The sequence below is a fragment of the Biomphalaria glabrata genome, chromosome 15, assembly GCF_947242115.1.
Source record: "Biomphalaria glabrata chromosome 15, xgBioGlab47.1, whole genome shotgun sequence".
Taxonomy (NCBI): domain Eukaryota; kingdom Metazoa; phylum Mollusca; class Gastropoda; family Planorbidae; genus Biomphalaria; species Biomphalaria glabrata.
In genome coordinates, this window is record NC_074725.1 from 20,755,262 (window position 1) to 20,886,239 (window position 130,978).

At 37.0% G+C, this 130,978-nt stretch overlaps 5 protein-coding genes across 5 annotated transcripts; 2 read left to right on the forward strand and 3 right to left on the reverse strand.

Moving 5' to 3' along the window:
* Window positions 1–1,799: 1,799 nt before the first annotated feature.
* LOC106071679 (uncharacterized) lies at window positions 1,800–2,987 on the reverse strand. The gene has a single exon (XM_013231837.2). It carries the CDS (start codon window positions 2,985–2,987, stop codon window positions 1,800–1,802), a length of 1,188 nt encoding a protein of 395 aa, XP_013087291.2.
* Window positions 2,988–8,563: 5,576 nt separating this feature from the next.
* On the reverse strand, window positions 8,564–9,265 carry LOC106071678 (uncharacterized). Its single transcript, XM_013231836.2, has one exon. The coding sequence runs from the start codon at window positions 9,263–9,265 to the stop codon at window positions 8,564–8,566; it is 702 nt and encodes a 233-aa protein (XP_013087290.2).
* Window positions 9,266–13,247: 3,982 nt separating this feature from the next.
* On the forward strand, window positions 13,248–98,140 carry LOC106071677 (uncharacterized). The gene is made up of 4 exons (XM_013231834.2): window positions 13,248–13,595; window positions 14,900–15,144; window positions 81,228–81,377; window positions 97,535–98,140. Exons 1-4 carry the CDS (start codon window positions 13,248–13,250, stop codon window positions 98,046–98,048), a joined length of 1,257 nt encoding a protein of 418 aa, XP_013087288.2. The 3' UTR covers window positions 98,049–98,140.
* Window positions 22,330–41,878, reverse strand: LOC106071698 (uncharacterized). The gene is made up of 7 exons (XM_013231854.2): window positions 41,140–41,878; window positions 30,678–30,880; window positions 30,122–30,300; window positions 28,937–29,049; window positions 27,684–28,016; window positions 27,033–27,136; window positions 22,330–25,674 (listed from the first exon to the last, which is right to left on the reverse strand). The coding sequence occupies exons 2-7, from the start codon at window positions 30,844–30,846 to the stop codon at window positions 24,317–24,319; spliced, it is 2,256 nt and encodes a 751-aa protein (XP_013087308.2). The 5' UTR covers window positions 30,847–30,880; window positions 41,140–41,878; the 3' UTR covers window positions 22,330–24,316.
* Window positions 98,141–110,654: 12,514 nt separating the features above from the next.
* Window positions 110,655–114,547, forward strand: LOC106071697 (nematocyst expressed protein 4-like). Its single transcript, XM_013231853.2, has 3 exons — window positions 110,655–111,082; window positions 111,850–112,022; window positions 113,019–114,547. The coding sequence occupies exons 1-3, from the start codon at window positions 111,067–111,069 to the stop codon at window positions 113,157–113,159; spliced, it is 330 nt and encodes a 109-aa protein (XP_013087307.2). The 5' UTR covers window positions 110,655–111,066; the 3' UTR covers window positions 113,160–114,547.
* The last annotated feature ends 16,431 nt before the right edge of the window (window positions 114,548–130,978 follow it).

A 130,978-nucleotide genomic window follows, 5' to 3' on the forward strand; every position in this document is an offset into this window, starting at 1 on the left:
ATGTGACGTCAGAATAGCCCCAAATGTTTAGCCTACATATATGTGACCAGGTTGTTACTATAAGTCGGACTCCCAGCCTATTTAGGCTTACTTTTTCTGCAGGGAGGAGTGTGGATGAAAATACTTTTTTTCCACAAGAGTTAGTTATTATAAAGCTTTGAGATCTAAATGCTTATAGCTGTAGACCTTAGATCGTAGCAGCTCCGACTGGTATGATTATATCTATTATACGTTTTGACACCACATACCTATGCACAATCAAAAAGAATGTATATATCTACGTTTATTCTTCCTCTTTGATCAAAATCTTCGAAAAAATTTTCTACCTTCATTTTTTAAAAGACGTTTACTGACTTACTGTATAACGGAAAAGTACAGTAAAGTTTACATTCTTGTAAAAGAAATAGATCTTAGTCTATGCAGTTAGATCTAGATCTTGTAAGCAAAGAAAAAAAATACGTGTTAAAAATAGATCTATATGCTTGACTAACAATGTCAGTATGTATTTTCTCGCCTGACCACTCAACATTCAACAACACTTCTCGTCATGTCGTGGCCATTTACACGTAGCCTACTCAGGTTCTAGGCTAGCCTTGAACTGACCAGTTGGTTAGAATAAGTTCGCTACGATCTATTTACTTTTTGGGAACAGAGAGGGGTGTGGGTGAAAAATGCAACTTTTTTTTCTCGCATTGGTCAACCTAATGCTTTTTGATCTATACATTAGTGTATCAGTGACTAACATAGCTCTGGAGTAGGCCATCAATAAGCCTAACAGCCACTCTAAGAATGAAAAGATTCGATTGGTTAGATCTAGATTCACTTTCAGTATTGTTAGGGAAAGTGACTTAAGCCGAACCTAAAAACACAAATCTCAAAGAACCCCGTTTTTTTTTTTGGGGGGGGGGGCGGGGGATGTCAAGAATTCACTGTCTAATTTATCAAATATAAATGTTTCTAAGCATTTCTATAAACAATGGTAACATATTTATTTAGTCAAGTTTGAAAAAAACATCGGAGTTTCTCTTTAAGCCTCATTTTTAGGGTGGAATATTCTCGGTGGGGAAAGGATGGGTGCACGACATTCTCGAAAACTTTTTCTAACTATTTTCCTAGAAATTAGAAAATTAATGTATATCGTCGGGAAAAGAATTATTAGCTCGTTGGCCACACCGGCAAAACTCTAGCTTTTTAAAATTTGGCTAGAGAATTAGAAAATCTTTGTTCTTATACCATGCTTAAACAAACTAATCATCTTCGGGTATTTCTGCATGTAGGCGTTATACATTCAATAAATTAAGGAGTTATTGTCTTTTTATGTTGTATAAAGGAGTTATTGTCTTTTTATGATGTATTAAGGAGTTATTGTCGTTTTTCTAAAAAGTAAATTTGATGTTTTCTTGTTATATCAAAAATGTGTCGCACTGATTTGTACCCTAAAGACGTGTCGTTGTGCCTCAGTGGTAAAGTGCTTGTCTTCCTAACCAATGGGACCCGGGTTAGAATCTAGGTGAAGATTGATATTTTTAATTTTGGTATTTTTAGGACGCCCCTGAGTCCATGCAACTTGAATGCAGTACCTGACGTTAGTTGGGGAAAGCAAAGGCGGTTTATAGTTGAGCTGGCCACATGGCACCCTCGTTAACCGTCGGCAATAGAATGCTTTTCATCATCTGCAATATATATAGCAAGATGTTAAAGTGATACTTTATTTTACCTTAAAAACTGTTCCACGTTACAACCTGCTAATCATAAGAAACAGTTCTGTGGACTCGGAAAAACTTTCACTTTCCAGTATTCTAAGATTTGAACAAAGACAAAAACACTAGTCTGTAGCTCTGGTTGCAGGTCAGATACACCAGAATGTTGACTGAACAGTTCACTATCTGCACCAGGTAAACAAAGTTGCCAAGAATGTTGCCCGTTGACGCTCTGGCTCCCCCTGGACGCAGTTCACGATCACTGTAGAAGGTAGTCATAGCCAGGAAGCGGAAAGCATCAGACAGAAAACATATAACGGCCAGGGTGTAGACCATCTTCACAAGGCGCAGATGTCGCGCGTTGAGTCCATTCTCTTCTAGTTTGCGTTTGTATCTCCCTGGTGGGTAAATATCATTGTCTAGTATCACTGTAACATTTTTATCCTTGACAATATTATTGCATGAAACATTTGCTGAAAGCACGGAGATTTCCGGATGAATTACTTGAAGATTTCGCGTTAATGTTTTCGTAACAGTTTTAAGCCCATTCTGTCTTCTAAACTTATTAGCTCTCTGAAGTCTATGGATCATCAACCCACTAGTTACCAATATCGTCAGCATGGCTACACAAGACAGGCATAGGTGGTTAAAGACCTGTAGATACTTCTCCAGCAAGAGTCTCGTGGGTCCAAAGTAGATAATGGACTGGGATATGTTAAATTTCGGATTGTAAATTATTCGGAACTCGGTAAATGCGAAGAAGAACATGTGCAATAGAAATGTACCGGTATATAGACACAGAAGGACCAATAGCGATGTTCTGAGATTGAAGATTGACTTGAAGTTGAAAGGAAGAACCACGCAGAGACATCTCTCGATGGCGATGAAGGCGGTCGTGTAGGTGGACAAGTCGTAGAAGCAGAACTGGCCCTGCACGAAAAGCCTCCACACGGACATGGGATCAATAAAATATTTCAATCCAGACATATCTGTCAGGGCATAGAAGAAAAAACAGGCAGCGGCCATCAAACCAAATAACAGAGAACCATTGTCTGAAAATGACAAAGACAGAAGGCAGACGGACACACAATCTTTGACGCCCTGCTTGAGGAACACTTTGGTGTTGATGAAGTTGAACACAAGTCCCAGGGATCCAAGAATTATAGAAAGGGCGGGAGATAAGTACTCTAGGACCAGTAGTACGTTGTTATTCATGACTGCTTGATGAGCAGCAGACGTCGTTGGTGACGTCGAGTTAGACCATGTTGCACTAGTACTTATAAACATATTTAATTCTTATCATTCCTACCAAGTATTTATTTTTTTTTTTAAATATTTGTTCTGTATCCTGTATTGCTATCAAAGTTCTAATAAGAAGTAGCTGCCCAATATAGGAGGCGCGGTGGCTGAGCGGTAAAGCGCTTGGCTTCCGAACCTGGGACCGGGGTTCGAATCCTGATGAAGACTGGGGATTTCTTAATTAGGGGATCTTCGGGCGCCTCTGAGTCCACCAGCTCTAATGGGTACCTGACATTAGTTAAGGATGAATAAAGGCAGTTGGTCGTTGTTCTGGCCACATGACACTGTGGGCCACAGAAACATATGACCTTTACATCATCTGCACTATGGACCACAAGATCTGAAAGGGGAACTTTACTTTACTTACTGTCCAATATACAAGAAGATTTCACATACACTGATAGGTCCAAACTTTAAACAATTAACAAATACAACTAATGAAGACAGTTACATTAGGACGTAAAGATTCTATTCTTAACCTAAAATTTAAAACAATCTATTTTGTACATCTACTGCCAACGGGGGCCTGTGTGGTATGCGCACTGAATCGTCGTTCGGATGGTCTCGATAGTCCCGGGTTCATATCCTGCCTACTGCCATCCACAAGTCACAAGTCACAATGAGGGAGATTTGGACTAAGAAATAAATTATCTTCCAACACCTGTAAAAATTTTACAGCTAATGTTATTATTTGTTCTGTCGCCTTTTTTTTTCAGAGTTAAAACTGCCAGGCTACGTGAATCAAAACGCGAAAATCTGAAAAGATAAAATCTGCATTAAATAATCTCTACTGTGAAGTCTATATAGAAGTGTTCTTTACGCACAGTATAATTACAGCTTGATATACGAACATAAACAATAAGATTTCGCCTTTCTTTTGTGTCACATTGTGAAACGAAAACATTATTTTAAAAAAAACATTACATTTGGTCGATTTTTCAGAATTAATGAAAGTTTTAATTACAGATGTATAATACTGCAAAACTTTTCTAAATAAAAATTAAATACATTTTTTATTTGAAGTAGAAACTATTATTTCTTCTATAAGAAAAAATAAATAGTTTAGGAGATAAAAAACTAAAAAAAAAATTTGGCTACAAATTTAGTTATACAAAAAATTTATTAACTCTTACAACAAAGGCTTATCTGATATCAGTGATATAATTATGGAAACTGTCGTCAGATTTTCTTTTCAAACTATTGTTCATTAGCAACCCTAGACGTGAGAGAGACAAAGAGATCAATAAGCCTGTTAAAACAAAACATTACATTGACTTGAGGAATTTCTTTTGTGTCGGAAGGAAAGCAAACAAAACTGTAATTATATTGCTAATTAATGCACATAGAAATATATTGCCTCTCCAACGTGGCTATTTTTATTCGCTTATTATTTATTTATCTATTCCGATAGTGAAAACAAAATTATCACTAGTCATTAGAGACTCGCTATTAAACAAAATATTTGAATGTTTTCAAACATAGAAACCCTGCTGTCTTGCGTAGTGCATATATGTCACCACCATACAGGTCGAGAATTTTTGGTTTCCCAGACCTATCGAGACGGAGATTAGAAAGTCTGGGGCAGTCAAACAGAATATGAGGAGCGGTTTCCTCTTCTTCCCCGCAGCGAGGGGGGGGGGCACCGTGAGTCAAGGTTTGGCCATAGACGTGACAAATATGAGCCAACAGGACAATGGCCCGTCCTGTACTGTGCTATAGCTCTCTCAGGCCTGGACAGCCCCCTCCACGGGGAAGTGCTGTCAGGGCGCCTCAGGTGCTTCCAGACTCGCGGACGTTTTTTGGACTTCAATACTGTGAACATATCTCTTCTGCTTATTTCATCTAGATTTTTGTCAAAGTTTATAGAATAATTCACTGTAGCGTGCCGACAAAATGATAGATCATCAAAAACTTTTTGTTTATTTTTTTTTTTTCATCTTTTATTAATAATAGTTTAAATACTAAATTTAGATTTAAACATTTTATTATTAAACATTTTATCAAGTAGAAACTGTGTTTCGTTATCTAAGCGTATACATTTTTCTGAGGTCAAATCTAATGCTATTTACATTTTTTGTGTGCGCAATCTAAGACTACTATAAACACTCTATTTAGGCACCAAAAAAAAAAGCATTACTTCGTATGTATTGTTTTAGTCTCATTTCAAATGTCAAGATGCATAAAATAGATCCACGAAGAACATAAGGAGTCATTGTCTCACGGGGATTGTATAGAAGCTGCGGTGGATAGTTAATGCCAGGTAAAATGGCTGCTCGGTCGTACGGTATGCGCGCTTGACTGTTGTTTGGTCGTCTTGATGGTCCCGGGTTCATACCAGCCCTCTGCCATCCCCCGTCATCCGGCGGGAGGTTAGGACTAGGAAGTACACTATCTTCAACTCTGAAGGGACATCCGAGGCATGTCAAACATTTTACATGACTTAAAACTTAATTATGAACAAATGGGAAACTAACTAAAGGTGATATAGGAGATTTAATACCAAGATCAACTGTCACATATTGAGAAAGGGTTATAGGTTAAAGGTCAATTCTTTTTATTTAGTTGGCAACATGGAAGTTTAATTTAGCATCCTTGGCATTATCTAGTTTATCGTTAAAATCTCCAATAATATTCAAATATATCATACAGCATTTAGCACTTGTTGGTGGTTGACGCGAAGCACCTAACTCTGGTAGACAACTAAACCGCTTTAGGCGTATTAAATCTTAACTAATAAACTTGAAATAACTAAAGTAACTTCCTTGCGAACAATACTAAATACACATTTTATTATAATAATAATATATAATATCAGGTGACAGAGCCTCGCTCGGATGAATAATTTGTCAAGGAAGGATATATACCCGAAGTCATGTTGGGAATATGGTTGTAATTACGAAAATGAACGATCGGGTAAAGACTATCAATCCGAAGAGTTGCTTTTTCGTTCTGTCAGTTCTCAATGTAATTGTACATGGCGATTAGAATAGAAAGTCCCCCCAACAGTAGGCCTATAGAAAACCACAGCTCACGTCTTAACGTTTTACATTGCTTCTTTCGTGTAAAACTTTTGGGCTATTATAGGCTTGGAAGAAAGTCTTTGCAGTATAACTTATAAAATGGTTACTTTCTGACATTTAATACTGCAATTAATATATTCATTTTGGCTCTGAGACATGGACACTTTACAGAAAACAACTAAGACTTCTTGAGTGCTTTCACCAAAAATGCTTGCGCTCCATCATGGACATACGGTGGCAGGACCGCACTACAAACAGCGATGTCCTAGCCAACGCCGGTATGGACAGTATAGAGGGACTTCTTATGGTCCGACAGTTGCATTGAGTAGGGCACGTATCCCGTATGGTAGACGAACGTATGCCAAAGGCAGTCTTTTTTTTTGGTGAGCTAAAAGGTAATCGAGGTCACTCACGAAGGCCGCGGGATACACATTTGAAACCAAAAGATAATCTGCTGCCGAGGACAAACGCAGACGGAGAACAAAAAATCTAAATCGACCACTTGCGGACAATGGATATGCTTGCCCTGAATATGGCAAAATATGTCGGTCACAGCTGGGGCTGCGCAACCACGGGAAATATTGAATTTCCTTATTAATTTTTCAGACTCGAAGACAAGCCTTATTATTATGGCTTTAGTAAGAATCAATAAGTGATGCAAAATCTCTACGTTATAGTGTAAAACGTGTACCTAGTAACAAAGTAAAATCGCGCATTTTTTCCTAAGAGACTTAAAAACATCGCGTTAGTATTATTAAAGAAGCGTTATTGTGAGGCATCTCTGTTACTCCGACAACCTTTCATCTTACTAAAATAAAAAAGATTGCCAAAAATATGTTCGTCCCCCAAACTTATCAACCTCTCTTTAAAGCAATGCGTCATTTGATACTATGCTTCCCAGATAATGTGAAGTTATCTACCGCTTTAAGGGATGTCTATGCGCGGTGATCTTTGGGCTGAGTAGGTTTTATTGGGTGACTTCTGAAACATGACTTCTGTTTTACCGAGGTTTATAGGTTAACCAAAAAAAAGCAGCAGCGTGATGAAAATTCGTTGACCGCGAGCTGGATATCATCAGGGCCAGCCTTAGGCCTATGCTGCCACAGTAGACACCGAAGGTTCAAAAGCCCCGCGCTAATTCTAGGTGTAAATTATTAAATTAAACTATTATAATTTATAATAGGGTTCCCGTGGCCTCCTTGTTTTCAAGGAGCTCCTAGAAATCTCCTGAAATTTATAAAAATGTCCTTAAAAAGACAAAATTGTCTTTTTGGGGTGTCAATCAATATGGTAAACTCCAGTCCTACGCGTAATATAAAAAAACGGCATCGTCAGCTTTCATTTAATAAAAATGTAATGCAAATACGAATTTATTTTCTAATACAAAATTTTATTTTCACTTATTATCCTTATCCCTACCCTTACTGGTCCGCGCGCAATCCATTTCAAATAGGGCCCCGCAAATATTAGGGACGGCCCTGGTTGTGCAAGTAAGGCAAAGATAAGCTGTGTTATGACCATTCCTATGTTTTGGTATTGGACAGCAGACTTCGAAGCTTAAACACATTTCAATAATTCACCAGCAAAATAACAAAGTAAAAGCTACCTACTGGTGTACGCAGTTAAAGTGTAAACAATTTATAAAGCCTTTAAAACACAATAACTAATTATACATTAAGATATTTAATTTCATTATTTTTCTTCCATAGTTTCATAATGGCTCAATGTACAATAAGATGGTGCGCAAATGTTTAATTAAGCCAATAGAATCATTCAAACTTGTTCTTGTTTGCGAAGAAATGTCTTAGTGTACTGCTGTGAGCCGAGTGACCTAAGCGGTGTCAAGCTTTTTTCCCATTGACGTCATATAGAAAATTTCATTCATAAAACATTCTAGCCAAAATTAATTTTTCGATAATGAGCCATTTTCAAACCGATATAACCGTCGACCTCGAGTTTTCCCGATGTGACCAATGAGCTGAGATTTTTTTTCTCACTATTATGCACATACCGGGAAATTTTAAAGAAAATCGTTAGAGCCGTTTTCGAAATAAAATTTATATATATATATAAATATATATATACATTATACATACATACATACATACATACATACACGAGTTGCTCGCATAAGAGTATAGGATAGACAAAATCAAGTTGATATGAAATAAAAATAAATGTACTAGAATTTAGTCACAATATTTTATTTTACTAAAATGTAACTCACTACTACAACACAGCTTTCCAATTTCACGTTCTGGAGTTGTCTACCCTAACTAAGAGCTAATGACGACAATGCCACCGATGTTGCATCATTCACAACCAATCGCTAACCTCTTCCCACCATCACCATAGAAACACACACACACACACATTCCATAACAAATAGGAAACACTCTACTGAAGATAAGGCATGTCAATCAAAGGAATAACATATAATGGTTTTTTAATATATTTCTTGGTTGTTGGAATAATTGTGCACTGCATCATTTGTATTGTGAGTTCTTGCATTAAATGAATGTAATTCCTAATTCTACATTTGAGCTACGATCGATTGCAGTTTCTTTTGGCTTGCCGTGTCACGAGACTGTGAGAGCGACAAGATCCAAGTTGATACGATGTTTTGGGCTTTTTGGATTGCAATACAAACAGGGAGAAGAAGATCTGCCTGTAGCTCTGGTTGCACGTCAGGTAGACGATTACGTTCACAGAACAGTTCACGATCTGCACCAAAAAGACCAGGGCGCACAAGACGTTGAACGCCAAGACTTTGGACCCGCCCTGACGCATTTCCGCATCAGCGTAGAACGAGGTCATGATCGTAAAACGCAGAGCGTCGCAAAGAAAACAAATAATGGCCAGGATGTAAACCATTTTCGCTACGCGCATAGTTCTTGCGCTAACTCCCTTGTAGTCTTCTTTAGATTTAATACGAATCGATGTATGCCCATTTTTGGGATGCTTGTCTCTGATGTGTTTGTGATTGACAGTATCAGTTGTGGGATTTTCCGAAGAGATGGCACCTTCTTGTTCAGCTACTTCCTGTAAATCTGCTGCTTTTGGCGATGTCTGTGCTACACACTTCTTCATAAAATTATTAGACTTTATAAGTCCTTTGATCATTACGACGGTCGTGATTAGTATCACAAGCAAGGCAAAACATGGTAGGCAAAGGTGGTTGATGATCTGCAGGTATTTCTCCAGGAGAAGCCGCAGCGGGCTGTAATAGATGAAGGACTGGGACATGTTGAACTTAGGGTTGTACAATGTTCGAAACTCGGTGTACGCAAAGAGAAAGACGTGGAGAAAGAAGGTTCCAGCGTACAAAGAGAGAAGGATGAATAGAGAATTTCTTAAAGTGAAGATTGACTTGAATTTAAAAGGCATCATTACACAGAGACATCTCTCTATGGCTATAAATGCAGTCGTGTAGGTGGACAAGTCATAGAAGCAGAACTGACCCTGCACCAAGAGCAACCACACCGACATGGGGTCCACGAAAAATGTCGTTTCCCCCCCTGACACCGTCATCGCTTTAAAAATTCGGCACCCTGCTGCCATCAACCCGCAGCAGAGAGAGCCGTTGTCCGTGAGTGACAAGGACAGGAGACAGATGGTGACACAATCCTTGACCCCTTGCTTGGTGAAGACTTGAGTGTTGATGACGTTAAAAATAAGACCGGCCGTCCCCAAGACGATAGAAACACCGGGCGATACATATTCTAATACCAGCAACAATTCCTCGCTATTATCTATCTGATAATGTGCGGACGTGGTCGAGGCTGTACTGTTCAAGTCCCACATGATTGTATCGCTCATATTGGCGGTACCGTTTAGCATAGTTGATAAATCAGGTCTAAATTGAAAATTGTAAAACTAAATATTTAAATAAGTGAAACCAAGATTTTGACTTATAATAAAAGACTACTCAAAATGACTTTTAAAACCATTCACCACCTACAAGGGCCGAATTACCTGGCTAGTATTAAGCTTCAAATCTTTCTGTTACCGGGCTAAAGATATTCAGAGGGTATAAAAAACTACTAAATTTAAGTAAACAGTTAGTTTTATTGCTTGAGGATAACAGTAAAAGTTGTAATGGAAGAAGAAAAAAACAAATTTGTTTTCCATTCCTAGAAAGTATCAGATTATTGAGCCAACATTTCAAACGCATATATTTAAACTTGTTCGTATTTCACAAGGTTTGTGTTTCTTCTTTTTCAAACGACAATCAATTAGACAAAATGTTGATTTTCAATACTATAACCATAATCAAGCTAATATTATAAACGTATCTAGACAAACAAAACAAACAAAATAAAACAAACATTGTTTTAAAGATAATAATCCTTGTTACAGGTTTTGCACTAATTAAAGTAATAGCTATCAATTTTTTCCCAGTGTCTAGATCTCAACAACAAAAAAGAAATCGAACTTCAGATCAATTATTGTTAACGTTTTCCAAAATGTATTTGTAACAAACAAAAAATTGTAATTAGTTGCAAAATGCAAGTACATATATTGTAGTATGTAATCATTGAGAAAGGGAGATCGTAGATGTTATAGATCATGATAGCCAATTATAAATTTTTACAGTTACTGTGATTGTCTTTTGTAAATACAAATAATTCATGCTTAAATTTGCGCAAATAGAACTAAATGAATGAGATAGTTAATGGATCAGGTCATGACACGAACGCTTCACAATTTATTGGGAAGCAATTATTTAGACCTAAATAAACAGATTAAGCGAGACGCTCAATTTAAGGAGGCAAAGATGGATTTGGTGATTTAAATTTTAAAGGTGAGTGAATTTGTGTTTATCTTGTTGTTGTCACGCAAGGGTTCTCATAAAGTTTGAATGAGAGAAAGCGTCACAATAACATGCATCTTGACTAATTGACGATTTCTTCCTATGGCGAATAGCTAGCCATTTTGTGTATCCAAAGTTCAGAATGTAGGAATTTTTTTTATCGTCTATGTACTTTAAACATTTTCTTATCAGCTTTCATATTTTTCAAGTGAAAAAATGAGTGGACACAAATGTCGAAAACGGCTCTAACAATTTTCCTAGAGATTACAAGCAGATTGACCACATGGAAAAACTTTGGTTTGACCGTTATAATTATTCAAAGAGTAATAAAAATTAAAATAAAAAAAGTGTTCTGTTTTTATTTCTCTGTATCCCTTTCTCTTTATTGCTGCCTAATTTTATGACATAAAGAATTTAAATTGTATCTAAAAATAAAAATGGAGAGTAATGTTTTAAAATCTATCGTAAAAATCTATAGATATGTTGATAGAGTGAATAATGACTCTAGGTCCTAACACAGATAATAAGTCTACAGTCTTTTTGTATAAAAGCTTAAAACTTTCAAGTAACCTAATTTCGCTGTTTAGATTTTACTAGGGTTAGGAAAGGAAAGAATGGGTCCTTTTGTGTCATCTTATCTTCCTGGTAGGCCCTAAACTCTTGTGCATGATGAGATATTTGTAAGCGCTTCTGCTAAAATTAACGTTATTCGATACTTTGCTTAACCTTAACGATGTTCGATACTTTGTTTCACTTCAGTGCTACTCGATACTTTATGTAAACTTAACGTTATTCCATACTTTTTTAAAAGTTAACGCTATTCAATATTTTGTCTAAGCTGACATTTATTCGATACTTTATTTCAACTTAACGTTATTCAATCCTTTGTTTAAACTTAGCGTTTTTCGATACTTTATTTAAATTTAACGCTATTCGATACTTTACTTAAACTTAACTTAATAGTATACTTTGAGTAGAGTTACACTGCTCTATTGATTTGTTTGACAGTCTTCAGACGTTTCTTTAGATTTGAATATTATAACACCCGGCATCTGGCAGTGTTCGAACCCGAGTTCACCGATACGAAAGTCAAGAGCGAATACGACACAACCAGGCATCTATAACGTTTTCGGCATGCGGGTCATAAAGCTTTCCCACATGGTGTCATGGACCATGATGGACCACGTTGCCTTCAAAATAAAATTTAAAAAAGCCAGTCAAACAGAACCGAGCCTGGGGGCTACTTTATTGCACTGTGGGAAGACGTTTTGAAAGACGGAATAGGATGCACGGGCCTCATCTCATCTCTGCCTGTGGTCCCTTCTGGGGCATAGGCCACCAGCTAGCTTCATCCAGGCATCTTGGTTCTGGGCGAGTTTCTCCAACTGTCACACGAGCTGGACATTACTGGTCTACATGACATGATCAACAAATGGAAGTCTACAGGACGTGATACTCTCTAGTTTCAATAGATATAACTGTGTATTTCAGGAAACATTGATGGTCTACATGACATGATCAACAAATGGGGGTCTATAAGACGTGATACTCTCTAGTTTCAAGATATATAACTGTGTATTTGGGGAAACATTTTGATGAATTGTTTTCGTTTTGACCATTCAAGTCGCACATTCCAAAGGCAAAACCGTTTGGGCGAACACGGTTTTCGAAAACGGCTCTAACGATTTTCCTAGAAATTCAACAGTGGGTGTATATCGTTTGTAAGAAATTTCTAGCTCGTTGGCAACCCTGGGAAAAACTCTAGTTTTACCGTTATCATTTGTTAAAGTATAAAAAATTTACTTTAAACATGGTTAGTGAACTAAAAAATAGCCTACTTATCTTAAAAAGACTCTATATCTTCGGGTACTTTAAACATTTCGCGCAACGTTTTCTAAGTCTAGATCTAAAGGCCAGACATTGGAATAGTATAAAGTCTAGTAAATTTCAACATTCTCTTAACCAGGATGCTTTCTCGGGGGGAGGGGGGGGGAGAAAGGGGCGGATTAAAAAATTGTTCTTTTTTTGTTAAAACTCTATTGGTCATTACGAAAAAAACATCGTTCTATAAGTTATATAAAGGCGGTATTGTCTTTAGAGAAAATAATTTCATATGTTTATCTTGTTTCAAACAAAAAAAAAGTTAATCTTCTAGAAGTTTTCAAGTGAAGACAGAAAATGTTAGTCTAGCAAAAATAAACCTACGAATAAGCCAGTTGCGTGTTTTTCTTATATTAAGATTGCTTTCATTATTTTCAATTTTTATCTCATTCACCGGGAAAATGAATCGTATTTTTATTTCTCAAAACGAAAATTGGTTCAAATAAATTTGAATAAAGGTCGCATATACGTGACGAAACCTGTAAAATACATGATACATACTTAGCGCATTAGTAGCGCACATCTGAAATAAACATGATACAAAGAAAACACATAGCTGGCAAATACCTTGCACATACTAGCTACTTACCTGGCAAATACCTGGCGCATACTAGCTACTTACCTGGCAAATACCTGGCGCATACTAGTTACATACCAGGCCAATACCTGGCACATACTAGATACTTACCTGGCAAATACCTGGCACATACTAGTTACATACCTGGCCAATACCTGGCACATACTAGATACTTACCTGGTAAATACCTGGCACATACTAGTTATATACCTGGTAAATACCTGGCACATACTAGCTATATACCTGGTAAATACCTGGCACATACAAGTTGCATATCTGGCAAATACCTGGCACATTGCTACCTGGCAAATAGCTGACACATATAGTCACAGATCTGTCACATATCTTCCACATACTCTGTCTGTATAGCAATAGATGGCATTGGGCGAGTAGGTCATTAATGTGTCCAACGCCATTTTTCTTAGTAAGTCCAGAGTGTGTCGTTTTGTGGCCCCCTCCAACCCGTGTATCTACCATACACAAACTGTATACAAAGTGCAATGGAGCTGTCGTGTCATGACCTACAGATATGAAAAGCTGCACTCTTTATTTTAAGTCTATCCTACTTCTAAAGCCTTTAAGTTTATGAAAACTTGGATTGTAATGGACCTCATTCACCAATCGAAAACAAACAACATTTAGCCACATGATAATATTGATAAAACAATGAAAAAAGCGTATCACGTGACAGCCTTTATGGATTGCGTAATTTGTATAGAAGAGATAGAGTATCACTTGGCTAAATGTTGTTTGTTTACGATTGGTGAATGAGGTCCATTAGAGACCGAAATGTCGTAATAGGTATTTCGATGTATCACGTGATACAAGAAAGTTTATTGTCAAGGTCGAGGAAAGTTCAAAAACGCAAAGCTCAAGCCAGAACCAAAAAAAAAAACCCCAAGCAAAGACGAATGCTAGAAACTTGATCGAAATTCTTTACCAGGGAAGCTCAAATTGCTTTTTTTTTTTGTTCAATTACTCGCAATGTTTTGTTTGTTAATGCATTTTTTTGTGTGTGATATATATCAATGTATACATTCTGGTTGTTCGTGTCTCAAACCTTGAATAATCTCCTAAATCACAAGTCACTGCTGTAACGATAGACCGGACAGGACAGACAGTCAGACGATCTAACAATTTACTCTTACAGACAAGATACAAGACATGGATCACATCCAGAAAGAGGCACAAGAACTCCTTTGATCCTTTGGACATCAAATCCTTACATACAAACCAACTTTCTGATGCCAACTTCACATGTAAGGTTTGAGTGTCCTCCGCATCGGGAAAAGTAAATTAAAATTCTACTTTCCCCTTGCGACCTATGTAAAGGTCATCTGTTTCTGTGGCCAGCACAACGACCAACGGACTTTACTTTTCCCTAACTAATGCCAGGTACCCATTAGAGCTGAGTGGACCATCTAAAGATACAGAAAAAAAAAAAATCTTCTACAGGATTCGAACCCGGGACACCCGGTTCGGAAGCCAAGCGCTTTATTGCTCAGCCACCGCGCCGCCTACGTAGCTCTACAATTATTACCACAAAAAGTCGTCTAGCACGAAAACGAAACTATTTCTGTCATGTCTTTGTTGTTTTCTGTCCCTGCAGATCACAGTATTCTTAACCTACGCCTGCAGCTTCACTTCTGTATGGTTCATCGTCCTTGTGTCTCATGAGAACTATGTTCGCATCGCCCAGCCACAGCTGGTCCCAACAGTCTGCACGCCAAGGCGTGCGGCGACCAACATCTCTATCGTCCTGCTCAGCGCAGCTGTCATCTACAATGTATATCTGTGGACCACGGAGGTTACCCCAAGCGAGGACGGCTCTAAGCTTTGTATGGCCCTGGCCAGGTTAGTGTTTGGCTAATATTATCAATTTATATCTATCCTTATGTTTTCAAATTTGAAGAGGGCGATTATATTTTTGTATCTTAATTAAAATAGTAAAAATGAATTTCTCCCTTTCAGACCCTTCGGTCTAAGAGACAGTTGAAGTAAAGATCATCTGTTTATGTGGCCCACGGTTAAAAAGGGTGTCATGTCGCCAGCACAACGACCAACCGCCTTTACATTTCCCCAACTAATGTCAGGTACCCATTAGAGCTATGTATCCCAGTCTTCAAAAGGATACGAACCCTACAGTATATAAGTAAAATAAAATTTAAAAAATCATTAAGACTTTTAAAATAAATAATACCGTTGTTTTATTGCATAAAATTTAAAAATCTCAATAATATCGCCACACGTCGTGCTTTCTGTGCAACAAGGGTATCAATAACATCATCTTATCTTATGTAATACAGACGTTACTTCCAAAAGAAGATGATTGATTGGTGTTGATTTAGAGCCATTTATTATTACAGTTTGTTCTCTCCCAATCAGATAATCATTAATCCACTGATAATAATAATAATTATAGCTTTTATATAGCACTAATTTCGTGCTTATAGCATGCTCAGAGCGCTATGTTACAATCTCATTTGTGGACCAGTGGGGGGGGGGGGGTATCTGGGGGTAGGTTTTCCGTGCTGCATTTGGGCGTACAGTAAACACAACTCTGAACGAGTCGGGTGTCGAACTTCGAGCCCCCTTCATAGGTAGCCAAGACAAGTCGAGTTAAAGCGTACTTAGCCTCTAGACCACGCTTCCCGCATGATACAAGCATGATACAAGCATGATACAAGCATGATACAATGAACCATCAATGCCAAAATATTTTAATTTTTAAGCAAGCTGTGGTGGTGAAGGGCCTTGGAAAAGTCTAATAGGATGAGATAATGTATCTATCAATGCCGTCTAGTATAGCAAGATTGCGTGGCAGTGGCGTAGTATTTAAGATTTGATATAAAAAAAGAATTAGGACATTTATTTCGGGGAGCCTTAAGTGGAGGCCAGGAGGTGGGGGGCTTTCGACTTTGGACCCCCCTTCCCCCACCCTAGCTACGCCACTACATGATGCTGTAAAAATTTACCTATGGAATTCCGTACCCTACGGCTCGAAATAATAATTCAGCTTATTTATACTTGTGGTGTTCAGTCTTTAACTGGTGGTTTTAGGACGAAAAGCTGATAGTGGAAATAGAGCAATGGCATGGTGGATGTCATTTATCATTTCGGGTCTAGGATTAAGCGGAAAAAAAACAGCGAAATAAAAAAAAAAACTTTAAAAAAGCTTATGTAAGGGGAAAAACTCCACAAGTACAACTATGAATCTCAATAATGTAAACGTTATTTCCCTTATTCGATTTAAAAAAAAAAATAATTTCCATTAACTAATTGACAAATGGATTAATTTTTTTATTGATTCATATTCTGTTATCGTACAATGAATAATTGTTTAAATTTTCAGCTTGATCCATAATGGATGTGGGAGAAAAAAATGTGTACAATCTTCTAACCCTAAATATTTAGCCAAATATGTAAATACTGAAGGATTAATTTCCCTTCTTGGTATCAAACAAAATAATTAATCATTTCTAGTAATTAATTGACTAATTTGTTAATTTTTTTCAAATTGATTCAAGTCTTGTCTATGCCAACGAATAATGGGTGTGGGAGAAAAAAACGAGTGCAAACTTTTTACCAGACAGAAAGAGTTAATTGAAGCTTTGTGAATAACCGTAAATGGCCCCCTAAATTGACGCTACGACACTAATACAAGGGGAAGAAAAACTCAAAAGATTATATATATATATAGACTAGATGAAAACCAAGTTTCTTGTTTCGCCCGACCAATGTTTCTCTGGGTCAACGTGGCGCTCGAGTGGAAACGGTCGTTACAGGAGACAGGCCAATAGGGAAGAAATAAAAGATGGGGGTGCCTAAGGGCCGAGTCCATTGCTCTGGTGAGAAAGGAAGAAGGCCCAAACAAACAAGTCACTATCCACACAGCGTTCCTAGAAGGGCCGTTTTTATGGCGCACACCGGCACGGCTGATATGGTACAGAGAAGAAATGTGGGGGGGGGGGGGAAATTTCGCCGGTGTGCTTGGACACTGGCCTCTCTTCTAATCTAATATCAGCCACCGGCGATGGGGATGTAACAATTTGCATCTGCTTTGATCTTTCCAAGACAGAAGTTTGTTCAGACGGGCAAACGGAGACAAGCTTCCATAGGCCTGGAGTGCCAAGAGTCATAGACTCAACTCTTAGGACAAGCTTCCATAGGCCTAGAGTGCCAAGAGTAATAGTCTCAACTCTTATGACAAGCTTCCATAGGCCTAGAGTTCCAAGAGTCCTAGACTCAACTCTTGGGACAAGCTTCCATAGGCCTCGAGTTCCAAGAGTCTTAGACTCAACTCTTAGGACAAGCTTCCATAGGCCTAGAGTTCCAAGAGTCATAGACTCAATTCTTAGGACAATGACTAAGTTTTATGGTTCGCACATCATACTTTGTCTTCTTTTATTTCTTACATCAGCTCATTATTTTCATGTACTGGATGACATTCTTCAACAAAGTCAAAAAATGGAGATCTAGGTTTTAAAAAGTTAAATTCATCACCACATATTAGATCTAGTCTGTTGACTTTCTATTTTGTGTACGGCTTCTGGTGCTTTTTTTGTTTTTTTTTGTTTTCGGGGGGGGGGGGGGGGGGGGCAGAGGGTGGTTACGTTTTCCACCATTCACATTTCCTGATGTATTGAATTGACGCCGAAGTAGTTCCATTGAATAGCTACTTCCGGCTGAGTGGGAGTGTGAATCATAAGCAGGAAATGGTTACGGAGGAAGTCGGGAGTCGGGAATGGGGAGGAGACGACAATGTGATGACACACGTCTGTAGAAAACACATGATACTCAAGACATCTACACATCTGAACATTTCTATCAATAGATTTAACAATGAGATATATCGAGCCAATTTGATACGTCCCTAGTTCAAAGGCTATGTCAGAAAGATCATAAGCTTTTCATTAATCTCGTCCTACTTAGTTTCTTTAACTCTTTCTCTCCTAACTGACGATACCAACGTTGATTCCACCAGAATGTGATAAATAATTACGGAGAGAAAGAGTTAATATTGCAAAATGGATAAGTTGAGAACCATTATAGTTTCTAACAATAGTCCATTTCTGTAAGCAGAGGCAAAATATTCAGTTTTAGCAGCCCCTGAAAAGGGAATTAGTTTCATGTGGTCTGTCTGTCATTCAATCTGTACGTCCCGTTTAGATCTCAGAAACTAGAAAAGATTTTGAAAATCCGATATCATGATATTTTAGATATTTCAAAGTTCTGATGCAGCGGTTACATTTTTATTTTCTGAAAGCGAAAAGTTAAATTTTTAAAATCAACAATGCAAGCAGTTTATTTTCATAAAAACACACCATTTTTAAAACTATCACTTTTAATAGTAAAAAAACACGTGATGATATTTAATAACGTACCACAACCTCGGATATACATTTCTTTACACATTTATGAAAAAGTTTTAGATTGTTTTGTCCGAATGATGTGTTTACTTGTGTGTTAAAATTTCTTCTTTGACGAGTTTAAAGTAGAATGGCGTAAAGATCAACTCAGGCGCCATTTCGCATAGAGGAAAGTAAATGGCAGCAGATGACCTCTGAAAGAGACAGCAGAAGAGCTCTCACATCATGGGCGTAGCCAGGATTTTTTTTTCGGGAGGGGCTTTGGGGGGGGATACCCCCCCCCCACGCGGAAAAAAATTATATATGTGTGTGTGTACATAATTAATCTTTATGACATTCTGACCCTTTCGGAAGACGTTTATTGTTTATTTTAGACTCCCCGCCCTTACTAGCAAGGGGGTCTGGGGGAGCTCGCAACGCTCCCCCAGCGCGGGGCGAAGCCCCGCCGCCGAGCACTATTTCTGGTATTGAAAGCCAACAAAATGCATATTCTGAGCTATCTACAGTGCATTGTCTTGCTATTAAAAAGTTTTATTTCAAAAAGCTAATATGCTATTCTTACTGACTTAGACCCTCTCGCGCCGTTCGGCGCATTTTCCGGAAAGCTGTTTCCGCAACTCTTATTTTGCGTAATTCATTTTGTCGGAGAACATGTCCCGCAAAACCTCGTGCGACGCTCTGTCACAACCTTACTAAGGGTTCGACTCCCAGTTCGGCATATGATTTCTTTGATTTAGACCCGATCTCTATGACTGACTCCTAAAATCTGTCTTAGCCATCTTTGTTGAGCCACATTTAATGTTTTTCAATTTCGGCAGAAGACTATTCACACTTTATTAATGGAGCCCAAGCCACTGGTAGAAATGTGTAACCTTTCTTGACTACGCTTTTGGAATTACATGCCTGTATTTCGCTTTAGATTTTATATCGAAAAGGAAAGTTTTTTCGTCAAATCATCTGTTGAGGGGTTAAACCAAAAAATCTCTGGAGTTTTTTTGTTTTTTTTTTAAATTCAAAACCCCATTTAGCTACCATCATAGAATTTGGTGACTGTAGTTTGCTTTAAAATAACATTGAAGAGAGAGGTTTTCAACTCTAAATGCTCTGTAGGGGAATTTTAAACTCAAAACCATCTGGAGGGGTTTTTAACTTTAAAGAAAAAGCCATCTGGAGGAGGGGATTTAAACTCAAAACCCCTTTGACTACGCTCATAGATTTTATAGTGTGTAATTTGCTTTTTTTTTTTTTTTTATATTGAAGAGGTACTTTTTAGCTTCAAACCCCAACTGGAGGGGGGAAGGGTTAAACTCAAAACCCTTTTGGCTACGCTCATAAAATTTTGAATGAGTAATTTGCTTTTTTATATTGAAGAGGGGTTTATCGTAAATTTTGGAGGGGGTTTTAAAATCAAAATCTTCCTTAATTGTGATGTTGGAATTTGGGGATTGCTGTTTGCATTTTTTTTGTTTTGTTTTATAGAAGAGGGGATTTAACTGCAAAAACCTCTGGTAGGGGTTTAAAACTCAAAAACCCCTGTAGGGGGTTTTAAACTCAAAGCCCCTGGTAGGGGGTTTTAAACTCAAAACCCCCCTGGTAGAGGGATTTGTATCTCAAAACCCCCTGATAGGGTTTTTTAATATCTCAAAACCCCCTGGTAGGGGGGTTTAAACTCAAAACCCCCTGGTACAGGGTTTTTAACTCAAAACCCCCTCGGTTGTGCTGTGGTAAGTGATGATTTAGTATTACAATCTCACCTAAAATAAACAAAATGAAAGCAAAAATCAGGCACTTAATTCCGTTCCCCCCCCAGGGGGGGGGGAATTTCATTTGGGGGGGGGGTTTGAACCCCAAGAACCACCCCTGGCTACGCCCATGTCTCACATAGGCTGCAAGACAAACATTTAAGACCCAAAGGAAAGCCATTATTGAAGACTAGCGCAGAAGATGGAAAGAAAACTTAAACTAGACCACATGTGCAGATTTGATTGTTGAAAGAATTGAAACTAGAACACGCAAACAAAGAACTGTGATTAACTGAAGTACGAAAATCTCATTCACCAACAACAAGTTACAAATTCGCAGACATATTACCAACATAACTTAATCATTAAAGAGGGTATACTCACTATCACAACATTATAATATACAAATACTGCTTTATTGATCCATATGGAAATTTGTTGTGGTTACAAGGACTCTTTTCTAAAAGAAAACACAACAGAAACTTAAAACATAAATAGAACAGACGAAACATAAAGAGTTCATTCAGCGATAACACACAAGCATATTGGTCTAAATTCATAGATAAATAAATACATCAAGTGATTTTTAAATGATATTAATTTTTGTTTATTATACCTGGTTTGTAAATGAAATGTACAAATAAAACACAACGCTATAAATTTTAATTTAAAATATGAATTTATTGTATACATTTGAAAGTAACATTACTGCATACGAAATCCAAAGTATTTCTTGCATCAACAACGAAAACATTATGTTTGTAATGAAAAGAAAATAATGGTACAAGTCTTACAAACATTTTCCATCAGAGACCAGTTTGTAGTGGCATAGAAAGATAAAGATTATCAATTTCTGTGGCCAAAGGCTAGCGAAGGTTTCGTGTGGCCAGCACAACGACCAACTCCCCTTAATTATGGCAATTATCAACAATAGTCGTGCCCTAAAATCCTAAAAAAAAATTAATAATTATTCCAGCCTTGATCAGAAATATCATCTCGAAAACGCAATTCGAGAGTGTCATCAATGGCGTTAAATAGCCAGGCTTTTGGCGCATCTGGTGTACAGAAGTAAGGAAGTGCTGATACTTTTCTTATTTAGTTGGAAACATTGAAATTCAATCTAGCGTCCTTGACCTTGTTTAGTTTCTCTTGAAAATCTCCACTATATGGATGTAAAAATAAAACTTTTTAAAACTAATTCGTCTATATGACAGATGTAAAGATCACCTGTTTCTGTTACTCGGCTGTCTACACTATTACCATGTGGCCAGCACATTAAACTATTTGCATGTATACGTATTTAATGCATGGTTAAGACAATGAAAGAAGGAAGGATTGAGTATTACTGGTGTCGAGAGTTGGCAGGAATATGAGCATAGATATGTACAAGATTAGCCAAGAGTCTTAACATCAAGAAAGACAAATTAGAACTCAAACAAAACTTGTTCGGGTTGTCGTTGCTGCTTTTCATTTCATCACATTTAAACAAGGGAAGACGAAAATTGTATAGGAACAGGTAGTAGGATATTTGCATATTATTTTAAAACAAAAAACAAGTTACGTATATCATTGTCGCACTGTAGCTCAACAATGGACGGCTATAAGATTCAGGTATCATTTCATATTTTAAAATATGTACATTACATACACCATGATAAATGAAAATAATATAAAGCAATTGATACACATACTTTTAAATCTGTACAAATGTATCTGCGTAAAGAAAACACATAGAGTCAGTTCTATTAAAATGAGCTTACTATGGAATTATTGATCAAATTAATTTAGAAAAGGGATTCTAATGCTATTCTTGTAGGCGCTTACGAAATGATATATATGCCAGGGGGTAGATGAAACAAAAAAGGGTCCTGGGTGTTAGTGATAATCATCTAATGCTTACTTATATGTCGGGAAACGTTTTTGTTGTATGTAGCCCATGAGAGTTCCCGCCAAACTAAGCCGAAATACGAGCTCTTTACTGTAGTTCTATTAGCAATAGGGATTGTTAGCCTTGCTGGCTATCCACCTTCGAGAAGGAAAACTCTGAATGCAAACCTCTGCGGCTATAAACACACATGTGAAAAACTTCGAAAGTCAACCCTGAGACAAAAACAAGCCCGCAGCACACACTGCTACACCCTGGAGGAGTTTGCAACACACACTGCTACACCCTGGAGGAGCTTGCAGTACACACTGCTACACCCTGGCAGAGCCTGCAGCACACACTGCTACACCCTTTGAGAGCATGCAGCACACACTGATACACCCTGACAGATCATGCAGCACACACTGCTACACTGGCAGAGCATGCAGCACACACTGCTACACCGTCGAAAAACATGCAGTACGCACTGCTACACCCTCGAAGAGCATGCAGTACGCACTGCTACACCCTGGAAAAGCATGCAGCACACAGTGCTACACCCTGGCAGAGCCTGCAGCACACACTGCTACACCCTGGAAAAGCCTACTAAACACACTGCTACACCCTGGCAGAGCCTGCAACACACACTGGCAGAGCCTGCAGCACACACTGCTACACCCTGGCAGAGCCTGCAGCACACACTGCTACACCCTGGCAGAGCCTGCAGCACACACTGCTACACCCTGGCAGAGCCTGCAGCACACACTGCTACACCCTGGCAAAGCCTGAGACTCTGCTGATCCAAACCTTCAAGGGACAGCTGCGTGGAGAGAGCAGAGAACTGCTGTGTTGCAGAAAACGTTCTGACCATTGCTTATGCCCTGGCTTTGATGTCATTTCTGAGATGATCCATAGTCGCTTCGGGAGGCCACAGAAACACTATAACACAGATATCATGAGACTCTGCGTGTGTCACAGATTGACAGTATCTAAGCAAATGTACAACGGTTAATACTAAAGAAAAAGTTTGACAAATAGTATTACTGCTATGGACTGTAAACTTGTTACAAATACAATTCATATGTCCTAAAAAAAATATTATAATATTTACCCATAGTAGGTAACATATTTTAAAAATGGTAAAAAATTCATCTACTTTTACAAAAAATTAAAAGTCCAATTTCTGTACATCACAACCGTAATCAACCTTTCAAGCCTTAACCTCAACTATACAATCAGAATTGAGTTCTACCAATAGTAAAGCAGACTGCTACGTTCTATCATGTGTTTTTAGAAAATCTCCTAACGACTGATCTTCATAGATCTACATTATAGACTGAACTAGTTCAATATAAGTGTAGAGGACCAGCATCGGCTTAAATAGCATTCAGTAACGTTGTATATCGTTTTCACGAGAATAACCGCACAGTAATAATGAAGATTTATAAATGATACAAACAAAAATAAAGCATGTAAAAAGGAGGGTTGAAAAGTGTATGGATAGGCCAAAAAAAAAAAGAGTTTGTCATAATAAAAACATTCTTTCATTGGAAGAAAGTTTATGAACAATAATGTACACTGTGCCCTCCTATGCAATAGCTGTCAAGTTAGCTTTCTGAAGAATATTGCCATTATTGTGCCTAATTAGTCCCCATAATGTCACGCGAGAGGAAGTTGAACACAGATTGCAAGAGTCAAGTTAGTTGTTTTTTTAGGAATGAATACATGACCAAATCAACTGCCGCTCTCCATTATTAAGTATGACTTCAAAGGAGTCCAGATGTGGTGAATGGTTAGAGAAACCAAGTCCGATTCTCTGATATTTGTGTGTGTGGAAAATAAAGGTGTTCTCTTTAGTCTTATGCAGAATGATACGAAATGGAAGCTCAATGGCTGTCTCTCTGTGCAGCTACAGTCTTCAAATCGATCTCACAAATCAGCAGTTCCCACACCATGGAAAAAGTACTAATACTTATGATAACCTAAGACTCTTTCCAGTCATGAAAGGTTGATAAATGCTTCAGGACAAAATAGAATCGACTGGATCCTGTTCATTTTTCTTTCGAGTTGTGACGTTTGATTGAAGACGTATTCAGGTTCCTCTTGAACGTGGGAGATCTTTCGAATGCGAGGTTGGATGGTATGGTCAGAACTGGCCCCTGCTCAATGGTGGCTATGTCCCCGTCTATCCTGGTGGGGGACGGACACTGGGAGTAGTTGATGACCGAGCTTTCCACGATGTTCCTGTCATGGAGGGTACTGTTTCGCAGCGTCACGCCCTCATCCTCCCTATTCAGCTCGTTTTCAAAGAAGACAAAACATGCGCCCTCTTCACTTTCGGACTCCGTAGTGCTTGGGGTGGGGTAAGGATTGGCATCATCCCCGTGAATCGACTTGTAAAAAGGCTGGAAATCACCATGCGTCTCTGAGTCCGCCCAAGAGGCTAGGTTGTTTATCTTGGCAACCGTCTTCACGTCTGTCTCATCAGTCGACATCTCTGAGAAATTGCTTTCTGAGTCCATGGAATCACTGAGGTTCTTATCCATGTTTTCATCTTCACCACAACTCATTTTTTTGGCCGAACCGCAGGGCGGTGGGTTCACTAGAAGGTCACAGTCAGTCATGTCTTGGAAAAACCCTTCACTGTCTATAGAAGACATGGACGTAGGGCTATCTGGAAGGTTGCATGTGTTGCTAAGAGTGCCGTTGCTCAGTCGGGGGTCAATGATGGGAATATGTTGGGCTTGGGTGTCTGTGATGTTCAGCTCATGCCTGTAGTGTTCCTCGTTGTCACCACAGCTGTAACTGATCATGAAGCTACTATCAGTGCTTACGGAAGAAGCCAAATTGCCAGTGTAGGCGGAAGCATTCTCATTCGCATCTGACATATCTAGGCTTTGGACCCATTCTTGGCAGCGTTCATTCTTTTCAACCTCTAGCCTTTTCGGTGAAGGCAGTGGCGGTAATGGTTTATTGGCATAAGCACATTTTGGTGGAAGCCTTGGCGGTACTGGTGGTTTGACTTCATCGACAGGTTTGCCTTTTGAAGAAAACGAATGCGGTTTTGGCGGTAAAGGTGGCGTTCGTCTTGGTACAGCCGAAAATCCGGGAATTCCCGGTCTATACGTTTCCCCAGAGTCGAACTGGCTGCTTTCAAAATCAAGATGATCCATATCTGAATTTTCTTGAACACTCTCAGCAGAAATGTAGGCGCTCAACCCGTTGTCCATCTGTATAGATATGTACCGGTGGCTACCAGAATCCGAGGAACAGAACGAGGACTGTAATTCTGAAAAGCCCGTTGTTGCCGAGCTTAAGGATGGCTGTCTTCTAGGGATTCGGCGAGGTGGCGGTGGTGCTGGGTAGTTAGGTGGACAATCTTCTCGTTTCTTCTCTCCAAAAGGCACAACTGAATGAAGAAAGGAAACAAATTGTTATATTAGTTAAAAACACATTTTTTCCATTCCTATAGAAAGCAATATAACAGCAATCAACTTGAAGGGGGGGGGGGGGAGTCAGATAACGATTTAACATTGTATAAAGATTGTACCATTGGTAGTTGCTTTTTTTTTTTGTACAAAGCTCACTCTGTCTGTCAGTGTGGTAAAAAGTGTACACATTATTTCTCCACACCATTCTCGGATCAAGTTGAAACTTTACATAAATATTCATTGGCGTAGAACAGTCAGGAATCAATTTTAAAAAAAATCAATTAACCAATAAATTGCTGGTAATTAATTATTTTGTTTGATACCAAAAAGGAAAATTAATCCTTCTGTATTCACAGATATGCTAAATTTGTAGGGTTTAGTCCCCTAAAATGACTGTTGCCGCTATTTCTCCAGCATTCTCCGATTAGCGTGAAATTTTTAAAAATAATTTATTGTACCTAACAAAACTTGAATCAATTTTTTTTTAATACCCAATTAGTCAATTAATTATTGACAATTGCAATGATTTCGTTTGATATCGAATAACGGAAATGACTTCCACATTATTGATAGATAAAGTTGTAAGGGTGTAGTTCTTCCGCTTAGACATCGGTAGCAAAGACAAACAGACACAAAAAATATTAAATATAATCTATCTGATATAAACTTTTCACATGTTAATTATGAGTGAGTCTGGTGTGAATGTACATTTTGGTTTTCTATAATTATGTTTTGTTTGGTGTAATGCACACATTTTAAGACATTTTTTTTCTCATGGATAATAAAGGATATTATAATAATAAATATTATTATTATTATAACCTACATTCTTTTTTTTTTTAAAAAAGGATTTTTTAAATATTTTGCTTGTTTTAATAATTACATGATGTTAACGCGGTTGTTAAGTAAATGAATGCATACCATAAAATTACATTTCAATTTTGTTTTATCTAATTATAACTAAAACTATATACGTTTACATCTCTAATTGAAAATACATTATGTAATGTAATAATGTAATGTAATTCAATTAGAGCGAGATCCCAGTTTTAAAACATTATTAAAAGTACAAATACTTAGAATTATGGACTGTTGGGGTCGCCGCATAGCAAAAAAGGGAGTCGCTAAAATATAAAAATTAAGTTTGAGCATTGCTGCAACAGAGTCTCTAGGATTGGTTTAAAATGTATGTAAGTTATAATTCGACTAGTAAATTTTTGTGCACATTTTGTATCAGATAGAACTTAAGAATCGGATAATATATACCGAACTTTTAGCAAACATGTAAAGATGTATATGTTTTTGTGTGTACAAGAGTTGCTCCTCTTGAAATTACCTCTTAAACGCCAAAGTCGTATCTCTACTCTATGCATTTCAAAGTAAAGGGCAAGGTCACATGTGCTGACTGGAGCCTCCAGCCTGTCATATTCTCTGCCGCTTCTGGAATAAATAAAAAAGGAACATAAATCTATCAATCAGAGATAGTCAAATTATTACCGAATCATTAAGATAAAACCTCTAAAACATTTCAACCTTATTTTGTTCTTTAAATTAATAGTAGTTAAATAAAACATTATAGATAGCTACATTGGGGTGTTTTTAGTGTAATAATGTTGAATGTCATAATACCTAGATTACATAAAGAATTAAACTCCAGCCTACTCAGTTAGCTTGGAAAGGTTTATTTTATTAAGCCCCCCCCCACCCACACACATGAAAAGGCGAGGTGGCTGAGTGGTAAAGCTTTTGGTTTTTGAACCGGGGGACCTGGGTTTGAAGACAGGGATTTTGAATTTCGGAATCTTTATGGCTCCTATGAGTCCACCCAGCTCTCGTGGGTACCTGACATTAGTTGGGGAAAAGCAAAGGAGGTTGGTCATTGGGCTAGCCACATGACACCCTCGTTAACCGTGGGCCACAAAAAAACAACAACAGATGACCTATACATCATCTGACCAAATAAATGCCAAGGTCTGGTTCAGTTTACCTGTTAACGAACACCCAGTTGTCTACGACGTTGAGAATGAACGTCTCCTTGGCCTTGGGTTTGATCATCAACCTTTTCCCTTTGTACTCCGGCAGGTTCGGTGTCCCTTCACACCGCAGCAAGGGGTCATTGCCGTACTCGCCGTGCCTTCTGGAGGCGCAGATGCGCAGGTAGCTTCCGGTCTGGTTGGAGCCTTCCGGTCCGTTCACTTCCAGCTTGAATTGCTCCCCGGGTCTCAGGCACCCGCTATCTGGCGTGCAGAGCGAGCTGGGATTGTAGTGCTTCAAGTAAGCATGCGACAATTTGGGCGCACAATTGATTTCAATGTGACGGCTACAGAAAAATAAAGACATACATTATTTGCAAGTTACGAAAGTCAAAACCTATAAATATATCCTGAATTGTAGCTGTAAATATTGCAAATATTTAATATTAGTTTGTGGCCATGATATGCTTAATAATGAAGAAAAAAATTAACAAAAGAGGCCTAAGGCTCAAGGATTCCTATGATGATAAAGCTAAAATTGAATTGCACAAATTCTGAGGTTTCCTTTAAAAAAAAAAAAGAAAAGAGAAAAAAAATCATTTTTAAGGGGTTATTAATTCTTAGCTACAGTTTATGGGAAAAGAATGAAATGCAAAATGAAATTATTTAATACATAAGCTCAAATCTCAATCTCTTTATAACGTAGGATACCTGAAGGTTTACTTAACTTCAACTATTTTAATTCTTTCAACTCAAATTTCAAGTAATTTAACCTATATTAAGTATTCCGAACCAGACTGATATTAATTAAGTCTAATGTTCAAATATTCTGACCAGAACATCAAGTATTCCAACCTACATTTTTTTTCTGACCTAAGCATAGCAGGGAATTTCTTTTTACAAAACAATTTTTATGTCAGGTCTGATCTAGATAAACTGACGACATATCAAAACGCATTACGAATTGAAACAACTTTGTTCAGATGCTAGAATGCCTGGCTGCCAATGGAACGGTCTTGGCTTGAACCGCGATACCGAGGGGGGGGGGGGGGCATTTTGTTACCTCCGATCTCCAAACGCTCCTTGGCCCGTCCCACAGAACGTTTTTGTTTTCCCCCCAACTTTGTGTCCGAAGCATTTAAACATTTCAAACATTAAACCCCAACTCATTGTTAGCGTCAACCATTAACTTGTTCAAAGTCTTAAAGAAACAGTTTTTCTTGAGTTTCTAGAAAAGAAAAAAAAAGGATAAAAACAATGTCTGTACCTTTTGCAATTATCATCCAAGCCAACATAATTGTTGTTCTGTTCATTCAGCACCATGACCATCAGATCCCCGTACTCAATATCAAAAGCCAAGATTTTACCATCCAGCCGGTCCTGGCAATGAAAGACAATGAAGATTTACAAATCAGGAACAGCGTCAACAAGATTTTCTACGAAATGTCAACCCATATAGAAGCACACCTTTAACTATTTACTCTGAAATGATCTTTAACATATTTGTAAAGCTGATAAAAAGCCGGCTCCTATAGTGTCACTATATTTCTCAACTCTCATTTCATTCGTCACCTGAGACAGTTCGCCTAACAAAACCCCTTCATTCTTTTCGGTCAGAGGCAAAAACTCAAGAGAGACCTGTCCATTATTTAATGTTATCCAGTCAGATTTTCTCTGGACGACCCTTTCTACGTGCTGCCACCACTATACCATGAAGGATGTCTTTTTAAAGTGAGTCATGTCTTAAAATATTACTAAAGATCCTTGAGACTTTTTACGGCGCGACTATACAAAATCTGCTAACATACGGAATAACTTGTTGGCAAGGCAACGCCTCATCTAAACTGTTGCGACGTCTAGAAAACATCATTAAAAAAGCATCAAAAATTACACTCACAACATTACTACATTTAAAGGAACTTTTTGAACTAAAGTGCCTAAAAAAATCGAAAAAATCTTGGAAGACAACGGCCACCCGCTCCATCAGAACTACGTCTGGTCGTCGCGAAGTGGGCGACTGCTGTCAATCAAAACAAGAACGGAGCGGTACAAAAACTCGTTTGTACCTCACTCGGTCAGACTCTATTACCGCCACTCATTGATCAGGGAACATGAAATGCATCAAGATACCTGTGTGTAGTCGCTGAAGGAACTCTTTATGTTGTGTCTTTTGTATTTATGTGTATTTTTCTGTTGTGTTGTCTTTATATGAGAAAAGAGTCCTTGTAATCACAACAAATTTCCGTAAGGATTAATAAAGCAGTCTTAGTCTTAATCTTAAACAGGCTCAACTTTAATCTCTTCACAGAATTGGAGTGTTCCTCCTCCTCGTCTGCCAGAGTGTTGACTTGCAAAAAGCGCATTTATTTGCACACAACTCTCTGTCTATACTTCCATTTTGGTGTTGGACGTCTAAGACAATCACTTTAACTTGAAGGCTAACACTTCTTACCTGTCTTTGTCCCTTCCTGGTTGACAAGATAATCTCCTTTCCTTGGAGCGGCACAGAAATCTTGTAGTAAAATAGGTCTGTGGTTCGAATTCGGATACTTCCGTGACTTAAGGGGACCTGATCATTGACCCACATCATGGCTTCCCTCTTGGAATCAAATGCTTGTATTTTTAAAATTCCTAAATAGATGAAAAAGAAAAATTATGAAGAGCAAAAGTTTAGTTACAGATATTTGTACGCAACAAATGTTCAGCCTTCTACCATATTGTATTGTTAGTCCGACTGACGACATAATACCATAGGGTACAAAGATATAGTAATGTTATTATTATTAAATTTTTAATTTTCATATAGGCTATATATATTGTGTATTGTGAACCTGACCTTATATGATATTATAAAATGGTTATCTAATTTTTAATTAATTGTTTTGTAAAGGGCCAACAGCTTATTGAAGGCAAGAGCGAGTAGAGAAAAACATTTTTTTCAAAAGCAATAAATTAGCTTGAATAGAGCGTGTTTAATTTAATAGAAAAACAAAAAAACAAGCACTGACCTTTCCCACGTATTTCTAGGTCGAAGGTTTGACCAGCGATAAGCTCATTCTGCAACAGAAACTGACCATGGGCTGTTTCATAGTTTGCTTTAGCGATGTAGTCGTTTAGTAAAATGATATTGCTTCCTCGATATAGAGAAAACTTGATTGGACACTTTTGGAACTGCATTTTTTTGTTTTTTGGTGATTTCAACAAATTATACCTATAATTAAACAAATAAATTTATTATAACAAAGGAATATTCACATGTGATAAAAGTTATAGTAAATAGTAAACTGCTTTCAAGATAGAAGACTAATAGTGGGAGTATAAAAAAAAAAATGAAAATACATCAAACAGAAAGCCTAATAAGATACTTAGAAAGATAAAGGCTCATGCCTTGTTCTGTATAACGGGTCATACATAATGATTTTTCTGGGTTCAGACCCTTTATATTAGTTCTAACGCTATTTCTCCTTCACCCATTCTAAGATCAAGTTAATACTTTAAACAATTATTTATTGCACCTAACAAAACATGAATCAATAAACAAAAATACTCAATTAGTCAATTAAGTATCGGTAATTAATTATTTTGTTTAATATCAAATAAGGGATAGTTTTAAATAAGGGCGGAGCTCTTCCCCTTTAGATAAGCTTTTTTAAAAAAGAAAGTCGCGTCAGTGTCGCCGAGTCAAAAAACTTTTCCCATTTGATGAAACAAATAACTTTTTGCGCCTAATTTCTAATCGTGCCCTAACAGAGTACAAGAAACTTCTTTGAATTCAAAGTCAATAATGTGTTATTTGACTGGCGTGTGGGCTGAGTGGATAAGCTCTTGGCTTCCGAACCAAGGCATCTCCAGTTCGAAAACTTGATATTTCAACTTCTGGAATTTTTTTTTAGGGCACCTGACATAGTTTGGGGAAGTAAAGTCGGCTGGTCAATGAGCTAGCTAGATAACACCCTCGTTAACCGTTAGCCATAGAAGCTGATGAACTCTACACAATCTGCCCTCATTGCTCGCAAGGTTGGAAAACCTTTTCTTTTTACAACGCTGTCTGGCTGGTAAAAAGTTATTTCTCCCACACCAAATCTCTGATCAAGTGGAAATTGTGCACAATTGTCTATAGTACATGGCAGAACAAGCCTCAAGAACCAATAAATGTAACCAATTAGTTTATTAATTATTGGTAAATAATTATTTTTTATTGGTATCGAAAAGGGAAAAAAATGTACTTGGTTGATGTGGTGATATAAGACACCTTTATACTTTGAGTGCTTCAAGCTTGATAAGCTCTTTGCTGGCACAGTGGTTAGTGTATTGGATGGAGGAGGCTTGATCCCTCGAGTTTAAACTCAAGTCGCACTACTTTTTTTTTAATAAAATGCATTTGAAAAGCGATCACGATCACGGTAACTTTCACCCAGATACTCCTATAAAATTAAAAATTAAAAATTTGGTAAAACAGATTAAGATTTTGTAAAATGCAACTAAAAGTCTTTGGGAACCTTTGCACTCAATAGCACGTGATAAACCAAGTTCCACTTATGCCGTCTTGACAATCTCAAGAAGAAACAATTGATTTCGATGATTTTTAATAATTCACACTCAACGAATACCTTATACACATGTTTTATACTATGCAACTCTATGACACGAAAATTGAAAAACAACTTCAAACTAGTGTGACTAATATTTCCTATCAATATTCGGGTTTTACCGCACGGTTACAGTTCAACTAAAAGTGTATTCTTGTTAATTTGAAAAGAAAATCACAATTCTGAAGTAATTAAATTCATTGCCCCCCCCCCCATTTTTTTTTAAAACTGAGAGAGTAGTGTCACTTCCACAGCACATCTAAGATTAGATCACCCAGTCTGGTCCACATTTTTTTGAGCCGCCATTTTGAACGGGAAATTTTTAAAACGAATAAATATTATTCAGAAAACGACTTTTCCTTTTACAAGAAAAGTTTAGCATTGATCCGATTATCTAAAAGTATCGTAAAGTGGAGTTAGAGAAGTATTTTTCAAGAGACTAAATCATCTTGCCGACTGGTTGGAAATGTGAGACCTAATTCAAATAGTTGATAATTGTTAAAATATAAATGAACCAGATAAAGATAAATAAATGTTCGCAATTTTATCTTAAAAAATGATATCGATTCATTTCAATAAAAAAAATATACCATCAAAACGTCAATGAGAAATAATAATAATATTGTCTATAAATTATATCTATGTGGCTCCTGTCTCGGAAGACAAGGATGCGCCCAGGTGAGTCACTGGCTTTAATTTCGTCTTGAGATGGGGCATAATCTGGAGTGACTGATCAAGCCAATTCTGGAGTGACAGAGTTTGCCACAGTTCGTGCATGTATATTCATCTGTCCTGGGGCTAGTTGACAGGGCAGCTTTCTTTTTCTTTCTCTTGGCTAATGCAGCTTCGTTTCTTTTGCACTCGTCGAAGTTCGTACCAGCATGCACAGCCTGTCTTCATGTCTTGCGCTATCTATAATTAATTCTTTCTTATTTACTGTTAATCCTAATGTTTTTAAACAGACAAATCCTGTCACCAGATAACTCCAGGGCTTAGACTCTACACTAAGATCAATTCATTTCAATACAAAGTTTACTCCACACTACATCGACTGTATATTCTGATTTCATAAACCTTGAGTGTGATGCTGCAAAGCTTATTGCTTGGTTGAATTGCTATTAACCGGTGTCGCCATTTAGCAGAGTGTGTCTAAGCGGGCCTGGTGGGTCATGTTAACTGTAGTCACGCTAAGTGGCCACCCTTAGCTTCCTCCCCCCCCCCCACCTCACCTCTCCTCCCAGTTTGTGTATCCACCAAGGTCACAAGATAGTACGCTTTTTCAGTTGCTTGATAAGTAGCACTTGGATTTGAATGTGTCAACAACCAGTATGTCCCCACACTACAACAAGTTTGTTTTGGTATTAACTAACGTTTTTAAATAGATGCTTTGGGGGGGGGGGGGGTAAAATAAAATAAATGTTTAATCTTTCAATGTGTAGGGGTGGAGCTGAGCGCATACAGATCAAATCTATATAAGCTAATTTGTATATGGTAAAGCGCTTGGTTTCTAAACCGGGGGTCCCGGGAAAAGGAAAAGCGGTAGGTCGTTGTGCTGGCCACTTGGCAATCTCGTTAACCGTAGGCCATTATAGACCAATATATATATATATATATATATATATATATATATATATATATATATATATATATATATATATATATATATATATATATATATATATTGTTACGAATCTCCCTATCCAGGCTCGCTGCAAATGGTACCAAACGACACCACCAAATTAAAGAACTTGACAACTCTGGGCTTCAAAGTAACGTAATAGTTTAATGTCAATAAATAACAGCCAACACTGTACAATTGCCAGCACGTAACACAAGACTGTACAAATATCTCTCCGCCGTATCAGCTCTTGCACTGGTCTCTCTCTGTCTCGTCTCGGACTTGTTGTAACGAACTGTAGATCGGGAAGTTGTGACTCACTGGTCTATGATACCTTCGCTCTTTATATAGGGTCACTACCGGCCTTCTCGAATCGGACAGAACGTCGCTCGACCATTCTGGGTGGTCAGATGACTACAATTCTCGTGACGCTCCTGAGCTGTGTTCACGACGCCGATCCTTCCCGAACCGTCATGTTGAAACTCGTCTCGGCTGACCGTCGTAACTCGTCACGCTCGCCCGCTCATCTGGCGCTGGCCTGGGGCGATTGGCGTTGGCTGACTACACACACAAACACCACCCCCATCTGTGCCACCACCAGGTTTATAACAATATATATATATATATGCATGCCAACTAGATGTCTTTTGTTGGCAGATCGCCCATTACGAGTTCTAATCTTGTTTCACTAACCTATGTTATCGTGTTAGTGTGTTTAGGTTTAGTGTGTGTTGACTTATTACATATAAGGGCCATAAATGAAACTGAAACTTGCCACACACCTGCCTTGAGTTGAAAGACTAAAGCTTATAAATCATGTGTCATCAACTTCTGTTATAACGAAAGAAACATACCAGTTGTAAGACAAGGTTGCCCTCTTATATATTCAAGTCAATCGTATTCTGTAAACGCAGTTATAAATTATAATGTACCGAGAATTTTACCTTCTTTTAATTCTAGTATTAACTCACTCTGTCTCTCTTTCGTACACAATATCTCCAGCTCTTAATTATCGGATCAAGTTGAAATTTTGCCACAACTATTTATAGTCGATGACAATACATTAATAAAAAAAATTAAAAGTTTATCCAGTCGTTCACCCTTGCAGGAGTACATCTTTGTTTTTGAGTTGGAAGCGATAACTGGACTTGAATGTCCTGTCACGCATTGTGACATTGTGATAGTGACATTGTGATAGTGACATTGTGATAGTGACATTGTGATAGTGACATTGTGATAGTGACATTGTGATAGTGACATTGGGATAGTGACATTGGGATAGTGACATTGTGATAGTGACATTGGGATAGTGACATTGGGATAGTGACATTGTGATAGTGACATTGGGATAGTGACATTGGGATAGTGACATTGGGATAAAAAGCAAGCAGTTAACGTCAACACAAAAACAAAAAGACTATTTTAAATTTAGAAATGAGGGGGTGGTGGGTTGGCCTCCTAACCAAGGGTTCTCGAGTTCAAATCCTGGTGCTGTATTTTCGACTTCAGGATTTTTAAGACGCCCATGAGTTGGGGGGGGGAAGCAAACGCGGTGGATGAGTGGTTAAGCGCTTGGCTTCCGAACCTAAAAACACATCATTATTATAAAATCATTACAAATTAGGCAATTAAGAAACACAGAAATCATCCCACTTATAAATTAGTTTTTCGGAAGTACCTTCAGCCAAGAATAATTTGAATTTTGGGATCTATAAGGCGCCCCTGAGTCCACCCAACTCTAAGGGCATCTGACTTAGGTTGGGGAAAGTAAAAGCGGTTGGTCGTCACAAGCAGCTTATACTTCTATGTGATGTTCATGGAAAATGGGGTGGGGGCGCCAATAAAGTACCCTGCCCCTGGCGCACGCCTTGCACACTACGCCTCTGCAGGGGAGTCTTAAAAATCAAAAGTAAAAAGAAAAATAAAAAAAATTGGTCGTTGTGCTGGTCACATGACACCCTTATTAACAGTCTGAGGTAGAAACACAAGTTTTACTTCCTATGTCTCCCACATATTGCAAGATCTTGAAATAGCACATGTACTCTACTTTGACTTTACTAAGTATATAGCCACACTTAATGCCTTAACATACTTAAAGGGGAAAGAAAGGTTGCGGTTCAGTGTCTCATCTTTCACGTGGTATTCTGCTCTAAGAGCAACTGGAGAATAAACTGACATTGAAGAGTTCTACGAATAGCCTTGACATGTTCATTTCGTAGTTACTCCACCACCAACAAAAGGAAAGAAGATATAATTTGTCACGGGCGACACACTTCGAGTGTCATGTTCCGGGTCACAGGTTTTCTTCGTGTGACTCACTAGATTCAAAGAACTTCGCGGACGCTTCAAAATTTAAAATAAATTAATAAAAATTTTTTTTTGAAAATGAAAGTAATCAAATCAGTGTCAGCCGTCAAACAGAGTGACTGGGAGGGCGGGCTAGTATTAAACAATATATTACATTAAAAAAAACGTGTGTTTGTGTTTACGTTCTTATGTATATAGGAGTGTGTAAGTTTGTGTGTGTGTGTGTGTGTATAGTAGCGTAACAACCTTGGCGCTAATGGGCTCATTGTGCCACAGGGGTCATTGAAAGATAGTCTCTTATCACTAGAGTCTCTTATCACTAGTAAGAAGACTTTACTGGATAGAATGGCATGACACCATAACGTCCTAACTGTTGTTAAAGATGGTACATAAATGTGTCTTATACAGGTGATTTATCTTCTTATCTTATATAATATAGACGTTACTTCAAAAAAGATGATTACGTCCTACGCATCATGCATTCAGCCATGCATATTAACCAATGACCTAAATTCCGCCAAGTCACTGGTTTTTCTGGCTAGCTCAGGCAAACCATTCCATGCTCTATTAGCACCAGGGAAGGAGGGGCATTTGTAAAAATTTGTCCTAGCATATGGGATGAGGAATATACCTTTATCTTTGTGTCTTTCTGAGTATTTTATTACATTTTGTTTTTGTATTTGAAATTTATGGTTCAGGGTTTTATGTATAATTGCTACTTTACGTTTTAATTGAAGCCGGGTCCTTTGCTACGCTACTGGGTGTGTTCTGTGTGTTTACGATGAACTTTTTTTTTTATCAAACTTTTTGGTAACTTCTGATTTACACATTAAGTCATTTATTGAATTGGAAGGCGTTTGTAGTCTATATACTAAATCAAAAGCAAGTCTTTCATCCCATTATCAGCAGCAGTGGGGCGGGGGATTGGGAGGCTTATATTATCTCTTACAAAAGCCCTGGACAGAAACACTTCTGTAGAACGCAATGCACGCACGTCATCAGGTCAAGAGCGTGTAACTTTCTTTACCAGTCGAATAGGAAGTCTGGGACAGTTTAAAAAAAAAAAAATGATACTCTGCTTCCTCTTCCTCTCCGCAAGGGCGGAGGAGGGGGGGCACTGTCAGGGAACATTTGGCTTTAACTGTGTAAAGTAAAAAAAAACAACAACAGAACACTAGTGCTGTAATAGCTTGTCCAGGCATGTGCTCCCACATTCCGCAGGCTTTACGGGAATCGTCTTAGAATTTAAACCATTTGGCAACAAGAAGGGTTCCCTTTATTATTTTTTTTCTTAAAGCTAGGCCCGAAGTAACTCTAGATATAATATTTTCTTAGCCATCCTACTCTGTTTTAAACTTTTCAAATGTTAGGTCGTTTCGACCGTTTGTCTTGACCTCACAAGTAAATAATGAAATAATAACAACGAATACAAGTACATTTTTTAAAACGTGAGAATTGTTGATCACTATACCATTTACTTTTGTAATGATGAAATTAAGATACTAGTCACATATTACATTTCCAGTTAGTTCGATAATTATCTTTTTAAAAATCTATAAAGTCTGTGGCGCATTGGTGGAATGAGGGGATTGTTGGCTGAGTGTTAACGCGCTTCCAACCTGTGGAGGTCTCCAGTTCGAAGCCCGTTGAAGACTAGGCTTTTGATATTTGAGATTTTTCAGGATCTATCCCCGTGACCACCCAACTCTAATGGGTACCTGACATAGGTTAGGGAAGTAAAGGCGGATGGTAGTTGTACTGGTCACATGACACTCTCAATAACAGTTAGCAATTAAGACAACAACAGATGAACGTTACGTTACTTGCCATGTGGATCACACGTTCTGAAAGGGTTACCTCCACCTTGCTATGAACTAATGAGAACTGGCTAGACTAGACTTTAATCACCTCCCTCCCTTCAATAAAATAACTCGTCATGATTTGGCTGAAAGCATAACCGTTCGTTTTCTAGAGATCATCACCAAATAGCATTTAGTCATCAGATATTTGTATCAAGATCTAAAGAAAAAATATCATCACTATGCTGGGTTCCAACGGGAAGTGATAGCACACATTCATGTCCTAATTATTGCTCTCCATTGCCTATAATTGGAAATGGACAGGATATGTCAGATTTTGTCCAGAGTTGGATTGTTCCAAGTTTTTTAATTTTTTTATTTCCCTAGTTACTGTTTCCGAAAGAAAAAAAAGCCTCTTAAACTGACACATGTCTCTGGTGGTATGGATCTGTAATCATCGCTAGATCTTAAGTGTTTTGAGTTGAACTCACGCGATCTCTACGATTTAAACCATAGACACTGAAGCTATGTGGCCTAGATACAAGTGAAAGTGACATCAACAGAACACTCCAGGTCGATGAATAGTCTCTCCAACAGATTGAGTTGTAAAGGGGAACTAGTTTATTTTACACACAGAGACATTTTGAATACTGTCTTGAGAACAATAGTACTACATTGTTTGCGACGATATATTCATTCATACATTGAGAATCTAATATCAAATCTATTAAAAGTATATCAAGTTTAATTTTATTTAATATTTTATATTTCTACATTGGTTGTGTTGGGTTGAATATTGTTCGTCTTTAAAACAAAACATTATTTGGAAAAACAAAGGATAAAAAACATAGTATATATAAAGTATATATAAATTATTTAATTTTATTTATTTGCATTCATTTCTAATGTTTACCAATGTTGTAATGTAGCTCTGGAATTTCAAAAGCATGAGACCTATGAGCTCGATTAAGTGTTTCTAAGCCAAATGAAAACTAGGGGAGGCAACTAATATTTCCCTCGTCCCCCACACCATCAACACACACTCGATTCAGGCCATGCGCTGACTCTAAATGTACTGTACTCTAAATGTACTGTACTCTAAATGTACTGTACTCTAATTCTACTGTACTCTAATTCTACTGTACTCTAACGACAACATTGGGCACAGGTCTCGATATTTCTTCTCTGAAATAATTGCTATTGTCTTGCAACAGGCCCGCGTCAATCGGAGGCTCTAAGCAGCTGCCTATTTTGCCCATGCTTAAGGCCGGACATATAACTGACATATAACTGACTGTCAATTGTATGGATAGGATCTCAAACAAGGAAACCCTATGCCGAACTGGGAGTCGAACACTTATCGAGGTTGTGACAGAGCGTCGCATGAGGTTTGCGGGACATGTTCTCCGACAAAATGAACTACGCACACCAAGAGTTACGATGACATGGAGGACAATACGAGGAAAGCGCAAACAGGGACGTCCTAGCATCAATTGACCCCACACTTTCATTGAAGACCTCAAAACAGTGGACACCAGGTGGGAGGAGGCTTCAGACATTGCTAGAGTCAGATCTTTGTGGAGACAGCTTGCCGCCCAATGCGCCCGGCCCTGGAGGACCTAAGTCTAAGTAAGGGCCGGCCTGCTAAAAGAAGCTTATCATTGGTAGTCTTTGTTCAAGTTTTAAAATTTTTACCAGGTCTTTGCACACACCCCATGGGAGGACCAAACTTTCATCTGCTCCCATGGAGCTCTGAGTACTGAATGTGAACATTGTTTTTCACAATGTTCTTATCAACTCACTCCGTCTGTCTTGTCTGTCTGGTACACATTTAGCACACTCCATTTCCACACACTTGCCATTTTTGGATCAAGTTAAAACTTTGCACAAGTATCCATTGATCTTAGCAAAACTTGAATCAATCCAAAAAAATATATTAAATTAAGCAATTAATTAATTAGGGGGTAAATAAATAATTTTGTTTGATATCCAAAAGGGGACATAAATCTTACAATATTGAGATATGTGGCTGTAAATGCACAGTACTTTCACTTTTTTAAGCTTCGGTGTTTTTTTAAAAATATTTTTATTGTATTTATTTGTTTACTCTTGATTACTCTGCAACTATCGGATGAAGACAGATTTAAAATTGTGTACAAGCCACAGTGGGTTACAATTAAAGTACATAATATAGACAATGTGGTATGGAACTTGTCGACATAGAAATAAAATATACAGACAAATGTATGAACATTTTTCTTCAAAATATATTTCTTGAAATGTGAGAGTGATTCCACTTGAATAAATCACGTGACTCACAAACTCACAACCACTTCAACCACCTCTTTTTTCCCCGTTCCAACCCCCCCCCTTCTTTACTTTTTTGTTTATCTTTTAAGAAAGAATCTGCAACCATAGAAGGAAAAATATGTTTTCCTAGAATGCTGCCGAGTTGTAAGCTGTGCGCTCTGGACTATGATAACATGTTCGAGTCCTGCCATCGACATTGCCATCAATCCAGCAAGAGTGATGCCATGGGAAGCACTAATCTTTATTTCAGAAGAAACGACTAAAATCTAACATGAAGTTCCCCTCCCCTCCTTTCAGACCTTACGATCTATAGGAAAGATGATATAAAGGTCATCTGTTTCTTCGTCCAATGGTTAACTAGGGTGTCATATGGCCAGCACAACGACCAATACCCTTTATTTTTCCCCAACTATTGTCAGGTACCCATTAGAGCTGGAGGGATTCAGAAGCGCCTTAAAAAGACCGAAACATAAAAATATCTGTCTTCACATGGATTCGAACCCGGGATCCCTCAGAACGGAAGTAAAGCGCTTTACCACTCAGCTACCTCACCTCCAGATAGAGGTAGATCTAAATATCAAGCAGGAAAAACAAACAACACTTGATATGGACATTGGCTGCGATGTCCCTTTCTATCATGTAGCCTATATTTTTGTTATATTATCTATGAACTAGATCTAGTTCTAGATTCTAAATTTATGACAGATCCTAGTAATTATTGATGAGTGTTTTACAGCCTTACGGATGCTGTATGCTAAAGGAGCTATGTTGTTTACAAGTTATCGTCAGATATAAAACACATTCTAAGCTTTGATTACGTAAATAAAACTGTTATAAAAATACTTACCTATTAAGTTTGTTGACAGATCACTACGATTATCTCACCCGTTGCTCTGCCTCTCTTAAGTGTGTCCAAGATCTATTTCTGTCACTGGGCAGCATTTCTTCACCTCAAAATTCCAAAAACATACAGATCTACACAGAACAGAAAAGGAGCAGTTCTCTCCCCTTTGTAATTTTGAATGTTCTTAATTTAGCCCAGAGCGGCTAACTCTGGCAAAGGCAATCGGGTGATTCCCCTTTACTTCTGAAGACAGGTAGACTTCCCTTAAAAGACTGAATTTCCGGGAAAACTAAAAATAGATTTTCCCGCCCGTGAATGTAGTCGACAGCATAGTCCGTAACTGAGTTCATCTATATATGTTAAAACTGAACAAATTTAATGTTTTATTTGCCTCTTCTAGATCTATAGTCCTATTATTGCGAAAAAGTGAAAATTGCAATTTTTTTCAAAACGAATCATAGATAACGTACATAAATCCGACCTCGGTTTCGCTTTGCTGGGTTAGAATCACAGTCCCAGTCGTAACAAAATAAATGTTAATAAAGAAAACACTTCAATATAGAATAGAATCACACAAACAGAAAGGATGGCCAACTACGAGGCAGTTACCACAACGAATTTAGCTTGTTGCTCAGCTAGACAGCAATGTGGTAAATGAACTTCTGATGTACGTAACACACACACACACACCCTGTTGTCTAGCACACTGCCAGGTCTCGACTGAGGGATTTTTGTGTCAGTTTATGAGATAGGCCTGGGGCGACACCAATGGTTTTAAAAAGTGGTCATACGCATGCGCATGTCTGAAGATTTTTTTAAAAAGTTAAAACTGGGTTAAAGTATTTCAAACGCTTGGCTGGTGGGATTTTTTAAGCTAACCAAAAATAACCCAGACTTAGATTAATTAAAAGAAATAACATATATTTAATAACAAACTTATCGAGTCAGAAAATATTAAATTAACGTGGGAACGTGGGGGGTGAGCGGTGAAGCACAAAACCTAAATGTTTCGGGATCGAATCTCAATGAAGATTGAGATTTTGAACTTCGGGAAAATAAATGCCGATGATCGTTGTGCTGGCCACATGACAACCTTGTTAATCGTCAGCCAATGCAACAGATTAACTTTTGCATCTATATACTCTATAGTTCGTAAGGTCTGAAAGAGGCACTTTATACCTTTTTTTTTTTTTAAATGTACACTATAGAAGTATCAAGTGGGTAGGTACTACAATAAAATCATTCCTTTTTCAACATACGTCTTAAATTTTATTTCATTAAAAATTATTCTGATAGCTCTAGATCTAAATTCAATCGATCAATGATTTTGATATGTCTAGATCTCTATTCAATCGTATAAAGGCCACGGCCGATATCGTAGAACGATATCTCTTTGGACTGTAGAAACCTAATTTTGGAGGAAGATTGTTACCCCAATTCAAACCCAAGTAAATGTGGCTCCAGGGAGGTACTAGAGGAGCCAGTCCTTTGATCTGTTTTGCTCGTTTCTTTTGGTCAATAAAGATCATTGCTACCTCACAATCTTGGTCATTGCTAGCTCACAATTTTGGCTATTGCAACATCACAATCTTGGTCATTGCTACCTCAAATCTTGGTCATTGCTACCTCACAATCTTGGCCATTGCTACCACACAATCTTGGACATTGATACCTCACAATCTTGGTCATTGCTACCTCACAATCTTGGTCATTGCTACCTCACAATCTTGGTCATAGCTACCTCACAATCTTGGTCATAGCTACCTCACAATCTTGGTCATTGCTACCTGACAATCTTGGCCATTGCCACCTCACAATCTTGGTCATTGCTACCTCACAATCTTGGCAATTGCTACATCACAATCTTGGCCATTGCAACCTCAAATTATTGGCCATTGCCACCTCACAATCATGGTCATTGCTACCTCAAATTATTGGCCATTGCCACCTCACAATCTTGGTCATTGCTACCTCAAATTATTGACCATTGCCACCTCACAATCTTGGCCATCACCACCTCACACTCTTGGTCACTACTTCGGCACCAGAAAGGTAAACGAAATCTATGAGTAAACTCTAAAAAATTAACTCTTTACTAAGTAGTGTACAAGCTAGAAGCACACTTTGTCTCTGCGTGAGCTCTGCATGACGCATTAGCTCAGAACGTCAGGGAGAAGACTCTCTTAAGAAATGAAAATGAAATGTTTAGAGACTCAAGAATTAATAAACAAGTCAGAAAAGTCAGAAATCAGAAGATACAGTTCAGAATCATGTTCGAATATATGTCTCACGCTGCAGTTCGCATCCCCTCACCCCCTTAACGACGCCTACGAATTAAATAGATTAATAGATAAATACATACATACATAGATACATAGATAGGTAGACAGAGTTAGACAAACAAATAGACACACAGAAAGACAGACAGACAGAGATAGATAGATAGATAGATAGATAGATAGATAGATAGATAGATAGATAGATAGATAGATAGATAGATAGATAGATAGATAAATGACACAATTCTCAAATCCCATAGATCCTAGTTATTTCAAATCCCAAACAAATCAATTTGTTTTAGCTCTGAACAATAATAAGCTTTATTATGACTGCTAGAATCTGGTATCAGCAGCCACTGGCCTATCAGTGAAAGGAGAAAAATAAAGTGCGAGAAGTAGAAAATAGTTCATCTAGTTTGTCTCCCTTTTCTGGGTCATAGCTGCTATTTGTTTGTAATACTGTCAGTGGAGGTAAGGACAAAGTCATGTCAAATCACATGCAGGGGCGGAGCTAAGGTATTGAAATTCCACCCTTGCACACAAGTACACACACACACATACAAAGACAAATACATGTTGCTTTCAGTTTTTACAACTCAATCTGTCTGTCTGTCTGTCTAGTAAAAAGTTTGTACTCGTTATTTCTGCGACCCTGAAAATTTGCACAATTATTTCTTTTACCTGACAGAACAAGGATCATTTTTTTAAATAAATTAGACCAATTAGTTAATTAACTATTGGTAATTAATTATTTTGTTTGATATCTCGAACAAGGAAAAGAAATTGTATTTGACTGAATGGGTGGTATAAGCTGAATTAGTCCCCTTTATAGGTTAACGCTTTAAAGTAAGTTTGAAACAAACAATAGATAACTAATCAGTCATCTATTTTCATATGCACCTCACTAGCAGAGTGGTTATTAGGTAGGCTTGAGTCATGAGTTCGAATTCAGGTCGTTCCTCTCTTTATATATATATATATATATATTATAAAGTAGAATGTGAGGGGTATGTATGTATGTATGTTACTTATAGACATCAAAACCGCTTGACCAATCTTGATAAAACTAGGCAGGAATGTTCCTTGGGTACCAACTTAGACCTTAGTGAATGTATTGTAGCCCTAAAACAAATGTAAGACCCTCAAAAAAAATAAAGTTGTCCGACTCTATTACAGCTATAGTATTTTATGGATCTAGGCCATGTCTACAATGTTGACATGAGAAAAGATAGAAAGGATTTAGACCTAGATCTAATTTTAAGAAATACACTTTGCGCAGATAGTTTTTTACTTTGACACATGAAAAGACAAAAGAAGATCCATTGATTTCATTATATACTAAAATTAACCTTCAATTTTGTGTTTCAAAAGCATTTTTTACATTAATTAGTTCCTTATATCTGTGACTACAGATTTCCTGACGAACATTCTTTCATTAGACAATACCGTAATGAATCGCGTACTAAAAATTAATTCGTTTAATTGTTTACTTTATAATCCCATCCCTAGATCTAAAACTCTAATTCAACTCTAAGATGATAAAACTTCTCTTCGCACAGATAGTTTTATACTTAAACACATAAATATATTAATTAAAGTCCATTCATTTCATATTTTGATCAAATAAACATTCAAATTTGGTTTTCTAAAGCTAGGCCTACATTCGTTTACGAAAGCTGCGAAGCCGAGTTGAGATAGTCCTAGATCTATATTCATTCATGAATCGCGTACTAAAAATTATTTCGTTTAATTGTTCACTTTATAATCCCATCCCTAGATCTAAAACTCTAATCCAACTCTCAGATGATAAAACTTCTCTTCGCACAGATAGTTTTATACTTTAACACATAAATATATTAATTAAAGTCCATTCATTTCATATTTTGATCAAATAAACATTCAAAATTGGTTTTCTAAAGTTACATTCGTTTACGAAAGCTGCGAAGCCGAGTTGAGATAGGCCTAGATCTATATTCATTCATGAATCGCGTACTAAAAATTATTTCGTTTAATTGTTCACTTTATAATCCCATTCATTTAACAAAGCTATCGCTCTTTTGGTTTTTAATAGATAAGAATGTATCGACTTTGGGTAAACCATTTTCGCAAAACTAATTTTATTTTCGTAGCGAAACTGAAATAACGTGAAAGGATCATTAGCTACGTTTAACATACATCTAAATCCAATCCACTAGATTATTCAAAAGCAAATGTTTTAATTTTAAAAAAAATGGATTTAAGCCTATTAGCTATTTTGATTTGATAGCATTATTCACACTATTTTTACATTGACACATTCGCTTTACTTATTACATTATTATTTCGTTTAATTGCTTACAAAACACTCTCAGTGACTATATCGAAAGTAATGCGCAAATAAAGACCCGCGGGTCGCGGGTAACATATATATATATAAAGAGAGAGAGAGAGAGAGAGAGAGAGAGAAATGATTTTAAAAATCGATTTCAGTAAAAATCCCCCAGATCTCCTTTCTTTCTTCCCCCACCCCGCCCCAACTAGTCCAAATCAATGATAGAATCATAGAGCGTTGAGAAAGCTAAAAGCATGAAATAGCACTAATCAAAAACTATTTCAAATCGCACAGATTTATTATTGATGGTGTAGATGTATTGCAAATGTAATTGCATGATAGATAGAAAGATAGACAGATAGATAGATACATAGATACATATATACATAGATAGATATAATATAATATAATATAATTAAATATAATAAATATAATATAAGATATATAAGATTTTTTTTTTATTATTTTATATACTTTCTTGTTAATTTTATAATGATCTCAATGAGTCAAATGTAGTTAGCTTTGGATCTTGTGTGTTCAATAAGTGACTTTTCCGAGTTTTTATATTCAATTTGATCTGAATAGATTTAGCAATGACAATTTAGCAAACTATTTTCTATGCTGCCTGGTCGTGTGGTTTGCGCGCTGGACTGTCGTTCAGATTTATCGTTGGTCCAAAGTTCAAACCCTGGCCGCTCCCATCCCCCGTCGTCCTGCGGGAGGTTTGGACTAGGAAGTAATTATCTTCAACTCTGAAGGAACATCCGAAACATGTAAAACATTTTACAAACATTTTAAAACATTTTACAAACACAAATAAATATCCACAAAACAGAACCAAACTTGCTTTATTGATTGACCAAGCCCTTTAGAGGCTGAAGTCTTTGATCTTTGCACTATTCTTTTATTCTAAAACCAAGAATTTCATCCCTTATGGCCTATGTTCTGAGAAGTTAACTTCTGAACTGGAAACAGGGCTGGTCATAGGCCACTGCAACCTATGCGGCCGCAGTGGGCCCCGTACTTTCATAGGCCCCGCGCGATGCGAATTCTAGGTGTAAATTATTAAATTAAACCATTTTAACTTATTATTAAAGGGTTCCTGGAATTCTCCTAAAATTAAAAAATATAAGAAAAGTCATGAAAATCTCCTGAAATTATTAAAATCTTCTGAAAACGGATGCAAATCTCCTTAAAACAGACAAAATTGTCATTTCGGGGTGTCATTCAATATGGAAAATGCCAATCCTACTCGCTAGTCGATTTTAAATCTAAAATGCAAATGCAAAATAAGGCCCCGCACAATCCGTTTCGCATAGGGTCCCGCAACCTGTCGGACCGGCCCTGACTGGAAACTCCTTTCAGTTTGTGTTTACACTACGTATATCTTGTTTTCTCGGTAATACAAAAATGAAGTTATCTCTATCCCAGACACAACACTGCGAGATAAACAGTGGCGTAGCTAGTTTGAGGGGGGTCCGAATTTGAAAATTTCCCCAGCCCCCCACTTGAGGGGTTCCCCCAAATGAGTATCTAAATTTTTTGTACATTAAATATTAATATTACGCCTTTATTTCATGCCGTTGATGTCGAATATCAAAATACAGGGGCCTCTAAAGAGGTCAGCCCCCCCCCCCCCGAGCTCCCAAATCTCTAGGTGCGCCACTGGAGGCACAACAACAATCAATGGTTACTCTATAACATTTGTTATTGTTTTTAAAATTGGCAGTGTTTCTAGTATGTGCATTTGATGAGTTGAAGTGTGTGTGTCTCAGCATGTGTGTGTGTGTGTGCTTGTATCTCTGCAGACTATGCCAAATCAGATAACTGTACTTTGATAAAAATACACACACACAAATATCCCAAACCACAAAGTTCATTTTGATAACACTATTTATATAACCTCGAGTACAGTCTCCCTGAGAAATCTCAAAAGACCAAAATCATATAAACAATATAAGCGATTACAAACTGAACACTATTCAAGCTTTATTTTATTTTTCGAGGAAGTTGTATGCACTAATCAGTGCTGTGGAATGAGTCATTTCTATTTCCTGCAACTTTATACTCTGAAACCAAAAGAACTTTTTTATAAGAAGCCGTTCCCTTGACTACCAGATATAACCCTTGCACAAGCTTTTAAAAATTGTTTACAAAGGATTTGATTTAAAAAATGTAAAGTGTCCATACACTTTTCCTAGAATACTTCCAATGTGGATCCTGTTTTGTGTATCTTTGTGTTCGTTTGTCTGCGAACGTTCGTTCTATTTTCTGTTCAACAACTCTCTACATCATACTATAGATCATGTGTATGTATTTTATTAAGTCAGATTTTAAAATGTAGATATTCTGAAGCGTGGTCGAGAGGCCAAGTGCACTTGAACTTGGCTTGGCTTGGCCCCCTCGAGGTTCGACACCCGACTCGGGCAGAGTTGTGTTTACTGAGCGACTAAAGGCAGCACGGAAAACCAACTCCTAGATACCCCTTTCCCCTACTACTGGTCCACAAATGAGATTGGACCAAAAGCGCTCTGAGCATGCTATAAGCATGAAAGTAGCGCTATATAAAAGCTATAATAATAATAAAAAAATAGGGGATTTTCCTAAATGGAGGCCTAGCTACAAATACCTACATACAGACGTGTAGTTATGCTATGTATTTTACAAAATATATTATATTTGTTGCACGCTTTCTACAAGTTTGCTCTGCAAAATAAAATTGTCTAGATCTCTCAAATAAAATTCAATGTAATTTTAAAATATTTTATTGACAACAGTGATGTTTCAAAATAGCGTCCTTGACCTTGCCTATTTATTTCTAAATTTCTCCCAATCTTCCCCTTGTTGTTTTCCTACGTTTTTCTTTCTATCCACATTTCTCCATATTTCTTCATCTTCTTTTTTTTTCCCTAGGTTCTATAAGTTGGATTTTAAAAATAAAAATGTAGACCAAAAAAAAAAAAAAAAAAAAGAGTAGATTATTACAATATACATTACTGGTCAATTGGTATGCACTCCGGACCGTCGTCACGACAGTCCCGCTTTTGAACCCTTCTAGTGAACATTTGTCTTCCTGCAGGAGGTTTGGGCCAGGACGTATTAACCCTTACTTCTGACAAAACGTTCGAAACTATTAGTAAAGTCACAAGTAAGGTCTTATGACTCATTCAAGTGCAGCCTTTTTTTTTTCTTCCAAGAAGTACTTCAGACAAAAACGACAATTCTGTGTTGATTTAGTCTCAATAAATAGAAACTGTTTTTTTTTTTTTTTTTTTTCAAAATTTCGAGAATTTATCGGAAAAGAAAAAAAAATCTTCTTAAAATAATGTTCTAGAGTAGGGCAACATGCTAAGTTTTTGAAACTTAGTACAGAAAAATATTCCTCAAAACCAAATGTTTATTTCGCAGAATTTCTAAATACACAAAACGGTGTCATAACAAAGAAATGGGTAATTTACATTTAGTGGAGACTCGCGGTAAGGACTCTTTGTCTCCACGACAAAGAGAATATTATCTTTTCATGATTTCTTTTGCATAACCATTTCCAAAATAAAAGATTTTTTTTCTCTGCAAAGATAAAGGATTCGTATTACTCACACATTGAAATAAAAACTTTGACCGTGTTAATTGATTGCTAGTAACAGAACCCATTCTAGTTAGTGTGACAGGTGGGGAAATGTGACGTGTGTATGGCGCGTTTAATGTCTAGGGGATGATTATTTTTAAAGCTATCACACACCAACCTATCAGCATATGAATCGGGAGCAGACACGCAACGAGACAAGCAATGAAAGATAGATACAAAAGTTAAAAATGAAGAATATTTATTTACATAAATATACATATAAGAATAAAAAGGGGGAGGGTTTGCATCTATCTCTAGTGAATACTATGTTTAATCATCACTCTTGCACTTAATAAGAGAGTATGTCACTTTGTCCTCTGACTTAGCTGGTTGTCCTGTTGATGTCGCAGCTGGCTGTGTCCTGGCTTGAGGTTCTGCAGCTGGAGGTGGCGCTCTAGCGGATAGAGGGACGCCGGTGATATAGTTCTTGTGGAGTCTCAATCCCAAGTTCTAATATCTGTAGTGGGCACAGTAGGGCGGGTGGCCGGCTACCGTGGGCACAAGGTTACTGCGGGCAGAGCTGATCTGCCGTGGGCAGCGTAGTTGACAGGATGTGTCCAGTGAGTTGCAGAGGGTTGGCGTAGCTATGACGTCTCACACAGACCTGAGTCTATAGGGACGTCGCACCTAACAAGTTGACAGGTGGGCTGTCGAATAGGCGGGCAATGCCGATAGCGCCAAGTAATAGAGTTGAGTAGTGTCGTGTAGACACTGAACAGCAAATGGCAGTAGGTGATTCTCGATTGCAAATAAATAGGCAGGTAAATAGGCAGACACCTGAGGGAGGCTGCGGATAAATAAAGACAAGTTAGGACATGTCTCTCATACATCTTATCGATGCCCTCGACTGAGGCGCATTCGTCAGATTGGTGAAATTGCTTTAGAGCACAATAGGGAGATGATGACAAATGAGATTGGGAAAATAGATGGCTGATAGTAGCAATATCGAAATGTACATAAAGGGGGATGTAATAATACAAACATGTACATAGAAGGGGAAATAATAATCTCAAATAAACAACACAGGTGGATAGAGAAAGAGAGGGGGGGGTGAATTGCGCGGTGGTCAGCGACCAAGACGGTTTGTTTACATATGACCGTGGGTCGAGAACAATGGAGCGCGCTTGAATGGAGAGGGTGTCCGTTCAAGCGGCGCAACTCTCATTAGAGTAAAATAAGTAAAGGGGAGATAATTCATAACTTATTCCTAGACGCAGTATTAGTGCGCTAGTAAAATTATCACGGTTGTCAGCCGAGATAAAGAAAATAAAATAAGATGTACGAATATATACATAGTTGCATCAACTATCAATTGAGCAACGTAGCATTAATAGGGTAATGCAGTACACAAATAAATACATAGAACACGTTTATGTTTTCTACTTACGCCAGTGAGATATACACAATGCACTAATTAAATATAAATGAAATAACAAACTACACATGATAATATCCAGAGGAAATAGCACAAAAGTAATTAAGATGGAACTTGTGATTAAGTTCGGCTTACCACCAGGTATTCCTCTAGGAGGGAGAATAAATGATAGTAAAGACTCGATTGACAGCGATAGAGGAGTGAAAGGGTCTGGCTTGATTTGGATCTACTTTATATAGGCCTGGAGAATATGGGCGGAAACAGGAAATGTCCTAGGCTTAGAATTATCTTACACGTGGGTGAATTAGACTTGAGATGGGAGTCGCACATTTGAAAGGTCAATGGGCCTGCTGGTCCGCGTGATCTCCTAGATCAAAGAGAGACGTGGGATAAAAGGGGGTGGGGGGGAGAGTGACTTGCATTCCACACAAGGTGGTGTCAACTGCGGATGTCAGACATCCGGCGGGTAAGACAAAAGAGACTGTGTGTTTACCTTTCCCCGATCAAGGACAGATAAATGAAAGGACGCGCCTTAACTATCTCCAAGGTGGTCAACTAAGTCTAGCCTGGAGGGGAAAAGGTGGCGTGGGTGAAGAATTTAGGGGTAGGATGGGGAGATAATTAAAATAAAATAAATAAATAATGAAAAATAATAATTAATGCTGTGATAAATTTGAGTGAATCTGACAGCGAGTTTTTGACTTGTCACAGTTAGGACCCCGCGCTTAAATCTTGAGTTTATCCTTATGAGTTTGTCAACATTGTTATTATAACCTTTATCTATCCCAAAGTCTGTTGAACCCTTGGGGCACCACACAAGATATGTCAAACGTCTTTCTCCATTCCTCTCTGTTCATCATAATCATCATCAAACTCGATTAGATTGAGGGCTTGAGAGGTTTAAATCCTCTCTTGCAAAAGCCCTGGACAGAAACCCTGCTGTCTTGCGTAGTGCATAAATGTCACCATACAGGTCGAGAAATTTGGTTTCCCAGATCTGTCGAGACGGAGATCAGCAAGTCTGGGGCAGTCAAACAGAATATGAGGCACGGTTTTCTCTTCTTTCCCGCAGCGGGGCACCGTGAATCGAAATTTGGCCATAGCCGTAAGAAATATGAGCCAACAGGACAGTGGCCTGTCCTGCACTGTGCTTTAATGGCTTGCTCAGGCTGGACAGCCTCCGCCACGGGGAAGTGCGGTCTGGGCGCCTAATGCGCTTTTTGGAACTTGTCCCATCAAACCACTATTCCATTTCTGTTTTTTTTACCTTGGTTAGAATTTCCTTCAATGACACGCCCGTCCAGTCTTTGATGATTTGTTCTTCCCATCGCTTCCTCTGTCCTCCTCTCTTCTTCTTCCTGCTACTGTTCCTTGAAGGAAGGTTTTTGCAAGCCCTAAGGACCTTGTGATGTGGCCATGGAGTTTAAGTCTACGTTTTCTTGTACAGTGCCTAGCAGGTTAGCGATAAATGGGAAAATCTTGAAAGGTTTCTTTAAAGCACTTTTAATATCAAATTACATAGATCCTGTCTTTTGTACTGCGACATCCTTCAAGTACTTTAATATGCACCTCACCGTGCACAGTATAAGTAACCCCAAGCCTTTTATATCTCGAGTAATGAAACTTGTGTAGAGTCTCTGGGGAACACGTGACTCGATGGGCGCATAGCGCTAAGGATTTCATGGAAAAACATAAAGCATGAGGATGACGTCATGTGCAGACGTCTGTCAACAGTCAAGTCATTTATCTCTTTATCAAAAGTCTCGTCTTGACGGTGGGTGGCTAATAAGGGCAGGTATGACACACACACACAGACAGACACTTCTAATTAAGCAAAGTATTATATCGTTTAGTGGTGGTTTACAATCCCATTAACCAAAAAAAAACAAGGTTACAAAGACAGTTTGTGTGGAAACACAACTCAAAATCGGCCCTTGAAGTGGTCCACCCAGGCAGAAAAAAAGGCAGGTTTCAATATTTTCAGAAGAATATCGGTATTTAATTTTATCAGAAGTGGTCCACCCAGGCAGGTAAAAAGGCAGGTTTCAATATTTTCAGAAGAATATCGGTATTTAATTTTATCACAAGTGGTCCACAAAGGCAGGTAATAAGGCAGGTTTCAATATTTTCAGAAGAATATCGGTTTTAAAATCTATCACAAGTGGCCCACCCAGGCAGGTAAAAAGGCAGGTTTCAATATTTTCAGAAAGAATATTAAAATGAAATTCTATCAAAGGCAAATGACATGGAGAAAGAAGGTTGACTGATCCTGTGTGGAGCCCCAAAGGTCCAGCAGGGATAGGTGAAAATGATTGTGAAGTTAGATGTGAACCTGGCCTAACTGATGTCTTATAATGAGTATCTAATTGATCTAATTGTTTTATAAAGGGTCTATCTCTTATTCAAAGCCTCAAGAAAAAAAAACATTTCCGTAAAAAAAAAAAATTCCTTTAGTTTTGTTTACAGTGGGTTGTACATACTCCTGCAGTTCAAGCTATAATATGAAAAACTACTTATTAATTGTTGTTTTAAATTATGTACAACTTATTTGCATAGTAAATAAATTTTTTCTCTTTAAAAAAAAGTTAATTTTTTTTTTCTAAATGTTGTATTTATTATGACAGAACTTACATAACTTAGCAATACAATTTTGAAAAAACAAATTTCTTAATAAAAAATCTAAAACCATTTGAATAAATGGGTTTAAAATAATGGTGGGTGTATTTGCACCTTTGTAAAAAAGCCTCAAAGCGTCTGTTACTATTAAAAGTGAATAGTTATAAAAATGGTGTATTTTAATGAAAAAAACTGCTTGCATAATTGATTTAAAAAATTAGATTTTTCGCCTTCATAAAAGAAAAACGTAGCCGTTGCACCAGAAATTTGAATAATCTAAAATATGATGATGTCCGATTTTCATTTTCTCTTCTAGTTTCTGCGATCTAAATGGACGGACGGGTAGATGGACAGACGGACAGACAGGCCATACAAAACTAATAGCGTCTTTTCCCCTTTCGGGGGCCGCTAAAAAAGCAGTTTGATGCTTAAAAGTAAATTTTCATCTTTTAAAAAAAAATATAACAAGTAATTAATTACTTATACTACAATACTTGTAGAAAAATACCTATTATTTAATATATAATACCTGCACCACACTTACCCACACTACAACATATATATAACATTACCTGCTCAACAAAACCTGCAATATAACTACCTAGACTGCGCAACGACTCATGCAGTACAACATATGCAGTACAATACCTGCAGTACAATACCTGCAGTACAACACCTGCAGTACAACACCTGCAGTACAACACCTGCAGTACAACACATGCAGTACAATACCTGCAGTACAACACTGCAGTACAACACCTGCAGTAAAACACCTGCAGTACAATACCAGCAGTACAACACCTGCAGTACAACACCTGCAGTACAATACCTGCAGTACAAGACTGCAGTACAATACCTGCAGTACAACACCTGCAGTACAATACCAGCAGTACAACACCTGCAGTAAAACACCTGCAGTACAATAGCTGCAGTACAACACCTGCAGTACAATACCAGCAGTACAACACCTGCAGTACAATACCTGCAGTACAACACTGCAGTACAATACCTGCAGTACAACACCTGCAGTACAATACCAGCAGTACAACACCTGCTGTAAAACACCTGCAGTACAATAACCTCATACATTAACTGCACCACACTACTTGCGCTACTCCGAGACAAATCCTTATAGAAGGCCTCAACACTGACCTGCGGGCAGTTTAGACCAATAACTCTTTACCACGTCGTAGAAAACTGTGCGAAGGTTCTGATGTGCAGGTCAGTGTTGAGGCCTCCTATAACAAATGGTCTCGGCTACGCCCCTAGATTAGTAATTAAAAAAAAGTTAAGTTTCCCTTTCACTTCCTTGTGGTCTTTAGGGCAGATGATGTAAAGGTCATCTATTTCTGTGGCCTACGGCTAACGACGGAGTCACGTGGCCAGCACAACTACCAACCGCCTTTACTTTTCCCCAGGTACTCATTAGGGCTGGGTGGATTCAGAGGCGCTCAAATATGCCAAAATTAAAATTCCAGTCTTCACAAGGATTCGAACCCGTGACTTCCGGTTCGGAAGCCTAGCGCTTTACCGCTCAGCCATCGCGCCTCAACTCCTCTGTATAATTTGCACATCAATATGTACAGATCATTATTTAGAGCATCCTATCAAAGAAAATGCATTGATTTCTAACTGGTGCAGGTCCGTGGGACTAGCGTATTTCTGACGGTGTCTCTGGTTCCCATTACAGTGTAAGAAAATAAAATGTTATCGACAGACTGAAAGCTAAGACTTTATTCCATAGATATACCGCAACCAATCAATGAGCAGTAGCCTGTAACGAGAACATTTAAAAACGAAACTAGAGTTCTCTTTCCTTGGTAACTTTCAATTTCCTTCACTTCATCTCTTTCAACAGAGCGACCAATGAGAGACGACGTTTCTTCGGTTCAGCTTCCTCTCTACATCTGAGTTGGTGGCCTATATGTTTTAAAGTGTCACTGTGTCGGCCTCTGCACTGATAACTGTGCGACTGGGGTCAAAGCTCAATTTCCTCTGATTTCGACTGTCTTCATCCTTATCATTTCTTTAAATCTCATATGTGTGCCTTCGCAAGCTCCGTCTCCATCATTAGCTTCCGTCAGTTCTTCTCAATGGTGCCTTACAAGATGAAACAGGGTGGAGGACACGCACTAACTAGAGGACAGTTTACTAGTATGAAGATCCACCTCTAGAAACGCAAACTAAAAAAATACAAGACTTCACTAGGCTGGTCACTTTGAAAGAATGTCAGAAAACAGACGGACTGATGGACGAACGGACAGAGAGACCACACAAAACTAAATGCGGCTAAACCCCTTTTGAGGGTTGCTAATAACCAATTAGTTCATTAACTATTGGTAATTAATTATTTTGTTTGTTATCTTGAAAAAGGGAAAGAAATAGTACTTGACAAAAGTAGTGGTATAAACTTAAAACGACCGTAAACTAGAAATGATATTGAAAATCTGACATCATAATATTTTAGACCTTTCAAAGTTGTAATGCAACGGCTACTTTAGTCTTTTCTGAAAGCGAAAATTTTTATTTTTAACTATGCAATTTTTTTTTCATAAAATTACACTATTTTTTATAACTATTCACTATTAATAGTAAAAAAACACGGGAGACTATTTAGGGAAAGAACAAAATAGCATATTTTTAACAAATTTATGCAAACAGTCTTGGATTTTTATACAAAATGTTTTTTTAAAGCTACTTAAATAAGTAATTTCTGTCATAGAAACTAAATATATGTACACAATTTTTTTTTATTTTTTTGTTAAACAGAAAAATATTCTATGTAATATGCATATAAATGGAATATAATTTAAAACAACAATTAGTAAGTAGTGTTTCATATTATATACACTGGAGATGCATTACCATGCCACATATGATTAGGTGCAGTCGTACAAACATAGGAAAACTAAATTATTTGTCATTGAAAAAAAAATGCACACTATCCACAATGGTGGTAGCTTGCACAAGGCTCTGTCAAATGAACTCGCCAGACTTCAAATGTGCTACGTTTTAGCTTGAAATACATTAGTCGTTTTTTTTTAGTTATCTTTTAACGAAGTTCCACCCTCCTTCCACAATCCATCCATGAAGAAAGTATGAGCTGATAGAAGGAATTAAAAGAAAAATGGAAATTCTTCTGTATACTAACTAATTGATTTCTGTTTGTCATGTCTCGTCTGCCCACGTTCAAGGTCGGCGTCTTTTTTTTTCGCGTCATCAGAGTAAATAAGCCTACATTATAAAATGTATTCATCCGCTGTATCTACACTGTAAGAAATAATCTTAACGCTGCTTTGTTTCAATATATGCGTGTGTTCTCTGGCGTTTTTCTTCTGCCGGCGCTGTTCTCTCCCATGTTCGTGGGCCATTTATCGGTCTAAACATGTCCAGCGCCTCGTACGATTCTTCTTAACAAGTCAATGTTTTTCAATCAGATCTACATTTCTATTAACTTCAAGAATCAAATTTACTCTTTAGATTTTTTTAAGGGGAGGGTGAAGTTTATTTTTGGGGGGAGGGGAAGTCAAATATAACAAAATAAACTGGCTTTTTATATATAAAAAAAAATAAAAAAAATAAAAAGAAATATTTGAAAGAAAACTTTTTGTTAGTTCGAAAAAATTGTTTTTTCCTTTTTCCGCTATGTTTTCGTCCATCCATGAATAATGTGCAAGCTGATCTTTGGAGGAACTCAGGACAACAAACAGTATAGAATAAAAGTCAAAGCTTTAAGAAAACAAGCCAATGAAATAAACAAAACAGAAACAAACACAAAGTGAATTCCAAAGGGATCAAATAAAGTATATGGGTTAAAAAAGAGCCAATTTAATATTTCCTGGTTTTTTAGACGACACGATGCCAAAATAAATGAGAGTGTCAAGAAAAGGAGAAATTGAATTGAAATCTTCGGAAAATGCTGGGTATTTTTTTACCTTCTAGGCCTGATATTGCGAAGAAAAGTTTGCGACATCAAATACCGTGCATTGCTCGCCTTATGATTAAGGGAAGCGAGAAAAAAAAAGGTAGAACTAACGAAATGGCTAGATCTAGAATTCAAACTCTGAGTAGTGTGAGGAGAGGATCGATCCATTGGAGCAGTGATGACCAAAATAAGTCCCGCGGGCCAGATTGGGCCCGTAACGTTGTTACAACCATCCGAAACGTCGGCGCAAAGTGTAGAAAATCACCCACACCCTTTTGAAAAAAAAATTGGAAAAATGTATCTCTACCTTTGTTAGGGGCCTCACTTTTTCTCTTATGTAGTATTGCCTTTACCTTTGTACGTTTATGAAAAGGGACAGCCGAAGAAACTACAAGTGGACTCTACCAAAATCTACCAGGAAAAGTGAACGGATCTTTACTTTTTTTTGCGGAACGTGATAATAAGCCGACATATTTGATTTGTAAAGAAACTGGCTGTTTAAAAGAAAAAAAAACGACAACTACATAAGATATTAAAGAAACATAAATAAACAAAACAAAATAAGACATTTAAAATAATAAGTAAATAAACAGATCCATTTTCTGACGCGTGAAAAATAAAATAAAAACTACAAATATCCCATTAGTACGTACTAGAATACCTACATCTACAGGTTTCTAACAAATTAATTAGGCCAATTTCATTTTGGTTTTGCACCTTTTCGTTCATGTGGCCCGCGACACGAATGTCGGATATTCAAATGCCTGCAGGTTGGGCATCACTGGTCTACATAAATGATTGTTGCTGACTTTACTCCCACTGACACACTGTGCCCAGGCTGTACCCGAAGACCTGTATCTGGGGCACACTGGAGTACACGGCTGTATACTTTGTCCTCGTTTCTTGGAACAGGATCTTCCTTGGAAAGTGTACAGCCGTTTGTAAAGATTTACTAATACATAGCTGTGTGGTTAACAACTTTATCAGGGGCGGCACAAGGTGTGTGTGATGTGGTATCTATCTATTCGTTTTCAGCACATGCGTTCCGGAAATCGTAGATATCTATTCCTCGGGAAGAGGTTTTAATCTCCCTTGTTTACATTCCCTTTGGAGAAACAAAATACACAGAACATTTTTTGTAAGCTACTCTATTTTTTTTTGTATTCTTGACTTTTACTATCAATAATCAATAATCAAAAGTACATTTAAGGCCCGCATTACTTATAGACTTGAACGTACCAAAGAAATATACTGGTCATAATGCATTAATCACAATCGTGTTCGTCTTGTCTAGCAACACTACCTGGCAGGGCATTATTTGAACAGACATTTCTCTCTGCCAGTAGGTCGTTTTGTAGCGAGACTATTAGTTATAGAACGCCTAAACACTAACTTATAACATTGTGGTATCTAATACTATCTATACAGTTAAGAGAAGTGCTTATGAAAATAGAAGGTTTTTTTTTAGTTATCTATTGTTAGTTTTAAAGTTTAAAGGGGACTAATTCAACTTAAATATCACACCAGTCAAGTAATATTTCTTTCCCTTGTTCAGTAACAAACAAATTAATTAATTAACAATAGTTAGTTAACTAATTGGTTAAGTGTTGTTTTTTTATTTATTAATTCTTATTTTGTCAGTTGAAATAAATAAGTGTGCGAAATTTCAGCTAGATCCGTGAATGTGGTAGAATTCTCTTTACTAGACAGATAGACAGATTAAGTTGATATAAGATTTGTAATTATATCAGAATAGATGCAAGGTCGGGGTGTTGCAGGAAATTTTATTTTGCACTTTATAAATATAGAATCCACTTTAAAAAAAAATAAATTTAAAAACAAAGTTTATTTTATCTATATTTCTATACTAAGAAATTAACTTCCTTTTAATAAAAAAATAATTAATTACACTAATTAATTAACTAATTGATGAATTTTTGTTTTGGGTTCACGCATTGTCAGCGACTGTGAAAAGTAAAAGTCATGTTTTGGATCAATGCCCAGATGTTGATACTTCCAGATGATCTGGACGGCTTCACAACTGTTATGTTTTAGATCAATGTCCAGATGTTGATATTCCTTCGTAATCGGACGGCTTCACAACTGTCATGTTTTAAATTATGATACATATGTTGATATTTGTGTAGTGTTTGACGGCTTCACAGTTGTCATGTTTTAGATCAATGTCCAGATGTTGATACTTCCCAGTGGTCTGACGACTTCACAACTGTCCTATTTTTAATTGTATACGTCTCTTTTTCTAAAAAAGCTGACTGATCGTGCGGTTTGCGAGCTGGGCTGTCGTTCGGACTTATCGATTGTCCCGGGCTCAAACCCTGCCCGCTTCCATCCCCCATCGAGGTTTGGACTAGGAAGTAAACTATCTTCAACTCTGAAGGAACATCCAAAACATGTAAAACAAGGTTACAAAGACAGTTTGTATGGAAACACAAACTGAGAATCCGCCCCCCGAAGTGGTCCACCCAGGAAGGTAAAAAGGCAGGCTTCATTATTATCAGAATGAAATTCTATCAAAGACAAATGACAGAGAAGAACGGAGAAAAAAGGTTAACAGGTCTTGTGTGGTGCCCCAACGGTCCAGCAGATCAAAGGATAGGTGAAAGTGAATGTAAAGTTAGATGTGAACCTGGCCTGACTGATGACTTATAATGAATATCTCATTGATCTAATTGTTTTGTATAGGGTCAATCTCTTATTCCTCAAGTAAAAAACATTTTGGGAAAAAAAAAACAACAACTTTCCTTTGCTTAAGCGTCACATATTTTCCTGTTACCATTACAGTTCAAGTTATAATATGAAAAACTACTTATTAATTGTTGTTTTAAATTATGTCTAACTTATATGCATACTAAATAGATATTTTCTCTTTAAAAATATTTTTGTGTGTAAATATATTTCTTAGTAGAACACAACTTACATAACTTAACAATACAAATGTAAAAAAATTATTTTTGACAAAAATCTACTTCCGTTTGCATAAATTTGTTAAGAATATGGTTAATTCTAATTCCCCCTAATAAGACCCTCCCGTGTTTGTTTCTATTAATAGTGAATCGCTGTAAAAGTGATGTATTTTTATGAAAAAAATGCTAGCATAAGTGATTTAAAAAATTATATTTTTCGCTTTCAGAAAAGAAAAAAGTAGCCGTTGTATCAGAACTTTGAATGGTCTAAAATATTATGATGTCGGATTTTTCACTTTCTTTTCTAGTTTACGAGATCTAAACGAGACGTACGGACAGACGAACAAACGGACAGACGGACGGACAGACGGACGGACAGACATTCCACACAAAACTAACATGTTGCTAACATTTTAAGTAGACAAATGAATTTGTTTTTCTGACGCGTAAAAAATATCGTCAAATATCACATAAAATGATAAATGTAGCACTACGCTGAGTAGGTTTTGGTAAAATAGTTTCAGAACAATATCATTTAGTTTTTGTAACTTTTCGGTCATGTGGCCCGCGAAACGAGTGTTAGAAATTAAAATGGACCTCAGGTCGAATTAGGTTGGGCATCACTGGCCTAATGGCATGTATTTGTCTGGCATTGTATGGAAAAATATTTTTTTTAAGTCGGATTTTTTAGTGTGTAGCTTCCTTATGGCTTTCAGTTTGGTAACTGTAAGTTTTAAAAAAAATTATATTCTTTGTACATTAATATCCAATTGGTTGTAATGAAAGTATGTTTTTCTTAGAATACTCTTTATTAACGTGTTGATATAGGATGTGTCGTAACATATATTGCATGAAACATCTTATCACTTACGTTCAGATAACAACTACAACAAACAGATCAATTATAGACTGCCAAATACCGACATTACTAGGAATCTTGGATCAAAACGAAGTGATACGTAGCCTGTGTGAACTGACGCAGGACATTTTGGCCGTTCCTTCCTTAATGCCCTCTTTGTCTGGACGTCTGTCGCACCGGTGGACACGAATGACCTTTGTTTATCCTGCTGACCGAAGGAGGGATAAATTCGGATTAGTCCTAAGGCTCCTATCTCCTTGTGGAAGTTGTGGCGATGACACCGGCTGATTAAGACTTACACTCATTGCCCCCCACTTGTTGCCCCAATATTGATCTTACTGTTGGCCTCCGGTGGCAACCTTTCACCTTCCCTCCCAGGCAATTTTTTTTAAACAATCTGTTTCTGATAATATAAATAAATATGTATGTATGTATAAATGTATGTATGTATGTATGTATGTATGTATAAATGTATGTATGTATGTATGTATGTATGTATGTATGTATGTATGTATGTATGTATGTATATTTGTATGTATGTAGGTTTGTGTGTATGTATGTATGTATGTATGTATGTATGTATGTATGTATGTATGTATGTATGTATGTATGTATGTATGTATGTATGCATCTATCTATCTATCTATCTATCTATCTATCTATCTATCTATCTATCTATCTATCTATCTATCTATCTATCTATCTATCTATCTTTCTATCTATCTATCTATTCATCCATTAATTATTCCATCTATCTATCTATCTATCTATCTATCTATCTATCTATCTATCTATTTATCTATCTATCTATTCATCCATCCACACATCCATCCATACATCCATCCATCTATCTTTACAAATTGTGTTCTATTTGTTTTTGATTCTAAGACAAAAGAGCTAACAGGCAGTAAAAGAAGTGGCCACAGTGGCTGGATTCTTCCAATGCTTCATCTTTAGCGCGAAACTCTTATAGTATTAAATAGTAAACAATTTTTGACTGGAGTATTGCTGTCTTAATAACTAGAATCCAAGGCTTTTCAAATGTTTTTAATTCTCTAATTTAGTCTTCCAATTACTTTATAGCTAAAAATATTTCAGGGGAAGTAATGTTTAAACAAACTAAGCAATAATGGTAATCGAACTTGTTCGAGAAGGTAAACTTTTGCTTTCATGCTAAAAATTAGCACAAATTGCAATCACGTCGTTCATAAGTTTTCAGTTTAAATATAGAATTTTTTATTGGGATTTACAAACAGCGCTGTTCTTAGACAGTCTAGAGAGACTTCTTGTGGTCCGACAGTTACAGTGGGCAGGGCACGTATCCCGTATGGGAGACGAACGTATGCAAAAGGCAGTCTTTTTTTGGTGAGCTAAAAGGTGGTCGACGTAACAGAGGTGCCCCACGGAAACGCTTCAAAGACCAGCTTCGGCGCCAAATTGTCTTAACTAAAATATAAGAGAGCACCTGATTGCATGTGGCATTAGAACGAGTGAGTTCACTCACAAAGGCAAAAAGAAAATCCGCTGCCGATGACAGATGCAGTCGGCGAAAAGAAAAACTAAATCGACCACCTGTGGTCAATGGTTTTGCTTGGCTAGGGTGTGCCAAAATATGTAGGTCACAGCTGGGGGCTGCGCAGGCACGGGAAATACTTCATTCCTCACTAATCTTCAGACCCGAAGACAAGCCTTATTATTATTTTGTATAGTATCCATTTACTTTAAATATATTAAAAAAAAAACTTCTATCATGTGAAATGGCACCAATTAGCAGTACCATCTCACTAATAGCCACCCTTTTCGATATGTAACAGGTAACAATAAGATATGTGTAATTGAAAATATATGTAATAATCGCTCTGTCTTGACACAACTTCCATACTGGTAGCATGCTCAGTGCGCTATGGTCCAATCTCTTTGGTGGACTAGTGGGGAAAGGAAGGGGGAGGGGAGGAGTAAAGGTTCCGTGCTGCCTTCTCTACAGCGTTTTTTTTTTTTAAAAGTTGCTCATAAATGAAGGTCTTATAGTTAGATGAGTGGTAAAGCGCTTGACTTCCGAACCGGGGGCCCCGGATTCGAATCCTGGTGAAGACTGGGATTTTTAATTTCGGGATCTTTAAGGCGATTCTGAGTCCACCCAGCTCTACTGGGTGCCTGACATAAGTTGTGGAAAAGTAAAGGCGGTTGGTCATTGTGCTGGTCACATGATACCCTCATTAACCGTGGACCACAGAAACAGATGACCTTTACATCATTAACCCCATTAGATCACAAAGTCTGAAAGGGGAACTTTCTATACTTGTAGTTAGTTATAGAAAGCAAACGACCTGATTTTCTAAACATGGCTTATCTACCATTAACAGTATTTGGTACATTTTTATTGATTCGAGTCTTTTCATCGACAATGTATGATTGTGTACATTGTTTCGATACTGGGAAATGGGAGAAATAGCATGTACAAGATGTGTACAAGACAGACAGTCGGAGTGACTTGAATTAACTTTGTAAAAAAACTAGCTGCTTTCGTATCACTACGCAGCTTGTTAGTATATCTTGACCCAGGAACTAAATCTTTTATTATTGATGTTTACATTGAAAAGTGCTAGAGTAAAAGAAGCGGGTCATTGGCTCGTAAACTCTTTTGAGTGGAGTACAACTACACTTTTATCTGGGACCCAAAATTTTGGTACAGACTCTTAAGAACTCATGGAACATTACCTACTCTTTATTTGAGTGAATTTGGTGTGAATGTATATTTTGTTTTCTATTGTTAAATGTTTGGTTTGGTGTAGTCACTGTGATGCACAAATTGTAAGACAAATGTCTTATGGATAATAACAGTTATTATTATTTTTTGTCTAAGATGAAAGCAAGAAAAAAAATCTTCAAAAATACTTCTAAAAACAAAATGGACAAAACCCTCCTTTGTGAATCTTTTACAGCGATTACTTTGCTCTAAATAACGAATGATTGTTAGATTTTTAAAAAAAAGGAACATTTTTACCCCTTCCTCCCCCCCCCCATTTCATCAGCTAGAAAAAACCTTAGTTAAGCGAATGTATAATCTACTAGACTTTATACTATTATAATGATAGGCTTTTAGATTTGAATGTCAAAGACGCTGTAAAAAATTCCTGAAAGTTAATTTTTTAAACTCTTTAATGAAACGAATCCACTGTTTAGATCTAGAGGGGAGTGACGTAGGCTATGGCTAAAAAAACAACAACTCATATTATTCCGTTTTTTTGTTTGTTTGTTTTTTGTTTTGTTTGAGGTGTAAAGAATTCACTGTTTAATTTATAAAATAAAAACTCTTCTAAGCATATAAATAAAAATAAATGGTATAATTATTACTATTATATTTTTTACGCAGAATTTAAATATGTCAATAGCTCAATTTGGAAAACTAATCGGGAGTTTCCCTTTAAAGTTTCAATATCACTGCCTGGTATGGCAATCTGAGCATTAAAAATAAAAATAAACTTTATATAATCCTAAATTCTGCTGGTAAAGTCAATGGTAAAAAACTAACCCCATTTGGGCAGTTGTTTGAGACAAACATCTATAAAAAAGCTAACAAGATCCTCGAAATAAAGAATCACCCTTTGTGTCAGGATTTTGTGATTTTACCATCACAAAAGAGATACAAGACACCGATAGCAAGGACAAACAGACACAAACACTCTTTTGTTCCCCTGGCAATCAAATCATTAAATAAGAACAATCTGATATAAACTTTGTCACATGTAAATTATGAGTGAGTCTGTTGTGAATGTACACTTTGGTTTCTTATAGAGTAAATGTACAGTATTGTACATGTCTACCGATGGACTTTGTACGAGGATGTTGAATTTCATCTTGTAACACTAAAACATCCAACAAGTTGTTCAGTTGGATAGGCGTATGGTAAAGTGTCGTCTTTACTTCTTGTTTTGGCACTCCAGATAATCAGTTTACTAGAGATATCTAACTTTAAATCATTGACCCTAACTTAGAAACATTTGTAGAATAACTTAGCTGCTTTCATTTTGTTTTATAAATAAAAGTATAGTTTCCCTTTCAGACCTTGCGGTCTGTTGGGCAGGTGATGTCAAGGTCATTTCATATATATGGACACACTCCGTCTGTCTGCGTCTGTACACATTTTTATACACATTTTTATACACATTCTTTTCTCCCACTCCCCATTCTCAGATCAAGTAAAAATTGTGAACTATTATTCTTCGTCGATAACAAGACATGAATTAATTAACAAAAAAAATCCAATTATTTAATCAATTAGTGGTGATTAATTAATTATTAATAATAATAAATTTTATTTAAAAAAAAATGAGTTAACTAAGACTAAGACTAAGACTAAGACTGCTTTATTGATCCTTACGGAAATTTGTTGTGATTACAAGGACTCGTTTCTCATATAAAGACAACACAACAGAAACATACACATAAATACAACAGACAACATGAAGAGTTCATTCAGCGACTACACACAGGTATCTTGGTGCATTTCATGTTCCCTGATCAATGAGTGGCGGTGATAGAGTCTGACCGAGTGAGGTACCCTTGCAATATTGAGAGACATGGCAGTAATTTTGAGGCTCCTCCCTTTAATAAGCTCTTTTTACTTTAAAGTATGTTTATATGAGCTTATTTTTTTTTTAAATTTGTTTATTAGCCAATGTGTAAAAAGATTTATTAAGATCTATAGAGGGCAAGCTACTTTCTCTTGTCGCTTGCACTTGCAGTGACGTCTGTTATAAAGTGTCTTGAAAACAAAAAACATGGACGCTAACTTGACAGTCAAGGACGACTGGTTAATAATCTCAGACGTGCGAAGGGACAAACTCTTTGATTGGTTGGAAATAGTATGAGTCACGTGTCCTTGTGTGTACTGCAGAGAGATGCGCATCAAGAGTTTGAAGAGTATAAGGAGTATGAAGAGTATTGAAGAGTATAAGGAGTATGAAGAGTATGAAGAGTATAAGGAGTATGAAGAGTATGAAGAGTATAAGGAGTATGAAGAGTATTGAAGAGTATAAGGAGTATGAAGAGTATGAAGAGTATAAGGAGTATGAAGAGTATTGAAGAGTATAAGGAGTATGAAGAGTATGAAGAGTATAAGGAGTATGAAGAGTATGAAGAGTATTGAAGAGTATAAGGAGTATGAAGAGTATGAAGAGTATAAGGAGTATAAGGAGTATGAAGAGTATGAAGAGTATTGAAGAGTATTAAGAGATTGAAGAGTATAAGGAGTTTGAAGAGTATGAAGAGAGTATTGAAGAGTTTGAAGAGTATAAGGAGTATGAAGAGTATGAAGAGTATTGAAGAGTATAAGGAGTATGAAGAGTATGAAGAGTATAAGGAGTATGAAGAGTATGAAGAGTATAAGGAGTATGAAGAGTATTGAAGAGTATAAGGAGTATGAAGAGTATGAAGAGTATAAGGAGTATGAAGAGTATTGAAGAGTATAAGGAGTATGAAGAGTATGAAGAGTATAAGGAGTATGAAGAGTATGAAGAGTATTGAAGAGTATAAGAAGTATGAAGAGTATGAAGAGTATAAGGAGTATAAGGAGTATGAAGAGTATGAAGAGTATTGAAGAGTATTAAGAGATTGAAGAGTATAAGGAGTTTGAAGAGTATGAAGAGTATTGAAGAGTATAAGGAGTATGAAGAGAGTATTGAAGAGTATTAAGAGTTTGAAGAGTATAAGGAGTTTGAAGAGTATGAAGAGAGTAATGAAGAGTATTAAGAGTTTGAAGAGTATAAGGAGTATGAAGAGTATTGAAGAGTATTAGGAGTATGAAGAGTATGAAGAGAGTATTGAAGAGTATTAAGAGTTTGAAGAGTATAAGGAGTTTGAAGAGTATAAGGAGTATGAAGAGTATAAGGAGTATGAAGAGTATGAAGAGTATAAGGAGTATGAAGAGTATAAGGAGTATGAAGAGTATGAAGAGTATAAGGAGTATGAAGAGAGTATTGAAGAGTATTAAGAGTTTGAAGAGTATAAGGAGTTTGAAGAGTATGAAGAGAGTATTGAAGAGTATTAAGAGTTTGAAGAGTATAAGGAGTTTGAAGAGTATAAGGAGTATGAAGAGTATTGAAGAGTATAAGGAGTATGAAGAGTATGAAGAGAGTATTGAAGAGTATGAAGAGTTTGAAGAGTATAAGGAGTTTGAAGAGTATAAGGAGTATGAAGAGTATAAGGAGTATGAAGAGTATGAAGAGTATAAGGAGTATGAAGAGTATAACGAGTATGAAGAGTATAAGGAGTATGAAGAGTATGAAGAGTATAAGGAGTATGAAGAGTATAAGGAGTATGAAGAGTATAAGGAGTATGAAGAGTATAAGGAGTATGAAGAGTATAAGGAGTATGAAGAGTATAAGGAGTATGAAGAGTATAAGGAGTATGAAGAGTATGAAGAGTATAAGGAGTATGAAGAGTATAAGGAGTATGAAGAGTATAAGGAGTATGAAGAGTATAAGGAGTATGAAGAGTATGAAGAGTATAAGGAGTATGAAGAGTATAAGGAGTATGAAGAGTATAAGGAGTATGAAGAGTATGAAGAGTATAAGGAGTATGAAGAGTATAAGGAGTATGAAGAGTATAAGGAGTATGAAGAGTATGAAGAGTATAAGGAGTATGAAGAGTATGAAGAGTATAAGGAGTATGTTTTGTTCTGTTTTCTTAGTTTGTTTCGGAAGTTCTTTCATGATGTGCATACCAGTCACAACTCAGAGAGTAGCAGGACAACACAGGAAATATGTGGACAAGTTTATTTGTAGTTATCGATACACTGCAAAGCCGGGGGAGGGGGGGGGTAGGGCCTAACAAACTTGAAGCACCCTGAAAATGGATATCGTCGTCATGCCTCAGGTCACGTGTTAGAGAGGGAAGAACAAGTGAACAGGAAACGAAGCTCCACCCAGTGTTGTTGTTCACCATTTGTCCACAGTGTGATGTTCTGGTCATAGCCACACAGCTAATAAAATGATGAGACATAGGAAACATGATACTTCGGGGAGGAGGAAGGATAGCTCTACTTCTCCCAAAAGTATGTATGTGTGTGTATGAGGTTTGGGATGTGTCTGTATGTGTTGCTGTTTTTTTAATGGGGGGGGGGGGGCATCAATCCACAGAAAATTTTATGATCCAGCTCGCCCCCCCCCTCTTTTCGACCTTCTTTTCCCATTATAGCCATTTTTTTTTCTTTGCATTTAACTAGATAGTAAAAAGAGAATGCGTGCTTGCGATTTAAGTGTAAATACTTTTCTCAGAATGTAAACTTTTCATCCGATATTGTAATGGGGGTAGTTGCACATACTGTCTGGACTTGATGCTCTTTTTGCAGTATTGTATGTTCATCCTGGCAGTGCACGTAGAACATCGCCTCCTTGAAAATCGCTAAATTTATGCAGCTTCCCCTCTACCACTTCTCTTCTCTTTGTATAGTATGTAAACAAACCAGTAAATGGAGGGTAAACGTACTACTCATTGTAGCTGGGACATCATCATTTTGCCGAGGTTTGATGAAAACAAGTCTGATTCATATTGTTGGACGTTTTTCTCTACGGTATAGATCATGGTCTACTAGGCTGAGAGGTTGAGGCAGAAACAACTTGACTGCCTATCAAGGGGGCTCATTATATCAACATTTAGAGGAAGTAACACAAATGCAATAGGCGCCATTGAGTTAATTAAAGTGATACTACATTTGTTAACCCTTTAAGTCCTACATCTTTAAAAGCCTGTGACAAGAGTCATGACTCGTAGTGATATACCAAATGTAAATTGTGGCGTCCCTGCCAGGCGCGGGGCTCAATTCGGAGCTATCCGTCAAATTTTAGCCGGCCCTGATATTCTCTCCGTAATTATTTTCCACGTTTTCACTGGACTCTTGACTGCAGTCACATAAAAGTCACGACCTGCTGAAATGAAATCTATTATCGTAGACCCCCGTGGACATCTCGTAGACCCGCAATTTATGTTTTCCCTTTCGTAGACCCCTTGGAAGTCTTCGTAGACCCCTGGGGGTCTATATAGACCACTTTGGGAATCACTGCTCACTGCATGTTATGACTTACAGATTGAAAATGTTAATTAAATAATGATTAAAACTCAGCTAACATTACCGAATGTCATGGAGTGCAGGGCCGGAATTACGAAATGTGTGAACTAATTTCATGGATGATTTTATTTTCTTTACAATAACATTTATTACTATTAACTCTTTTTCTCCTAAATGACGATACCATCGTTGATTTGAAATCATTAAATTAAATTGTTGTTGTTTTTTTAAATTTTACTTTGATTTATTTACAAAGAGCATGCATTCCCATTTAATTTTATACCAAATAAAACAGTTTCTGATAAGAAACAACAAAAAAATAGAAGCTTAATCATAACAGGGTAGTGAAATACTACTGAGCAAAATAAAGAATCCAGTGATTATCCTACTATTCAAACAAAAAAATGGTATTTAATTTAAATTATTATTTAAATAGCTTATTTTTGTCTAATTTTAACTGATGTTTAACAAAGAAATGTAGATTGTACAGCGTTGATTATTTAAAATGTGAGATTCCTTCCTTCCTTGTCAAACAAACGGTTGCCTAAGTGCCTTTATTTCTTTTGACGATATGTAATCAATTACGCCGGAGGTTCATTTGAGACAATGCCACAATGACAAAATAGATACAGATTTGAAAAACTTTCGAACACCCAAAATAAAGTTCAGAATAGACCCACACAATTTCTCTTCGACATCATATAGAGAAGATGATGGTCCATAAGCGTCTTACAATATCTCTTTACTTATTGTCATATATATGGAATACTACAGATAAAAACACTGATTTTACATAGCGTTGTAGTTTTAAAAGCTGTTTTTAATAAACTTACATCGGATATTATTAAAGAATTTCTGTAAGCAACACTACAGTTCAAGGGCACATCGATGGCATAGCTGTCAAACTAAAAGCTTCTTATGTAATTCTTGCAAACGACATATATAGTAATACATACAGTTTGGGATCGGCGGCGTCAAATGTTCTGACAGGGTGTAGCGTTGTGCTACAAACTGATTAAGGGTCTCCGCCTTTGTATTTTTCCTCAGGATTTACCGACGAAAGTTTTCCCATGTTTGGGTATAGTTGCAAGGCAAAGGAGGTTTGAATTCAGTTTTCCTTCTGCTAGGTGGGCTGCAAGTCAAGGCTATTGAGTCCCTCCTTCCCGAAGTTACTGGTTTAGGCGATAGTTACTCGCCTTCGCCCCCATTCAGTTACTGAAAACAGTTCCGCTGGCACCATATTTGTGCCACACGGGAAAGATCAAGAAATACACGAAAAACATTTCTAGTGTGTTTGGTGATTCCAGCAATAGATATTCAATGTTATTTTAATTGGGTTTTTTAATTTGAATTGTATCAATAAAAAAAAAGCTCTATAACTTTGTCTGTTGCTTTAAATTACTTTTTCCCTCTTTAACTCACTATGATTAGAAATTCTTTTTTTTTTTAATGTTGATGACTTTGTAAAACTTTGCAAGTTAAGCAGGGGGTCTACCGTAAACCAGAAAACATGGCAAGGGGTCTACGAGACAAAAAAGTTTGGGAACCACTCTAGAGCTTATTTCTTGTTATATTTCCTTCCCAAATGATAGTTGCACTAAATTAGATTCACTGTGTTACAGTACGGGAGGCGCAGTGGCTGAGCGGTAAAGCTCTTACCGAACCGAGGTCCAGAGCTCGAATCCTGGTGAAGACACGGATTTTGATTTCGGGATCTTTGGGCGCCTCTGCTCTCATGAGTACCTAACATTAGTTGGGGAAAGTTAAGCCGGTTGGTCGTTGTGCTGGCCACATGACACCCTCGTTAACCGTAGGACACAGAAACAGATGACCGTTACACCATCTGCTCTATAGATCGCAAGATCTGAAAGGGGAACTTTACTCTACACACGCTACAGTACTTACTCAGAATACAAAGCAATAACTTTTCTAGATGGAAATTAACCTCAAGCATCTCCCCCCCCCCTTTTTTTTTTAAAGAATTCCTCTTATCAGCTTGCACAATTTGGATGGGTTCATTACATTGGCTGTAATTTGGATTTCGAAAACGTCTCTATCAATTTTTCAAAAAATGGGACAGTTTATGTATATCTTTGGTTTAAGAAAATTTACTGCATAATTAGCCTTATGGTGAAAACTCTGGTTTGACATTTATAATTTTGTTTTAAAAGTATAATCATCTTAAAAATAAATCTGGTCTATTTTGAACATTCTTCAGTGGTAATTCCCGCACTCAGCCTAAATGTCCCTCTCTATTCAGTAATGAACTTTTGCACACCATCGTACGTGGAAATTCACTCTGACCTGTAATACAAGAATTAGAGTGTTCAAGCTGAATGTTTCCTATGTTTGAAACTTTACAAGAAATGAACAGAAATTATTGATCACCATCAGAATTGATTTTCAACAACAACAAAAATACTACGTGTTTCACTGTCAAAATCCAATCGACTGACTATTAAGCTATAACAGTGATCTACAATTGAAAGTAACCTTTTCTGAGCAGGGGGGTACATATAGCATAGTTAGGAATTTGCCATCATTTGTTGGCCGGTGGCCTTGACTTTTTGGGGGCCCCTGCATTTTGTGTAATATTTAATATTATTAATGTGAAAAAAAACCCACTCATTTGGGGCCCCTCTCAAGTGGGGACCGGGGAGTTTTTTAATTCTCCCCCTCCTCCCCCACCCTAGCTACGCCACTGCACGTTATTAGTGTTGGCTTCCCAGCATACGAAAGTTTCTGCTTTAGTTTGTGCTTGTCCTGTTTCTATTCCCCAATGTCAGATAGCGATCGAAGGTTGGTTGAAGTACCCGATGATGGCAGTTAATGGGTTAAACTATTCAATCACATAGGATGACCTACATGTCAGACAAACTAAGTACTTAGCTGTACTGATCTGTCATCTGAGTTACCGATAAGTCTCTCAAAACTGTGTATTGCTCTCAAAACCTTGGTAAATAAATGGAAACTTTTGCTTACATATAATTTGAACTGTATTTTTTTTTACAAAGCCTATATTAACTCTATCTAGTACAAATTGTCTACAGGTTATTTCTCCCAAACCCATTGTCGGATCAAGTTGAAACTTTGAATAAGTATTCATTGGCATAAACAAAACATGAATCAATGAAAAACAAAGTAACAAATTAGTCAAATATTTTCTGGTAATTATTTATTTTAGTTGATACCAACAAGGGATATTAATCCTTCAGTACTCGCATAAACGGCTAAATATATAGAGTTTCCTCCCTTTAGATAATTGAACACTTAGCTCACTCAAGCCCATTCTCGGATCAAGTTGAAACTTTAAAATAATTATTTATGTACCTTAAAAGACGTGACTCATTTAAATAATTAACCTAAAGGTCAATTAATTATGCATTGCCCAATACTGTATATCGAATAAGGGAAATACGTTCTACATTATTGATATATATATTTGTAAGTGCGGAGTTCTTCCCCTTAGATGTATTGGGGAGCCGGTACACAAGTGATGTTTCTTACATAAGTTCATGTCATCTTATGTCATCTCAACGACTCGGCGATATGAGTAGGCTATCTATCTATCTATCTATCTATCTATCTATCTATCTATCTATCTATCTATCTATCTATCTATCTATCTATCTATCTATCTATCTATCTATCTATCTATCTATCTATTCAGCCTACCAGCTTATCTAGCCAACAATACATTCAACAACGCCTAACCTTCCCTTAACCTATATGACAGCTTTGCCGATTACTTGAGTGATTAATCATTAGAGGTTCAAGACAGTATCGAAGGGGTCGAAATAATCATCCAGATAATAATCAGCTCACTAGCAGCATCGATTAACTCTTCAACATCTTTGTTATTATCATGTCGTTCGCAACGACTAGGAGACTGCCTGGTTCTCAAACTTTGGTCAGCGGACCCCCAGGGTACTCAAGACGACCGTAGGGGATCCGCAGAAAGAAGAAAATTAAATTGTATAAAATAACTACTGTTTAATATGTCTATTACGTACTGTAGCTTCTATATCGTACTTAACCAAAGTTGGAATGACATTCTTTACTTGTTTTTTTTTCCGACAGGGTATTAAGCTCTTTATCTCAAATCCCAAGCATAATTGAGTTTACACGTTAACATGTTATTGAAATATCATTAAGCGAAGAGCTTAAGACAATGTCTACAATAGGATACCGAAAATTCCCGGTTTCAAAAACAGATTCCAATTTTATATCATTTCGGGTACAGAAGTTGTTGGTTGCTTTCGCGTTTTCTTATTCGAACAAACGTGGATTTATTGTCGTAACGAACCTCATCGCAAATAAAAGAAACCGACTACAAATGTGTGCTCGTTGAGATTTGCTGCTGCTAATTTATAATAATAATAAAAATAGTAATCCTTATTGTCCGTAAGGAAATTTGTCTTATAATCTGTGTCGGACATATATACATTCATAATCAACCTCATCCCACTCATTATTTTTTATAAATTTTATTTTTAACAAAAATTATTGTCTTAATAAAAAATTCTCAAATAAAATGTTTTTTTTTTATTTTTTTTTTAAATTGTTTTTTTTTTTTAGCCTTTCTAGTATAAGTAATATATAGGCCTACAATGCGTTTGTGTAGTGTTTTTTTTTCCGTGGTCAAGATTAGAGTATATAAAGGTCTCCACGAGTCGAACAAGTTTGAGAACCTATGTGCTTATGCATACGCATCCCCTGATGTTGGCGCCCTTGTGTTCGGTTGGACGCATGTACTTACAACTGGCTGGGTTGAGAGGCAATCATCATGCCCTGCTATCACCAGCTTGGTTGAGATCTAGATAGTAGGTTGAAACTTTGATAAGACTTAAACTAGATTCTAGATAGTCTAAAACTAGACCACACAGTGACTTATAAAACAACAACACATTCTGTTGTATTTCGAAGACATAAACAATTCGTAAAGTAGTAATTAAAATCTAAAACAGCATTAACATTGTTTTTCCGCATAACGATTATTAGAATAAGAAAATCAAAGTTCCATTAAATTGTTTTATTTATATTTTTTTTGTTAGTAAAGAAAAAAGATTTTAAGAAAAGTAAAATGATATGAAGCATAAAGAAAGTCCTAATATGGGGCACGCTTTTAACACTTTACAATCACATAAAAACTCAAGAACTCTATTGTTACATTATCATTACAAATTATTAAAAAGAAAGACAACTTTCTGAAGTCTCTCCACATGTAGATCTAAATGTTGAGACTTATAGAAAACTCACCATCTCCTGATTTTTCCTCAAGGTTGTCTCCCGAAGCCATTTCCCGTGTTTGGGTACAGCCTAGCAGTTGATCCTAAAAGGTATCGGATATTCCGTTCCTTTTGGTCACATCAGCTGCGTGGAGAGGAGGAAACTGCTGTGTGGGCGACATCGTTCCGACAGTAAACAATGCTCAGCCTTTCAAGGCTATATGGGCATTTGGGCTAATTCTTAGTGTGCCGGCACTAAATGGGGTAGTTAGGAGGCCTGTACTAAATGGGTCGGTATGGAGGCCTGCACTAAATTGAGCAGTCAGGAAGGATGCACTAAATTGAGCAGTCAGGATGGTAGCTCTAAATGGGACTGTAGGAAGGCCTACACTAAATGGGTCGGTATACAGGTTTTAAAAAATGGGTCGGTATGGAGGCCTGCACTAAATTGGGTAATCAGGAGGCCTGCACTACAGTTATGAGGCCTGCACTAAATGGGTCGGTATGGAGGCCTGCACTAAATGGGTCAGTATGGAGGCCTACACTAAATGGGGTCAGGAGGCATGCACTAAATGGGTCGGTATGGAGGCCTGCCACGTCATAGAGGCCTGTGATGTGGTAACGCGCTACTGGTCTAAACTGCCCACAGGTTGCGACGTTGCATGACGATTGGTCTCGCCCTATGCCAGATTTATTCTTAGTTTTTGACGAGGAAACGAACACTAAGTATAAAAAAGAAGGAAACTAAATGGGGCCAATGCATGACAACTTTAGAACCGGTCTAAGTGTGGCTAAGAAGTGAAACCACACCAAAAAAAAAATGAATTAGATGGGGAAGATGAAGCAGGCAGGGGAGACAACTATAACTCATGTATGTAATTGCATGGTGTGCTGAAGACTACTACAATCGTAAGTGGATATTATTGTATTACCCAAATATGGCGGGAGGAACTATCTGGGTCAGGGCCAATCGGATCGTGACAATAACAGAAGACTAGAAGTGGTGGAAGAGAAAGAGTACGCATGTTTACATTGAGTTTTCAGTTCAGTTATTAGAATAAGCAGACTTGAACAAGCTCTGGAGTCTAGATACTGTCACAGTAGATATTAGACTTTCAGCTTGTTTTGGTTAATGAGCTGGTCCTTATGGCGCCTAGGGCTAAGGTTGCAGGCCTCAGGTTAATGATTGTTAATCAGTTAAACCCTGGGTTGATATTTTTTACCTTGATTTAGTCAAATAAAACTTGGGTTAATATTTCAGACATTGAGTTAATACGTTAGACCCTAAGTTAATTAGCTAGACCTTAGGTTAATGTTTCAGACCTTGAGTTAATGTTTCAGGCCTCGATTTAATGTTTCAGATCTTGATTTAATGTTTCAAACCTTGAGTTAATCAGTTAGACTTTCAGTTGATGTTTCAGAAACTGCGTTGATGTCTCAGACCTTGAGTTAATCAGTTACAACTTGGGTTAATGTTTCAGACCATGGGTTAATGTTTCAGACCTTGGGTTAATGTTTCAGACCTTGGGTTAATGTTTCAGACCTTGGGTTCATGTTTCAGACCATGGGTTAATGTTTCAGACCTTGGGTTAATGTTTCAGACTTTGGGTTAATATTTCAGACTTTGGGTTAATGTTTCAGACTTTGGGTTAATGTTTCAGACTTTGGGTTAATGTTTCAGACCTTGGGTTAATGTTTCAGACTTTGGGTTAATGTTTCAGACTTTGGGTTAATGTTTCAGACCTTGGGTTAATGTTTCAGACTTTGGGTTAATGTTTCAGACGTTGGGTTAATGTTTCAGACTTTGGGTTAATGTTTCAGACTTTGGGTTAATGTTTCAGACCTTGGGTTAATGTTTCAGACGTTGTGTTAATGTTTCAGACTTTGGGTTAATGTTTCAGACCTTGGGTTAATGTTTCAGACCTTGCTTTAATCTTTCAGACTTTCGGCTTATGTTTCAGTTAATCAGTTGGACCTTAGATAAATATTTGAGACGACGTCAATGCTAGAATTTTCGCATTAGTGTTTCAAACATTATGCTAATATTTCACAAGTTGCAGACCCGCCGTCAGGGAGAGGCTACCAGAACTCTGGTCCGCTGTATCAACAGAACAGTGTCCGGCTCACGCTTTGTTTTTGGTATGCATCTTGTCCACGTAGTTGAAGTTTTTGGTATGCGCTCCAGACTTTCGGGCCTACGGTCCTAGTTTCGAAATGTGCTGGCCGTCATCTCATGCTGGCTTAGACAAGGTCCTCCCACACACACACATACAGCAATAAAAGAATAGACAACAACAATCCATACTTTCGATGGTCTTAGGCGACCCCCGACAAATTGTCAATCGACCCCCAAGTGGTCGCGACCCACAGGCTGAGAACCCCTGTGCTAAAGTGTCTGGAAACTTGCAATTCACAAGCTCTTTTATTTTGGGGACACTAGTCAAAATAAAAGCACAAGTTCGACATTTTTGCATAGTCACGATGGAACAGACCGCCTCCTCGTTCATCAAATTACATTGCTTTTGTAATTATAAGCTTGGTTCACTTTGTTGTTAAAGTATTGATTTTTAAAGGTTGAATGTAATTATTGGTACTTCTTATAATTTTTAATACAAAGTCAGTCCAAAGTGCCTGGTGTGTTGTTGTTGTTTTTTGTTATTCAGTAGAAGATTACATTGCCAAAAACACACAAGACAAAATTTAAGTTCCATGTTTTCACAACAATGAATGTTAACATCGTCCAGACATTGTTCACACTTGATGATCATTGGGTTGCCCATTGTCTTCTGTTGTAGACACATGTGTTATACATACCAAAGCAACGAAGTCCTTGACATTGGGATTTTTTCGAAAGGAACTCTCTTTAGTTTCTCTGGAAGAACACAAAAAAATTCCGAGAAACATAATACTAAATGTTTGTATTTGTGTCTACCAGCTGAAAAGCATGAATTCAAATTGTAAATGTTTTTATGTGCAACAAATTGTCAACAAAGTGATTTTGTTTTTTTGGTACTGAAGAGATGACATTGCCAACAAAACATACGACACTAACGTAAGTTTACGGTTTACACAACAGTTCACGTTGACATTGTTCATGAACTGTCCAAACTTGACGATCACTGGGTGTCCATTGTCCTGTGTTGTAGACGAACGAAGATAGTGGGGTTCTTTCGGAAGGATCTGTCCTTATTTCCTATGGAAGCCCAAAGGTTCTAAGAAATATAAATGTTTTTGTTGGTGTTTTTGAATTCCTAAAATTGTTTGTAGGTACAACAATGTGTGCATAGACCACCAAACGCCTGCGATGCAACAGAAAATATACTTTTTTTTTCATAGTAATCTAGGTAAAACTGAATGTAAAAAAGGTTTCAGAGTTTGTGCTTATTTTTCATACAAGAAAACATTAAGAAAAAAATTAAAAAAATAAAAACTTAAACTTATTATTCCTCCTATTCAGTGCATGCATCTTTTGAATGATTACTTCCCTCTCAATAACTAATTAACCCTAACCCGATTCACAAGCAATCAAAAATAAATAAATCCTGGCTACGTCCATGTATAGATCTATTAACCAGAATACAGAAAAGTCTAGTCTGGTGATATAGATTAAGATATAGTAATTATATTTTATATTACTGGGTAGTGAAAAGGGCTACCAATCAAACCAATATTGATCATCATCATCATTATTAAATTCCATTTAAGTGAGGGCTTGAGAAGCTTAAATCCTCTCTTACAAAAGCCCTGGACAGACCCTACTGTCTTGCGTAGTGCATACATATCACCATATAGGTCCAGAATTTTTGGTTTCCCAGACCTGTCGAGACGGAGATCAGCAAGTCTGGGACAGCAATACAGAATATGAGGCACAGTTTCCTCTTCTTTCAGTATTGATAGATTATATACATATTTGTATATTGTAAAAATGAATTGTAGAAGATGTTTCTAAATAAAACGGTGCACAAAACATTCATGTAGCTATCAAAGCCAGAGTTTTCATTTTATGGCCTATTAGATACATTTTGTTTTCCACAAATATTCATAAACTGTTCAATTTCTTTAAGAAAATCGTTTGAGTCGAATTCTAATCCCGCGTTTACCCACCCAGTGACCACCGACCCACCCAGTGACCACCGACCCACCCAGTGACCACCCACTCAGTGACCACTCACCCAGTGACAACTCACCCAGTGTCCACCCACCAAGTTACCACCCTACCAGTGTCCACCCTCCCATTGACCACCGACCCAGTGTCCACCCACCCAGTGACCACCCACCCAGTGTCCACCCACCCAGTGACCATCCACCCAGTGTCCACCCAGTGTCCACCCACCCAGTGACCACCCACCCAGTGACCACCCACCCAGTGTCCAGCTACGTTTGAAGAGTTGGTAAGCTAACAGGAATAGTAAAAACAAAGTTTCGTGACGTCTATTCAACAAATGACGTGCTGAACATCACATAAGCTATATGTGTATACACATATATATATATTCTCGCTAATATTTTTAAAGTTATAATTCACTAATTTTAAAATAGTTATTTTCCCCCTTTTTTTTAAAGCCCATGGTTTGTTTGAAGATTGTAGGATATATAATAGACAAACCAATAGACAGGGTTTGCAATGTTTTCCTAACAATGTTTTTGTTCTGACTTAATTGTCTTCAAATGTTACAAAACATGTTCTCCCAATATGCAGGCGAGATTTGGGCAAAAATCTTTTATGTGCCATTTCTCTTATCTATCTCGTTTAGAAGCGTTACGATCTGTTAGCATAATTTTGATAATTAATTTATTAATGTGACACTTTGTGTGTGTGTGAGTGTGTGTAAAGTTTGTTCTAGTCATTAGGCTTGTGTAAAAACCTGTTATTTTGTATATTGTCATTAATATTACACTTATTATAAGCATTTTCGTTCTTAATTAGGAAAAGAAGCTAGATTTAAGAATAAAAAGGTTGCTCAGTAAAAAGTGGAGTATTGAAAGAAAAAGAAATAGATAAGAGACAGAGAAGAGAAAAAGAAGATAGAGAAGAGATAGAAGAGGCAGGGACAGAAGAGACAGAGAAAGAAGTGACAGAGAGAAAAGAGACATAAAGAGACAGAGAGACAGAGAGAAGAGAGAGTAGAGAATTAGTCATGAGAGAGAATGAGAGAAGAGGTAGAGGGAGAAGAAACTGACTTGAGAGAGTGAGAGACAGAGAGAAAGAAAAAGAGAAAGTTATTCCACAACATTTGTCAAGTACAATTTCTTTACCTTGTTCGATACCAAAAAAAAAAGTTTCATTACCGTTAATTGATTTGGATATTTTTGCTATTGATTCTTTTTTTTAAATTTTTGTCAGGTACAAAAGTAATCGTACAAAACGTGATCCGAGATACGATGTGGAAAACAATAACGTGTACAAACTTTTTACCAGACAGACAGACAGACAGAGTTGATATACGCTTTGTGAAAACAAGAGAAAAGATAGAACAAAGATAAAGAGAAATGTGTGAAAGAAGAAATAAATAGTGTGAGAGAGAGAAGAGAAATAGGTGTAACCAAAAAAGAGAAAGGAAAGTAGGCTATACATTATGATATCCACCTGGATTTGAAATAAATGAAACTTCTAATCAGTCAAATGCTTCTGCTCTAGCAGACCTCAAACACGGTCTCAATGTTTTCAATTGGTTTCCTCCGACAAACAAACCCATTAATCACGCCACAATTCACATCCCACTGTATGCAGAACTGTTGCTATAATTTGAGCAGGCTGTTACACGCTATGCACTTTACTGGCAGGTTGATGAGATCAGCCCTGGACTAAATACTCGTTATATCTCTGTCAATGACAAATATAGATGGAGCAATACACAGATAAACGGGATTACGTTTGGGTCTATGATTAGTGGGCTTGTTTAGATTTAGCTATCCTCTTTTGAAAAAATTGACCACACTTCTGGTATTCTAAGACCCCAGGGCAAACCAGTGTCATAGTTAGGTCAGGCACAAATTTTGGGCAGATGCTCATTGCCTAAACCTTAATCCAAAATAATCCTACTTAGAGCCTCCACTTGCATTCTTCGCTGGTTAGGGAGTTAAAAGGAGTGGTATTCTGACATAACTACAATGAACTGAATAACATCTTTAGATAATGATAATAATAATAGTAATAATAATCTTTATTGTTCGTAAGAAATTTGTCTTACAACTTGTGCATTACACCAAAACAAAACATTATAACTATAACAAACCAAAATGTATATTCACACCAGACTTACTCATAATTTACATGTGACAAAGTTTATACCAGATTGTTCTTATTTAATGATTTGATTGCCAGGGGAACAAAAGAGTGTTTGTGTCTGTTTGTCTTTGCTATCGGTGTCTTGTATCTCTTTTGTGATGGTAAAAAGGGAGATTTATTTTTTCACTAGGATCTTTTTAGGTTTTTTATGGATATGTTTGTCTCAAACAGCTGAACAAATGGGTTTTGTTTTTTGCCAATGACTTCACCAGCAGCATTTAGGATTCTATGAAGTTTAATTTTATATTTAATGTTCAGATTGCCTTACCAAGTAGTGATGAATGAATGTTTTACAAAACAACATCAGCCACAATATTAAAGTGCTTGAATACTCAGTCTCACCTATCAACAGATTAAAACACTTTCATTGTGCTAGCAGAACACTATCGCCCCAATCTGCTTGTAGTTTGACTGTAAACACAGACCCATTCCTTCCCCTTGTTATCTATCGGACTAAAGGGAAAACGAAAGTATTATCCTACCACAGTGGTTATCAAGTAGGCTATCAGGAGTTACTGTTTCTATGTTTTTTTTCAGAATTTTTTTTTTTTTTTGTGTCAATGATCTAGAGTACCTTTTTCCAACTGTATAGGTATGAAAAACTGTTGGCATCCATCAACGTCCTTGACCTAGTGCTGACTCTCATCATTCCAGTTCTCCTGGTCAGCGGTCTGATGCTGTTTACCTTGGTGGCGGTGGTCCAGGGTGCTAGAAGACAAAACCGGCTCAACGGGAAGCAAAGGTCAGTGCAAATTGTCCTATCTCTGTACGCCGTTTTGGCGCGGTGGCCGTTTTAGCGACGGGACGTTTGGGCCCCAGGAGTTATGTCCCTTTTCCTCCCTCCAACATTCCCTCTCTCCCTCCTCTGTCCCCCTCTCTCTTTCTCTCTCACTCTCTTTTTCTTACTTCCTCTCCGTCTCTCTTTCCTTACCTCCCTAATTCGCTCTCTCTCCGTCGATCTCTTCTCTCTCTCTCTCTCTCTCTCTCTCTCTCTCTTTCTTCTTCTTCTCTGTAAGACGAAATAGTTAATGTACAATCCGCTTGACATAATAAGACGTTTGGTTGTGCCAAAAGTTGCTAAGTGGGTCAGAAGTAAATCTATAGCTGGAATCAAGTGAAACACATTGGTTTTAAATCTTGCCCTGTCAGCGAAAACTTCAAATGTTGATCCAATCAAAAATTCAGTCTTGGAAAGCTTTTTGTTTTCATGTGTTCTTTTCTCCGTTCACTTCCTTATACAAGTCATCTGCATAACATAAGTCATAATAGTGCAAAGCCTCATTGAGTTAATTCCCGATACATCTGACATGCTTTCAAACGTTCGCGGTCTATAATCGCAGGTAAATCAATAGTACTATGACCTTGCTTGGAGTGCCAAAGACACTGTGGGAAAGTTTTCCTTTTGAACTCAAAAATAAAGATTGTAAAAAGTGATTTAAACTTTGCATAGTCAATTTGGAACTTTACATCTTTCTATCTATCGTATCTATCTATCTATCTATCTATCTATCTATCTATCTATCTATCTATCTATCTATCTATCTATCAATAAGTCAATCGATCTATTTATTTATTTATATATCTATATTTACTTTTACGTAGAAACCTTTCTTTTTCTTTTCTCTCTCTCGCTCTCTCTCTCTCTCACTCTCTCTCTCTCGCTCTCACTCTCTCTTTCTTAAACAAAACATAAATAGCCAAGGTCAACATGAATGTAATTCAAATGATTTTTCTCGACGTCTGAAAGGTCGATCTTTTTTTTTTTTACTTCCTGTATCCCATTATTCCTTGCCCATGAAAGGGTTTCGAGGCGACCATTGTTGAGGTTACAGCTGCACATCATCGTCTTCAATCGCTCTGCTGGTATCAAGGAATCTAAAAAATGTGAAACTGGTCAATCTCATCTTTCTCGCTTTCTTCCAACCTGGTTATGGGCCTTGTAGGGCTGGTTTTGACTTTAAGCTATGTTTCAACTTGTAGTGTGACTGTCAAATGTATGAGACAGTTTGCAACGGTCTAGCATTACATGATTTTAATAAACAAAATTAAAGCGAAAAACCAGTGCTAAAATTCCAGCCCCGCAGAGGGGGGATTTTATTTCGCTCTGGAATTTGTTTGAACCCCAAATCCTACCCCTGGCTACGCCCATGACAATATTTACACATTCACAAAACACACACACACACACAAATAAGTAAATTAGGCACATAGAAACATTTCAATGACGAGGAAGAAACTCATGATCCCAGGCCGGGTCTTAAACTCATTATGCCTATTGGGTGTTTCATACAGATAATGTTCTATTCAGTATTTCACCAATATACACATTTACATTTTAAAACTCTTGAACGTCGAACAGAAAAACTGTTCTATGACTGTCTCGTGTTTGAATCCCGTGTGTAGACTGAGGTCATTAAATTCGGGATTTTAACCCCTTCCCCCCCCCCCTCCTCTGAAATTCATCCAATTCTAATGGGTACCTGACATTATTTGACAAAAAAAGTAAAGGCGGGTTGATCGTTGTACATGTCCAATGAGATCCAGTTAACCAATGGGCCTCAGAAACAACTGACCTCTACATCCACCGCCCAATACATAGTAGTCTTTTTTTTAACTATGAAAATCCATATTTATAGCAGTAGATATCAATTTTGCATTAATCAATGGATATATTTTTTTTAAAAGTAAAATATCGCTTTCTGTTTATTAAGGAACAAATTAGAGAAAAAAAAGGCAACTATTTTGTAAATTTGTGGTCGATTCTAGATCAAGAGAAATTACAGGAAAAATTATACGCTAAAAAAATTGTGTCAAAAGTTTCGACATTGACATTATCTTCCTGGTTGTGTGCTATACGCTATCGGCTATCGTCTCGATGGTCCCGGGTTTGAACCCTTACCCAACCTCCACCACCGCCGTCGTGCGTGAGATTTGGGCCAGGAAGTTATAATCTGAAGGAACATTCGAAACAAAATGGCTAACTGCTTTTTGTTAGATTTGATGGCTTCTGTGGGCTATATTAGTAATGGGCCCTGGCGTCATAAAACCATTTCGTGACACTGTTGCTATGCCAATGAGTCAGATGGAAAAAAAAAGTAATGCGCATTGGGAATTTATCCTAATAAAACTTTTATCAGAGTAATCTGCTCTTTGTTTACTCTCAGATTTGTAAGATCCGGTTGACGCTCTTTAAACACTCAGTAAGAGAGAAGATATGAAGAAATATAGTGGCGATGTAGTGGAACTGAAGAGAAACGTAAGAAAATTGAAAGAGGAATATTGATAATTTTAAAATAAATAGACAAAAATAAAACAATGTCAAGGACACCCTATTGAAAAATCACCGTGGCCAAATAAAAGTAAAAATATTTTAAGCTACACGTGAACAGGTTGAGACATTCTTATCAATACACTTTCTGATTATGAACACCGGATAAAAAAAAAAGAAAAGCTTGCTATTTTTGGATTGGTCGCCACGTATTGAAATCTTCAACTCGATGACGATTTCTGATTTTCCATCTGCAGACATTTTCCAGGAAGTCACTATACTTGTCTAAATCCGTATGTCTCAATTGACTATCAACACAACACGTTTGATATATTGAACTACGTGGCTTTGCGATTTTTTTCCTTCCTATCTTTTTTTTAATCTTTGAAAGATAACTTCGGGTTATGATAACTGGACTCTATTGCTCTGAGTGGCTGCCAGTGAGGTCCAGTGCAAACTAAGAGTCAGTCCAGAGATTGCAGAGCTTGCACCAAGACCACAGAAAGACGTATACCACACACGTTGACTGCGTTGGCAATGAATTACCGTATATATAATATATACCACAACAACTCAAACAGACACAAAGATAAAGGCACATTCCTCTTTCCATATGGTAGGACAAATTTGTACAAATGCTCCTTCGTCGCTAGTTCTATTAGAGCATGGAATGGGTTGTTTGAGTCAGCCAGGAAAACCAGTGACTTGTGTCACTTGAGAGAATTTCAATCATTGATTAACATACATGTCTAAATTGACCTAAGTACTCGCGTATGGCGTAATCATCTTTATTTTATAAGATAATATAAGATTACGAAATACTATTTATACCAAGCAGATGTTATGTAACTACGTAAAGAAACTGTGGCAAAGAACAAAGCAGCAGTGTAATGAAGTAGATATCCTTCAATGACGATGGATAGGCCACACCCTTCCCCAGTGCATCCAACATTACCTGAAGTCCTCACGTGGGGACCCCAAAGAAAGAGGAAGAGTTGACATGGGGCCAAGATTTGGGAGCAGATTCCAAACAGATGGGCAATACTTGGGGACATTTGGTGAGACTCGCTAAGAACCGAGACGCCTGGAGAAAGCTGGTGCGTGGATTGTGCACCAGGAGGGACCAAAAGCAGATATAAAATTTAGTATGACTAGATATATTTTCCTAAGTACAAGAGCAGAAGTCAATTTGAAAATAAAAGCAGGTTTAGGCTCTGTGAATATTGAAATATTTGTTTATATTTAGTTTTATTACCTTCAAATGTTCCATCAAAACTGAAGATTATTTACACCCTAACCCAGACTTCCTACAGCGGAGCGTGTTCAAAGTTCGAGATTTTCCGTAAATACAGACAGCACATAAAACGCAAACATCCGGGGTCATCGTAGGTACATCGTAAATTTATTGGTAAAGGAAATTATGCTAAATATAGATTGTAATAAATTTTGTTGTAATATTTCGCCCATCTGTTTCAAGTCTCAAATTTTGTCTGCGCCCATGTGTTATACTTTTTAAAGAAAAATCAAAGCCATTCAGCATTCATTCAACATTGTGGAAAGGTTATTTTATGTGTTCAATCAGAGGAGAAGGTCATCTGGTTCGCATTGATTTCAAACGAGGGGAAATTCTTAGAACGTGTTTGAATTCGATCTTCGGGTTGAATTATGTTTGGAAATGTCGTGCCCACCAGGCTAGAAGGGACTTTTTTTTTATATTTTGGTTTGTGTTTATGTGGTGTAGATCTTCACACGATGTGAAAATATCAATAATGGAAGTAGGCCAACTAAAGCGTAATGAGTGGGCATTGTAGAGAGAGAGAGAGAGAGAAAGAGAGGGAGAGAGAGAGAATTAAAAGTAGTGAAAGAGAATGAAAGAAAGAATGAAATAATGGCAAAGAGAAAATAGAAAAAGTGAAATAAAAGGAAATAGAGATTGAATGAGAAATTAAGAGAGAAAGAGAGAGAGAGAGAAAGTAAGATTGAGAAAGAGAGTAGTATAGAGAGCACAAGAGAGAAAGCAAACGATTGTAAAAGAAAGAGAGAGAGAATAGGAGATAGAGAGAAATAAAGAATAGACGAATAAGATCCGATATATATATATATATATATATATATATATATATATATATATATACAGAAAGAGAGAGAAAGAATCAGAACTTAAGAAGAGAGTGATAAAATGACGTTATTGAAAGAAAGTTACAAAAAAAAAAATAATATGAAAGAAAAAATTAAGAATGAAAAAAAGAAAAAAGAAAAGCATATTGTAAGAGAGAGATAGACAGAATGAATTAGACATACAAGAATGAGACAGACTGAAAAAAAAAAAGAAAACAGAGAAAGAGAGAGAGAGAGAGAGAGTTATCGTGATAGAAATTAGGTCTAAATAGTCCATGGTGTGATATCTTTCAACTAGATCAGAGTTCTTGAAGCAAACTGGACTGTTGTCAAAACATGAAGGGGCGTCCCGGGGGATTTCCGACTTTTATCTCCTTCTAGGACGTTACATTGTTCAATTGTCCAGACCTACGTCACTATCTACAAACTGGTTTATCTACATCTCTCTCTCTCTCCCCCCTCTCTCTCTCTCTCTCTCTCTCTCTGTTGTCACTGTTTAATCAAGCTTATCTCTAATAGTTGTCCTATTTTAACTGTTTCTATCTAAGCAAGGAAAACCAGAAAGTATGTTTGTTTGTAAATATAATACCTATTTCCTTGCGAACATCAGTATGGACAGTACAGAGGGACTTCTTATGGTCCGACAGTTTCGCTGGGCAGGGCACGCGTCCCGAATGGGGGACGAACGCATGCCAAAAGCAGTCTTTTTTGGTGAGCTAAAAGGTTGTCGACGTAACAGAGGTGCTTCACGGAAATGCTTTAAAGACCAGCTGAGGCGGCAACTTGCCGTAGCTGACATAGAAGAGAGCATCTGGTTGCATGCGGCTTCAGAACGAGACAGCTGGAGGTCATTCACAAAGGCTGCGGGATACACATTTGCGACCAGAAGAAAATCTCTGACGCAGCCGGCGAAAAGAAAATCTTAATCGACCACCGGCGGACAAAGTTTATGCTTGCCCTGGATGTGGCAAGATATGTAGGTCACAGAGGGAGGCTGCGTAAGATACTGCACTCCTCATAAATCTTCGGACTCGAAGACAAGCCTTATTATTATTGTAACAGCTATATATTCATGGATATGTGTGTGTGTTTGATTGCAAGTGTGTACAAAAGAAAGCTTACAACTTAGAAATAAATACAAATTTCCAGGTGGGAAAATGTGAGACTTAAAAAAAAAAAATTAGAACACATTCGTGACCTGTTTACACTCGAAGTAGCTTATCATTACCTAGAAGTGGAGATATATTTACTGCCACAGAGCGTGATAAACTTTTTAACGGTCTGAATTTCCAGTCCGTGACATGGTTCATGCATGAGGTGCTGTGTTTGATAAGTGCCTGATAGCTACAGCTGCTGGATTGGCCTTGATTTGTGACTAGTTACTTGTGACTATCATTATACAATTTATTCGTTCGCAGAAAAATTACGTTGGTTTTTTTTTAATATTTTTTTTTATTTATTTATTTCCGTGAATCATAAAGTAGATCAAATGGGCAGCATTTACAAGGAGGGGTAACCGTTAAAAAACTTTGGATCCTGAACTTGTAACCTATACAAAATTAACGTATTGAATTGCCCATTATATGTTAACACTGAAGGTTTGTTTCATGTCTAAGTGGCATAACGCTTTGGCTTCCAAACGTTGGGGGGGGGGGGGGGGTGGGGGAGGGGGAGTCCCTCGAATTCGAATACCAGTGAAGACTGAATATCCGAATTTTTAGGACGCCAATGGGTCCACACATCAATCCAGCCTGCTCTACTTGACATACGCTGGGGAACCTGGGACGTGACCGTCGGCCATAGAAACTGTAGTTTCTGTAACGCTGCTTTTTTAAAATTGGTGCAACCATCTCTTGTAATAGGCCAACACTGGTGTGAGCTACCTGGCATGTATGGAAGCCTCTACTGAATTAGATTCTCCAGGTCAATGGACTATCGATGGTACAGAACTTGATGTGTACCCTGTATTGGAAATACCCAAGTATGTCAGTACTCACTGACTGTAACAGTAGAACATAAGTAAATAGTATAACAACAACAAAACACATAAGCCAGCGTATCTCATTCAGAAATCAATACACGAAATATCGATTTCACTGGCAGACATATAGCTCAGGTCACGTCCTCAAAGTGAACTACAATGTGTGACCTACTGAACTCAAAGGCCAAGGTGAGGCGTAGGACGTAATCATCTTCATTTTTTGAAGTAACGTCTGTATTATATAAGACATCAACTGGTAAAACTTTGGTGAAAGGTCTGGCTAGGTACAATTAAAGTCAGCACATGAGCGTCCATGGTTGGGTTAAGAGACCTGGTGCGAGGTGCTCCTCTATCAAATCTATCCATCTTTTTTTACAAAGCTTATATCAACTCAGTCTGACTGTCTGGTACAATGTACACGTTATATCTCCCACACCCATTCTACCTTTCTCAATACGCTTTTATCCTATCACTTGTCTAGACCAGTAGTGAAAGTGATGAGGGGTGAAATAATGGGAGTAGGTCTATCTTGTGATCGCTTTTTAAATGCATTTATAAAAACTAAAGTTGAACGACTTGAATTCGAACTCTCGGTTCATGCAAACCCCTGTGCCAACGGAGTGCTTATGAAAATAGAAGATTTTATAGTTATCTATTGTTAGTTTCAAACTCATTCTAAACAAAGTATAAAGGGGACTAATTCAGCTTATACCACTACATCGATAGCGAACAAAATAATTAATTAGTAATAGTTAATTAACTCATGGTACTTTTTGAATACATGTTTTATCAAGTAGAGTAAATACGTGTGCAAAGTTTCAATTTGATCCGAGAATGGGAAGTGGGAAAACTAACGTGTTCAACGAACAGACAGAGTGAGTTTGTAAAACCAAAACAAAAAACCCTGACCTTGCCTTATGCAAAATACAACTACAGTTTTTTTTTTGTGCGTTTACTCAAGTTTACTGTAATCGTGTAAAAAAAAAAAAAAGCCAAGAAATGTGTAATTTTTATGAAGTCTTTTTTAATGCAGGAGCATATGTGGCCCGCGACACAGTACTAGGCTTCCCTTCATAACAATGTTCAACTGAAATCAACGCTAATTCTGTTCAGGACACGAGCGTGTAAAATGTATATGGCAACCAGTTCCCAGTGTGATGCTTTAGTTTACTTTTTTTGTGTTCATTTTAGTGCATTGGTAGATCACATCTAACACATGGAGCAAACTCGTACAAGCACTTTTAAAATCATTAGCACTTTCATGTAACGGGATCTATTTTAAGAGGCTAGTGGCCTGTCTGTTCAGTAGCTAGTCGCCTCTATGTTCACCTTCTAATTCTTTAACCCATGCCTCTTTGTTCACCTTTCTAATTCTTTAACCCATGCATATCTACTTCACGTTTCTAGTTCTTTAACCAAACACTTTTTTCTCTTGCTAGTTCTTTAACTCAGGCCTATTTTCTCTTGCTAGTTCTTTAACTCAGGACTCTTTTCTCTTGCTAGTTCTTTAACTCAGGACTCTTTTCTCTCGTAAGTTCTTTAATTCGGGCCCCTTTTTACTCATGTTTTTTATTTTAATCTGGCATCCCATAATCCACTTCACCCCAACAGTACCACACACACGCACGCCCAAACACAGTTACACTACACGTGGGCATAACTTAAGAAGAAACTCATACAATACCTTCGGCTTCCATCATTCCTACTACTCTTACACCATCGTCGACCAAAGTCGGGCACCGCTCATCTCCCAAGAAGCAGATCGCCGAAGGAACTCGTCCCTCCTATAATTATCCTGATGATTACTGCTTTTGTTTGCATGTCGTTCTCTCATCGGCGCGAATGACTTCCTGGTTTGGACTGAAAGGATCCACGGTACACAACAGAGGGTGACCTTGACCCTTTTGTTCTTGAGATGTATGAACATTGTTAAAAGTCTGACACATGTATTTTTCCAATTGAGCTATTTTTAGTTCAGAAAGTGTATGTGTATGTGTGACAAGACCGACATGAGTCATCGCAGAAATATGTCCGCGAGTTATGAGTCAATTGTGACAGTAACGCCCGATAACTGTTCCATGCTTCCCTCATCTCCCCTCTCCCCCTAGAGTAGATATCTCTATTTCAAAGTATCTCTAACACACACACACACACGCGCACGCACTCGCACATATAATTAGAGACAACTTATTTTCTTTCTTGGGTCTCGTTAGCCATTTAGCTGCGCTGGCTGTCGTCTGGGGTCGCTATCTGTGGGAAGGACTCGCTGCTTGTCTTTAAAGCATGACAGGAGTTTGTTTTTAATTAACAGGGAACGGGGTTGGGAAGGCAATAGTTTTTTTTTATTTTTTCTTTGCTCACACAAACACACACACATACACACACACACACACATACAGTTATACATATAGACGGAAGCGTGGTCGAGAGGCTAAGTACGCTTGAACCTGGTTTGTCTTGTGGGCTTTAGGTTCAACACCCGACTGGAGCAGAGTTGTGTATACTGAGCGGCTATAGCCAGCACGGAAAACCTTCTCCCAGATATCCCCCCCCCCCCCAAACTGGTCCACAAATGAGATTGGACCATAGCGTTCTGAGCATGTTATAAGCATGAAAGTTGCACTATATAAAAGCTATAATAAGATTAATACATACCTACATACATATGCATAAATATATACATTTTAACTATTCCATTATATCAAGTCCGTTATTTTCATTCGTTGTTTTGTTATGTGCCCTAGAACAGTATCTTTCAGGAGTTAGTGGAATGACAGCAGATACACCATTCCCTTGTCAGTTACTTGGGGGGGGGGGGGGAATTGAAATTTGTACCCGCCCCCATCGGTGTCCAATAGTGTGTGTTTACAGTCTGTTACAGCGCAATATCGTGCTATTTTGCTAACAAAATTGAAGATCTAATGGGAAACCTGCTAGACACTGCACTTAGGAGCCCAGCAACTGGTAGAAAAACAGATCAATGCGTGAAATGCTTTATTTGGAGGCTCGGAGAAATTTAGTTTGCATTCTTTTTTTATTTTGTGACTTTAATTATTGTAGATTCTAGCAACTGTTAGTTAGTGTGAAAATATTTTTGGGTGTGGGGAGGGGGGAGGGGTTGAATATCTAGATATGCACCTTTGCTACACTCGTGTGGTAACTTTAGTTTTGATTTATTTTTTTTTTTTATGATAGGGGGGGGGGGTGGAGGAAGGGGTTTGAATCTCTCCCCCCCCCCTTTTCCTGGAAATAGTCAAGAGTATTTTGATTTGGTTTTTCTCTGTCTGTTGCTTGAATTTCTCATAGATTGACTATATTAATGGATCCCGTGACCTCTCGCTTTGGAAGAGCATTATCACACACCCACTAAGCGTCCCATTTTTAATATAATTATGGAATTTTCCTTCTACCTAGATATGAATGTATATTATATCGAGAGATAGATCTAGGACTTGTCTGTCTCTCAGTGTGTCTCTTCCCGCATTTCTCTCTCTCTCTCTCTCTCATTCTTTCTTTCGTTGTCCGTCTATCCGTCTGTCTTTCTCTCCATTGATCTAGTTACAGTATAAAGTCAAGGGACGCAAGTAAATGTAAAATTGCAAAGAATGAACATTGACATATTAACTCCCTTGTTTTTATTTTTTCGTTTGGCACACATTTTACCTAGGAACAGAAAGCTTTAGAAATGGAACTACAGATGTAGAACATTTCAAGGCGATTATTTCCAATGAACAAGCTCAGTTAGCTAATGTCTTCAAAACTAAAGTGTGTAGTGAAAAGCGGAAAGTGCATTGAATGATGGGTAGTGGTGATGGGTAGTGGTGATGGGTAGTGGTGATGGGCGAGGTGGTGATGGGCGAGGATAGGATGGGTTGTGATAACTTACCATACATTAACTTTTGGTGTTAGGTTTGACGACTACTTCAGCAAATCCTCACACAATCTGACTATGACTGAATGGTTATCTTCATGGGCGTAGACAGCATTTTGTTTCGGGGGGGGATGGGGGAATTCCCCCCCCCCAGCCAATATATATATATATATATTTGTGTGTGTCTGTGTGCGCGCGCATATAAAATTAATGTTTATTACATTCTGACCCTTCATTCTTTCGGAAGACGTTTATTGTGCCCTATAATGAGTTCTTTCTGGAGGTAGTGGAAGAATTGTAGACTCCCCACCCTTACCAGCAAGGAGCCCCGCCGCCAAGCACTACTTCCGGTATTGAAAGCTAACAAAATGCATATTCTGAGGTATCTACAGTGTCAATTATCCTGCTATAAAAAGTTCTATATTAAAAACGTAATTTTCTTACTTTCTTATATCGTTCGGCGCATTGGGCAACAAGGTGCTTCCACAAAAATCTGTCACTGGCAATGTCTGAAGCCTTTTCCAACATGCTCTGAAGACCTCCATGAAAGTGTGGCGCCAAGTTGTACTGGGATGTCCATGTTTGCTTTTTTCTCGTTATGGCCTCCATTTCATTGCAACTCTTATTATGCGTAATTCCTTTTGTCAGACACATGTCCCGCAAACCTCATGCGACGCTCTGTCACAACCTTACTAAGGGGTCGCCTCCCAGTTCAGCATAGGATTTCCTTGATGTAGACCCGATCTCTATAAGTAACTCCTAAATTCCGTCCGTAACCTCTCTTTGCCACGCTCTTGGAATTAGGTGACTAAAGTTTGCTTCAGATTTTATATCGAAAAGGAAAGTTTTATCGTCAAAATCATTTTTGGGGGGTTTTAAACTCAAAACCCCTTTGGCTGCGCTGGGACAAGTGATGGTTTAGTATTAAAATCTCACCTAAAATAAACAAAATCAAAGCAAAAAATCAGTCACTAAACTCCGACCCTCCCCTTCCCCTAAGTAGAGGGGGTGTTTGAACCCCCCTCCCGGCTACGCCCATAATTATCTTTATTTTAATGTTACTTTTAAAGCTGTGGTGCCCTATTGTTTCCGGTTTTGGAAAGGAAAAAAAAAGGTGGGAGGGAGTGGAGCCATATAAATTCCTCACACGTATGTCTTTGTCTCTGCTGAAATCGTCAAGTCAGTAGCGTAGCTATGGTGGGGGGGGGGGAGGATGGGGATAATTTGATAATCCCCCGGGCCAACACTTTAGGGGGGCCCCAAATGAATGTTTTGTTTACATTAAATATTAAATATTACGCAACATGCAAGGGCCCCCAAATGGAAAATTTCTAGCTACGCCCATGCGTCAAATCCATTATGTTTGTGACATATTATGCACTTTTGCCAGATGTTCCGGGACACTGCATCGTTGAATATAGTCCGCATGCTGTAAGCTGGTCATCAGTATTTAGAGTATTGAATGAGTAAATATTTTTCTTTATTTATAGCCATAAGTCGCCTAGACATTATTTGACAAAGCTGATATCTACTTCGTCTGTCTGTCTGGTCAAACGATTGTACACGTTATATCAACTCACCCTGTCTGTCAGTCTGTCTGGTCAAACGATTGTACACGTTATATCAACTCACCGTGTCTGTCAGTCTGTCTGGACAAACGATTGTACACGTTATATCAACTCACCCTGTCTGTCAGTCTGTCTTGGTCAAACGATTTTACACGTTATATCAACTCACCCTGTCTGTCAGTCTGTCTGGTCAAACGATTGTACACGTTATATCAACTCACCCTGTCTGTCAGTCTGTCTGTCAGTCAGTCTGGTCAAACGTTTGTACACGTTATATCAACTCACCCTGTCTGTCAGTCTGTCTGTCAGTCTGTCTGGTCAAACGTTTGTACACGTTATATCAACTCACCCTGTCTGTCAGTCTGTCTGGTCAAACGATTGTACACGTTATATCAACTCACCCTGTCTGTCAGTCTGTCTGGTCAAACGATTGTACACGTTATATCAACTCACCCTGCCTGTCAGTCTGTCTGGTCAAACGATTGTACACGTTATATCAACTCACTCTGCCTGTCAGTCTTTCTGGTCAAACGATTGTACACGTTATATCAACTCACCCTGTCTGTCAGTCTGTCTGGTCAAACGTTTGTACACGTTATATCAACTCGACCTGTCTGTCAGTCTGTCTGGTCAAACGATTGTACACGTTATATCAACTCGACCTGTCTGTCAGTCTGTCTGGTCAAACGATTGTACACGTTATATCAACTCACCCTGTCTGTCAGTCTGTCTGGTCAAACGATTGTACACGTTATATCAACTCACCCTGTCTGTCAGTCTGTCTGGTCAAACGATTGTACACGTTATATCAACTCACCCTGTCTGTCAGTCTGTCTGGTCAAACGATTGTACACGTTATATCAACTCACCCTGTCTGTCAGTCTGTCTGGTCAAACGATTGTACACGTTATATCAACTCACCCTGTCTGTCAGTCTGTCTGGTCAAACGATTGTACACGTTATATCAACTCACCCTGTCTGTGAGTCTTTCTGGTCAAACAATTGTACACGTTATAGCAACTCACGCTGTCTGTCAGTCTGTCTGGTCAAACGATTGTACACGTTATATCAACTCACCCTGTCTGTGAGTCTTTCTGGTCAAACAATTGTACACGTTATAGCAACTCACGCTGTCTGTCAGTCTGTCTGGTCAAACGATTGTACACGTTATATCAACTCACCCTAGCTCGGATCAAGTTGAACGTTTGCATAATTATTTCTTGTTCCTGATTAAACAAAGATGATAATAAGGAGATAACAATTAATTAATTAACAATTGGTAATTAATTATTTTTTTGTTTTGGTATCGAACAAGATAAAGAAATAGAAAGACTACTTACTTTACAGATGTGGTAGTATAAGTTGAATTAGTTACCTTGAGGCCTTAAGCCCTGAGTGAACACTTTAAATAACAAAACCATCACGGTAACATTCAATAGGGTACTTCATTTGTCTCCCATTTCCTTTTTCCGCCTGGTCCAGACAGGTGATAAGATCATAACGCACCGTAAGACTAAGACTAAGACTAAGATTGCTTTATTGATCTTAATGGAAATTAGTTGTAATTACAAGGACTCTGCTCATATAAAGGCAGCACAACAGAAACATACACATAAATAGAACAGACACAACCTAGAAAGTTCATTCAGCGACTACACACAGGCATCTTGGTCATAAATAGCGCTAAACAAAAACAATTGGTAAAAAATATTTATAATTTGTAACGGATGCATGTGTAAATCAGATGTACTTGAAGTATTACCAATGATGCTTGATTATACTAGAATTCCGGGGTCGGCAACCTGCTGCTCGCGAGCCACATGCGGCTCTTTGGATGTGAAACTGCGGCTCTTTAGTTCCATACGCAAATATTATTTATTTTATCAAAACATTTTTAAAAATAGTTCTGAATAGTTTAACGAGGATTAGGCTCTGACTCTATTTCTCAGACGCTTGTACTCGCTTTTCATCACACCCCTCCTACATTATACGCGTCGCTACTGTTGTCAGTCACTCGGAAGCTCTTGTCCGTCGTCGGATGTTTCTATGTTGGTTTTAATTCGCTTTCGACGCAAGACGCATTGGTATCTTCACTACTGGCTTTGGCTATGACGTATTGTTTCAAATGAAACAGTTAGAAGCGATTATCTTCTCAAAATTAGAAGCAATCTACAAGTAAGGCTAATCTGGCAACCTTTGCGGTACCAATAGAAATTGCTCAAAAAAACAAACCATTTACAGATGTTGAGTATGTCAAAGATTGCTTCCTACGTGCATCTGAAGTACTGTTTCAAAAACGAACCAGAAATCTTGAAAAAGAAAATCAAAGATTTGCCACTATCCGCTAAAACAGTACAAGATAGATTTGCTAAAATGTCTTCAAGTGTAACACATTTGCAGTTGGAAGATATTCAATTTTTTTTTGTCTTATCACTTGATATAGATAAGTGTTCCGACATAAAGACACGGCACAAGTTGACCATTTTTTCAGGTATATGTCTTCCCAAGGTCCAAAAAAAGAACGTCTAGGATTGCTACCGCTCTCGTGACAATCTATAGGGGAAGATAGAGCGAACGCCGAGCAAAAATATCTTGAAGACAATAAGATCGAGTTAAAATAAAATCGTTTCAATAGCAATTGATGGGGCCAGAAGTATGACAGGAAACAATAAAAGGTTAACTACAATTTTTCGGAGCTAAATAAACCTTGAAATTCTTACGTTTCACTGCATGATGCACCAAGAAGCGCTTTGGGCCCAAACATTTCTGGCCGAAATAGTTGAGGTAGTGAATTTGGTAATCAAGATTGTTAACAGCATCTTGTCAAAAGCACTCTACCATCGTCAGTTTAAAGAATTCTTAATGAAATGGAGACTTAGTATTCCAACCTCTTTCTTCCCAATAAAGTGTGCGATGGTTTTCCAAAGGTTAAAACGTTTTGCATTGTGCTTGGATGAAATACACAAATTGCTAAATGATAAAGGCATTAATCCCCTGAATAAACCTGAATTAGAGAACGACAAATGGTTGTAAACATTTTACTTCATGGTGTATATAACAATAAAATTAAATGGGCTGAATCTAAAACTGCAAGGAAATGGAAAGCCCAGCTTATGTTTTACACAGTTAAAAATCAAGTTGGAAGAGTTGGATGTCCAGAAATGTATGTAAGTCATGCAACAAAAGTGGACAGCTTTAAAAGAAATGTCGCGAGATTATTCGCGCATGGAATAATCTTTTAGATTGCTACAGTGAGTTGAAAAAGTTGTCATTTGGAGTGCTGACTATCTTTGGATCGACATGTTCGTGCCAGTCTTTGTTCTCTTGCATGAATGTAATTAAAAGTAAAGTAAGACGCCAACTAAGGAATGCAATGTAGAGTCGTGTTTGAAGCTAAAAACAAAGTTATCAGCCAAATGTGTCCAAACTTTCTAAAACCCTTGCAAAGCCATCGCTCTCATTGAATTTGTTTGCTCAATTGTTGGTTATAAAGTACAAGTTAGTGTTGTATTATTTATTATTGGCTAGAAAAAAAATGTTGTGGCTCTTTAAAAACTTAAACATGTGTAATTTTTGGCTCTTTCGACTCAGAAGGTTGCCGACCCCTGTACTAGATGCGTGCGTACCTTGTTGAATGTATTACAATTGCGAGCTTCGAGACTATGCTATCCGCCACAGGATGAACAGGTACCAACAGGAACAAAAAGTCAATTACTTAGTACACTCAGAATGAAACTTCAAACAATGTTTAATACAGAATGGGCCAAAGTCTAGCCCGCCACTAACAATGATGTTAACCCCTTGAAAGTCTAGCAGTAACTGATTAATTAAAAGTCTATCCTAACCTCTAACCCAAAAGTCTATGTGGTCACTATAAAATGTACGTTCACTGCCGGTCCAATAAAGTGCGCAACTCAACTAACTAAACTAGCTATCTAACAAATTGTACAGATTTATTATTGTTAGTCTAGTTCTATAACAAAATAACAAATTTAATCACGTCTGATCCAAACTTATAATAGAATTACACTTTATATAAAGTTGTTTTTTTTTTTAATAGTATTTTGTATGTTTTTCTTGTTATATTTTACAGACGCGACGAGGATCGATCTCAGACAGCAGAGGCAAAGGTGGCCAAATTCCTCACCATCGTGTCGTTGACGCTCCTCTTTCTCCACAGCCCGAGTCACGTGATCCGCCTCAAGCTTCTCATCGCCAGCACCATCGGCTCCTTTCACATGACCGACTCAGACCCGGCGCTGCAACGCGCCTTCGAGGTCATGTACTACCTGAACTTCTCGGCCAACCTGGCCATCTTCGCCCTGGCCGGGGAGAACTTTAGGAGGACGCTTTCGGCCACCGTCAACTGCTGGCGCTGCAGTTGTTCTTGGCGGAGGACTTTGAGCCTGCTGAGAGTGTCAGGAAGGAGGCTCTGTCTCAGGAGCGATCCCTCAGCGGTGAATCTGGAACTTAGCCTAGTTTATACCACATATGAAAACATTTCTTACGAGAAGGATGGCAGTGAGGTGTCACATAGGCACGGACTTATGGTTGTAAGTTCTAGAAATGATTTGGCTTCTTCCACATCTTCCATTAGTATAGTGTAGTACCAATTCTCAATTCTGTTAGCTTAACAAAGACTCGGCAAACGTCTTTTTGGATGGACGTATCAGTGTACAAAGAGCGTCAGTTCTTTCTCTAGATAACATTACTGCTCGTTTTATCTTTAACTGGACTTTGTTTTGTATTCTATATGTATGTAAGCATCAATTATTTTTATGGTTTTTGTTTTTGTGTATACTTTACTACAAGGCTTATATCAACGCACTATGTCAGTCAGTATGTCTATATGGTAAAAACGTTTGTCTGTCAGTATGTCTATATGGTAAAAACATTTGTCTGTCAGTATGTCTATATGGTAAAAAAGTCTGTCTGTCAGTATGTCCATATGGTAAAAAAGTTTGTCTGTCAGTATGTCTATATGGTAAAAACGTTTGTCTGTCAGTATGTCTATACGGTAAAAAAGTCTGTCTGTCAGTATGTCTATATGGTAAAAAAGTCTGTCTGTCAGTATATCTATATGGTAAAAACGTTTGTCTGTCAGTATGTCTATATGGTAAAAACGTTTGTCTGTCAGTATGTCTAAATGGTAAAAAAGTTTGTCTGTCAGTATGTCTATATGGTAAAAAAGTCTGTCTGTCAGTATGTCTATATGGTAAAAACGTTTGTCTGTCAGTATGTCTATATGGTAAAAACGTTTGTCTGTCAGTATGTCTATATGGTAAAGACGTTTGTCTGTCAGTATGTCTATGTGGTAAAAAAGTCTGTCTGTCAGTATTTCTATATGGTAAAAACGTTTGTCTGTCAGTATGTCTATATGGTAAAAAAGTCTGTCTGTCAGTATGTCTATATGGTAAAAGTCTCTTTGTCAGTATGTCTATATGGTAAAAACATTTGTCTGTCAGTATGTCTATATGGTAAAAACATTTGTCTGTCAGTATGTCTATATGGTAATAACATTTGTCTGTCAGTATGTCTATATGGTAAAAACATTTGTCTGTCAGTATGTCTATATGGTAAAAAAGTTAGTCTGTCAGTACGTCCATATTGTAAAAAAGTCTGTCTGTCAGTATGTCTATATGGTAAAAACGTTTGTCTGTCAGTATGTCTATATGGTAAAAACGTTTGTCTGTCAGTATGTCTATATGGTAAAAAAGTCTGTCTGTCAGTATGTCTATATGGTAAAAAAGTCTGTCTGTCAGTATGTCTATATGGTAAAAACATTTGTCTGTCAGTATGTCTATATGGTAAAAACGTTTGTCTGTCAGTTTGTCTATGTGGTAAAAACATTTGTCTGTCAGTATGTCTATACGGTAAAAAAGTCTGTTTGTCAGTATGTCTATATGGTAAAAAAGTCTGTCTGTCAGTATGTCTATATGGTAAAAACGTTTGTCTGTCAGTATGTCTATATGGTAAAAAAGTCTGTCTGTCAGTATGTCTATATGGTAAAAACGTTTGTCTGTCAGTATGTCTATATGGTAAAAAAGTCTGTCTGTCAGTATGTCTATATGGTAAAAACATTTGTCTGTCAGTATGTCTATATGGTAAAAACGTTTGTCTGTCAGTTTGTCTATGTGGTAAAAACATTTGTCTGTCAGTATGTCTATACGGTAAAAAAGTCTGTCTGTCAGTATGTCTATATGGTAAAAAAGTTTGTTTGTCAGTATGTCTATATGGTAAAAACATTTGTCTATCAGTATGTCTATATGGTAAAAAAGTTTGTCTGTCAGTAAGTCTATATGGTAAAAAAGTTTGTCTGTCAGTATGTCTATATGATAAAAAAGTCTGTCTGTCAGTATGTCTATATGGTAAAAACGTGTGTCTGTCAGTATGTCTATGTGATAAAAACGTTTGTTTGTCAGTATGTCTATATGGTAAAAAAGTCTGTTTGTCAGTATGTCTATATGGTAAAAAAGTCTGTTTGTCAGTATGTCTATATGGTAAAAAAGTCTGTCTGTCAGTATGTCTATATGGTAAAAACGTTTGTCTGTCAGTATGTCTATATGGTAAAAAAGTTTGTCTGTCAGTATGTCTATACGATTCAAAAGTCTGTCTGTCAGTATGTCTATATGGTAAAAAAGTCTGTCTGTCAGTATGTCTATATGGTAAAAAAGTCTGTCTGTCAGTATGTCTATATGGTAAAAAAGTCTGTCTGTCAGTATGTCTATATGGTAAAAAAGTCTGTCTGTCAGTATGTCTATATGGTAAAAAAGTCTGTCTGTCAGTATGTCTATATGGTAAAAAAGTTTGTCTGTCAGTATGTCTATATGGTAAAAACGTTTGTCTGTCAGTATGTCTATACGGTAAAAAAGTCTGTCTGTCAGTATGTCTATATGGTAAAAAAGTCTGTCTGTCAATATGTCTATATGGTAAAAACGTTTGTCTGTCAGTATGTCTATATGGTAAAAACGTTTGTCTGTCAGTATGTCTATATGGTAAAAAAGTCTGTCAGTATGTCTATATGGTAAAAACATTTGTCTGTCAGTATGTCTATATGGTAAAAACGTTTGTCTGTCAGTATGTCTATATGGTAAAAACGTTTGTCTGTCAGTATGTCTATATGGTAAAAAAGTCTGTCTGTCAGTATGTCTATATGGTAAAAACGTTTGTCTGTCAGTATGTCTATATGGTAAAAAAGTCTGTCTGTCAGTATGTCTATATGGTAAAAACATTTGTCTGTCAGTATGTCTATATGGTAAAAACGTTTGTCTGTCAGTTTGTCTATGTGGTAAAAACATTTGTCTGTCAGTATGTCTATACGGTAAAAAAGTCTGTCTGTCAGTATGTCTATATGGTAAAAAAGTTTGTTTGTCAGTATGTCTATATGGTAAAAACATTTGTCTATCAGTATGTCTATATGGTAAAAAAGTTTGTCTGTCAGTAAGTCTATATGGTAAAAAAGTTTGTCTGTCAGTATGTCTATATGATAAAAAAGTCTGTCTGTCAGTATGTCTATATGGTAAAAACGTGTGTCTGTCAGTATGTCTATGTGATAAAAACGTTTGTTTGTCAGTATGTCTATATGGTAAAAAAGTCTGTTTGTCAGTATGTCTATATGGTAAAAAAGTCTGTCTGTCAGTATGTCTATATGGTAAAAACGTTTGTCTGTCAGTATGTCTATATGGTAAAAAAGTTTGTCTGTCAGTATGTCTATACGAATCAAAAGTCTGTCTGTCAGTATGTCTATATGGTAAAAAAGTCTGTCTGTCAGTATGTCTATATGGTAAAAAAGTATGTCTGTCAGTATGTCTATATGGTAAAAAAGTCTGTCTGTCAGTATGTCTATATGGTAAAAAAGTCTGTCTGTCAGTATGTCTATATGGTAAAAAAGTCTGTCTGTCAGTATGTCTATATGGTAAAAAAGTTTGTCTGTCAGTATGTCTATATGGTAAAAACGTTTGTCTGTCAGTATGTCTATATGGTAAAAACGTTTGTCTGTCAGTATGTCTATATGGTAAAAAAGTTTGTCTGTCAGTATGTCTATATGGTAAAAAAGTCTGTCTGTCAGTATGTCTATATGGTAAAAACGTTTGTCTGTCAGTATGTCTATATGGTAAAAACGTTTGTCTGTCAGTATGTCTATATGGTAAAGACGTTTGTCTGTCAGTATGTCTATGTGGTAAAAAAGTCTGTCTGTCAGTATTTCTATATGGTAAAAACGTTTGTCTGTCAGTATGTCTATATGGTAAAAAAGTCTGTCTGTCAGTATGTCTATATGGTAAAAGTCTCTTTGTCAGTATGTCTATATGGTAAAAACATTTGTCTGTCAGTATGTCTATATGGTAAAAACATTTGTCTGTCAGTATGTCTATATGGTAAAAACATTTGTCTGTCAGTATGTCTATATGGTAAAAACATTTGTCTGTCAGTATGTCTATATGGTAAAAAAGTTTGTCTGTCCGTACGTCCATATTGTAAAAAAGTCTGTCTGTCAGTATGTCTATATGGTAAAAACGTTTGTCTGTCAGTATGTCTATATGGTAAAAACGTTTGTCTGTCAGTATGTCTATATGGTAAAAAAGTCTGTCTGTCAGTATGTCTATATGGTAAAAAAGTCTGTCTGTCAGTATGTCTATATGGTAAAAACATTTGTCTGTCAGTATGTCTATATGGTAAAAACGTTTGTCTGTCAGTTTGTCTATGTGGTAAAAACATTTGTCTGTCAGTATGTCTATACGGTAAAAAAGTCTGTCTGTCAGTATGTCTATATGGTAAAAAAGTTTGTTTGTCAGTATGTCTATATGGTAAAAACATTTGTCTATCAGTATGTCTATATGGTAAAAAAGTTTGTCTGTCAGTAAGTCTATATGGTAAAAAAGTTTGTCTGTCAGTATGTCTATATGGTAAAAAAGTCTGTCTGTCAGTATGTCTATATGGTAAAAACGTGTGTCTGTCAGTATGTCTATGTGATAAAAACGTTTGTTTGTCAGTATGTCTATATGGTAAAAAAGTCTGTTTGTCAGTATGTCTATATGGTAAAAAAGTCTGTCTGTCAGTATGTCTATATGGTAAAAACGTTTGTCTGTCAGTATGTCTATATGGTAAAAAAGTCTGTCTGTCAGTATGTCTATATGGTAAAAACGTTTGTCTGTCAGTATGTCTATATGGTAAAAAAGTCTGTCTGTCAGTATGTCTATATGGTAAAAACATTTGTCTGTCAGTATGTCTATATGGTAAAAACGTTTGTCTGTCAGTTTGTCTATGTGGTAAAAACATTTGTCTGTCAGTATGTCTATACGGTAAAAAAGTCTGTCTGTCAGTATGTCTATATGGTAAAAAAGTTTGTTTGTCAGTATGTCTATATGGTAAAAACATTTGTCTATCAGTATGTCTATATGGTAAAAAAGTTTGTCTGTCAGTAAGTCTATATGGTAAAAAAGTTTGTCTGTCAGTATGTCTATATGATAAAAAAGTCTGTCTGTCAGTATGTCTATATGGTAAAAACGTGTGTCTGTCAGTATGTCTATGTGATAAAAACGTTTGTTTGTCAGTATGTCTATATGGTAAAAAAGTCTGTTTGTCAGTATGTCTATATGGTAAAAAAGTCTGTTTGTCAGTATGTCTATATGGTAAAAAAGTCTGTCTGTCAGTATGTCTATATGGTAAAAACGTTTGTCTGTCAGTATGTCTATATGGTAAAAAAGTTTGTCTGTCAGTATGTCTATACGATTCAAAAGTCTGTCTGTCAGTATGTCTATATGGTAAAAAAGTTTGTCTGTCAGTATGTCTATATGGTAAAAAAGTCTGTCTGTCAGTATGTCTATATGGTAAAAAAGTCTGTCTGTCAGTATGTCTATATGGTAAAAAAGTTTGTCTGTCAGTATGTCTATATGGTAAAAACGTTTGTCTGTCAGTATGTCTATACGGTATAAAAGTCTGTCTGTCAGTATGTCTATATGGTAAAAAAGTCTGTCTGTCAATATGTCTATATGGTAAAAACGTTTGTCTGTCAGTATGTCTATATGGTAAAAACGTTTGTCTGTCAGTATGTCTATATGGTAAAAAAGTCTGTCAGTATGTCTATATGGTAAAAACATTTGTCTGTCAGTATGTCTATATGGTAAAAACGTTTGTCTGTCAGTATGTCTATATGGTAAAAACGTTTGTCTGTCAGTATGTCTATATGGTAAAAAAGTCTGTCTGTCAGTATGTCTATATGGTAAAAACGTTTGTCTGTCAGTATGTCTATATGGTAAAAAAGTCTGTCTGTCAGTATGTCTATATGGTAAAAACATTTGTCTGTCAGTATGTCTATATGGTAAAAACGTTTGTCTGTCAGTTTGTCTATGTGGTAAAAACATTTGTCTGTCAGTATGTCTATACGGTAAAAAAGTCTGTCTGTCAGTATGTCTATATGGTAAAAAAGTTTGTTTGTCAGTATGTCTATATGGTAAAAACATTTGTCTATCAGTATGTCTATATGGTAAAAAAGTTTGTCTGTCAGTAAGTCTATATGGTAAAAAAGTTTGTCTGTCAGTATGTCTATATGATAAAAAAGTCTGTCTGTCAGTATGTCTATGTGGTAAAAACGTGTGTCTGTCAGTATGTCTATGTGATAAAAACGTTTGTTTGTCAGTATGTCTATATGGTAAAAAAGTCTGTTTGTCAGTATGTCTATATGGTAAAAAAGTCTGTCTGTCAGTATGTCTATATGGTAAAAACGTTTGTCTGTCAGTATGTCTATATGGTAAAAAAGTTTGTCTGTCAGTATGTCTATACGAATCAAAAGTCTGTCTGTCAGTATGTCTATATGGTAAAAAAGTCTGTCTGTCAGTATGTCTATATGGTAAAAAAGTATGTCTGTCAGTATGTCTATATGGTAAAAAAGTCTGTCTGTCAGTATGTCTATATGGTAAAAAAGTCTGTCTGTCAGTATGTCTATATGGTAAAAAAGTCTGTCTGTCAGTATGTCTATATGGTAAAAAAGTTTGTCTGTCAGTATGTCTATATGGTAAAAACGTTTGTCTGTCAGTATGTCTATACGGTAAAAAAGTCTGTCTGTCAGTATGTCTATATGGTAAAAAAGTCTGTCTGTCAATATGTCTATATGGTAAAAACGTTTGTCTGTCAGTATGTCTATATGGTAAAAACGTTTGTCTGTCAGTATGTCTATATGGTAAAAAAGTCTGTCAGTATGTCTATATGGTAAAAACATTTGTCTGTCAGTATGTCTATATGGTAAAAACGTTTGTCTGTAAGTATGTCTATATGGTAAAAAAGTTTGTCTGTCAGTATGTCTATATGGTAAAAAAGTCTGTCTGTCAGTATGTCTATATGGTAAAAACGTTTGTCTGTCAGTATGTCTATATGGTAAAAACGTTTGTCTGTCAGTATGTCTATATGGTAAAGACGTTTGTCTGTCAGTATGTCTATGTGGTAAAAAAGTCTGTCTGTCAGTATTTCTATATGGTAAAAACGTTTGTCTGTCAGTATGTCTATATGGTAAAAAATCTGTCTGTCAGTATGTCTATATGGTAAAAGTCTCTTTGTCAGTATGTCTATATGGTAAAAACATTTGTCTGTCAGTATGTCTATATGGTAAAAACATTTGTCTGTCAGTATGTCTATATGGTAAAAAAGTATGTCTGTCAGTATGTCTATATGGTAAAAAAGTATGTCTGTCAGTATGTCTATATGGTAAAAACATTTTTCTGTCAGTATGTCTATATGGTAAAAAAGTCTGTCTGTCAGTATGTCTATATCGTAAAAAAGTCTTTCTGTAAGTATGTCTATATGGTAAAAACATTTGTCTGTCAGTATGTCTATATGGTAAAAATGTCTGTCTGTCAGTATGTCTATATGGTAAAAAAGTCTGTCTGTCAGTATGTCTATATGGTAAAAAAGTCTGTCTGTCAGTATGTCTATATGGTAAAAACGTTTGTCTGTCAGTTTGTCTATGTGGTAAAAACATTTGTCTGTCAGTATGTCTATACGGTAAAAAAGTCTGTCTGTCAGTATGTCTATATGGTAAAAAAGTTTGTTTGTCAGTATGTCTATATGGTAAAAACATTTGTCTATCAGTATGTCTATATGGTAAAAAAGTTTGTCTGTCAGTAAGTCTATATGGTAAAAAAGTTTGTCTGTCAGTATGTCTATATGGTAAAAAAGTCTGTCTGTCAGTATGTCTATATGGTAAAAACGTGTGTCTGTCAGTATGTCTATGTGGTAAAAACGTTTGTTTGTCAGTATGTCTATATGGTAAAAAAGTCTGTTTGTCAGTATGTCTATATGGTAAAAAAGTCTGTCTGTCAGTATGTCTATATGGTAAAAACGTTTGTCTGTCAGTATGTCTATATGGTAAAAAAGTTTGTCTGTCAGTATGTCTATACGATTCAAAAGCCTGTCTGTCAGTATGTCTATATGGTAAAAAAGTCTGTCTGTCAGTATGTCTATATGGTAAAAAAGTCTGTCTGTCAGTATGTCTATATGGTAAAAAAGTCTGTCTGTCAGTATGTCTATATGGTAAAAAAGTCTGTCTGTCAGTATGTCTATATGGTAAAAACGTTTGTCTGTCAGTATGTCTATATGGTAAAAAAGTCTGTCTGTCAGTATGTCTATATGGTAAAAAAGTCTGTCTGTCAGTATGTCTATACGGTAAAAAAGTCTGTCTGTCAGTATGTCTGGAAAGTAAAAACGTTTGTACACGTCATTTTTCCTACACCCAATTTCGGATTAAGGTAAAATTTTGTAAAATTCTTTTACCTGACAGAAGAAGAATCAATTAAAAACAAAAACAATTAGTTCATTAACTATTGGTAATTGATTATTTTGTTTGGTATCTGAATAAGGGAAAGAAATCTTACTTGACACATGTGGTGGTATAAGTTGAATAAGTCCCCTTAAGTACTCTGGCGCCCTAAGTGAATATTTTTAATGCATTTAAAAAACAATGATGTTAACATTCACCAAGATACTCCCTTATTCCATACCCCTTTCACAACTGGTCCTGACAAGTGATAGGATCATTGTGCATTGAGAAAGCTAAAAGCTAAACAGATACATTTTTAAAAATATTTGTAATCGCACAGATTATTTAGGTCTAGGTAAGTCGTGTAATTAATTACATGACTGATCAAATCTAATTGATAAACTTATTAACACATACTGTGTTTTTCTTGTTTTAAATTTACAAAGGCATTAAATGACATATTTCTGTACAATTTGGTTGCCTTCTTTTTATTAAAATTCATTTTGATTATATATTAAATAAATTCAGAAAATGATAATTCTATGGTCGACAAGCCCTACTAAAAAATCCTAGATACGCTATATAAAAATCTCTCCTCTCCTAAGTGGTAAAGTGTTTGGCTTCCGAACCGAGAGTTCCCAGGTTCGAATCCTGGTGAAAACTGCGATTTTTTATTTCGGGATTTTTAAGGACCAGTCCGTGTACCTGACCTTAGATGGGGAAAGTAATGACGATCAATCGTTGTGATTGCCATGCTCGTTAGCCGTTGGCCAAAGAAACAACTTTACACGAGCTGCTCCATAGAAGTCAAAGTGTGAAAGGGGTAACTTTTTTTGTTTCTCTCTTTTTTTTCTAATGGTACAAATACAAATGGAATTCATACTTTCTTCACTGTGTTGTTACCGGTCGTTGACTTGTAGCACCAAACTGCTGGGAGACAACTAGACCGTTATTGGCGTAATATATCTTAACTAATAAGCTTGAAAAACTAGAATAACTTCCTTGGTAACAATATAAACAAAATCAAGTTGATATGAAATTAAATAAGCTAGACGTTAGCAATAATATTTGTGAAGAAAATCGAACTTACTACAATAACACAACCTTTCAGTCTCACGTTCTGGAGTCGTCTGTCCTAACTAAGATCTAGTGACGACAATGCCACCTATGTTGCATTATCCACAACCAATCGCTAACCTCTTTTCACTGTCACCATATAAACACACACACACAGACACTGTAAGCTAATTTGTAAACTCTTGGTCACAAAATAAGGATTCATACTTTCCTCCCCGTGTTATAAGGAATATCTTGTCAACATTTCCGCAATCTGTGTGCTTGATACATCGTAGACTCTATAGGTGAAGATCTCCTTTGATAGTCAGTAGCCTAAGTTTGTGTTGAGTGACTAGTTGTGTATTGGGTGTGACCAAGTATGGACAAACTAGTCGACCTTTATTGTTTCACTTGAGAACAGCTATTAAAGTGTGTTAGGTATGGCTGTGTAGACACCATACCGTATGTAAAGTTTAACATCAGAGTGTTGAAAGAGACAGGATGTACTAAATGGGATGGAAAGTCGAGATAATAAAGTTTATTGTTAATAAGTATTAAGTTTTTTCTTACTATGTACAAGTCAGTACAAGATATCTAATCTAAAACATACACACCGTTTGAGCCGTAACCTTCAATGCCATTTATGTACGGCGCCACCTTGGGGATCACGGCCATTTCACAACAAAAGAAACTAGCATTGACAACGGAACATAACCAATACCCGTACAGACAGTTTCATTTGTCCCGAGTGTAAACCTGCCACGCATGTTCCCTAGTTCCAGTGCCTTTAAGTAATTGGCTTGGCTGGAACGAATAAAGAAATGAATTAACAGAAAACAAAATCTTACCTGCATACAAGTGAATATGCAATATGGTCATTTGTGACCAACCTCGATTGGGCGCGCTTCTGTATACTGCATGAATAAGACTTCATCACTGTAATTAGTGTTAGGGTTATATTTATATAACTTTTAAAATATGATTTAATAAAGATGATTTTTTTAAATGTATTAAGCAATATATTTGAATTTTCGAACGTAGTTATCAAAATGAGATATATTTAATATATTTAATTACTGTTCCTACAAACAAAGTTAATTTTTAACTTTTTGTTTCTTTTAGATTAAAAGACTACTTAACATCTCATTATTTAAACTACGTTATTAATTTTATGATGATGTTTTAAAACAATTTTATCTTTTTTTTACTTTTTTCTGACACATGGGGAGCTACTGTGGTTATTTTCATGGTGTCAACGTATTTGATTCTTTTATCTCCCTTTTAAAATTAAGGTTTCTTCTCATAGACATAATATATCTAGACTGGAAATCGGAAATAGAGTATTATCCGCGATTGATCGATTCGCAGACCTATATATATAGATTTTATGTACGTAACTCTTTTTCAAGCTGTAAGGGAAGGCGTTCCAATAAATCTTTTCTGTCTATAGAAAAGTAATGATCTTTAGTTTTCAAAGTTTAGAAATAATGCAAACTCATTTCTCGAATTTTTCTAAGAATGGGCTATTAATCACAGAACTATATATTCACGCAAATATGTGAAACAAAGCCATTTCCTGTTAGTTTCCATTGAGATAATGTTTTAAAAATCATAGATCGAAATAATTCATGTCTATTAATTTTAATCATCTTATGTACATTTAAATAGATTGATTACCTAGATCTTTCTAAATTATGTATCTATAATTGCAAAATAATAATTATGAGACGAGAGTAGGGTCTAGTCTTATATTTGAAGCTCAATTACTAGATCTAGATCTAAAAATTAAATTATATGATACATAGGTTGGGGTTGAAAAAAAAACAACAACAACCAAACATTACTTCTTATAACAAATTTACCAAACAACGCCTTGTTTCAATTTAAAAAAAAAAATTCACGACATTTTTTGTAGTGTTAAAAGATCTCTATGTCCAGTCTAGATATAATATATTCAGGTCTATGCTTCTTCTATTCTTAATTTATACCTGAAATTTTAACGCCAACACTCCCGTGAAATTGACTTTAAATTGGTTTCAATAGGTTTTCTAACAAAACTTCTCTGTTTTTCTCTTGTTTCAGTTATGTAAATGCTATGGGGTTATATTAATGTACATCAAAGAGTTAGATGCGCCAGAGCCTCTACCAATGTTGTACCGTTTTTTGGAATATTAGAGAGTGAATTTTCCAAGGGTAATATTTGTAAAGTTTTCTGGAGTCTTCGCGAACATGGATGAATGTTTGAATGTGTGTCTAATCTATTTTTTACAAATAGATGTCAGTTGGAACGTATGCGCGAATGAACGGAAGTATGATAGTTTTCAGACAGAAGAGAGAGACCAGTATGTGATATTTGCCATGAAGTCTAATAAAGTTTCTGTTTTGATCGAGTTGTTAAGTGTTTGTTGTAATTACAGCTGAACCCGGGGACACCTAGACTTGGAGAGAAACTAAGGTAGTTTCTAGAGAGCTATTGAAATATAGATATAATGGAAAGCTTTAACTGTAACAATCATGATAAAGAGTCAAGAAATTAATCATTACTGGTTCCTGGGTTGCAACATTTTTGTATCGATTTCTGGAATAAACTTGAAACTTCTAATCCAGACACCTAACCCTGCCCGCTTCCATCCCCCAATTGTAGGTCATCGATTTGCTGCTAAAAATTGTAGTGAGACATTAATGTGTAGTATGCAATGAATAGCTCAGGCTTAAAGACCTGCTGCTGATTATTAGCACCATCCATCTTTCCCGAATAAACATTTGAATATGGTAGAGGTTTGATTGCTTGAACTAATACCCCAAAACACTCAGCAAGCTTACATAACACAATGGCAGGACATGTGCTGGAGTCATTCCAGAACTGAACAAGCTGTATGGCTGCCTGGTCGTGCGGTATGCGTACTGGACTGTCGTTCGATTCAAACCCTGCCCGCTCCCATCCCCCGTCGTCCTGCTGGAGGTTTGGACAAGGAAGTAAATTATCTTCAACTCTGAAGGAACATTTTACAAAACAAACTATTGCAAGACAGATCATAATGCATTCGCGTCTCATGTTGTTTATGCCTGTCCAAAATTTTACGGTCAGATAAGGAATATCGCAATATCCGCCGCAAATTTATAAGCACATGGAATGGAGGATTCCGGCCATCCAAGTTTTTATTTATACAGTTTAAGTGATGAAGATCCACAAAGTCCAGAGTCCTTGTGTTCTTGAACCAATAAAAGAAAAACAACAAAAGCAATTCAAATGTTAAAGCATAAGTTGAACTAATAGTACACTATCATAATCTATGTGTTATTTATAGGGCCAGAGTTACGACATATTCTATTTTTATCCCAATCACATGACTTTGACTACACACATTTCAACACACTTCACGTGAACCGAGCCCTAGAAATAGACTATTGGTTAATGTGAGACACAAACACAATAGTCAACGTTAGCAATGACGCACTATCAGGCATACTATTAATAAATCCAACTAGACGTAACCAACTATAAAACAGCTTTTTGTTTTATAAAAGTGAGCATTCACACAAGACCATTACGGGGATACACATTTGCGCACTAAATAATATTTATGAGCAATTATAAATAAACCTTCATAATAAACATAAAGACCAGATCTACATCTTCTAGGCAATATTTTCTTTTTGCTCTAAGTTTGAGAACCAAAAGTTTCGAGTCACTTGAAATACGCCCACGGCTGTTAGCTTGTGTAAAGAACACAGGGAAGTTAAATCTAATATCCAGGAATTCCAGCGTAACATTGTTTGTCAAGTTTACATTTCAACATTCGACAGGTCGAGTTCTTAGAATGAGTGGCTATCCATGTAAGTATTTCATCTCTTTATTATATTTCATCTGTTATTTTCTATACCAGTCATTTCGAAGTCCGTATTTAGTTCTATTAGCAATAATATGCCTAATACCTTTTGTTACTATATTGGCAATAATCCATGACTACTACAAAACAATAGGAGAATTTGGATTCGTGGTTCATTTACAAAAAAAAAATCTACATGAAACTGCTTCTATTTGGTAAAATGAAGTAATTAGAGCTAGATCTATGTGTGGCTGTGAAATCGATGGTCACAATGTGAAGTTCTCGTCTTGTCTTACAATATAAGTCTAGTAATTCTCATTTTGTTTACAGTCAACCAAGTTCTGTTAGTTAGACTAATGGCGTTTAATTAAAATGCTGGTCAGCTGTTACGGTTGCACAAAATAAACTTCAGTCCCCTTGTTCCTGTTACGAAACTTTTAAAATAGTTTTTTTGAAAGACCACATGACACAAAGTCTAGAAATAGATAACGTGGGCTTACATTTAAACTTATATTTTAAAACATCTTCATTTTTTAATGTGTCTTATTATTTTTAAGGGCTCGTCTCTCCGACTTTCCCTCTTCTCTCTTCCTCCCTCTCTCTCTCTTTTACCCTTTGTTCCTCTGTGTATTTGTTTATCCATTTCATCCATTTTTTTCATACTTTGTTTCTATTAATTCTGAAATCAGATTTTGTGTTTGTATTCTTCTTATTCTCTTTACACATAACGCATGTGTATAAGTGATATAATTTCTTCGCTATTATGTGTTTCAGATCCATATCCAGCCGGGTCTGTTCCTCCTCCAGAGAACAGAGGCATCCCGCCATACCCCTACCCTGCTCCACCCCCACCACCCAATGTAACGTATGTGGTGAACCCGGTGCCTGTACCCCCGCCACCACCCACTACTACGATTGTCTATGAGGCCGGGCGCCCAGTCTACAGAGTAAGTACATGCCCTGCTGCTAGATGCTTTATGCCGCAAAGTTAGTCAAAAGATGTCATAAGCGGCCTGTAGTTAATGAATCTTAGGACGACTTTTAGAAGTAAACTATTTTTAAGGAGCCTAAAGAGTAGGAACATTTTCAGGCACTTAATGGAAACAAAAGTAAACAATGAACCACTAATCACATGATCATGCATATTTTTAATATGCTATGCATGAGCCCGGCACCTTTCTTAAACCATATTTTTTTCATTTGTATCACTAAATAGTGATTTGTAGTAGTACATAACCATATATACCGAAATTTCAAAGTACGCTTGTATAATAGATTAGTTATTAGAACTTTGGATTTCACCACACCCCTCTCTCTCTCTCTCTCTCTCTTTATATATATATATACATAAAGTAAAGGCGGTTGGTCTGAAAGGGGTACTTTACTATATATATATATATATATATATATATATATATATGTGTATATATATATGTATATATAGTCTAATTTCAAAGTACGTTTGTATAATAGAGCTTACCATTCGCCACACCTCTATAAAACATTATGACTTGCAATCGCGATTAAAAACCAACAGTTATCTGATCCGTGGAAGCTATGCAACGTGTGGTCTACTGACTAATTGATTAGATATCTGATAAACCGTTTGTCATTGTAACGCATAATCAAACGTCACTCGCTAATCTTGAAAACAATATAACTGTTATCTCCCTTTACCATAATGATTTCATGAATTGCCTCTCATTAGTACAGTGTTCAACAGTTCTACATAGAAATAACATTTCATACATACATCGATATAGTTAATAATTATACCCACCATTGTTTAGAGCTTTTAATAACTTACAGTCAAACTTTTTACTAATTTGTAGGACGTATTTATAATTACTGAATGTTTGTCTTTTTGGACAGAAACAAAGTAGTTTCTGTTTGGAAATATACTTTGATTTAATATTGGTTAAAAACATTTATTTTCCTTGCAGCCCGGACCAGGCTTGGGATTTGGTCTTGGAATCGGCGCTGGATTAGCCCTAGCTGGGTGGGAAAACCACCATCATCACCATCCACATCATCACCACTTTGGACACCACCATCATTTTGGACATCATCATCACCACCATTAAAAACAAAGAATAAACCAGAGGACTCCGAGGCAAAGGAAAATAAAATCCACCATTATCTAGCCTAAAACTCACTAAAACTACTTATTGGGCTCGACAAAATAAAAGTTTCATTTCTCCGTTGCTTTCAAATTAAAAACAAATATATCTGTATGGCCTAGCAGTCTCTTGGTGTTTATGGCAATTCAAATGACTATTTTTTTTTCATGTTTGTATTAGTTCATTAAGCTTTTTAAGTATGTGTGAAACATTATGGATCATTACAGTGTTGTCTGGAAGAACAAATAGAATGTCAAGAAACTGAGAGAAATCCAAATCCAAATAGAAATACAAATACAAACACATAAAACGCTTAAAGAAAAAGACTTTGAACTAAAAACTTAAAGACAGAAGTTGTATTGACCATTTCCCGAGAGATTTATGTGGCTGAGTAGTAAAACGCTTGGCTTCCGAACCGGGAGTCCCGGTTTCGAATCTTGGTGTAGAATAGGATTTTTATTTTTTCTCCTAAAAGGTGCCTCTCTGAGTCCACCCAGCACTAATGCGTACCTGACATTATTGGGGGGGGGGGGAGTAAACGCGGTTGGTCGTTGTGCTAGCCACATGACACTATCATTAACCTTGGGCCACTAAAACAGATGTCGTTAACTTCATCTGCCCTATAGACCACATGGTTTGAAAAGGGAACTTAAGAATCAACGTTGCCACCAACACTGTAGCGAGCTCTCACAGCTATTATAGCACTACAATTGAAAGACTCCACAGGATGTTCTTGAGAAACATCAAAATTTCATCTTTCTAAGGGGGAAATGACTTTTCTGTGTTCTATGCAGTTTCTAGCTTCTCTCTCTCCCCTGAAACTGTCGTAATTTCGTGTTTAACCCTAGAAATCATTTAGATTATAATATTTTAAATTAAACTTAAAAAAAAAAAAATACGTATGTATCTAACAACTTGAACACTTTGTTTCAACTCTTGATATCTTTGTTTCAACTCGTCATATATCTTCATGGGGAGATTACACATTTAAAAATGTTGTTTCTGAATGTCGAACAAATGTATGTTACCTCAAGGCCATAAGTGTTTCAATAGTTCCTACTGTAGGCATACTACTGTTCTCTATTTCTGTACAGTTCTTTGTCGCTCGAGAGAAGTTACAAATGTATAAATGCCTTCTTGTTTTCATTTTGTAAAGATTGTTTTGTTTTTACTATATCAATGATATTATTTCTTTATATGAATAGAATGAAGGCGTTGTTAATTGTTGTATGAGATTCAAATGTTTCTCAAAAAAAAAATTATTTGCTATCATGTTTGAACATATTTATTAAGACAAATAACTACGAACGTTTTATGTTGCATTGTTCAATTTAAAGTTGTTGTTTTTTTTTTTAGAAACTCAAAATAAAAAGAAACAAAAAATAAAAATAAAAATAAATTGTTGTTGACCTCCTTCAGTTGAAAAAAAAAATGGTAGTTTAAACATTTTAAAGCAAGAGCGAAAGAAAAGTTGCTTTATGTTCATTATAAGGGGCGTCATGTCTCAAGTAGAAAGGTCATAGACAACAACTGTTTTGTCTGTAAAATGTTTTACATGTTACGAATGTTCCTTCAAGAGTTGAAAATAATTTACTTCCTACGGGACGACGGGGGAGGGGGGGGGATGAGATATTTTATTTATTATACTAATGAATCAATATTGCCTGACATTTGAAAAATGCTGAACGCGATACTCCTTTCAAAACCAATAGAGTGAAGTCTAGTTCTCAAGCCAAATTTACATTGATTTATATTTTTTTACCTTGAAAAATTATAACAGACTAACTAGAGTTTTCCCCATGTGACCAACAAGGTGGTAATTCTTTTTTTCAGCGATATACATCAACTGTTAAATTTCTAATAAAATTGTTAGAGCCATTTTTGAGTTTCTCGAGGCGTCCAGGGTACAGGCTCCTGCCTCCATGAAGTTCGGACTTAAATCGAGGTATTGTAAAAAAAAAAAAAAAGGGGGAGAGGGGGGATAAGAAAGTGTTTCATTGTTAGATAACTAGTTGTGAAATTTTCTTTGTTACCTCCCTTCCCTCTTTCTTTGTTCCCCCCGAATTCTTACAATTTATTTATGCTACAGTAAACTAGTTATCATCAAGGCCTAACAATTACAGAAAGACTAGACCCTTCACTACTCTCCAGCTCGGCGGCTGATCAATTCTAGCATTAGCCTTAAACCTTGACAAACACAGTCCATACACCAGACGAGCGTGTAAGAACCATGCCAGCTAGATCTCAGGACTTCAACCCAAACACCCAGCAGCAGAGCACCAGACCAGAAGGAGTAGGCATCTCCACAACATTGACCCTTTTCTGAAGAGGGTGAGCTTACTGCAGCTACCAGTGGACACCTAATGAGGTTGTCGCGCCATCTTACATTCAGTATACATGTCCTAGTCAGCCTAGGCGTGACCTCCGTGATCATATCGAAGTTGCCGGCCAAGGTGTCTACTGCTAGTAACACTTCGGATGTCCAGGCACCTTGCTGGTAACACTTCTGTTGGCCAGGCACCTTGCTGGTAACACTTCGGATGTCCAGGCACCTTGCTGGTAACACTTCGGATGTCCAGGCACCTTGCTGGTAACACTTCGGATGTCCAGGCACCTTGCTCTTGAAGATTGACACCAACAGTCAGTATAAAACGCAAGTATAAAGAAGAGCTATGGGTTAGGAAGTAGTGGACACACCAGAAACAAAAAAAAAGGCTGAATATGCCGCGATGGTCACGTGAGAAGTTAAAAAAGGAAAAACATAGTCTCTCGAGACATACAATACCACTGAAACCTAAACAGAAGTTAGTTAGCCCCGGCCTATAATATGGCTATTGCTTACTATCCGACCATATTTGGCTCCAAAGGAATATCACTGTAAGATAGTTGGCCCTATAGTAAAAAGTACACAGTACTTCAATTTCTATTAATATGCAAAAAGTGGACGTGATTTCATTTATTTCTGTTTAGAATGTATTAAAGTTTATAGTTAAAAATAAAACAATGTGCTTAAAATGATATGAATATGCACCAAACAATTCTTATTACAAAGTTAAGGCATGCGTATGAAATATTTCATAAAATAAATGCGTATTACATAAATAACAGCAATGGCCGGCACATTTTTTTTGTGTCTTGACCTTTAAGTGGGCTAGTTAACTACGTCAAATCACGCTGACCAGGCGTCTGTCTAGCTGTCGGGGTATATCTCCAGAGGTAGGCCTATAGATGAACATGCCCCAGCCCTTTTATCTCTTTAGTCTATAACATTGAGTTCCTAGATAGACAGGTGGCCACAGGTGACCACATTAAGTCATGACGAACCTGTTCTCTGCATGTTAACACTGAGAGAACTGGGTTTGTTAACTTGGCAGGAAATCATAGTTATGGGGCTGGACTTTAAACCACACCTCTACACTGGTAACCGTCACGCGGACAAGATGTTTGTCAAGCTGTGCGGGTACTAGTCCAGAGGTAGAGATGAAAAACTCCAACCCCCTTTTAATTGTATAGTTAATTGTATTTAATTGATAGACAGGTGACCACATTAAGCCAGAAAGGACGTAATGTCAGCATGTTGACACTTTGAGAGAAACAAGTTTGTTTACTTGGTAGTAAATCTTAATCTGGGGGCAGGACTACAAGCCACACCTCTACACGAATGCCTAGTTTGCTTACTTGGAGATAACTCTCTATTAGTTGGCTGGACACACCTACATGGGTGATCTTTTGCTACACAAACCATCAGTATACTACTATATTTCATAGCCCAGTAAGCCATTAACTAATTATGTTGTAGGTAAAAGTGCAAGGCTCAGATTGGCGTAAAAGACACTGACCATGGCTATGGTTAATCGGAGAGCTAAACACACCCTACTCCTTATTCTATTTGTTTATGTCAGTAATAATGAAAGTGTTTGTTAAATACGTTCTTGCAGAATAAAAAAACAACAAAGATGTGCATATGTGTGTATTTTTGCCTTCTATTAAAACTTTAGAAAGAAAGCTACTTTCCTTTTTTTAATTCCGTTGACTTATCATATAACGGAAAACTTTATAGTAAAGTTTTAAATCAGGTTACAGTGACCATTCCAGAGTCTATGTCAAATAAAGAAACTATATGCTGGAGTGTTAAGAAACTAGTGTACGGGTATAACTTTATAACAAGTTTAACAACAGGGTTCGCTTTAAAAAGTGTCGAATGATCTGGTAGGACTGAAGCCGTGATACCTTCAGTTCTTCCTCTCCCTTGTTCTCATTTTTATGTTGGCGAAAGATTAGATGTTGGTCATGTCAAAGGGATGGGTTATAGTAGGCGTCGTCTTTCTTGCGATTCAGATGAAAGCGTTGTCCATTTCTCGTTTATTCTATTCACTTTTAGTTTCTTCATACCTCTGGATAGAGCGAAATGTACATTTGTGTATTTCTTCTTCCACACTTGGCAAGTGTATCATAAACTATTGTGAATTGTTCGTTTCCATAAAACGAACATTTAATGTGTGCTAAAATAAAACTATTATGTTGTTTGAGAGGCGGCCTGTTCCAGATGGGGTTGGTTGACTTGAGTACTTTCTGTGACTAGTATTCGCAGTAAGAAGATACATGTACTAACATGTACTAGGCCATGAGTTAAAGCAAGATGCGGATGAATTCCTTTTCATAACATCTTCATCGCGACCAAGATACGCAGATTTATAATAAAGTCGGACATTATACTCCAATATATCGCTTAACAATATATCCGTAATTTGGGCGAAATATATTTTGGGAATCCCTATTGTGACGGAAAAAAACTGTCAAATTTATATTTTTAAATTGCCTTTTAATAAGAAAATAATAATATCTAGCCATATATTACCCGCGACCAGCAGGTCTTAATTTGCGTATCACTGATGATATAGTCACTGAGAGTGTTTTGGAAACAATTCAACGAAATAATAATGTTATACGAAAGCGAATGTGTGAATGTAAACATAGTAGGTATACGAAACAAAATTACATCGTGTTTGTGTGCGTGATTGCTGCTTGTTACGAGCTGATGAGACTCTGAAGTTATGTACAAACAAAAACTCATGTATATAGTAGATGATGAATGCTTTAATATTGAGAAACCATTAATAACATATCAATAATAACATGTCAATAACAACCTCCTTTACAATTATTCCATCTTTGATTCCTCTCTCCCTCTAACCCTTTTCAACACGCAGTCGCACCATTCCACATTCACGCCATGATGGCACGTAACACTGCTGAAGAAATGGTAAAGAAGGTTTGAATATAAAAGGTCTGAGAATCTACTCCATTGGGTTCTGTGGAGAATTAGAACTGCCCAAAACTTGAGAAACATCGCTGTCAGGGTGTGACCTTGTCACTTAGCTCTAGACTGAAAATTTCCACCCAATTCGTCTTACTACTGTTTGCAACACATTTCAAGGAAAAGATTTCACGTTATGTTTTAATTTTGTCAACAGAGATCTGACGCTAGGTACCCCTCCCTCTCCTCCAGGATGTCTCCTATCAGATCTCTATTTTAAAGACCTTTAGCGATAGCGGGTGACCTAGATTTATATTTAGGAGACAGACATGTAGGATAGTGCTCCGTTTTTGACCGCAACACAAATTCACGCAAACAATTATTTTCATTATATAGCTATATAGATTAATGGTAGGAACCATGCAAAAGTGAACTGAATCTTCAGAGGCGTCAATCAAAAGAAGTGGGGGGAGGGGGCTGGCATGTTAGAGATTTGAAAGATATTTGAGATTATTTAAGAATAAAAAATCAAATATTGATTTAAGACGCACAAACAATTTCATACTGTCATTCCAATCTTTGGTAGTGGAGCATTTGAACTGGAAGGGGCTCTAAGCTATTTGTGATTCGAGGCCATTTGGGCCCTTTGTAACTCCTGATATTACATGTTTGTGCCATGTATTACTGTGTACAACGTTGGATTCTATACATCACAATGGCTTTAAAACGTCTTTTTTTTTGTTTCAGAACGGGTCCAACATTAATGACTTGAAAAAGGTAAAGAAATGAAAAAAAAAACAAAAAAAAACAACTGTATTAAAACATACAATACAAATAATTTTAATAACTTTTTTTTTCACTTAGAAAATCATCAGTTCACTAATCAGTATTAAAAAATGAAATCTACGGGGGATTTGTCGTCTGGGTAGGCAAATAATAATCTGAGCCTTTGAGGCCCTGCAGTTATTGCCTAATTTTAAGACGGATTTCTACCTTACCTAGAAATCTAATCTGTAATACATTTTATATTCAACCAGGAAGTGAAATAGGCCTATACAAAAATATGTTTTGCGAGTGAGGGCAATAATAAGTGTTGTAGATGATTACCAGCAAAGAATTAAATCTAATGGCTTCATAGATTCACGAATATAAGTATGTGCTGTGAGGCATGATTAAAGGTCAAACGCATTGATGCATAATTCTAGATTAGAGATAGGAAAATTATAATCTTGTTTGCGTTGTGACCTTGAGAAGGTCAGTAACGAGAATCTCTGTGACAAAAGATTCGGGTCACGTGGCTTGAGTTTCAAGGCGCACGCATTACTGCGCGCTGGTCGCGTTCCACGTCTGCTGTGACGCTGGCACATCCATGGGTCAATTTTTATATAAAGAAGGTAGTCATAGCGTAAGGCGTTTTGTTTAAACAAATTAAATCAAAGTAAAACATAAATAAATTAAAGTTAAAAGTAAAGTTCCTTTTTCAGACCTTGCGATCCATAGGGCAGATGATTTAAAGGTCATCTGTTTCTGTGGCCCACGGTTTAACCAAGGGTGTCGTGTGTCCAGCATAAAGACCAACCCCCTTTACTTTTCCCCAATAAATATCAGGTACCAGTTAGGCTGGCTGGACTCAGAGGGGACCTAATGATCACGTAAGTAAAAATCCCAGTCGTCACCAGGTTTCGAAGTAAAACAAAGTATTCAAATGATGCTGCCACTGAAATGAAACTATAATTACATCCTACTAATGGGTGGCTGAGAGAACTGTCGTCTCATTGAGCACGGTGCACTCCTCAATCCCCATGTCTAGACACAACAAGGTTACACAGAGATTTTGAGTTATCACACACATTAGATGCATAAACAAGACTTACTCTTGTTTCAAAGAATCCTTCGGCGTTGTTTTTCCACTTGAAAACAACTGAATCACCTTATTTGGATAAGAATTGTATGCTTTTTGGCAAAAAAACAACAACAAAAAACTAAATGTAATATACATCAGTAGAGCGATTTTAGAAAATCATTTTTCGGTTTGTTTTACTCAAAATCAAACTGTACAACATATTCTCGATGGCAAAACTTCTCAACCTTCAGGCAAGAAAATTAAATGTAGTATAATCAGAAAAGTGATTTTTTGAGAATCATTTGGCGTTTTTATCTTGAAAATAAAATAAACAATCTATTAACATTAATATGATTTCTGAAATCTATTACATCTGTTTTGTTTACTAAAATAAGATGTTGACTTTTAAGTAGCTTTACAAGACGAAGTACTTTGATTGTATAGATACCATGTCTCAGATCCATATAGAAGGTTTCATTTTAAAAAAAAAGTGTTCAAGGTAACATTAAAACATTCACCCAGATACCCCCTCCCCCCCCCCCACCCCCCAATCTTTGCCAGTTGTTCCAGATAAGTGATATGATCATAGCGCATTGTGAAAGCTAAACGCATGAAATTGTGCTATCAAAAACATTTGGTACAAATATTTCTAATCGCACACATTTATTATTTTTAGTCCAGATCTCTTGCAAATTTGATAACATGACTGATGCAAACTAATTAAAATACAATTACGCTTATTATAATCTTTTTTTTTAAAGTATTTTCTATATTTTTCTTGTTTAAATTGCTTAAATATACAGCGACATTTACAGCGCTATGGTCCAATCAAGTTATCAATTCCACTTTTCAACTCATATCTTCGAGAAAGCCGTGTAGGCTCAAATAGTAAAGACCTATGGTGGCGCCTGGAGGTAGATCTTGAAAACGGCTCTAGCGATTTTCCTAGCTAATGTGGCAGTTGTTGTATATCGTTGGGGAAAAGAATTACTATCCCGTTGGCTACACTGGGAAAACTGTAGTTTGAACGTTATAATTCTTTGAAGTATAGAAAGAGAATAATTTCAATTAGGCTATAGAGCTAGAAAGACTCTTCAGTTTTCGGATATTTACGCATAGAGGCCCTATTACTTGAAGAGTTTAAGAAAATGAATGTTCAGGAACATTCTGAGCTCCGTTTTCTAAGTCTTGAGTCTAGATCTAATGGCCTATCATTATAAAGTCTAGCAAGTTGTTTTTTATATTCGTTTAACTAGGATTCTTTTTCTAGAAGGTAGGGAGGAAATTGAAAAGGGTACAAAATAGTGCAATATATTTTTTCAATGTACCTCTTCTGATGTACAAGAAGAGAAGCTGTGATATATAAGATATTGCAAGCAGACAATAATGTGGAGGTAATCATGTGGATTTACTAACAAAAAATGTAGTTGTTCAAGCTAAATCTACCCTAAAGTTTTTAATTTAAAAGTGGTGTAGCTTTTCATGAAAAATAGTTTGAATAATTCATTTAAAAAAAAAAACAACACTGTTCACTCTCAGAACGAAAAAGTTGTCGTTACATTAGAAAATTACAAGATCTAAAATTTCATACGTCGACATTTTTATTTTATTTTCCCGTTCATTCGATTGACTTTTCCTAATTCGGGGGTCGCTATAGAAACGAGTTAAAGAGTAAATAATCTTGTCATTCCTTATCCAATACTCGGTCAAACGAGATTCTTTATAGTTCTGACCAGGACGTTTTCTGGCCAAGACGTTTTTAACTTTGAAGCCTACAGTTATCTAGGTTTAAATTAAAGTATGGCTTTTATATAGCCCAACTTTCATGCTTAAACCATGCTCAGAGCGCTTTGGTCCAATCCCATTTGTGGAGCAGTGTGGGGAGGGGGTACCTAATTCTAGGAGAAGGTTTTTCCGTGCTGCCTTCAGCCGCTCATTATTGGAGATATGAAATGGGACGTGTGTGTTTGTGTGCAAAAATGAATAGCTTCCCATATCCTCGAGAAATAACTTTTATTTTATTGATATTATTGGGTACCATGTCTCAGATCCATTTAGAAGGGTTCAGAAAATCACCGCTTGGTAGACATTGATTGTCGTAAGTAGGCGGAGAAATTTATTCCGCCAAACTTTCGCCTGGAGGCGTCCAAAAACACTACCGGCCCTGGCAAGACGGTTACCAACTTCCCTTGAAAGCGATGCGTATGCCAAAGGCAGTATTTTTTTGTGAGCTGAAAGGTGGTCAACGTAACAGTGGTGCCCCACGGAAACGCTTTAAAGACCAGCTTAAGCGCCAACTTGCTTTACCTGACAGAAGAGAGCACCTGGCTGCTTGCAGCTTCAGAACGAGACAGCTGGAGGTCACTCACAAAGGCCGCGGGATACACTTTTGAGACCAAAAGAAAACCCGCTGCCGAGGACAGACGTAGACGGCGAAAAAATAAAATCTTGCGACAATCGGCGGACAATGGCTATGCTTGCACTGGATGTGACAGAATGTGTAGGAGGTCACAGCTGGGGCTGCGTATCCATGGGAAATGCTGGATTCCTCAATAATCTTCGGACTCGAAGACAAGCCTTATTATTATTATTTTCATTTGATATTCTTTAAATAATAGCCAGCGCAAGTACATCAAAAATTTTCAAAACTATCTGGTCGCAACTAAAGAAAAAGCTTTGAATTAGCCAAAAACTATGTCACAAACTAAGTCGTTACAACGAGGTACTACTATGCTGTTATTAAGTGTTTCGTATTAAGTACAGAAGTTTTAAACCCACTAGAGGGCACGACCGGACTTAATAAAAATAAAATATAATGTTACTAAGTGATACGTATAAGTCGGTAGAGTTTTTAATGCGGTACAGAAAATTAGGGTGGGCAGAGATAAAGAGGAGATCACAGTTCAAAGGTTGATAACCTTTGCCCTTCACCTACTCTTCTTACGTTACAAACGTTTAATTTGATTGGACGACGTGAAGTTTACAATATGTGTGTGTGTGTGCTTTAAATCTAAACCAAAACATAGCCTGAACGTCGTTATGTACGATCCAGTGGCTGCACTGAACCCAGTGGTAGCATACACTAGAGCAGGGGTGGGCAAATTAAGGCCCGCGGGCCACATGCGGCCCGCCGAGGTGTTTTATGCGGCCCGAGGAAACCTAAATAAATCATGAGTGCCCACACATTACACATATAAAAATGCAAATATATTAAAAATAAATAATTGTAAAGATCTGTAGAAATTGTTGAAAATTTTGTTTCTTATCACTTATAATGAAGAGGCTAAAGAAACATTGTCTCTAAACGTCCTTCTAAAAAGTTTAAACTAAACGAAGATTATATTTAATAGCAATATTTCGATAAATTCAGTAAAAGACATTAGCCCAGGCCAGTATTTATTCAATGCTTTGAAGAATTGAGTTGAAAATTTTGGGTTGGCTTGTACAATATGGAAAGGGTAACAAATGATGGAGCTTTGACTAAGAAAAACAGCCTTTTTAATAAAATAAAGAAAATATCCCAACCATAAACTAGTAACAGAAAAGACAAAGACACATTGAATTCGATCAAGCGTACGCATATATTAAAACTAGCATACATCGGGCATAGGGCCGTCCCTCCGCATAGACCAAGTATGCAGCTTCCCAAGTCCGTGATTGTTGGAGGCCTCACACAGGATATACAATTTAATACTAAACAGAAGGAATAGTGAAACTTGAACTCCATGTTAGTGTTCGAAGTACACTAGGTTTTTAATTCAATACTTTTAGTTTTGTGTTTCACCTTATTTTGTATTTTTCTATTTTATTCGGTAACACAGTAGTATCCGCTGGCCTATCATTAAATCAATATGGAATAACAAGGAAGAAAATGTTAGGTTCCTTGATGGACATTGACTGTGACCTTTTCCTAATATTTCTAATGAAGAGTTGAAGACAGACTTCATGTTTATCATCGGAAGCATTGCAATTTGTTGTTTGCACATGAAATGTGTGTGCATCTTAATTCTTTTTAAACAAAGATATTACATTTCTTAAGGCCAGCATGCGAAATTAAAGCTTTATCATTTTACATTAGCTGAAAGGTGAAACTATTGGATTAATGATTGTGGAATTTTAAAGCAAATTTTAAGACGTCAAGAACTAGAAACCAGCTTTTAATACCCTCAGCTCACAATTTAATGCAGAAGCTGATTCAGCTCCAGATGACATACCTCCAACCAAATTACGACCTGAAATAGAAGTTCCAGTCAGTTCTTCCGCGGGAGTTCTATGGGTGCCAGAAGCTGTCTATCCACACTTTAAGAAACTTATTCTTTCACATTTTATGGAACCACATTAATCTTTGAACAAGATTTTCTTTTCGTTTGACAATTATCAAGTGTTAGAATAGGTCGATGCTTATTGAAGGTAATTTGACAGTAGTCACAAGAAAAACAACTAGTAAGCTAGTTCCATGGTTCCGGAACATTATGCACGAGAGTAAACAGTTATATACTTCAAGTACTACTATACATTCGTGGTGAAATGTTGGATGTAAATAGACAATAGCAAAATTGAAAAAAATAATTCGTAAAATTAGTTTTTAAAATTCTAATTTATATATATATATATATATATATATATATATATATATATATATATATATATATATATATATATATATATATATATATATGTGTGTGTGTGTGCGGCCCGCCCAGTCCCCAAATTTTGTTAATGCGGCCCTCGGTTGAAAAAGGTTGCTCACCCCTGCACTAGAGTCAACCTGATGGTGGCTCATATTAACTAGTGACGGTATATATTACCAAATGGCGACACATACAATGTAGTGGTGGCGTTCGATACCTAAAGTTGGCATACACACTATAATGGTAGCATACACACTATAACGGATGGCAGACATAACCTAATGGTAAATAGAGATACCACACCTCCAGACGTATGCTGTAGATGTGACCTAGTAGAGATATACTGTCTTAAATGTAGAAAAACACAAAATAATAGCAAGTGGGTCATAACTTATTAATGAAGCAAATAAAAGAATTTCCCAAAGTTGGATACGCTGGCCCCCAGGGGTACGGGAAGACTTTGGAAGGGGGTACGCGTTGCACCTCATTAAGTTTTACTATGCTAAATTTTTTTAAAAATATCCATTAATTATGTTCTTTTAATAAAATAAATTACGAAAATTATAAAAGGGGTACACATAGGTCAAAAGTTTGGGAAACACTGGGCTACATAGACCATTATAAACAAAGCCACCAGTATCCTTAACGACTAACCCCTACACATAGATACTGAACGACTTTACATAAGGATGGCTGCCTGGTCGTGCGGTTTGCGCGCTGGACTGTCGCTCGGATTTATCGATGGTCGAGGGTTCCAATCCTTCCCGCTCCCATCCGCCGAGGTCCTGCGGGAGGTTTGGACTAGGAAGTAAACTATCTTCAACTCTGAAGGAACATCCAAAACGTGTAAAACATTTAACAAACAAACATTGCGTTGGCTTCACATACATGTTTCATAGAAATAGCTGACTTTTTTTTATCACCTGCTCCTGAAAGCGTTCAAATTCGCACATTACTGGCAGAAATAATCTAATCGTATAAACTAATAATTTTACAGAATTTTATAAAATAAAAAAAAAAAAAAACAATCTTCAATCCACTAAATTATAAGATCGCGCCTCATATAGATCGCGTGTCATAAGATTGCATCCCCCCCCCCGATCAATTCTCCTCGATCTTTATTTCAATGTGGTTGTATTTCTACACTCGTGGTCGGGTAGCGTGTCACGTGGCTAGATAGCTGGGAGGACGTTCTTCACGCTTGGTTACATTTCTATAAACTGAACTTTGTTTGCTTTTTTTGTCCTGAACGTAGATCTTAAGCTGAAAATAAAAATGTTCAGAGCTTTACATAGAACCCGTGGCTAGTGTAGCGTTAAGTTAGACCTAGGGCTTCTTGATCTTTTCTACTAGTGCTTACTTCTTTCTTTTTTTTTTGTTCATTTTCACATGCCGCCCCACCCCCCACTTTTTTTTATACTTAAAAATGTTGAAGTTGTCAAATCGATGCGGCTTATAATACTGCGGCTTATAATACTTCTGCTTATAATACTTCTGCTTATAATACTTCTGCTTATAATACTGTTGCTTATAATACTTCTGCTAATAATACTGTTGCTTATAATATTGCTGCTTATAATACTTCTGCTTATAATACTTCTGCTTATAATACTTCTGCTTATAATACTTCTGCTTATAATACTTCTGCTTATAATACTGCTGCTTATAATACTGCTGGTGATGAAAGAAGAGGGAGAAAGAGAGAGAAAGAAGTAAAGTGGTAAACAGGCAACAACGAAATTGACAGAGAAAAAGAGAGAGAGAGAGTCAGAGAGAGAGAGAGAGAGAGAGAGAGAGAGAGAAATAATAAGAAAGAGTTTAGAGAAAAATTATGAGAGATAGGGAAAAAGAGAGAGAGAGAGAAAAAAGAGAGAGAGAGAAAGAGATAGAGAGAGAAAGAGAGATATATAGAGTTTAGGGAAATTGAAATAAGAGAGAAAGAGAGAGAAGGATTGAGGGAAGAAAGAGGGGAAAAAAAGAGAAAGACAACTTTTAAAACATTTTTATAAAATGTTTTGTTTAATTATCATTGGCCTCCTTCAGTCGTAGAACGACTATGGTTCATCTCAGAGCACACTCCTCATGTGGCTGTGCAGCCCTATTTTGGAGAGACATTTCCGTCCACAGATAGCGCAGGTTAAGGTGGCTTTTGCTTCGGTGGTAGGCGAGCTGTCCATTTTTCGGATTGTGCGTTTTTCTTCCTGAGCTGAGACCCATGTACTTTCACTGTCCATAGCTTTCTTGGTCACTGTCTCTCTCCATCTGTTGCGGTCTAGAGCTATGTCTTCCCAATTATCAGTATTAATGTTAACTGATTTGAGGTCACGTTTTATTACATCTATATAACGAAGGTGGGGGCAACCAGTTTTTCTTGTGCCAGTCGCAAGTTGACCATAGAGGATGACTTTCGGGATGCGCTTGTACTCCATCCGGCGAACATGTCCAAGCCAGCGCAAACGGCGTTGTCTGAGGGCTGTAAAGATGCTGGGAATACCTGATCGCCCAAGGATCTCAGTATTGCACACATGTGACATTGAAGATCCTACGGAGACATCTCAAATGGAATGAGTTCAGTTTTCTCTCTTGCTTTGCATAGGTGGTCCATGATTCACTGCCATATAGCAGTGTACTCATAACGCATGCCTTGTAGACTTCCATTTTGATCACCGTAGTTAGCTTATGGTTTTCCCAAACTCTTGGTCTGAGTCTAGCAAATGTCGAGGCAGCCTTCCCTATGCGTTTTTTCATCTCCTCTTCTAGAGACAGGTCATCTATAATTGTGGATCCCAGATAGCAGAATTCGTTTACGGCGTCCAGCTTGTTATCGTCTATGAGGATGGAGGGTGGTGCTGTAGCAGGTGGTCCCAAAGAAGAGAGAAGCGGGACATTAGTGACTGAAGTTCCTCTTGCGTGTGTGCCACTACCGCTGCGTCATCCGCGAATAGCATATCTCTTACGAGGGTGGCTCTGATTTTAGTTTTGGCCCTCAGTCTGGCAATATTTAGGATACCTAATTCTTAGAATTGACATTAGTGACTGAAGTTCCTCTTGCGTGTGTGCCACTACCGCTGCGTCATCCGCGAATAGCATATCTCTTACGAGGGTGGCTCTGATTTTAGTTTTGGCCCTCAGTCTGGCAATATTTAGGATACCTAATTCTTAGAATTGACTGTCCAATCATTGCCTGTTTTCAACTATGTAGTTACATCCCCTTTCACAGAGAGAACCTTTAATTAAAACTTCTTCCAAATTGTGCGACAAGAAAACGAAGAGTTTAGAAATCTGATTCCACAGAGTCAAGAATGTGCTTAAAAATGTTTTATTGTTTTATACCGAAGATTAAGAAATGCAGTATTTCATGAGGCTACCCTAGTCACAAGGGCCTACAGAGAGTATCCGTCAGAAGCTTTTATCTTTTACCTTTGAATTTTTTGGGGGGTTTTCTTTCGCCAAATTAACGACAATACTTAAGGGAAACAATGTCTTGCTTAAGAAGTGTCCACTTGTAGCGTGCAGCTCCGAATTTACGGCAGTGCATCAACCCAGGGATTTATTTTTATTAAAGCTTTCGAAAAAATGTAGAGGACTCCACAGAAATACTGCCCCGACGCCTCTACTTACTTAAATCCGGCCCTGCTAGTCCTAGTTAGTTGAAATCTACATATGCTGCCATATTTTTCAACGCATACAATACCCTTGTCAGCTGACGGACGATTTAAGTTTTCTCTTCGACTTTAACGCCTGCCTTCTGTAATATATAATCCTTTTGGTTACTAATGTGTGTATCTGGTACTTTGCTAGAAATCTTCAGCTATTTCCAGCCATTCGCTGTCAGGAGTTTTCATATATGCCAGTTAAGTTGAGCTGGGCCCGGTTAGTTTGGTAAAACATAGGAAAATTGCGGGAGCTCCCGGTGCGCTCGGCCTTAAGCCATGTATACTATTTCATGTGCCCAGATAGTAAGTGTTTTACAAAGACATTGACTTAAACCTCTTCCAGACAGAGCGGCTTGTTTAATCAAGCTTGCAAGCCTAGAGCATTCGGCTCAACTCTTTTGACAATCAAACGGCCAGGAGAAGAGGCAAAGACGAAGCACTGGAGCCTAATTTAGTAAGCTTCAGGAAGGAGGGGACTGCCTTAGAGTTTGGCAGGAAAACCCTGAGGAAAAAAAATGAAATAATTTCTCTTTGGTAGCCTGCTATATTATATTTAGCATAATATATACATATTCAATTAGAAACACAAATAAATAGCTTTATTGGCTTTTAACATTGAACAAAATGATGAGAGATGATTATTACTCCTTCGTCTTCTAGCCAGCTTTTTGAACTGTGAGATCTTTGCAGGCTGTGCCTAGTAAAAATAGTGTGATGTTCTCTTTAGTTGTTCAGCATTGCCGTAGAGAGTTAGTTGGGCTGGAATGGTGGGGGGTCTGCCGAATTTGGATAAAAACAACAACAAAAAAAAACAACTTTATTGGTTTTTAGCAATAGTCTATTTAACAAAATGACGAGAGAAATTTATTACCCTAATAAAAACCAAGAAACTTCCTTTGCAGTTCACTTGACTGATGAATTTCATTTTTTTTTTGTACCGTGATTACTTTATAGTGGTTATCTATTCAAATCATTTTTACAAAGTATTGGAGTAGACAATCCACTTAACATGGACTAAACAAAAAAGGTAACAGTCTCGGCAGGAAATAATAAAATAAAGTATGCAAATGAAAAAAAAACAAACTTTTTTAATTATGTTTAAGGATGGTATGGGCAGGTTTTGAAAACCACCGAACATCTTTTTCTGTGAATTGTTTCTTAAAATGAGCTATTTGCCTTTTTAGTGGAAGAACTATAAATAACTTTTTTGTTTGATGTATCCGCTCTAAAAGAAGAGGGGTACGCTTTGCTTTAGAAAAAGGTATGAAATTTTGTGTACGCTTTTCAGCAAATAAAAATCCACATTTTTAAATCTCTTTCCTTTGTACAACATATAATTTCCATATAGGAGAAGTATGACACAAATGTACACCCATAGATTATAGAAGTATGACACAAATGTACATCCATAGATTATAGAAGTATGGCACAAATGTACATCCATAGACTATAGAAGTATGGCACAAATGTACATCCATAGATTATAGAATTATGACACAAATGTTCATCCATAGATTATATAAGTATGGCACAAATGTACATCCATAGATTATAGAAGTATGGCAAAAATGTACATCCATAGATTATAGAAGTATGACACAAATGTACATCCATAGACTATAGAAGTATGACACAAATGTACATCCATAGATTATAGAATTATGACACAAATGTACATCCATAGATTATAGAAGTATGGCACAAATGTACATCCATAGATTATAGAAGTATGGCCCAAATGTACATCCATAGATTATAGAAGTATGACACAAATGTACATTCATAGACTATAGAAGTATGACACAAATGTACATCCATAGACTATAGAAGTATGACACAGATGTACATTCATAGGTTATAGAAGTATGACTCAAATGTACATCCATAGACTATAGAAGAATGACACAAATGTACATTCCTAGACTATAGAAGTATGACACAAATGTACATCCATAGATTATAGAATTATGACACAAATGTACATTCATAGATTATAGAAGTATGACACAAATGTACATCCATAGATTATAGAAGTATGGCACAAATGTACATCCATAGATTATAGAAGTATGACACAAATGTACATCCATAGATTATAGAAGTATGACACAAATGTACATCCATAGATTATAGAAGTATGGCACAAATGTACATTCATAGATTATAGAAGTATGGCACAAATGTACATCCATAGATTATAGAAGTATGGCACAAATGTACATCCATAGACTATAGAAGTATTGCACAAATGTACATCCATAGATTATAGAAGTATGGCCCAAATGTACATCCATAGATTATAGAAGTATGGCCCAAATGTACATAAATAGATTATAGAAGTATGGCCCAAATGTACATCCATAGATTATAGAAGTATGACACAAATGTACATCCAT

What these genes read in the sequence shown, in the direction of transcription:
- LOC106071679 (XM_013231837.2), bottom strand. Translation starts at nt 2,987, where the DNA reads ATGTTTATAAGTACTAGTGCAACATGGTCTAACTCGACGTCACCAACG.
- LOC106071678 (XM_013231836.2), bottom strand. Translation starts at nt 9,265, where the DNA reads ATGTCCCAGTCCTTCATCTATTACAGCCCGCTGCGGCTTCTCCTGGAG.
- LOC106071677 (XM_013231834.2), top strand. Translation starts at nt 13,248, where the DNA reads ATGATACAAAGAAAACACATAGCTGGCAAATACCTTGCACATACTAGC. An exon ending in ACCTGGCACATTGCTACCTG is followed by an intron (nt 13,596 to 14,899) that starts GCAAATAGCTGA and finishes CTGTCCCTGCAG; the next exon opens with ATCACAGTATTCTTAACCTA. An exon ending in CGGCTCAACGGGAAGCAAAG is followed by an intron (nt 81,378 to 97,534) that starts GTCAGTGCAAAT and finishes TATATTTTACAG; the next exon opens with ACGCGACGAGGATCGATCTC.
- LOC106071698 (XM_013231854.2), bottom strand. Translation starts at nt 30,846, where the DNA reads ATGCAGTTCCAAAAGTGTCCAATCAAGTTTTCTCTATATCGAGGAAGC. An exon ending in CCTAGAAATACGTGGGAAAG is followed by an intron (nt 30,301 to 30,677) that starts GTCAGTGCTTGT and finishes TCATCTATTTAG; the next exon opens with GAATTTTAAAAATACAAGCA. An exon ending in TTGGATGATAATTGCAAAAG is followed by an intron (nt 28,017 to 28,936) that starts GTACAGACATTG and finishes ATTTTTCTGTAG; the next exon opens with CCGTCACATTGAAATCAATT.
- LOC106071697 (XM_013231853.2), top strand. An exon ending in CCGGGCGCCCAGTCTACAGA is followed by an intron (nt 112,023 to 113,018) that starts GTAAGTACATGC and finishes TTTTCCTTGCAG; the next exon opens with CCCGGACCAGGCTTGGGATT.